The following is a 144,179-nucleotide window of genomic DNA, read 5'->3' as shown; positions in this document are numbered from 1 at the left end:
TACAATCAATTAAATTATTAGTTTTAGGTTTTAGTGTCGTACGCTGTGCAACATTAACAAGTTGGAGTAACCTCGTGTGAATCAAGACACGCTCAGAAGAAAAAAAGAGCATAAAATAAAGTTAATTTTGATTCTTGAAAAGCTACCTAATTATAATAGACAGCTGGTCCAATAGTTTGCGTACTAAGAAGATTACTATGACAGATGTTATAGGTTCGATGTTATGGTATGTAACATTTATGTATTGATTTCAGTTGGTCTTAATTTTCATGGCACTTGCTGCAAGTAAACTGGGTTCTATACTTTCTGTCCTTTTAATCGTTTTTCTTATAACACAATTACCTTACTGTTGTTGTTGATTTGTAAACTTTAAGCTAACTAGCTAACCTTGTCATTACATTGTCTTACCTATCTTTAATAATTTATGTCGCCAGTGTGTTCCGACCCTTACCTGCGCAAGATTCATATTTGAACACTGTCAAGATCGCACTTGTATATTATTACAAAAACCGATTGTTTGTCATAGCTAATTGGGTGTTTTATTAGACGTCTTTGTAATAATAATGTTTTGTGGGATTCTCTTGAAATCATTTTTGAAGAGCAAAATGTTTTGGTGTTGCTTACTGTAAGGTTTATTTTAGGATTCCCTTTTGTTGAATGAAAATACTGACTATAGAATCATTTTAAAGCTTTGGTCAGAGTAGTCTGGTAAATTTTGAGTTTTAGCAAAGTACCTACTGCCTAAAATTAAGACGTTTTCCAGCGACTTCGTCTACTTAAAGCTTAGTCCAGTGGCCAAGTACCTACAGTCGACAATACACCGCACATTTTTGTTGCAAAAGCGCACATATTGCGACTAAGAAAAATGCTTTCCTCCATTTTTCATGAAAGTAGAACTCAGTTCTTAAAAGTTCAGAAAAAAGTTTTTTTAGTAAAAAAATAATTATACTCGTATCAAGGAAGTAATTTTAGAAATTCACTACTTATCGATTAGTTTTCTTTACATAAATCTAATTTCATTTTGCGTTGGATTTCGTCAAATAGAACTTACCTTACATTATTGTCAAAATTAAATGTATTTTATAGCTAACTATGTCTAGAATATCACATCCAAAAATACTCTAATCCACAAATAATACGTTTCAAATTCTTATTTGGACAATGAATTATTTGCTGCTTTTACCGTCAAGTGCTGTTAATCCCGGATTATGATGTCAAGAGATGTCAACTGAACTCCGACACATTTTCAGTACGTGCCTCTTGTGTTTATGTTACTTTGATTAGGGTTTTGGTGGGTACAACGAAAATTGATCCGTCGGCAGAGAATTTAAGGTTGAAAGTTTGTTGTAGGGAAAATTGGAAAATAAACATCTTGAATCTTATGTAGTTCACATACGTCAATTAGAAGCAAGTGTTTAGTAGTCACATAAGTATGTATACTGCAACATATTGTTTGGCATCAGCGGTATTCGAACCCGTAATTGAAGCTTGCGTTAAAGTCCGATAGGTACACGGACTACTACTGTAACAAACCATAACAAATATAGGTAAATGTAGATACTTATAGAAAAGTCGTTTTTGTCGAATATTCTTCTTCATCCTTTCGTGTCGGCAACAAACCTACACAGTGTCAGCCCAAAACTCCGCCACAAGAGTGGCGTTGTCAGCAGCATTCATTAAATCCACGCACACGCAGGCACGATATCATATTGTCACTGTACATAGATTATGAACAACATGCTTACAGTCTATTAAACTCTTATAGCAAAATAGGGATGTTTCCTGGGTCAAAAAGCAAGAGTTTTAATTAGTCCGTCAGTTAACTTATCAAAAAATACTCTACACGTATTTTTCACTTTTTCAAACTAATGAAAATTTAAAGAGATAAAGCGCGCCAAAGTTCATAAGAAAAGGCCCGTGACGTCAATGCTTGCATAAAAGTGCCGCACGTTGTGACGTCGTGCGGAACTTCAACGCACCATAACTATGTAATTATTTGTTAGATTGACAAATAAAAAAATATGTGTTCAATATTTTTTGATATTAAACATGACGGACTAAAAAAATTTTTTTAGGAAACTAGCCTATTAATGATAATTAAGTAATTGTGAGTAACATGGAATGAAATTAATTTCTTTCTATAACAATAGTAAGTTATATTTCAGTACTTTAACATTACGACATTCTTCAGGTTTAAAAGTTAGAGGAAAGAAAATTAAGAAAGACCCGACATCACTCGAACAGTCATACAAATATACAGCAGACTGACGATATAAAGTCTATAAATATGTTTCATTGCAAAATTATGACTTTTATTGCTGCAATGCGTTGAAGACATTTTTATTTAAATACTCTAAAAATACCGCTCAATGTCAACCCCTATAAAACATACGCGGTGTGATAAATAAGTGATAATTAATTGTTGTGTAGAAATAATTAATAGATTGTAAGACACAATATATTTTAGAGTATTGTTGACGTCAGACAAATGCTCGGAATTTTTTTCTATGCTCCAAATGTAATAATTCTTCTGTAATGTGACATGCCGATTTTGGTTAAGGAGAAGTTCTTAGCGATTGAAACTATTAGTTGAGAAATTAAAGTGAAGCGTATCCTTCAGTCTGAATTATTCTTATTTCATAACCAATTTTGCTTCCTTTTCCTTTTCTTAAGTTTTAGACCCATTTTGTGGAGCTTAAGTTTGTGGCACAGTGTCATTCGAGTCCATTCGAGTGCACGTATAGGTATGGTACTTACATTATAATCAGATCCAGGGTCCATATCACTTTTGGATTAAATAAAACCTTCACAACGCCTGTTTCTTAATAATCTCTCTATAACTCGAGTCATAACAGTTCTAGCTGAAATAGGTCTCTGATATACCTACCTTATTGAGCCTGAACCACATCTATTCTGAAAAATACTTTCTCTTTCATAACACCTGTTCTCCCCAACCTCCCCTTAACCCGGGTGATAACAGTTGCATTCTAGTGATCCATCTTATTGCCCGCGACACAAAACGGCAGTCGCTACGTTCCAGCGTCGCGCGTCCATCTTGCCACGCGCTGTTTGTGTATCGTCGCATACCTCATCCTAATTTATTTTAATGGCTACCACATAATAACACTATCTCACAGTATTTTTGAGCCGTATTTATTGTTATGTAAGCGTTTCAGCGATTAGAAAATAGTGGAGATTAAGGTTGACTTGAATGGTTTTTGTGTTTGGAGTTGAGCTTTAAATAGGTGGATAAGTAAGATTAATTTAATATAGGTAATATCCGCGGTTAGTTGCTATATTATGTTGCTCAAATCTGTATTGTACCTAATTGGTACTATTTAGGCTTTATTAGGTACTAGCTTTCCGCCCACAGCTTTACCCGCGTGGAATTTTGTCTGTCTCAGAAAAACTTTATCGCGCGCGTCCCTGTTTCAAAAACCGGGATAAAAACTATCCTATGTCCTTTCTCGAGACTCAGTCTATCTGTATACCAAATTTGATCAAAATTAGTTCAGTGGTTTAAGCGTGAAAGTGAGACAGACAGACAGACAGAGTTACTTTCGCATTTATAATATTAGTAATAGAAGTATTAGACTAGTACAGATTAGGCTAGTTAATATTTTCTTATATAGCCATCTGCCGCGAATTTCCACGTACATTTACTGTGCAGTTTCTATGAATACACTGACACTACTGCCAACTTTACTCTATGGTACAGAATTAGGTATTTAGTTCTTTTAATTCGCTTGTGCAAAACATAACAACATTACCAAAGACTTTTTCAAATTAAAAATCTGTGACATTCCACATCAGATCCTTAAGAAAGTACAGTCATTTGCGTAAACTTCATTTAATAAAGCATAACACGACGTTTCTTAATCGGGTCGCAACTGTACCGTGAAATGGTCCATATTTTCCCTTAAAATGGCCAATTTCGGATGTAAAATTAGCACCCATGCCACGGTGAGGCGAAAATTAGGATTTTTATTGAATTTGTTGTTTGTGACGCATTTAATAAAGGTGTGAGATATGTCTACAGTACATGTAAACAATTTACAGCACGTTATTGTGTGGAAATGAAACTGATTTTCATTCGGGAACGAATTAAACCTGGCAATAGATGCCATACTGATGCTATACAATGAATTGTGACACAAGGAAAGTATTTAAGTAAACATACTGATTGAGCTTGGTGATGGGCTTAGTGACAGACAGAAACTTTGTACAATGTTTATAATTATTGTATTATTAACTCACACTTCTTCGATAAATCTTTTTTCTTTCTCCGGTGCTTTCTCTACTACTGATCTAGAATTAAATTAGACAGACTTAGATCAAACTTTTCAAGGTTTTTATTTTTCAGCGAGCACTTACGTACAACATAATATCGCACCTACCCCCATTTTAATCCGTCCCAAATTAAATGTTTAACCCGTAAATTATCGAGTGTAACGCGTCGCGGATGATGGATCGGGTCGTAATTGCCGTCGCTTGCCGGGCCTAATTCGTCAGGCGGGCCTAATTCGCAGGCGGGGGTTATTGATGGCTCGTCAGACGACTATTGTTTTTTATGTGGCGTTTTAGTGTTAAAACAAAATGGCATCGGCATTTAAAGGGAAATAATAATATCATCGTAAGGCAAGGAATTGTTGGATATTGAATTATAATTCGTTCATTTCAACCGAAAGACGTATACTGCTGGACAAAGACCTCGCCCAAGGATTTCCACAAACACCGGTCCTGCGCCGCTCGCATCCAGGAACCTCCCGAATTATAATAATTATCTCGTATTATTATTACGATTTAAGTCTTTCATGCACTACAAAAGCCATTTTTATTATTGTATATTAGTAAATAAGATGATACATAAAATGGATTCTTGTGTTTTACGTTCATTATTATTATTGTAACAACATGGAAATTAAAAACTTTCAGGAAGATTAATTTAAAATGATTATCAGTCTAAAAATAAAGTCCAAAATTCAACAATTTCAAAATCCCCACTTCAAAACTAATAAACCAGGAAAAACAAATTATCCGGGAATGCGTACACAATAGACTTTTCCCATAATACCGAACAAAGCGCCCCTGGCGGCAGGCGGCGTAATCTCCATTCAAGTTGCGGGCAATCTGTCAAGAGATGGCGCCACAATAGGGGATTAGCGGGCGTTATTACACCACCTTTGTGGTCGGGTCTGTTATGATCGAGAGCCGGGTATATTGGGGATTATGACAGCCTCCCCTTTCTTTGAGTTGAGTAAAGCAGTGTTGTGGTGTAGGAAGACGTAGCTGATATTTTTGGTACCGTTGTTGCAATGTAACGCAAGACTGTAAAATAGTTTATAATCGAAATGAATATTTTATTATGTAATTTATTATCAATTTCCTGGATAAGGATTATTAGTATTTACCCAATGATCCGTACCAGAGAGTGCAGCATAAGTTATCTACCCACATGTAGGAAAGGCGCTGGACGCAGGGCGCTACCAACCGTTCAAAAGGATATCATTGGGGAGGCCTATGTTCAGGTGTGGACCATCTATTAAAATTATGATGATGATGATGATCATTGGGATCAGGTGTATTTATGTTTTTTGCCCTTTTGAAATATTATATGAAAAATCGATAAGAGTGATCAAACAAGGAATGTCAAGAGTCTTATTGCTATACAAAACCTAATAGCATTTTGAGAGCCTGAAGCACACAAGCGCTTTGTGGACATAATTATCAAGTCCATAACTAATATTCCATGTACATCATTCCCCCTTTCAGCAACGCGGGTAACCTCAATAAACTTGTCGGCACAACGCATTACCCCCAGATATTGGTTTTCCCTTCACATCAAGGGCGTTTCAAAGGGTTTTGTAACTTTGTTTGAGTGTTTTCGAAAACAATCCCTCTGTATTGGGTTTTAAGTGCTGTATTTGGGATTGGAAATGTTATTGGTAATTCATGAAGTTTTGTAAGTCTGAATAATCTTTTGAGTAAGATTTTGCTTACTTTGTTAGTAATTTTTCCGTTTTGGATTTTTAGTTTTTATTTTAATAGATTTAATAGGTAAAATTTTACTTCATAATGGTTTAAAGATTAATCAAGCGATATCTTTAGGTTATACAAGGTGGTATCTGGTACCCTGGTGGTGTAATCACAGAACCAAATCGCTACCAATCGGCCAATGTGGAAATCATTGGGCATAATGTTCAGCAGTTAAAGTCCTATCGCTGAAATGATGATGATGATGATGAATCACTTAACAGAGTTGCAATATTATTTTGAACCCCATTGGGATAAAGAATAATCTTTTTTTTTGATCCCAACGATATTTGATCTCAACCAGACAGGTCCACGGTAATATTGTGAATTGTTAATACAAAAGTATAGTGACCCTCGTAAAAACGCGACAATGAGCCGTCGTAATAACTCCTGGATTACACCGCATTATCAGGGAGGGCGCTAATTCTGCAGACTTCTCTTATAGGCTGAGGACACACTGAGCTCGTGATTTATTTATTTGTCACACTACATCAAGCCTCCCCGTCTAGCAAGCGTAGGTCAAACCTCCATTGCCTTTCATTGCCTTCATTTTTTTGGAAAAAAAGATATTATTATCCCCCAAACTATGAAATAAATTAGAACCAGCACAGTTTTGATAAAACTTTGTAAATATGTTACGGTCAAAGTGATAAATGTGAAAATTATGAATAATCGCCGGTTATTATGAATAATTACCGCATGATTTGGTAAATGTGATTAATATGAGATCATTTATGTGTGTATAAAACTAAATAGGCGGCTTAGGGGTGGCCCAAGGGCCACCCCCGCCGCACCTTAACCTATTTTTCACTTTAAATCAAAACATTATGTTATGAGCATCATGGAAAAGTAATATTATGCAAGAAACATTCCAAAGTCATTATGCCAAATTATATTAATATATGATATCAAAACGTTCAAAATTTTTGGCTGTACAAGAGCACGTACACAAGATGTTGTTCTCTTTTATGATATTTGTTAGTACTAAGGTTGAATGATTAAATAATCACTGTTAAATGTTATTAATTTATCACTTTTACCGCGACTGTCGGTAATTATTCATAATAACCGGTTATTATTCATAATTTTCAATTTATCACATTAACCGTAACAAATACACAAAATTGATTCAACTCGTTCTCTCTCTTAACTATCTAATGCAGAGACTTTCACACTTTTTGATGTATTCACTAGACAACAAAAGCAACATTGACTTTGAGAGAATCACCGTAAGAGCATATTGTCAAAATTTGACAATTTTTTTTGTTTGCTCTCGGTATACCCCAGTCCTAACCAAAGCAATCGCTCTTAACGACACAATACATAAGCTAGACGCGAACAAGTTTGATTAGCACGCCAAAAGATGTTTTTGTGGCTTCTGTAACATGTTCTAGTATGTTATGTTTAAGCATGATCCGTAATATTACAGCGACAATCTCCGACGGCTTAGAAAAAAGTGTTTTATGTCACACTAAGCTTGTACTTGCGGCTTAGTTAAGATTAATTAGTAGCCTATTTGCTATTCTGAAGTATAAGCTGTAACATTGTTAAGTTTTATCAAAATTAATCTAACACTTTTTGCCTGCAGGAATTTCAAACATCTATCTATCCTTCATCAATATCATTCGACTGACTGGTTTCATATTTCATATTAATTCTTCATTTTATTTTGGATTACTATTATTCGACTGGTTTATTTAAACATCTCAAAGAGTCCCTTCTGTCAATTATAAATCAAATTGTTTGTATTTTAGACAATGATCTTAAATTTCCTCTTCTTCAATGCTACCCCCAAAATAACTAACATTTAAAACGTTAAATCCTAAATCAACAGTTGAATGAAGCCACTAACCACGGATGTTATGTAAACATACATGTTCTTGTCAAATGTGTATGACAAAATTATATTATTTACGATGCACCCGAGACAAGAAAATTTTGTTTATAATACTATCACGGAGGCGAATTATAAAAAGGAAAATATAATTTATACCAGGGTTAAGCACAACAATCGNGCCTCCCCGTTCTTTGAGTTGAGTAAAGCTGTGCTGTGGTGTGGGAAGACGTAGCTGACATTTTTGGTAGGTACCGTTGTTGCAATGTAACGCAAGATTGTATTGTATTAAAGTTTATAATTGAAATGGATATCAATTTTTTGGATCAGGATTTACCCAATTAAAAATACCGGAGAGTGCAGTGTAGGATGTCTAGTGGTGGCTGACAAGTCCGACGACCTCATAAAGCAAGCAGAAAGGCGCTGGATGCAGGCCGCTACCAACCGGTCAATACGAAAATCATTGGGGGAGACCTATGTCCAGCAGTGGACGACCTATGGGTTTAATGTCGACCCAATGATCAAGACGTGTAGATGTGTGTTACCCTTTTGAAATATATGAAAAGTCGATAGGTAAGAGTGATCAAACAAGGAACATCATAAGAGCCTTTTTGCTATACAAAATCTAATAGGAACCTAATGGCATTTTGAGAGCTTAAAGCACACCAAGCGCTTTGTGGACATAATTATCACGTGTTATAAACTACTCAATTTAATTCATATTGCATGTACATCATTCCCCCTTTCAGCAGCGCGGGTAACCTCAATAAACTTGTCGGCACAACGCATTACCCCCAGATATTGGTTTTCCCTTCACATCAAGGGCGTTTCAAAGGGTTTTGTAACTTTGTTCGAGTGTTTTCGAAAACAATCCCTCTGTATTGGGTTTTAAGTGCTGTTTTTGGGATTGGAAATGAATATTGGTAATTCATGAAGTTTTGTAAGTCTAAAAAATCTTTTGAGTAAGATTTTGTTTACATTGTTAGTTATTTTTCCGTTTTGGATTTTTAGTTTCTATTTTAATAGCTTTAATAGATAATATTTTATTTTATCATCATTAAAATGCTTTCACAAGGTGGACCGACGACATCATAAAGGTAGCAGGAAGGTGCTGAACGCAGGCCGCTACCAACCGGGAACCAGGGAAAGCATTTGGGGGAGGCCTATGTTCAGCAGTGGACGTCTTATGGCTGAGATGATGATGATGATGATGAATGCTTTAGAGATGAAACAAGCGATATCTTAAGGTGGTGTCTGGTACCCTGGTAGTGCAATCACAGAACTAAATCGCTACCAACCGGCCAATGTGGAAATCATTGGGCATAATGTTCAGCAGTTAAAGTCCTATCGCTGAAATGATGATGATGATGAATCACTTAACAGAGTTGCAATATTATATTGAACCCCATTGGGATAAAGAATAATCTTCTTTTTTGATCTCAACGATATTTAATCTCAACCAGACAGGTCCACGGCAATATTGTGAATTATTAATACAAAAGTATAGTGACCCTCGTAAAAACGCGACAATGAGCCGTCGTAATAATTCCTGGCTTACACCGCATTATCAGGGAGGGCGCTAATTCTGCAGACTACTCTTTTAAGCTAAGGACACACTGAACTCGTGATTTATTTATTTGACACACTACATCAAGCCTCCCCGTCTAGCAAGCGTAGGTCAAACCTCCATTGCCTTTCATTGTCTTCATTTTTTTGGAAAAAAAGATATTATTATCCTCCAAAGTATGAAATAAATTAGAACCAGCACAGTTTTGATAAAACTTTGTAAATACACAAAATTGATTCAACTCCTTCTCTCTCTTAAGTATCTAATGCAGAGACTTTCAGACTTTTGATGTATTCACTAGACAACAAAAGCAACATTGACTTTGAGAGAATCACCGTAAGAGCATGTCAAAAATTTGGCAAATTTTTTTTCGTTTGCTCTCGGTACACCCCAGTCCTAACCAAAGCAATCGCTCTTAACGACACAATACGTAAGCTAGACGCGAACAAGTTTGATTAGCACGCCAAAAGATGTTTTTGTGGCTTCTGTAACATGTTCTAGCATGTTATGTTTAAGCATGATCCGTAATATTACACCGACAATCTCCGACGACTTAGAAAAAAGTGTTTTAGTCACACTAAGCTTAAGCTTACGGCTTAGTTGAGATAATAAGTAGGCTATTTGCTATTCTAAAGTAAAGTTTCATACAAATCCATCCAATACTTTTTGCCTGAAGGAGTAGCAAACATCTAAGTACTCGTAGGTACGTATCCTTCGTCACTATCTTTCGGCTGACTAATTTCACTTATTCATATTAATTTTAACTTAATTGTCAATATTAATTTACTGGATTATTTAAACATCCCAAAGAGTTGTTCTGTCAATTATAACCAAATTATTTTTATTTCAGACAATGATCTTAAATTTCCTCTTCTTCAATGTAACCCCCAAAATAACTAACATTTAAAACGTTAAATCCTAAATCAACAGTAGAATGAAGCCACTAACTACGGATGTTATGTAAACATACATGTTCTTGTCAAATGTGTATGACAAAATTATATTATTTACGATGCATCCGAGACAAGAAAATTTTGTTTATAATACTATCACGGAGGCGAATTATAAAAAGGAAAATATAATTTATACCAGGGTTAAGCACAACAATCGTATATATACCAATAAAACGTGTCACCGTTGAAATAATTGGAGCAGAAAATTATTATAATATTATAAATAGTTTAGAGACTGGGTATAATTTTATATGTCGCTCCCGAGCAGACCGCGGCCGTAACTCATATTTTTCATGTACGGCGACGAGGAAGATTTGATACTAACTAGTAAAAAGATATTAATATTTTTTTAACAAATAATGTTAGAGATACCTTGACCCGTATCTCACCTGAAATATAAATTTTGGACAGTAAAGTTTTGGTACATGTCGTCAGTTGCAGGTTCACTTGGGGTAACTGACAAAATACAGTTTTTCAGTAGAGCCGTTTAAAGTTTTTTTTCGTCTTAAATCGGACGTAACTTTTTTCCTATTTAACCTTTTTTGGATCTGTTTTTACAGAAATGCTTAGAATTCTACGCGGTTAATCTAATTAAATAAAAAGAATTATCTAATATGTCTTAGTTAAGGAAATAAATTGCAGTTACACCAATGTATTTTTGTACTTTTGACAGTTACACTAATTTTAGACCAAACTTTTGGAACAAACAAAGGTCAAATTGGTGTAAGTACTGCCCAAAGTTAAAACAATTTGATGATTTTCTGGGATTTGGTTACTTAGTTGCTGTATAATTTATGTAAAAGTATTAAAAAATAAGAGAATTAATGAAAAAAAATAACATTTTGTCGTTCTCTTTATTTTTTTTTAAATTTTATTAGAAGTAACTTTTATTTTATTCATTAATTTTTTTTAAAAAGCCACGAAAATCCAAGAAAATATGTGTGTTTAATTTTTTTAAGACAGAAATATTGAAATTACTAAAGTATTACTGTGAAACTAATTAATTTGAATATTTTTTTAAGCTTTGACTTACCAATACCGTATTTAGCTCTACGGGGCAACTTAAACTGAAAACAAAATGGATTTAATTTCCCACCTCTTTATAGCAATGTTGAATTAAGGTCATGAGTACTACAACAGTAAAAGTAACAGAGTAACAACAGGTTAATGTTAGCAACGCGCAGTGACGCCTAGTTGGCTGGATAGTTTGCTCAATTGCAATATTTTTTTTTGTTGAGCTAACTTTAACTTCTTTAACTGATACTGCTGGTATAATAATAATGTAATATGTCTTAAAACTTTCTAAATTCCTATTTTATTTCATGTTATTCGTTCGTTTCAGCCAAATGACGTCCACTGTTGGACAAAGGCCTCCCCCAAGGTTTTCCACAATGAACGGTCCTGCGCTGCCCGCATCCAGGCTCTTCCCGCGACCTTTACCAGATCGTCGGTCCACCTAGTAGGAGCCACTATTCAGCCAGTATTTCATGTTATAAACCTTAGCAAATCAGTGTAATTGCAAAGTTTTGTAGCAATTTTTTTACATTATTACAGATACACCAATTCAACCTGGTAAAATTATTACAATGTCAGTTACACCAAAATTGTGAAGGAAATCTGAAAAGTTCACACCTGAAAATGTCCGTGTAATTGTAATTTTTTTAAAGCTAGAATTTTTTTACGTATACCATTCGAAAGAGCAGAAAAAACTAAGAAAAACTGTATATTTAACTCAAAAACCGTATTTTGTCAGTTACCCCAAGTGAACCTGCAACTGACGATGTATTCAGTCATTTATATATTTTTCTTAGACTCTTAAAATAACAGCGACTCCAGACATAATTATGTATTATGCTAATGTATAATTTAGGTTTTTTATTCTTAACACTTATTCATACACAATAAAGACTTTATTACTTATTACTTTACTGTAGCTATAAAATACATTTTGAACAATACTACTACACATTTAGAGCAAAACTTTGGAATGTCAAGTATCAAGACTGCTCTATCGAACTACAAATAGACAAAGATTTTATTGTACTTCATAATAAAATAATTCATATAAAAAGAGGTTGTTTATTTCGCTACCTCGGAAACTACAAGACAGTACGTAATTTTATAGTTTTATCGGTTTTCTGCAGCCGAAAATATCAAGAAAAGGCGGGCTCGGGACGAGTTATTGGTGGTTTTATTTTTTGTTTCCGTTGAAAAATGTTCAATTTTCTCGTCATTAGTCCCGCCTTCATTCTAGAGGGCTATTAAAAAACTATGAATAGTAAGTAGGAAGTATGAAATATCTCCACCGCTGCTGGATTATTGTGGTGAACATACTCGTAATACAAACATTAGCTTATTACGAGGGGTTAACTTTTTACTCGTATTAGTAAAAATAAGTATTGTAAACATGGTAAACAAACGAACAAAGTACTTAGTATTTGAGTTTTTAGCAACTTCTCAGCACCAACCGATATTATGGTGGTAGTGCAAGCTATTTTTGTTACATGTCCGAGTATACTTAAGTGCCCTTAAAAGGGCTTTTAAAGAATTCAGTTATCAGATTAAAGTCAACAGTTATTGAGTTTATTGGCTGATCTATCAACACCCCTCAAAGGGTTTTATTGGTTTTCAAAATTCACCCCTTAAAGGGTTGAAACGGGAACGCAAGTTTTACACGAGTAAAGCCGCGGGCAAAGACTAGTTTTTTAACATTCTCAGATAGTTTTCTCAAACTTTCTCAACGATTAGATCATCGTAACGATATCAGATCCCAATCTTCGTTAGCCAGCCCTGATCCCGGTTATTCCCGTGGCTTACGGCGCCAATCTAATCAAACTTCGCGCATTCCCGTGTACACGATCCCGGGATTATACGGCACGTATTGTATATTATACGGTTAGTATTTTAGGGTTGGGTTGGGTTCTAGCTTAGTAAACATATGGATGAAGAACAATTTTAATATACCTACTTTTTCGGTGTAATTATAGTCTTATTTATGCCAAAGCATGGTCTGAAAGATAATACGTTTATTTTATTAATCACGCCTCATAACAACATGATTACTAATGAGTTTTAAAGATTTAAAAGATCACATTGTTTTTAGAGACAGAGATACGATGTTAAGTTGCAACAATAGTATGAAACAATTCAATAAAGTATAAAGTTAACATGACTCAAAATTAAATGTCCTATATCCACATACGAAAGAAATATAAACAAAATGTTAAGGAAAAAAAAAACTTTAAACTAAACTTCTGTCTCAATCTAAAATAATATCAATAAAAAACAACAAAGATCGGTGGCATTATTTTAAATAGGTAACCCCCAAGGGAACTTCACCCTTTGAGGAGTCAAAAATAAACCTCATAAAATTCAAATTAGCGTCAACCCTAAATCTTTGGGGGCCATTTAAATTCATAAAGTTTAAAAAACTCTGCCAAAAAAGTGCCCCAACAATTAACAAATCGGTGGAAGTGTGGGGTTATTTTTAACTGTTTCCTACTGGTGACTGAAGTTTTTGGGGTTAAATTAGAGCGGTAACCTGAAACGATTTCTGAAACAATAAATAGTGGGTGACAATTAACGAAAAAATATACTTTGGCATTGTAGGGTTAAGGGTTGGTACACACGCACAAAATATTATACACTTTCTTTTTCTTTATATTACGTGAAATTGACAAAACTAAAATGCATTTACATACATGTTGTATTTTTCTCTTTTAGATAAGAATAAGAAGTACAGGAAAACATTGTTAGGAAAATGACACTTGTAGGTACTCTACATTATTAATATGAAGCTAGGTATTCGATTTTCTGTGTAGGTACTGCTAAGTTTAAAAAAAATATATTCAAGGAAAAACTATATTATGCTATTAAATGGAGCCAAACTATATTACTCGTACTTCTACTATTATTTTGTATGTTTGTCCTCATAGCAAATGCCGCAACGAATACCGTAACTGCAATGTGCTCGTAAGTGATAAGCAGACTGAGAGAAAAAAAACTCTGAATTCCTTTTTCAAAACTTGTCACCTCGTGTGTCCCCAGCACTAACCCGTTACCCGAAACTTTTACAATCACAACATCTGTTTGTTATTCATTCTATTTGCGTACATCCGAGTGTTTTATCCTTCCCCTGTCATTGTGGCTCAATTAGGACCCCGCATTTCTTTTTTAATGGCTCAAGTTATATTTCAATCGAGTTTCGGATATAAAAGTGGTTTTTTAACGTAATTATATACCTAATTGAGTAATTTATCGGTGTGACACAAGCTTTATAAGATTTAAGATTTAGTATTTATGCTACGGCGCATGCTGAGCGTCAAATTTTACGAGTTTTATGAATAACACGTGGATGTTTTTTCTTTTGGTTAACTTAATTACGAATAATTATAGAATTTTTGAACATTACGCAATTACGCGGTTTTGTTTCTAAATATGTATTGATAATTAATTAACAAAATGTCAATGTAAAATTTTTCATATTCATACACGTAAGACAACCAATAACGTTTCAAAAATGATAAAAGATTTATTTCAAATACTCGTATCTAAATTCCTACATGTAACCTCCAGGGACTTATCAACTTATCACGTTAAACGTTTATTGAACACTTGTTTAAATTGTCATTTAGTATGGAAACTTTTTTTTATTAAGGCTCACAATAATTTATTTAAATTCATAGTTCCTACAACAGTGTCATGTTAGTAATATTGACAGACCAAGTTGGGGGATGTTCTTGTTCAGTCCTATGGCTGAAATCCTGATGATGAAGTTACAAAGTACTAACAATTTTAGCTATTAGCTAAAAACAATTTAAAACTTGTATTTCACAAAACTAAACCTACTTCTTTACCTCTACGAATATAGAAAATCCCTACTTACATAAAATCAAGCAGAAAACTGCGAAAATATTCATCTCAATGCTCCGATAGTAATATTTGCGTCCTACTTCTTAGCCTAGATATTTCGGATTTGCCTTTTCAGCCGTGTGGTATTATGAATACAGCTTTACTTTAAGTTGGAGTGAATTTTGTCGGATGTAGTATGCAAATGCTGGGTTTAAGTTGGGGTTTTGTGGGAAATAGTTGCATGTATAGTAAGTAATGTAGAAACATAGTAGTAGACCAGATAACTGTTACTAAGGCTGAGTTGCACCACCTAACTTTGACCGTAACTTTAACGATAACCGGTGTTTTTTGTATGGAGTTTGACAGATTTTTGACGTTTGTCAAAGTTAAATTAAGATGGTGCAACCCAGCCCTCTACATTATGGGTGATAATTGATACAGTTTTCGTTAATGTGTATCAATTTTGAAATATCTGTAATTTTACTAAAAGCGATGAACAAAAAAGGCAAATTAATGATTTTGTGAAACAAGGAAGGCATATACGAGTGTAAACTCGTACTTATGAAGGTACACAATTAAATTGTTCTCTTTGATTAACAAAAAAATCTAAATATCATCTTATGTAGAATGTAGAAATCGTGCCTTTTAACAATAAAAAAGATACATAGCAAAAGGAAAAGATTTAAAAAAAAAATCTTCGCTACATTATAAAGCCACACTCACACCAAACGAAAGTTGCAATCCAGTGTTATGAGTCTCTCTGCATTTATATTACTGTATATTTACATCAATGTAAATGCAGATCTGTATGTAAACGTAGCCGTGGGAAAATGTATACAATGTAGCAACGGATTACGGATTTAGGGAGTTGACTTTAAAATTAGGCATTTTTATTGGAGATTTTCACACCATTAATCTTTTAAGTAGGCAAGATAACTTAATATCGTCTTGCTGTTGATGTGTAGTGCGCATACTGAATTGGACTATGTTTGGTAACAGTTTTTTTAGTTATGTAGGTATGTAAGAAGTTACTTAGGCTGGGTTGCATCCTCTTACTTTAAGAAACGTCAAAAATCCGTCAAACTTCATACAAAAAACAACGGTTTTCGTTAGAGTTACCGTTAAAGTTAGAACTCTGCCTTAATGGTTAGTAAATAAAAAAGTGCGTTTTCACCATGGACAAGGAAGTTCTCAATTCGTCTGTAGGTCTTGGTAGGCTGGCAACGATTCCATATTTGGCCTAATTTTTTCTGCTTTTAGTGCACTTTTTTTAGACGTTTTTATTGTTTTGTTAAATTTTGACCGACTGAAAGACATAGGTATACCCGTGCTATGGGGCCGTCCATAAATTACGTCATCGATTTTTTCAGATTTTAGACCCCCCCCCCCCCCCCCCTATCTATCATTTACCGTCATCCGAAGACCAACCCCCCCCCCTAATTTAGAATGACGTAATATATGGACGGCCCCTATCGGTAAAAGTCGTTACGCGGTAGAAGTTGGTAATTCCATACAGCAAAGTGACATACCGTGTCACAGTCCTCAAAACAGGAGCGAATATTGTTATTGTCACGTAACACCGTGACAGCAACAAGTGTCCCGTTTTAAAACGGGACCGAAATAGAAATGGACACACGGACAATGTTTCTTGATATGACAATGTTGGTTGAGAGATCTTTCAAAGGACTGTCTTAAACTTGTCATATATTATGACATAGCTCTATGAATCGTATATTTAAAGCTTTTTGTCCTGTTTGAGAATAAGATTTAATTTTTTTGGTTGTATTTTACTGAAAACTTAGCTTTTACCTCCCCAGTTTACTTTAGCTGAAAGGATGCATCATATATCATACCCTGCATTAAAAGGCTGTTATCTTAACAGTTAGAATAGGTAGCTATTTCTAAACCTGTGGAGATTCTATGTCAAACTAATAGTCTAAATTGCATTTTTATTGTAATTTTACATAGCTTTATACGTCATTTCCTCGTTCCTTGAATTAAAAAAACATGTTTTCTGTTGAGAAAATAACTATTGTGATCTCATCGGATAGATCCATGATTGGTTTTTATACGTTTTACCTCCAATCTAAAATAGAGCATTTTGTGATAAGCATACCCTCGCGGAACTTTCACTAGTACAAAACTCAGTAGTTCTATCAAAGTCTGAACATTACTATTACTAGCCAATTATTATAGCTAGTAACAATCCTAATGTTCCTAGCTCCTAGATCTAGATACGCTGCGGAACCCCCGCGGCGCACGAGTCCAATGCAGTACGCGAACCATACGGTTGAATATATTAAACATTTAGTTATTTGATGTTTTTAATAAAAATAATATCACTTTGGAAAAAATATGGACTATATCCACCTTGAGTTGCAACTCCTGTGTAGTCAGGCATTACAGCTTGACCGTCAATAAAAACCTAACCAGCGAAGGTCAATTTTGTTCTGTGATAGCCAGAACCCAAAGAAGTCAGAAGTGGTATCCCTCATTGTTGCAATTAAGGCGCAGATTGGACCCCCGTTAAATGTACGTATTTTAGAAGTCTGCAGATCCTAGAAACTGAGGAAAGAATCCAAAGAACTATTTTCGAAGTCTGTAACATATCCCAGAGACTAAAGACACAGCCCAATGAAGTCAGAAGTGGTATCCCTCATTGTTGCAGTACGTCTATTAAGGCGCAGACTGCAGCCGCGTTGCGGACCTTCGGCGCGCGCATATGATGCGGTTATACTCACAGATATAGGCTATGCACATTAATTTAGAAGAACTAAAAGAAGTCAAAAGTCGTATATCTAATTATGTATTACAATAAGTTTTAAGGGCGATAGACCCGTAAGCGAACTGTCGCTGACATAACCCGAAGGATGCTGAAGTAGCAATTGAATGTGCAAAGCACATAGTACGCAGAACCGGCGGCTGATGGGGCAGCAAGGTTATGGAGTGAAGGCCACGTACCCGCAAGCGCTTAGTGGTTTGTACAATTTAAGAAGTTCTATTGCAAGTCCCAAAAATCAAAGAAAGAAGCCAAAGAAGTCCCAGTCAGAAGTGGTATCCCTCATTGTTGCAGTATGTCTATTAAGGCGCAGATCGCAGCCGCGATGCGGCCCCCCCGGCGCGCTCATCTGATGTGGTTATATTTATAGATGTAAATAAACTACAGCAAATATTTGAAGTCTGAAACATTTATCCTATGACCACGGAAAAAAAACAAAAAAGGTCCTAGTAAAAAGTCTTATACCTCATTGTTCAGTAGCAGATCTAACCAAGGACAGAACCCGAAGAAGTGGTATCCCTCATTGTTGCAGCACGTCTATTAAGGCGATCTTGCTCCCCGGCGCGCGCATATTATCGGATGCGGTTATACTCACAGAGATAGTCTACAAGAAATTTCACAAATCCCAGAAACCAAAGAAAGAACCCAAAGAAGTCCCAGTCAGAAGTGGTATCCCTCATTGTTGCAGTCCGTCTATTAAGGCGCAGATCGCAGCCGCGATGCGGCCCCCCGGCGCGCGCATCTGATGCGGTTAACGAGCGCAGGAACAATGTCTCTATTAGCTTATTCTGGGGTTTTAGATCGGAACACGAGTGGGGTGGAGTGGGTAAGAAATTAGTTATGAATTGTAATCAAGTAGGTAGAGATAAAAATTTGGCATCAGGTGGGAAATTATAACATGAAAATATGTGGAGGAAATTTGAAATAAATAAATATTTCGGCATTGCGACAACTAGTTTCAAACTAAGCAAAGCGTGTAGTATTGGTGCCAGGAAACTAGTATTAATAAACATACTTAAATACTTTTGTAAATACGGACACAAGAAATAGTAAAACACATAAATAATTTATATTGAAAGGTTGGTATTGGTAGATCACAATCTCATAACCCGAAGGGAATAATATTATGTAGTTAATGAATACTGTGAATTACCTACTTTGTTGATTATTGTGTAACATACTATTGTGTGACATCTAATTATTTTAATGTTTTATTAATCTTAATAAATGTTGTGTTAATTAAATAGGTAATATCACTTCAATTATGATTTATACCCTAATAAAATATGTCAAATATCACCATTTTTAATCTTTGTTATTTTCAATAAAGAAAAGGTACTTATAATACAACAGAATTAAAAACTGACAACTCCACAGATTTCTCTGTCCAATCGAACCAGATCCATTCCACCTAACTATGCAAATAAAGTAGTAGCAAAAACAAAGCGAGCACGGTAATTACACTTGGTGGAAAATTAACCAGATACGCGGAACATGCCCGTAATGAGTCCGATATCCCGTATTTAGTGCACGCCACTGTACTAGAGGGCATAGGTTTTAATTAGGGACTTTTAGATTGAGAACTTTATTTAGGGACGGACATTACAAGGGTTTTAAAGGAGATGGCATTTATCCTCCTCTGTGGTTGAGGATTCCGGGTGAAGCTCGCTTCCACCTTCGGCCTGATCATCACTTACCATCAGGTGAGATACAGGCAAGAGCTTCCTCGTTGTGGATAAAAAAATGTGCATCATTGAATTTGAATTGAAATGAAATTGAATATCAGAATGTTTTTAGATAGATGAATTTTTACTATTACCAATTTGTCGTTACTTTGAATTTGATTTGAAAAATAAATTGAATTGAGTATCGAAAAGTTTCATGTGCATTGTTATTTCCAATTTGGCGTACTTTTTGTCTTTAAAGCATTTGAGTACACGTTAAAATTATAAACAGTGTTCACGTTAAAATTATAGCATTTAACTGTTTTTGTTTCATGCATTAATATTTTAATAGAAAGTGACTGACCGTTTCTTATAAAAAAGTAAAAGTATTTTGGAATTAAAGGTGAATTAAAAATGTAAAGTCAAAAGAAGTGTTTTGACTTTCGTGGTCTTATAATCCTATTTTTTTTGTTTTACCTAACTTTTGTATCTTAGTATTTATTAGCAAAATTCGAAGTTTATGAGATGTAGAGTTCTAAATTTTCCTAATAAAAAATCTATTGGGAATAAATTAAAATTCCTCCATTTTTTAATACAAACATTCTAAGACCACATTTTATGAAACCACACCCGTAACAATAATTGAAATAACCCTAACCCAAAACGGGTTGGTAAAAAATCAATCACCCACACGTTTGAAAACGGACCCAGACTATTTTGGTAGATAATTTATAAAATAAAGAAACGCGATCTTTTCTGCATGTGTGGGGTTGAATACGGGACATAAATCTGCAGCCACAGGGTAGTAAATCTTAAACCCCTTCTACTAGGGATGTACTACCCCCAGTTTATTTGGACCCACCAATCCCCCCTGTACTTAGAAGAAACAAGACGAAAAAGGGCGGCGCAATCAAAGCTTAGAGACCAAGTTACACTGGACTTTCCAGTTAAAATACATATAAAATTTTCAAGAAGCTCTTAAGCTATGTTTCGGTTACCCTTTCTAGTCGATTTTGTAAATTGATATTGGTTTTCGCCGGCGTTTATCTTGGGATGTGTGAATTTTTAATTTGGTTGGACAGAAATAGACAATTTATTGTATATTATCGGAATTTGTAAGATTTGCATTTTGGTAGATATCGTTTAAGTAAACGAAGATTTAAGAGTGTTTAAGAACCGTAGATAAATTTATTTATTGACAAGGAATATTCATGAGTACTAATTAGGAGCTACTCCTATACCTAATGCCTACCAATATAAATAACCTATAGGTTAGGGTCTAGTTGTTTAGGATTCCTGATTAAACTAATAATAGTTTAACTTCTTAAAATGTTCTGATACTGTGTAGTAATTAATAATAATTAGTATCATAAGTTCTAAACTCATATAAATACTTGCAAATTACATGACGAATTAATGACCTTAAGCAAATCACAGTGAAAGAAAACTATGGACAGTATCTTGGAAGGACGAGCGCAAAATAAAATAAAAGCAAAATTTTTCTTCACTTCTCTCTTAATACCTTTTACAAAATATGTATATTCAGGTCAATCTTTTAATTTTCATCTATCCTCACTCGTATTTCGTAAACCACAGTTCACTTTCAGCAAATCAAACCATACATCTCTTTGGATAAAGATATCTCCAATCGTTTCTATTTCCCAAACGGGGCGGCCCTATTTTTTACTTTTTAGAGTTCCGCAGGTGAAAACATGGCCGCCATTAAGGTATTGACGCGGGTAGTCCGGCAGTGTGCTGAACCCGCAATAATTCACAAAGAAAGCCTACCGCCAATATAGGAGTAGTGTTCGGTCATAGATTAGTGGGTACAGAAAGAACACTGAGTATATATACTTTTATACCTAAGATGCCATAATTCGCTATATAAAAAAAAACTAATGAATGTTAGTGTTATCGGGAAGAGTTCAAAGGGTCTTATTACAAAAAGTAAAACGCGCTATGAAAACTGGTTTAAAATGACTTTTGCATACTAAATACCAATTTAAACAAGTGTTCAACGGGTGTTTAACTTTGTGTACTAAGGCTCTGGGCCTCAGTTTATGAATCCAATGTAATGTTTAACGAATCCAACTGATGAAAAATTACAAACACTTCCAATTAGTATGCTTCTATTAAGAGTGCCAAGAGAACTTTGTATGTAAACAGTTTCAATAAAACATCTCAATGTGAACTCTACTCTTGATGTTTCCTTTTATATTCAAAACAATCCATTTCACTGCTTCCACAACAAACGTATCAATCATGGCAAAACGTAATTAACATTCAGTTCTCAGCAGGACCTGAGTCAGCCATAAAATCTAAATCAATTTTAGGCATGAACTCCTCTGACAGCCTGTCTGTTCCGCGTTTACTCTTAGACATCAAAGGCGCCGGCAGTCGGCATAATTCAAGGCAGATACAATAAAGTGATCGGTACTTTATCGACGCTAGGGGATGGATGCTACTTTATACAACATTGCCCATTTATATTTTACAATTTTTATTGGCCGAGTGTGGGAGGAAGAGATGTGTTTCTATAGGACTAGAGTTATGTCATCTTGCCAGAATTGTAAACACGTGTGAATTTAAAGAAGACAACTAAAGGTAAGATATTACAATATTAAGAAGATATATTATAAGACAATATTAAGAAGAACTAAGAATAATTTACGTAATAATATCCAATCTCACATTTTTGTCACAAAATGGTACATATCACTTTAACACACCGCACCACCACACCTACCACAGTGTTTTGTTCGTTTAGTAAGAGATAATAAGCAATCACTATTTGGATCACAAGTTCTGAAGTTGATGAATGTATTTAAAATATAAAGTAGGTATATGAATAAGAATACAATCAGACAGTTTTAGGCTCATACTCGTATTATTCCTCAAATATAATATTAAGTTCCAAGCTAGATTCTCTTTAAAGCATAGATTCAAGTATTACAATTGGTTTAATTTTAATCAAGACCAATCACAGGCTTAAATCTATTCTTAAGTATGAACTATGAAGTATACTTCATCAACAGCCCTTTACAGTCCACTGCTGGACTATGAGCCTCCTCCACTATAGTGGAGGGANTTTTTAACGAAAAAAAACACAAAAACGTGAATATCTCGCAACTTTGGTTTTGTCAGTTATTTAATTCTGCCACGACGGTGACGATATCGATTAGCATGACATCACGTGACTGATTCGATATCGATTTATGTTATTACCATTGCTGTTCTCGAAATACAAAACCTAGATTGTAAAACTGGATGTGCAAATTTATTATCAGCAGGATAACAGCCGGATTGTAAGTGTGCGTATAAATCACATTTTGTGTGCTTGTATTTCAACGAAATTAAATAAATAGCGTGCATAGAATACTAATAAGGTTTTTATGAATCTGAAGGCTACCTAATTTGAGCATTGTAAACTTTATATTATTGGAGAAACTCGTTTTGCATTCTAATTTGGTTGAATTTATTAAAGATTGTTTATTGTAAGTTACTGACCTTTGTATTTAAAATATATTTAGGGATGTGTCTATGCAATTTGTTTTACAGAAATATAGGTAACTATGCGTCCGTCCGCGACTTCGTACACGTGGATCCCATTTAGCCCCTTTATTAGGGGTTGAATTTTGCGAGATCCCATCGTAGCGAGCACCTATCAAGACATAGTTACGATTTATTATGACGAAAACAGACACAAAATAAGGGTACCTAATTTATGTTGTAGTTCACATTAAAATTTATGTTTCTTTCTCTGTTCTCTGGAAGACGACTGGAACGGCTCCACCAAATTTTTATTCAATTCATTCATATTTAGCGTATTTCTTTTCAGGAAATCAGGTCGTTGCAAGCTTCCAATTCCAAACCAAACTTAGAGCAAAAGGCATCAAGTGGCTCTAATCCGATCCGAAACTGCCTAGATGGATAGTCTTAGTCTAAACGTTAGTTGGTTAAACGATGGACGGAGGGTGACATAATGATTTTTACCTGACTTTGGAGTCTAAAATCCAAAGTCCAATGAAAAAAATCCAATAATAAAAATAATCCAAAAATAAAAAATAACCCAATGTCATCTTTCATACGTTTTCACTAGTGTTTTTATTTATTTAAAAACAAAAATAAATTAAAAAAAAACTCTACTTACACCGGTGTTTGACTTTGTTACTGTACCAGTGGTGTAAGTTTGAAGTGCCTTACTACCTTTCTATATAGATATAATCTAAGTTATTAAGGTAAAAACTGCCATCAACACAAACGAGTGTCACCCCTGACTTTCGCATAGTCATTTAAATCTGGAAATGACATCAATAGACAATATAGTCAATATAATGGTAAGGCACGACCGCGATATTCGATCGTCCGACTTTTTCTCACGAAGGTCGGCGGCGCGGGGTCTAGCTGGTCTAGCACGGGTCAACGAACTTTCCGTCTAGCTACGTTTTAGTGTTATTAATAATCATAATTATAGCGCTGATTTTTTGTACAACTCAATTAAGTTTTATTTTGTTGTTGTTAAAGTTGCTAATTTATTATTGTGGATTTTTTGCAAAATATTCATCGTACTTTTCTTCAGATTTTTTTAATTAGTTAAAACAATAGCGATATCGAAGAATGATCATTTTCATAAAGAGTGTTAAAATTGTGCTTTTCTTTCTCACATTTCAGACATTATCAAAAAATTCAGTGATTTTCTATAACATTTAACTAAAAAAACATGTTGGAACAACACAATACGCTGTCTCTTAAGTTACTACGAGCGGGTGTTATGTGACGTCATGCTCCGCAATTTCCATACAAAGTTTAAACGCTTGTATATTTTTTGTTTCCAGTCCGATTTCAATACTTATTTTACAGAAATTCTAGGAATTAACTTAAGTGTTTATTTATTAATAATTTACTAACTTTTAAAGCCGATGCCGTAACTTTGCACATCACTGCAACTATACTCATAATACACTAGCACCCCTAATGCTTCCCCGCCCCTACTTGCCACAGACCGAAAGCTTTTTCCAAAAGCTCCTGTTAAAAGCTTTCCACAAAGCACAGCCAGTATAGTAATTAGTAAATGGCCGAAGATGGTTTCGATAGGTTTCAGATACGCGTTTTATTTTCTTTTACCCTCACTATTGGGGCTTTCAGAGAGCTTTTTGAAGGCTTCAGTCGAAGATCAATCTTTTAAGTCTTTATACCAATGTATTATTTACCTCGCTATATAAATATCATAAAGCTGAAGAGTTTGTTATTTGACTGCTTGAACGCGCTTATCTCAGGAACTACCGGTCCAATTTAAAAAAAAAATTGTGTTGGATGGCCAATTTAAGGAGGAAGGCACCCTACAGCAAATAGGGGCGGAGTAGTAAAGAAAAATGTTGCAAAAACGGGAAATATCAGACTGTTGTCACGCGTATTGGTGGTTTCCCAGTACTTTCCATTAAATGCTTCGCATTCCAGGCTAAATAAGTAGAGATGATTTCAAAATAATAGAACATCATTATTGAAAAAATATTATTGACCACTGTGCCTAAATAATTATTATGAAATTACTTAACAGTTTTTTAAATACAAAATAACAGTCTTAAACCAATTTGTAATACAAAAATAAGCTTACATTTCGGTCTCTACATAATAAACACAGTGTATTATTATTTCATTCTCGGGATAATAGTATCAAAACGATAAAGGTGCTTTGTATTATAATCCTGTCGTAAAAATATTATTATTACGACAATTATGCACAAATTTTACGGCTTTTGTCTGGATTCGAGCAAAATTTTACACTCGCGCATTATTTTTAAAATTTAATCCTCCGTTGACAACAACAGTACTTTTATACCGCGAATAAAATGAAGTGTTTACAACATCGTTCGTTCGTTCGTTCGTTTCAGCCGAAAGACGTCCACTGCTGGACAAAGGCCTCCCCCAAGGATTTCCACAAAGACCGGTCCTGCGCCGCTTGCATCCAGGTACTTCCCGCGACCTTCACCAGATCGTCGGTCCACCTAGTGGGAGGCCTGCCCACGCTACGTCTTCCAGCTCTCAGAGTGACTGACATAGCCCGCAGAATCGTTATAATCAAGTGGCAGTGGGCGGGGCACATAGCTCGAAGAGCTGATGGCCGCTGGGGCAGGAAAGTTCTTGAGTTTACAACATATTTAGAAACAATTATCGAGCTGTACCATCGGCTCAACACAATCGTAAATAACTTATTAAGACATAAAGAAAACTATGTTATTACTCCTATGCAGACATTGGCCACTATTCGTTGGTCCTTCGTACCTTTAAATTACCTTTTTCTGACAGGTCTGTGTGATAGGTCGTGTGTTGCTATACGAGAAAAATAAAATTGTACCATTATAAATTCTAACAAGCAATCAGAATAAGGCAATCGTATAACTTTGTTGTTCTTACTCACCATAAACCGTTCTATAAACTAACGGTATGGGGTAAGACTCGAGACCACTGAATAAATTATATCATCAACTGTTTTTATAGTTCATTAGTGGTAGTAATTGTTAGTTCAACTAAAATTAGTGTTGATTCTAAATTAAAAGTATAGTCGAATTAGTTATTATATTACACAGGCTGTTTAGATGAGGCAAAAACTTAATCAATCTCAAGACATACCGTTTCGAATTTTGTATCATGTATTTTCACGGACAATAGTGTTTTTCGTAGTAAGAGCAGAGAGGAATATTTTTTTTCGAAAATTTTCCCGTAAAATAAATCAGTGGCTTCTCATTTAGAATCATGGTTTGAACATACGAGTAGATGTTTGTCAGTCTGTATTTTACATCCTGTATATTGTTGTCGAAGTAAATTATTAATATGTGTCAAATAGCGATAAGCTGTAATTATCTTCGGTTAATATGGTTTTTATGTTAATTAATTACGACATGCGTTATATTCTGACGTTTTCGGATTTTGTATTTCTGCAGATTTCGACATAAATTTTAGAATGTTTACCAACTAAATTATGAATAGATTTACCAAAAAAACTCACCTCTAACTCATCCCGAGGTCTTCTGAAAACAAGCTGTCTCTGCCGAACCTGTGAAAATAAAAATTAGCATGTTAAACTAAAGTTTGAAATAAACTCTATCACTTAAAATAATGAAAAATGTAGTAGTATAAGTAATTTTCTGTTTTTACTCTAATTATTAACCTCTAATTATTAAGATAAACTTTTAATTTCCTTTAAAATAAAACTAAATAAAGGTGCTCTCACACTGGGCACATTCGAATAAATTGCCCAACCGCGCCGAATTTCGCGCTCTCATATTCACCAATTATTAATACTTATCCAAAAATTGATTATCCATACGACCTATCTACCCCCGAATAACAAACATACAATTACAAGTCGCATCAATAAAAATTGCTTGCGTTTCGAGTGGCCGTGTGAATTCTGATCGGCAGATAAAAGCCGGACGACTCGCGGCGGCAAAAAAACTGAACAAAGGCGCCGACAAAGAGACGAAATTTGCAGATTACTGAAGAATCCGATAAACCAATAACGCGTATAGTGGAGAAGCAGTGCATTGGTTAGTAAGGGAATGATTTAAGAAAGTCCTTTTTCTGTAAATTAACTTTTACACATCCCAATATTACGTTAACTCTCCTTCTTCCTGTCATGTCGAGAACAAACCTACAGAGTGTTAGGCGACTGTCAGCCCAAAACTCCGCCACAAGAGTGGCGTTGTCAGTCAGGAGTCTTCATTAAATCTTCCTGCCACTTCTTTAACAACAGGGACAAGGGAACTAGGGACAACTAAGGGGCCCCGTGGTAGGAAGAAGCAGCGCAAGAAACTGAGTCACCTAACCAAGCTATGAAAGCTGTTTTGAGTTTCATTCAATATCTGAGGTCTAGGTCCGACATAGTCTCATCGTCATCATGATAATTCAGTCATAGGACGTCCACTGCTGAACATAGGCCTCCCTAATGTGGTCGGTTGCCAGCGGCCTGCATCCAGCGCCTCCCTGCTGCCTTCATGAGGTCGTAATTTTATCTTTAGATCTGGGCAGTGCAGAATTGATCGCTGTGGATATCCTTGGGGAAGTCCTTTTTCCAGAAGTGGACATCCTTTGGCATGCACTACGTATAAAATTTTACATCATTTTATGACTGGTCTGATCATCATCATTTTATGATTAACTGATTTAGCCTCAAAACCTTATTAGGAATAACTACCTAAGATCATGCTTTATAATAACTAAAGACGAAGATAATGGAACAAAATACACAAACGAAAACTAGTTTCAAACCTATAATAAAGTAATTTCTTCATTTATGTTTTATCCCAACTAATATTATAAATGCGAAAGTAACTCTGTCTGTCTGTCTGTCTGTCTGTCTGTCTGTCTGTTACGCTTTCCCGCTTAAACCTCCCAACCGATTTTGATGAAATTTGGCATAGAGATAGTTTGAGTCCCGGAAAAGAACATAGGATAGTTTTTATCCCGGTTTTTGAAACAGGGACGCGCGCGATAAAGTTTTTCTGTGACAGACAAAATTCCACGCGGGCGAAGCCGCGGGCGGAAAGCTAGTTGTACAATAAAAATTCAAGAGGCGTGGTTAGTCCATCCAAGAATTTGCAATTTATTGTGTCTATTAAATCATTGTGTACCATGAATGGTACATAGCATACACATATAAGAAACTTTTAATTTGTTTTTGGGCTATAATTACAAAGGTCAACTTTAATTGACTTTTGAAAGAAACAAAGCATAAGGAAAACCTATAGGTAAACCACAGAAACTAGATTTTTATCTCAAATATTTCACAAGAGTTGTTTTTGCATTTGTAAAATAATATTCTATAAAACAATCAGTTCCATAGACTTAGCTAAATTATACTTACAGATGTCAGATTAATACTTAGGCCCGTTTCGACCGTTCCGTTTTCTCCGAGAATAACTCCTGGTATATCTGGCACATCGACAGTTTCAGTATGGGAAATATGTCAAAATGACAAGTTTATTCTGAGATTAATATTTACGCTGGACGCAAGCCGCTACCAATCAATCAACATGGAAAGCATTGGAGGAGGCCTATGTTCAGCAGTGGACATCCTATGGCTGAAATGATGATGATGATGATGAATATTTACTCTTGTTTGGTCGAATCCGCCCTTAATCTATCTTATTTTTCAGATATTAAATAAAACTTGACATGTTATCCTAAATGCAACAATTCTTAGATAAATGTAATTTTGTTTTAAGATACTGGGCAATTACTGTGCTTTGATGTGGGCAATTAGTGTGAGTAATGGGCAATGACTGTACTTTTTGGAGGATTTTAAATTTATTTCAATATTTTCTAAGTTACGTAAGTTTTAACTAAAAACTGTTAATATTCTGTTTAACAGTTTATTGAGTTATAAGAAAAAAGTCATAAATGGTCGATAATTAAAATACTTTCTTTAATTTTTCATCTCAATGTGTTTGAAATCTTTAAGTGGGCAATAACTATACGGTTTACCCTACCATTCTCTATAAAATCTAAGAGTTATTTCTGAATCCATCCACAATCAGAGGCACCCTACATATCCGTCCAATTACTTCAATATTAATAAAATAAAAGCATCGTCCAGTGCAGGCCGGCGTCAGTGCGCGGGACAAAGTGTCAAGATGAAAGGGCCGCCGACGATTGTCCCGCATTGTATCGTCACTCGTTAGTCCGCATTATCGTAGCAAGATTTATTTTAACGATTAACTATAGAGGGTTAAGGGTAAAGCTTATAGCAGGAGTGTAGTTGAGTATCAATCCCTTATTATAAAAAAGTTAAATGCGTGATTAACACTGGTTTAAAATGATATTACCACACTGAAAGTCAATTTAAACAGTATTCATTCATCTCTCTCATCTCTTTTACTTGTTTGTTTAGACTCTACCGAACTTTTGACAACAAATGGAGTCACGGAAAGGCTTTTATGTGTGACGCTTTCCTCTAATCTAAATCATAATATAGATATTTTGATATGTTAATTTTAACATATTTTATATTGCTTCTATTGCCAACTATGTAATCATCTTCACCATCGGTTTACTTAGTCTCTACTGAAGAAGCGACGACCCTCTCTTGTTAATAAGGGGCATTTGTCCCTTAGTGGCCTTGACGACATCCACGGGAAAATTGAAAGTATGGGTAGCATTTTTTCAAATCAAAATAGATAAAGAATGATGTTATAATAAATATTATACATAGACAAAGCCTTATAGAACATCGATGAAAGAAGTTTCAAATCGTCAATCGCTTTTGTCTTAAACCATCCCTCATTTCAACGATTAACGCTTATAGCTGGAGTCATTAAGCCGCAATCGGTCCGTGTATGCCTTTACGATTTCTGTGTGTCTAGCATTGTTTCAGCACACAATAGCACAAATAAATTACCGCTAAACAAACCTTCAAAGGAGCCGGTTGTTTGTGGTGACAACTTTGGGTGGGTTTCCAAATGGTTTCATTGTGATTGGCGATTATTATTGATAAGTTGAATGCAAAGGGCATTGGGATTGGGAAGGCTTAGGTAAAGCTAGGAATGGATTTATAGGATAGGTTTGCCAGATAATTATAAGGCATATAGTGTGCTTTAATTAAATAAATAAAATGTACTAGCTCAATAATGAAGGTTTGGGCTAGCAATAATGGACTCAAAGAAAAAATGTGACCATCGCCAAACATTTTCAGAAGGTAAAAAAAACTTCAACATCTCAGAATTTCACTTATAACTCGCACAAAAGCGGAACGGTGACAATTACGTTATATTAAAACATAATTTAAGCAGTATTAAAACATTATTCTGTATGCTGGGCTGTTATAGAGCCATTGTTGCTTACAAGGAGAGAGGGAAATTGCTTCATTCAAAATAAGAGGTGCCAAAAAAGTAAGTGACATTATGTTAAAAAGTTAGTGATGTGCAGCGTCCAAAATAAATGGTGCGAATTAAGAATCAAGTGTCATAAAAATGTCACTGATTTTGTATATTTGTTTGAAGTAACTTTCGCGTCATTTCACTAATAAATGCTCCATTAGAACAAAGATGGATGGAACAGGCCCAATGTAGTGTAAAATTAAATACCTGTAGTGAAAAAGTGCTCTATATTCTACAGTTCCTGTAAAAATTATAACACAATAACCATTTAAACTTCGGTATTAGTCCATAGGGACTGTTTTTGAAGGATCTTGTTTAGAATTAGCTATACGTGTTTTGATATTAACGTTCACAAGAACATCCCGTTTGCAGTGTCCTGCAAAAAAAAAACGATCCATTCGAATGTGTAATTCAAATTTCAAACACAATATTACTACAAGCACTACGAGTATTCACTTCTTTTTGTGGCTTTTCCCATCACTAAACGCAAGTATGTGGGTTGCAGTGCACTGTAAAATTTTATTATTTACGCGAATTACGTGTAATGGGTGAGTCTTCCTTAATTATCTCAGAGTTTGTTTTCGGTGGCTTTTTAAATCTTGCAAAATGTTTATCGCCATTTAATGCCGTGTTTAATAGTGTTTTCCATTATAATAATGGTTTTGTAACCAAGTTAATAAAGACATAATATTCTGAAAGCGTAGTTACTTTGCTTTAACATCAGCTACAGTTGTTCACAATTTATGTTATAAATAATGTTAATGAATAGTATTGGATAGTAAAGTCAACAAAATAACTTTAAATTATAGGAAAAATAAAGAAACAAGAATAAGTATTTAGATTTTAATCTGACTGTGGTAACAGAGTTAGTTGCGGCGCTTCTTCTCAGCACTTGTCAAATGTTGTCTCGAAGCGTTGGTAGGGTAAAAATTATTAGGAGACATGTAAACTGTAGAGGCTCCTTAAGAGCAAAATATTTGAAGATTTGTAAGCACTATTTAAATAGTCTAAACAAATAAATAAATCTTGACTTTGACTTTGAATCTTACGATGAACAAATAAAATAAACAATACGCAAAAAAGTCCGTTAATCATTTCAATCAGACAATACCATAAAGCACAGAGAAAGGCTATGCATTATTGATTATAGCTTGGAAATCTAATCTAAAAGATTCCCACAGTCCTTGTGACTTATTATAGTGATGTGACCCGAATAATCCTCTTACCATTTTAGTAACATATCAATTTGAACAACGCTATACATTGTTAGAGGAGACCGGGGACAGTTGTAACAGAGATGAGTTTGTGGGTGAGTTGTCAAAGCCGATTTCTCTTCGCCTATGACAGTTAGCGAGATGACAATATCACGCGAATGACGTTCAATGCTGGACAGAGGCCAAGAAATTCCACCACGACCGGTCCTGCGCCATCCGCATCCAGGCACCACAACCTTTGGCTGATCGTAGGTCCACCTAGTGGGGGGACCGGAAGACGTAGGTGTGGGCAGGACCCCCACTAGGTGGACCGACTATCTGATGAAGGTCGCGCGAGGTTCCTGGAAACAGTATGAGGTTTAGAGAAATTGACTTTGTTACAAACCACCTCTTTACAACTCTCCTCAGTTTCCCCTACAGTTTTGGCCAAGTGTAATTGATACGTGCTATATGGGCTTGAATTTATTACATTGTTTTAAGGTGGTTGGATCCATTAATAAAATAACATGCAAATTAAAACGAGGAATGTTCTAGCAAATATTTATGTGAGAGCTATGTTCTGTTGTTGTTAAGAATAATGATCGTGTATCTGTCAACGTTTGGAAATTAATGATAGAGGTTATCATTACTTTGGCAAAATGTTTATAATGGCAGTAATGTTTTATAGAGTGGCTTTGTTTCTTTATTAGAATTTATCTAAATAATCTGCATTTTCTTAAGTTATTTTAATTTTAACTTAATCGTCACTTTTCACTATATTTATATTGAGGTCTTTTATCCAGTAAGAAATACATTGGGTATGTGAGTTTTAAGCCACTGGGTAAGTGGGTATGGAATTGGAAAAAATATAGATTCCAGCGCCGTGCCATTTTAAAATAACATAAATTGTTCAAAAACGAACTCTCACTATTATCTCCCGTTTCATCGAATAATTGATTACCATTGCCAATCAGAAAATCGATACGGTTACGAACATCACTAGAAGCTTACAGATAACCTTTAATTAAAAATAAACCAAACCTCAATCGGGTCCCACTGAGGCCCTACCAAGTCTCTAAAGAGGTTTATTGTGCAATGACTTTTCTCCCACGGTTCATAATCTAAATTTTTCCGTTAGAGGTGTTAATAAAATAATTAATGTTATAATGGTGTATAATTTTGTGTGCGATTAGTTTTATAGGCATGTTTTGCTTCTTAGTAAGAATTTACTTCAAAATATTATTAAAGTCTAGACAACATTATCAATAGTATACAATACTTTATGACAGGTAACAAGTAATATGAAACATTAATACTTTACATTTGGTACAGGAACGCGCTGAATTCAAGCAGCTTCCAACCGGTCTATCTGGAAATCATTGAAGTATATGCATTATTGGACGTCCTATGCCTAAAATGGTGGTAATGAAGACTTACTTTTAAATGGTATTTGCGTCGGCAAATTAAGACAAACACTCCAGTATCTTCAAATCAAGTAGCGAGGCACAAACCTCGCAGAGAAGATTGCCGTTGGGGCACAAAGTTCTCGAGTGGCGACCACCTGGAAGACGTAGCATGGGCAGGCCTCCTATTAGGTGGACCGACGATCCGGTAAAGGTCGCAGGAAGAACCTGGATGCGGGCAGCGCATTCATTCATTCGTTCACTATGGAAAACCTTGGGGGAGGCCTATGTCCAGCTGTGAACTTCATTTGGCTGAAACGACGACTCCAGTATCTTACGTAGTTTTATAATGCTTAGGTTCAATTTGCCCCAAAAACTATAGACGGCTGCACCTTGATAAATCACATCTACCTCAATCACAACACGATGTGTCTGCAGACCGTACAAAACAAAACAACAGCGCCAAATCGAGTGCGAATCAGTTTTTCCGTGGAGGGAAACTTTCAAAAATCTATTTCCTGTCTGGACGCAGCCCGGCTGGGGATAACATCCGGTTATTCTGAAGGCCATTATTTTACAAATGGAAGGGCCGGGTGTTGATTGTTTTTTGACAGTGGCTGTCGGGACTTTTGATTGTTTATTTTTTGGATACTTTGACGTTCCCGATTATTTATAATATGATGATAATTAACTTAAAATTAGTGATAAAATACTACAGTCATGTTTTGGTAAAAAACAAGTAAATATCGACCTTAAACATACTGACTGACTGTTATTAATATTACAGGGCATTTAATTGTACGAGTGAGATAAAAATTAAAATATTATGGTTACAATAACATACAAATTGTAGCAAGTGATCGCTTCTTTGTGTTTCTTCCTTTCGCTTACAACAATACATTTTTAAATAAACAAAAGAATACAGGCTTTTTCAATTCAAAATAAAATTGTCATTTTGATTAGCTTGAGTTTAAAATAATCATACGAATTGGACTACAATATTAAACGTCCTGCTGCGTTTTCTAATATTTCTACTCATAACAAATACCTAAATAAAAATGTTATTATGTCTCCCATCTAAGCAAATATAATTCAATAATTCCCTCCCAAATATTCAATTTCGCTGTTATAACGAGTGCTTAAAAACCGATTGTATCTATTAACATATTTAATTTGAGTAAGCAATAATTGTGAGATCAACAAATAATAACTTAAGTTCGTGTTTGAGGGTATCTCACATTTCTGACATTTACGTTTTACCCACAATATGGGCCGGGCCACCCGTCGACACGGTGGATGTGAGAAAGTCGACAAATTATCAAATTGATTCTTGTTTTTGTTGCTAGACAAGGTGTAGGTTTGGGAGAACTTACGGACGAAGCACGCATCAACCCGGAAACGGATCGTAACCGTATCAACTCAATATGCTTTGTATGAAACTTCGTGCAACAAATACTACAATGCACACAAATGTCTTATCCGTACCGTAACGTAAACGCCTCGCAGCGAATGGCGATACGGTGTCGATCCCTTTCCGAGTTTGCTACCTTTAAACGACAGTTAACATGATTGTTAAAATTGCATTGAGATTAGATTCATCAATTGCAGTTTACTGCTGGACTTAAGGAAGACAAGCAATCAATTTCTTTACATCTAGGTAGGTACTGCCAGTTTCTTGGGGTCGTTAGTCCATCGAGCAATATATTGGCACTGTAGACGACAGTCAAACTAGAAAAATACGTTACCTTACAATAACTTTCTTGAACAAATATGAAAGAAACGACATGAATGTTCAATATTGGCCAATATTAAAATGGCGACCTTGTCCAACGACATTGAAGGCATAACAGTAGAAACAAGATTTCCTAAGTTTTGGGGAATCTCACACAAAACTAGTTCTTTCTCAAAAATATACCTCAACACAGAGCGTGAAACTAGAAAATAGCTATTCATAATGAGACCGACTTCCACACGAAAATAAAATAAAAGAAATGAATAATCAATGTACCCCGTAGGGGGTCAATAATTAAATAATTTCCAACGTACACAAACGCATGTTTACCATACAAATTATTCTAACTAATAGTTATGGGTGTATGAAGAATGGCGGCCAACTCCATATGAAATTTGATATGGAAATTAACCCTACAGTGGTCGCGTGGATTACACCCGTAATCCACTCGTGCAAATTGTCGAATATTTTGAAATCGGTCAACGCGATCGTTTTGATACTTCGTGTACTTTAAGTTGCATAGTCGCAGATCACACTTAATAACGTGTGAGCGCCAGATCGCTTGTGGATGTGTCGCAGGAGCCCCGTAAATGCCGATGGTCTACCCGTGTAATCCGCGCGACCAATTACGTAAGTATTTTTTAAGTTACCTTTTTTACTTAATGTGTTTGTTTTTGCATTATTAGTGTAAATAGACATAGATATGTATTTACATTTGTGTTTTCAATAAAATCAATGTATTTCAGATAAAAATGATGAACAATAGACAAAAAGCACAAATTGCAGAATGGCTAGAAGTAATTGACAATGAAAGCGTATCTTCTGGCGACTCATCGGTTTCTGATGAAGAAGTGCACATTCTTCCACAAGAGAACAAGTTGATTAGCCATGTAACTCAAAAAAACAGTGGAGTTTTTAGGTCGCTACTTTAACTGCGGAAGAAAGCGAAATAAAAGTACTGGAAATACTTGTAATTCATGCAACAAATTTACTTGTCCTTATCATTCCATGATGGCCTGTATCTCCTGTTCAAAATATAATTAATAAATAAGTGCAATTAGTACTGAATAATTTCTAAACTACCAAAGTTGACATTTTCTTGATGAAAAATGATGATTTTTATGTTTTGGTTAAATTATAAAAACTGAGAAGAACTGCTCGTTTCTTTGTTTGATTATTTCATTAACTAATACATAACAATAAATAAAAAAATAAAGAAACATGTTTTTGTAAAGAGATGTCTTCTTTTTTTACTCCATAAAATGGCTTACGCATGTAATCCGCGCGACCATTAACGTAATATTTTAGAGCGCGACCACCGTAGGGTTAAGTAGAAAACAAGTTATAAATGGATTACTATGGAATATTTCGAGTGGTTATGTGTTGAACGGAATTGTCTACAGGAATTATTAATTTCATGATATTTATTGGTAGCAAAACAAGATTGTGTAAGTAATTTGGTTTGGAATAGAGTATTTTTCAAATTGACAAGTAATTACATTGTGGTGTAAGAGTTATGGATGTTTATAGAAATAACGACGGTGTTGTGAGTGAATTTGTTGGAAACTAATTTTTACTGATTAGTTCTTTCTACCGTTAGTTACACAACTTTGAGAATGTATAAAATTGTTTTGTGAGTAGAATGAGCCTGAGTGATCCAAGCATTTATTTAATTTTGTTGGTATTGATTATATTCGACAGAAATAGGCTACCATTAATTTCTCAGGTTAGTGAAAGGTTAAATTTTTAAGAAAAGTAGAGTACTTTAGAATAATTTAGACACCTTAGAGAATTCCTGAAATCATGCGGGTTAAGGGTAACTAATAACGCACTGCATTGAAGAAAATAATAAATAATAATAATAAGCTCTTCCCGCGACCTTCACCAAATCGTCGGTCCACCTAGTCGGGTGCCTGTCCACGCTATGTCTTCCGGCCCGTGGTCGCCACTCCAGAACTTTTCTGCCTCAACGGCCATCATCATATCATCTACAAGCAATTTCCGTGCTTTTAAGCGATTTTGTAAAAATATTATTGGCAGGTACTTGCTAATTGCTCATAAGATAGGCCCCCTTAATTGATATTTATTTTCCGTGGTGCATAATCTTTTCTTAAAGGTTTTTTAAACCTTTGTTTGTCACCTGTCATCTTTGCAATGGAGGGAAGTCGAACCTTAAAATTTCGAACTCCTCCTATGTTCTTCTGATTAATTTCGTTGCGGGTCCAATGACAGTTTAACTTTCCCCCGGGACAAACTTCACCTTCATTGGTTGGGTTTTTGTGGCGGTCAAGCTGTAGATCCTGGCTACACAGGAGTTGCAGTGGTGGGAACGAGAGGTGGGAATAGTCCCATTATCATCTACAAGTCTAGAGTCGTCGTAGACTCATATCTAAATGAGTGAAAACATTGTAGTCGTAAGAATTTACGTGAGTTTTTGGAGTGACATTCTCAGACACAGTGTAATCTCTCATCTTCTGGCAATAAAGTTCAATATTAATAAGATTATGCATATTTTTATTCAGCAACTTACAGTAAGTAGTAAGCTGACGATCAACTCATGCGCACACAAATCTGTGCACAGGTGCAAACATGCCTCTTAAAAATCCCATAAACTTTTACATTTAAAAGTCAAGTTAAAGCTATAAATTTTAATCTTATCGAATCGTTAAAATTAAGCTTTTTATTTAATAGACACGGCTTTTAAGATTGTTGTTAAATTATAATTAGATTTGTAGTAGTTTCAGGGTTATTTTCACTTTATTGGGCATAAAATGAAATTACAAATGGCGGATTTTATGTTCGGACTGCTTTAATTTTATGTAGATTTTTTTATTTTTTCGATTAGATTTCTTTAATTAGCGCTAATTAGTGACCCGTTTACAATTATGAAAGATTTCATTTCAATTTTTAATTACTATTACATTTCAAATGATATCTAAGTACCTATTCTAAATTACTAAAAAGCTATTTTAAGTGCTTGATTTGCAAATCATGTCGTTCTTGTAACAATAACTTTCAATGTTATTATTTTTTTGATTAAACTAAAAGACAACGCAACGGGCAGTTTAGAAAAAAAATGATCAGAATAAAATAAAATTTATTCAATATCTATTACATCATCAACCAATATTATTGTTCCCACTTATTTATTATTAATCAAAACAAAACAAATTAGTTCTTTATCTTTACCAACACAGCCCAAATAAATTTCACTAAGGTCACTGACCTCTGTTATCGGGGGTCACACTACTCATAGTATGCATATTTCTCATTTTTCGACAAATCATATCTATTTAATTTGCAATTTGAACCTTATCACTGTGCAATAAAACTGGTAGTTGTTTGAGTCAAAACAGAACAGGTGAGTAACAGGGTTATGGACAGACGGGCTCAGAATGAGTTTGTGAATATTTCAAATGCAATCTCGAGCCGTTGTCCACAAGCCGCCATTGTTCTAAACTGCACCGCGACTGATGCTCTACTTTAATATTCAAATTTTATTTAATATTAGCTGACTGGCGAATTTCGTACCGCCTATGATTATTAGAAATAATGCAGGATTCTAATAGTGAAATACATCAAACAGCCCAGTAGCTTCGGAGTCTTTTTAATTCAAACAAACAATCCAATCTTTCCTTTTTGTAATAATAGTTTAGATCACGTTAAGAAATTATGCTAATGCAAAACCATTTCATACTAAATAAGTTGTAACAGTTAAACATGTAATTTATTGTGAGTATTTATTTACAACTGCTATTTTACTCAGCGTTGATAAAACTGAATTAAATTAAGCTTCAGCTCGTTTTAGTAATGAGCAAATTATTTAAGATAAATTAATTTACTTAAGTCTAATGTCTGTTTAAGTTATCCTTTGATATGAAGTCATGATTTCTATATTAAATTCAGTTTATAAAAAGCAAAGCCGCTTAATGGGTAACATTAGGATACATTTTATTTTTTGTTAAAAGGAAAAGAAATGATAANAATGATTATTTATTGCAATAAACTCTCTCTCAAAATGTTTTGCTCCCTGCGTATTAATAGGTACCTATTACAAAGCAGACAAGTTATTTACTTACTAGGCAAGCATACAAAAAAAATTATAAGCAGCAACAAACTTAATTATTTATTTCGTTTGTTCAGAATTAATAAAATCGTAACCGTTTCCTTATTGAATTGGTATTAAAAGCTAGCTAATTTCTTCTATTGATGTTTGTATTTTTTTCATGCCTTTTTTCTTAAATTCAATTTATTGTGCTGCAGTTTTTGGGGGTCCCATATAGACACTAGGAGGTAAAAAATTAAGCATAGGTATAAAATTGAATTTTGTAGATGACAACATTGTTAAGAACATAAAAGTACTAAGCTTAACATTTTTTTTAAATAAGGTTGTTATATTAATTTACCTAAATAAATTAAATAAAATAAGTTTTGTCAAGTAGAGCACCTAACCCCGCGTCGTCGGCCAAGTCAACAACTTGTCAACGCGTTGCGACCGCTAAAAACAAACAACAATAGAGCGGCTCTCTCCATACAATATCCTTTGTCAACCTTTTTATCGGTCGCACAGGAACTGCGTGGAGACGAGTGCTTTTTTGTTTTTTTGTTGCATTCTTGTTTACGTATTGCGTGGTTGTGGAATTAAAAACATGTTCTTTTTTTATATCGCCTCAGTTTATAGTTATAAAACCAGAATTTTTAATTTATTTATGACTCTTTTTGTAATGGCAAAGTTATAACTGCGATAGGAGAGTATATTTGGGCTCACATTGGCATTTATAAATGGCTAATTTGTGGAAAAACCTGGGCGCCTTTCTGTCTGTAAATTATACTACGTTTTAATCTTTCACCTAACATAAATGTGCGGGGAAATTTGTTTGTTTGTAACAATTTCCACTGAACCAATTTCGATATTTTTTTGTTTTAGAAATAGGTGATTTAAGAGAAAAAACATTTTCTAGCAACAAAGTTAAAGGTGACGAAAAGTTTCAGTGGTGAAGCCATCCATTTATTTCTCAAGTTTCATATGAAATGAATTCATATCCACTTTACAATATAGTTATTTATAACCATTTTTACAATAATGAATAAAAAATAAATGTTTTTTCTCCTCGCTATCAAATTTGTGTTAGATCAAAATACACACGAGCGAAGACGCGCGCACAAGCTAGTTCAAAAATTCAAAGTAACTGTTTACAACAATTTCCAATCTGTTTAGAAATCAACCTCAATACACATATGCGGGGACAATTAAATAAAGCTTATGCAAATATAGAATTCTATTAGCCGTCGTGTGTAGGGTTGCCAGGTTCAAAAACACAAAAGCCGGACTCGGTGCTTAATTTGGCCGAACATTAAACCCTAACAGCCGGACATATCTTTTTTAAGCATGCCACTATGGGGTGCAATAATTAGTATTATTACTACAACTATCATCTTCGTATCGGTAGCCCAACATCAAATGTCCATATTATGTATGCTCGATATTATCAGAGTAAATACAAATGAGTAGGTCATCTTCATAGAAGCGCACCGAGCGCGGTTTGTATGTGAGCGCGCCAATACGTATGCGGCGCGCACGCACATACTGCCAAAATTTAGCGTGGATTAGCGGGATGTTGCGCCGATTATTCTGTGGCTCGACTTTCGACTGGCGCGTAAATAGCCTAACAAAAGCCGGACAGGCCGGACAAGTCCGTAAAAAGCCAAACATGTCCGGGTATAGCCGGACACCTGGCAACCCTAGTCGTGTGTGACCTTGGCCCGGATAGGCGGACTTATGGCCATTTGTCATGGGGCCCAGTCGTCCGCTCCTTTAATATCAGGCTTTTGACATGTAGGTTAGATAACGGCTTTTTGTAAGTGTGGTTTTAACTTGTGATTGTTACAATGAAGATCAAAAATTTCTTATAATTGGACTAATTATATTATTTACTACTATGCTCTTAAATAAAGAAGCCTATTAATGTTTCATTAATTAATTTTATTCGCTCAACCACCACTTTGAAACTAGATTTGGAGTAAAAAAATAAACTAACAATATTAAGTAGGATAGAGATGTGGGTATAAATTACGAATTAATCAGCATTGGGTTTATCAAAAAATATTATTTTTTAGGTCATAACGTAACGCTCTCTCTCAGTCTAACATTTTGTAACTCACATGTCATAAAGCATCATGATAAAGTCCGTTAGACCAGTTCCCATGCATCCTTGGAATTGCAAATCACCTGGTTTTGAGATAGATCACATAAGTACCTAATAAATATCTTTAATAGAGTCACCACATGTTCACACAGGAGATTCGGCCCATACTAAAAGAACAAGACTCAAAATAAACCCAAACTCAACGGACAAAGAATGTCTCAAGAGGTGACCACAAACTGGAAAACGTAGTGTAGATATGCCTCCCACTTAGTGGACTGAAGATCTGGTGAAGATCGTAGAAAGCACCTGGATGCAGGTACCGCATGGCCAGTTATTGTGAAATTCCTTAGGGGAGGCCATTGTCCAGCAGTGGACCTCCTTTGACTGAAACGAACGAACAAATAGCTATGTCGCTCTATAGCCGTCATTACTCCATTACAATCAAGACACTCAGTATAGTGGTCAGCTTTTGCTTCAGTTTGAATCGAGCTTTAACCATTACATACGGGTTACAATTTAAAATCGACTACCCACCAGTATTAAATTATGTGAGTTATGACATAACCTGGAGTGGCGTTTCTAAATCGTTTTAGATACCGTATCACGACATAATCTCTGCATGAAATAAATTATTGTGCGCACAGTATCATATCAGCGGTCCTGTGCAAACACTTGAGTTGTAGGCGAAGGAGAAACGCCAGGCCACTTGGTTACTTTTATATGTGACAGGAGGCAACCGAGCAGACTGATCACCTGATGGTAAGTGATTACCATCGTCCATAGACACCCGCAGTCTAAGGGGCGTTACAGGTGCGTTGCCGGCCTTTAAGGTGAAGATACGCTCTCTTCTTGAAAGCTTGCAGGTCGTATCGGTCCGGAAACACCGCAGAATAGATGGTTAGAATGCTGTGGAAGTCTACAATGTCCTCCTGATATCTGCCTACGGTCTAGGTAATATTCATAAGATTTCATTTGATTCTGACAAATCTAAAAAGTTCAAATTAATATTTAACAATACTTCGTGTCTATTTAAATCTAATTTAAATACATAGTATTACCTAATGTTATTAAATCATTGACCAGAAGTGTCTGCAGTAGTTATCTTCACATTTTACCTACTATATTGTCTATATTGTACTATATTGTCATACCATTCTATTTATACTATGCAAAGGGTCAGATCTGGCGCAAGCACTCTCGTGGACGCAAGTGCGCATTGTTGCTTTTGCATCGACATTAACGTTCTAAGTGCACTTACCACGTTATTCTTTTTTAAGCCTTATGCCTACACTGTTAAAGTTTAAATTCGTTTGAGTAGTTTTACGATTTGAGCGTTCAGTTTATGATGTCAATGGGTATTGTTGCGAAAAATTGATTTACGTACTACATCTGTTAGAGCGGCGGCCTAATATACTATTATATCGGAGTAATATAGTTAAAAGTGGCAACAGGTGTGAATATCTTGACTAAGATATTTAGAAGGTAACTGTACTGTTAAGCTGGGTATATACTTGTGTATAGTACTTGCAACTCACGACGGCGAGTGAGCTTTAGTTTTGTGTGCACGTCGTGTGTACATACCGATAGTGTAATGTCTATCAAAACTTTTTAAAAAGGAACAGTAGCGAGCCACCACACATGTATCTAAAGCTCACTCGCCTTCGTGAATTGCAACAACTATAATGTAATTTGTACCTACTTAGTTTTAATGTAACACAAAGTAAGTAAGCAAGTTGGCATGGTTTTCTATTTTGATTAACTAATTTATTAACCTTTAAAATGTACGTAATGATGAAGGGATCTTTGTGAATATTAAGTGTAATAGCTGCAAATATTGTTTGTTGAAAGATTGACCGCAGTACTCAGTGGTTTAAGCCAATGCATTAAAATGTATTTTTGTACAGTTTTCTTTTGTGTAACAATGGTAATAAATAAAAACTGTTTGCTGTGATTGTTTTATTTTAATTAGCTTGGGTTAAGGTTCGCAAAATCATCTACACTAATTCGCGTTACATTACACTACACTAAGTGAGTATGTACCTTTAGCGAGCGTGGGAGAGCAAGCAAGTGTATTAATTGACTATGACAGTGAGGTATAAGACTGTAAATTTGTTATAATATTAGTTAGTTATGAACGGGTAAGTATTGAATGAAAGATTCGTGCGAGAGTTCGATATAGCTGAATGAAAAGCAGACAGTATTGCATGACCTAGTGGTTCATGTATTGGACTATGGATTCAGCTGTGGTGGATTCGAATCCCAAAAGGATCACCATAATTTATATCCAGAGACATGAATGATTTTTTAGATATTGTTCAACTGGCGATTAACTTATGGCGTCATGGGTTCTCTTGCCAATGAACCATGGTAGAGTCGCATTTAGACATCTCCTAAAAAGTGTGTTAATTGACTGTATTTATCAACTAGTTTAACTACCCCATTATGACCCAATTTCACTAGTTCAAAGCTGTAGGTAATTATCATGGTGGATTGTTTGAAGGTAAGAAAGAAAGAAAAATAATTTATTGGTTCAAACACAATATAACACAATATCACAAGAGAAAATAATTTTGCTATTGCATAAATAAACGATAAAAGAATATCTTTCATCAATAACTAGTGGCTAACGCTCTTTCACTCTTTCTATAGTTTTTTCATTATTTATGCAAATTAATGACAATAATATTTTGAGCTATGACAGCAAACAACATAATGCTTGTTGGAGAAATTATTGAGTCAGAAAAGAGTTACAAAAACCCTTTCTTGTAACTCAATATTGCTTCAATAAATACAATATTGGATAATCTAATTAACCGGTATCTGACGGTTTGATCTAGATTTTATTAGGTACAGGCGTTTGCCACAAAGAGATTTATGTTTTAAATATTCAAATTTATTTGATAAGATAAGGTTTAGATTACAGACGATTATCGTATCTTAGAGATACGATGCAGTTATACGAAGCTAGTTTCACTAGTTTTGATTTATATCAAATAATTGAGGGAATGTTCCTCGGAAAAGCTTGGTATAAAAGCATATTTTTATAATGATGTAACTTCTAAGCATTATATCATATCAATTATATATCTTAAATGGTAATAAAATAGTTTTAATATAATTTTATGGGTATCCATATCGTTTTATTCAAGAAAACAATTTCTCTCGTAGTCTCTTCTCATATAATCCAATTGACTTGAATTGAAAATCATGAGTAATTTTAAGTAAACTTATGTACTATTTATTGGTTTTACCCGGTCTTGGGATTTTGTTTCTTATCTAAATATACGAGTACTTACCTACTCTTTTGTCAAAAAAGACGGAAAAAGATATACCTACAATACTTAGCGCTGATCACAATATGTATAATTTTGATTCAAAAACAAAAAATCTACAACTCATGTTGTCCGTGCGTTTAAAAATAGCGGTAACAAATATTATCTAAACATGGTAGACGATAATTAATCAATCAGTTTGCAATAAAAAGTATTAACAACGAATCCTTATTAAAGTCTATTTTCGTTATAACAAACAAAACTTTCTTTCTACACATATCATTGTCACAACGCTCATAACTCAAATACAAACACTACAACTACAAATCTTTGTTGAAAAGTCGCCCTTATCACAATTGAGTAAGATACCAGTATTTACCTTGATTTTCCGTCTGTACAAACAGAAAATAATCGCATCCATCAATCATTCAATAATAATCGCTAAAACCTTTGCATTAGGGAAAAGTATACAACAGGTGTATAGTTTCTCGAGCCGTGAGAAAGTCGCAGCTAGCAATCGAGACAATCGGACAAACATCGATTACGTCACTCGATTGTGCCTCTCGAATAGAGACGGGTTCTGCAATTTGTTCGGCCGATTTATTCTACTATTTAGTCAATTTATATTAACTCTGTAGGTGTGGATGTTATAATAACTTTGACAATTAGAAGTGATATTTAACGATACTCAAGTTTTAATAAAGCTTGAGTGTTGTCTAATTTATTAAAATTCACCCAATCGCAACCTTGATTTCCAATTGAGTAACTTTCATCTTATGTCTTCTTCACTCTAGTTACATTTTACTCTGATTTTTTTATTGCTGTCCCACGATAACTAGTATGGAAGAAGAAGATAATAATGATAATGACCTATTTGAGTATAATTAAGCTTCTTTTCATGTAGCCAGACTTGAAACTCATGCTATAGCAGTAATGGAAATTACATTCAAACTATCTACACTACAGCAAGAACAACTTTTCGCGACCATTCAAAAGAAACTATTCGATTCAGTAGTTTCGGCCGCATTTCGTCCAGACGTGCACCCAACACTATTCCATTCGATTAATTATCGCTGCCGTCATAATCGCGAGGCGGGCAATCGATCAACCGACAGAGGCGCCGATCGATTGTTCTTACATCTGCGTACGCGCCGGTACGGATTAAAAATTAATTGTTGTTTTTTTAACCGGTCGACAGTAACGGGACTTGGTGTCGCTGATAGATAATTATAATTAATATGTGGAGAGCATAATATGTAGAGCAAAGAGTGTTTGAGTTGCTACAAAGTAATAATTAATATCAAGAATTGCGCATTATTAGTACCTATGTATCTTTCGTAAAAACATTTTACTAAAGGTATTATTTGAAGCTTCTAGATATTTATAATAGGTAAATCTGTAGGTAGAGAGGTCAATTCTGTACATGAAATATATTTTCAAAATAACTATCAGGGGGTGATTAGTGATCGATACTGATGCCAAAAATGCAATCAGTAAAATTTTTGTCTGTCTGTCTGTCTGTCTGTCTGTCTGTCTGTCTGTCTGTCCGTCTGTATGTTCCTTATAGAAACAAAAACTACTCGACGGATTTTAACGAAACTTGGTACAATTATTCTTCATACTCCTGGGCAGGTTATAGTATACTTAGGAATTCCCACGGGAACAGGAATTAGCGGAAAAATCCATTTGTATGAAAAATCTAAACCGCTTAAGTTAGACGCTTGAAATTTGGCATGTAGGTACCTTAGTAAACTTAAAGCTTAGTTACAACAAGGAATTCCCGAAATTCCCACGGTAACGGGAATTCGCGGGAAAATCCTTTTGTATGAAAAATCTAAACCGCTTAAGTTAGACGCTTGAAATTTGGCATGTAGGTACCTTAATAAACTTTAGCTTAGTTACAACAGGATATTGCAAAATTCCCACAGGAACGGGAGTTAGCGGGAAAAAACATTTGTATAAAAAAATCTAAACCGCGTAAGATAGATGAAGGGGGTAAAACGGGATCCACGCGTACGAAGTCGCGGGCGGCCGCTAGTTTAGATTAAGATTATTAATATTCAACAAATTACAAGTCATTAATTAATTAAATTGTGTTATAATTAAGGCATAAGTATCAAAAAAGAATTTTGGTCCTATAATGTTAACTTTTTTCAATTAAACTAAAAAAAAAACTTTTCGCTACTTTTTTTGCTTACCTCAAACATTTAAATTCTTAAACGTTTATCTAACTATTCGATTACACCCTGTATTTAACACGTGTGTACGATATGACCCTGGCCATCTTCACAGCTGCTCAATGACAAACAAACAAACTGGCTCTGCCTCGGTTGCACAACGCAGCCGAGTGGCTATTGATTTCTCACAATAAATTATTTTTGCAACGAAGTAGAGCAACCTGTCTTGCGTTACGAGATACCGATATTGTATACAGGGTGTTTATGGATAGCTGTATTGTATTATGTACTAGTTTAAAATATTTCTGTAATGTGTGTGATGTGAATAATTATTAAGTAGGTATGTAATTTTTGAAACGAAACTACGACATAACCAAAACAACTTAAAATGATATACTAACTATCAATACTAATATTATAAATGCGAAAGTAACTCTGGTCTGTCTTGCTTTCACGCCTAAACCACTGAACCGATTTTGATGAAATTTGGCATAGAGATAGTTTGAGTCCCGGGAAAGTACATAGGATAGTTTTATCCCGGTATTTGAAACAGGGACGCGCACGATAAAGTTTTTCTGTGACAAACAAAATTCCATGCGTGCGAAGCCGCGGGCGGAAAGGTGGTAAGTTATAAAAGTAAAGAGTCTTAATTTTTTTCAAAAGGCTTTTTAAAAGCACTTTTACATCCATTATTATTTTAACCCTACCACTGCTTCGGAACAATAAATGGGCTAGTGTAAAACTGTAAAATTTTACCTACTAATATGTCTAGCGCTGAATTAGTGTCTGAGATACAAGAGGGTATTTTCGTGACGTCAAACGTCAGGGAGTCTTCAGATTTTCTTCAAACTTTTATGTTCTGTCACGTCACTTACGTCAGATGTCTCCTCTTCCGAGCCGCTTTCATACCTCAGGCACTAACTCAGTCATGCTATAGACATGTAACACCCTGTATTCAATATTCGCAACGCGTTCGCCCACTATAGCACTAGCCGGCCCGAAGCTCCTCGTTGCGAAATCGCAAACAATCGAGAGATTGTTAGATAATGTTTTTTGTTCTTTGGCATAGCTATAAGTATTCTTAGAAGGATCATAATTTAGCATAATGTATAGGTATACATTATTTTAACACCCACAAAAGAAGAAGTATCCGTGAAGAATACAATATTTGTAACAATTTCTACGTTATCGTATGTCAAGAGTAAATAGGAAATCAAAAGAATAAAAAAACGATTTAACGTAAAAATTTCTTAAAAATCAGCAGGATAACCAATGCTTCGATAGCTCAAAGGTTAGATCAGACCTACAATTTGTAAAAGAGTTGCACATTTGATTACCGTCTGAGACAAAATGAATCAATGCAAAAATCTCAATATTCGTGGACGAGTAACTATGGCTCTATGTAATTAAACATCTTTTTTTAAAGATCTAAACGTACAGAATACAGGGCGACTTTTTTTTATACTTGTAGAGTTACATATTGCCACTTCTAAACTTTTTTAAATCAATATAAAATGTACCAATCATCTGCTATATTACTAATTGATAGTTAGGATTAGTAATATTTATTGAAGCAGCGTCAGAACGATCACAATCTCGACACCACTTTAATAATGTCTATTAGATTGAAAGCTTGCAACAATAGCTTTAATAGCTAGGAATATTAAGCTAATGTCATCACAGAAAAAACATTGAGATCTAGAGCTTTACTAGGTCAGTGCTTGAGGTATGGGAGCGGCACGGGAGGAATGACATTTACATATTAATATTATGACGTAACATAGCCCGACGGATTAGCAAGCTGAAGTGGCAATGGACAGGGCACATAGTACGCAGAACTGACGGCCGATGGGGCAGCAAGGTTCTGGAGTGGAGGGCTACGTGCCGGAAAACGCAGCGTGGGACGTCCACCCACAAGGTGGACCGACCACCTGATAAAAGTAGCAGGAAGGCGCTGGATGCAGGCCGCTACCAACCGTGCGATGTGGAAGTCATTGGGGGAGGCCTTTGTTCAGCAGTGGACGTCCTGTGGCTGAAATTATGACGGGCAGCAAGGTTCTGTAGTGGAGACCATGTGCCGGAAAACGCAGCGTGGGACGTCCACCCACAAGGTGGACCGGCGACCTCATAAAAGTAGCAGGAAGGCGCTGGATGCAGGCCGCTACCAACCGTGCGATGTGGAAGTCATTGGGGGAGGCCTTTGTTCAGCAGTGGACGTCCTGTGGCTGAAATGATGACGTGACAGAGTATACGATAATTATTGAAGCACATTTAAAGTCTCGCTGACGTTGACGTCCCAAAAAACCCGCCCGTGCCGCACGCGTATCTCAGGCACTAAGTTAATCGGTAGACCTATAAACTTCGTGGTATCTTATGCAGCTGTAATAAGAAGGATTTTGAAACAAAAGTGTACAATTTGATGTGCATGAAGGTTAAGAAATGAGTTAGGTTTCGTCAACTCAAAGAACAGGTGGATTAAAACCAACATAGGAAAGTTTTGATATTTGCATAACTATTAAGGTACTTGTTGCTCACTCGTGATACAAGCATATTTTGTTTAGTACGAGGGGCTAACGGGACTATTAGTAATTTGTGTAATAACAAATTACTAATAATCTTTAAAAAAGAAAGAAAAACAGATAATCGATAGTAGAGATAGCACATGTCTATCTATTATTTATTTTTAACTAGCTTTCCGTCCGCGGCTTCGCCCGCGTTGAATTTTGTCTGTCACAAACAATATCGCGCGCGTATTTACTCACCGTTTAGACCTACCCTGGACTACGACAAACATTTTAAAACCAAAATCAGCTCAATCGGCCCAGCCGTTCTCGAGTTTTAATCAGACTAACGAACATCAATTCATTTTTATTTATATAGATTTAATTTAAACACACGATAAACTATTTAAAACTCCAACAATGTTTATGCTAAGACGAATTGAAAATATACTCTCAATCATTTTAATATTATAATAGGTGTTTCATTCCTAATTTGTTTGGTCCCTATAATTTCAAATTAACATATTAAACACTATGTTTGATGATATATTATGTTAAGACTAGCAAGAACAAAACAGTTTTGTATTATAATTGTGTGCTTCGTTGTGGTCTTTTATGTTGACAAAAATAGAGTTTAGTTTCTTATGTGGGTGTAGGAATGTTTTGATATCGAGTTATCAAGCATTTGGATAAGTATGTGTTTAAAATAAATACTGTCACATATTTTTTACTAAGGTATAGAGTTTTCAATGGAGGGAAGTCGAACCTTAACTTCGAACTCCTCCTATGTTCTTCTGATTAATTTCGTTGCGGGTCCAATGACAGTTTAACTTTCCCTCGGGACAAACTTGACCTTCACTGGTTGGGTTTTTATTGGCGGTCAAGCTGTAGAGCCTGGTAACACAGGAGTTGCAGCGGTGGGAACGAGAGGTGGGAATAGTCCTGTGAAGGTATAGAGTTTGTGTAGTTAGGGCTTGTAGAGTTAGAAGCTTGACTCTACATAAGATCTGAAAACTTTTTTACAATACAAAGAAATGGCTTCACGTGGGCCACATTTGAACCGCAAAAGATGTTTTGGTGGGATTTAAAGTGAATGTTGCTTTTGGTTACATGTTATTTCAATTCAACAAGTAGGCAATAAGTACTTAGCTAATTTTATTCAATTTTACAATCATAGGTACCTATCTAAGTAGTAAAAAACTTTATAACTTTGTAGCATTGACCGCTCAATTACTCGAATCCAACGCTTTAAGGAAAACTCGATTTTAGTAGGTACCTCATAACAATACTAATTTAGTATTATTTATTAAACACATCAGTCGGATGCCGAGCAACAATGGACCTCGAACACAATGCTTATGGATTTGGGAAAAACTAATATTTTATAGTCCAGGAGCCAAAGAAGCAATCTTCAGTAACAATAGAAAATAATTTAGTAAGTAAATAATAAATTCTCAATTTTAGATGTCAATGTTTGAATGTCAAGCGTCAAACGCATTACACTTTTATGAGAATATAAAATTATAAAATCGTGCTTACCGTTTCAGAAAATAAATTAAATGTTAACTTAACTACCTATTAAAATTCTAGTTACTACAATGTTGAATGCAGAATGTTAGATTTATGACCGAAACAAAAATAGTGTAGGTTATAAATAAATAACTAGTTATCAATGGCTGTTTGCATGCCTTATAAAGTCATACCTAATAGCCGTTAGTTACTACTTAACCATACTTAACCGCGCCATTATTTAACAATATTTTCACGGTTAATAACTTACGGATAAATTGCTGATACTTAATAAACCTAGCTTAAGCACCATCACTTATTGCGTACGAACGAAATCGCTTATTCTATGATTAATGAAGCGTCTTACTATGAGCAATAACTTAATAATTGATTATGTTAGTTAGTTGTTTCAATAGTTATAAACAAAACTTATTAACAAAATAGGCGTGTTGCTAATCGTTCTATTGGTTGCGAGGAATATTTTGGGAAATTAATGGTTGTGTGAAACGTGCGGCGTGCGCCCGGGCTATAGCAATCAACCAGTCATCGATGCTTCATCGATGATTGACAAGTGATGTGTCTATTGAACCTGCGCTGTGTCAGCGTCTCGATTAATCGTTTATCGATAATGCCCACAACAAAACCCCCGGAATCATTATTCAAATCGATACGTTGCACGTATATTAAGAAATAAGGTTGAAGTTACTTTTGATGGTTGGGTACTCAAAAAGGGTGTTAATGAAAACTTTTTCTCGACACCGAAAGGAAGATGAAGTGAAGTTGTTATGGTCGGTAAATTAAATTATCGGACTTAAATGTAACATTATTCCTACTATCTTTCTTTATCTTTTGGACAATTTCACTCAGCGTCACCTAGTCCTAAAGTAAGCAACTAATATGCTTGTATTATGGAACCTATTTGTAGAAAAGTCTGAGTTTCAGACCAGATCTCACTGTCAGAATTTTACTGAGAAAAATAGTTGTCTCTTTTAATTTTAGGATCAGTATACGATAATTTTTGTATGTTGATATTATGGACTCCGTAACTTATAAATGGATTATATATTTTTTAATTTTCTGAGCGCACTTTCTAGATCTATTTGTTGCGTGGTTCGTGGTGATTACATAGGAACTTATGTAGTTATAATCACTTTACTGGACGTAATCTCAATTAAAACTCCATAAATATACCATCTTAGGCTCAAAATCACAATGACAAGTGATTCGTCATTGGCATTGCGGTTTAGACTTCAAATTGCGTACTATTATTTGAAAGAAAAAAATCTTAAGCAGATACTCAACAATCAACTGTCACAGACCACTTGACCTTTGTAGCTTTTTCGCATTTGCCCACTTTTAGGCTTGTTCAAACAACACTTCAAAACTGTTAGTGTGCTTGACACATTTGGAATGTTGGTATTGACGTTTTGGAAACTATTCTTTGGTTTTCGTGTTTTTGGGTTCAGTAGAATCTTGGAAAAGGATTGTGAGGTCATTTAAGTACACTGTCAATTTACAGAATTTCCATGTATTTCATGGATTGTGCTNCTTTTGATAGTTGGGTACTCAAAAAGGGTGTTAATGAAAACTTTTTCTCGACACAGAAAGGAAGATGAAGTGAAGTTGTTATGGTCGGTAAATTAAATTATCGAACTTAAATGTGACTTTATCCTAGTATCTTTCTTTATCTTTTGAACAATTTCACTCAGCGTCACCTAGTCCTCAAGTAAGCAACTAATATGCTTGTATTATGGAACCTATTTGTAGAAAAGTTTGAGTTTGGACCTCACTGTCAGAATTTTACTGAGAAAAATAGTTGTCTCTTTTAATTTTAGGATCAGTATACGATAATTTTTGTATGTTGATATTATGGACTCCGTAACTTATAAATGGATTATAATTTTTTATTTTATTTTCTGAGCACATTATACACATTAAATCTAGAGTACATTGTTGCGTGGTGCATGGTGGTTACATAGGATCTTATGTAGTAATAACCACTTTACTGGACGTAATCCCAATTAAAACCCCTTAAATAAACCATCTTAGGCTCAAATCACAATGACCACTGATTCGTCATTGCGGTTTAGACTTAAAATTGCGTACTATTATTTGAAAGAAAAAATCTTAAGCAGATACTCAACAATCAACTGTCACAGACCACTTGACCTTTGTAGCTTTTTCGCATTTGCCCACTTTTAGGCTTGTTCAAATAATACTTCAAAACTGTTAGTGCGCTTGACACATTTGGAATGTTGGTAGAGGCTTTTTGGAAACTATTCTTTGGTTTTGGTGTTTTTGGGTTCAGTAGAAGCTTTGAAAAAGCCTTGTGAGGTCATTTAAGTTACGGGTCCCTGTCAATTTACAGAATTTCCATGTATTTCATGGATTGTGCCTTTCATTGTTTGTCATAAACTCTGTCTCAGGTAGGTTATGAACCTTGTGCTTGTTTGCTGACAGTTCTGATCATGATAAGGCAATGCTTATATTAAAATATTCTGTATAAACTTGCAAGTATTTTTTTTTGTAGTTTTACTTGAAAAGCCAACAATGAATGTTATAATGGCTTGGCTTGGTGATTATTAGGTATGTTTCCATAATTTACACTTATATCAATATCAAAGTTTATAAATTTTAATTTGGTATTATTTCTACGAAACATTTGTATCCTAAATATTTAAATGATGGAACTTAGATAACCTAAAAAGCATGTAAATAAATCATATACCAGCAACCTTAAAACTTTGCAAATACATATTCCAATTAAACATATCAGCTGTTATCTGATTGTAACTTGACACTAGGTAATTAGCAAAAACCCAACTGTACAGTCCGATTCATAAAAATGTTGTCAAAACTCAAAAAAGTTGCCCTCAAAATAGTATAGTTACTATTGACGTTAACTGTATAACCTAATTCATTAATTTTAATTAAAACTTTTTAATAGAAACAATAAAATCTATTTCTGTCACGACTCATACATATTAGTTGCCGAACTGATTTGAATGTTATCTGTATTCCGTATTTTCCTATACTCCAATTAATTTTAGTCATTAATTGGATATTTGATCTGACACTTTCCTAAATTCTTTATGGTAGAAGTCATTAGGTGGTATTGGTTTTTGGTTTAATTTTACCATAATCATGAAAGTAACTTATGTTCAACAACATTTAAATTCAAATATAATTAGTCTTAGTGGAGATTATGGCAAAACCCTCCACTATAGTGGAGGAGGCTCATAGTCCAGCAGTGGACTGTAAAGGGCTGTTGATGATGATGATGATAATTAGTCTGTGCGTGCGTATGTTGAATCGCAATTCACAAATGCAGAAGTTACAACATAGCTTACAATTTCTATTACTTTTTGCGTGATGAATAACTTGCATCTAGTTACCTACATCAAAATCCGTAGTTTATGCGTGAAGGAATAACTATTTGACATGCTTTTTCTCTCTTGTAACAATAACGACGATTTAAAAACCACTCTAAACATGTTTATTTTTTTAGACTAATTAGTAGTTAGAAATCGTCAAATCTATACGGCTAATAAATGTAGGAGCCGACAGGTCCCCATTATGTATTTGGTAAGTTAGGTGGGGTGGTAAGCTAGAAAAAACGCCATTACAAACGCAGTAACTTCTGTCTCAGATAAAAAGGTTTTTATGCTACAAAAGGCGTGTGTGTAGTCTAGGGTGGTAAGTATATCACGTACGAGTATGTAATGGAAACTATTGCTAGGTATCTAATACACGCATTAAACGTCACGTTAAAAACCCAAAGCTCAGCATTACGCCACACTTTCGCCCGTCACCTAACCTCCATCCAAACAATGCAGCACGCTAATAAGACAACAGAATGTGTTTGCCCACTTGTGGTGGTCCGCATTGTCCGGACCACCGTGTCGCCTTTGTTTGCCCACTTTCTAGAAATTAACTTGTGGACGCGAAAGGCAGGCGAGTTAGATGACGTCACCGTTTATGATAGTAAGTCCGGGCTGGTGGATACTGGCAATTTTTGTGATAAAAACATAACCCTCCTTCTAGCGCAGTCTGGTAAAAAGCGGAATAATATGGATATCGAGCTGTCTATGTAGTATCTAGCTCTAGCTACGAGTATGATTATGTTCAAAGTAAACTAATGATTGTGTGCAAAATAAGGTAAAAATACTGATATAGTTTCGGTCTTTCTGAGTCGATTGTTCTTATAAAATTATCGATTTCTAAGTATTGGCGCGACCTCTTATCATACACCGTGACGTCACGTCACTCAGTCTACACTGCAGGAGTACGATGGATCCTCTAAGCAAAAAACCTCTAAGCAAATGGAAGAGGATTTGGTCTACACTGGCCAGACAGGTAGAGGAGGCCTGATGTTCTCGTTATTGTCCTTTAGTGGCCTCTTACGATATCTTCGGAAAGAGTAAAACCGTATTCACAAACGATGCTTGCTTAAGTGAAGTAGCAAATCGAACGCACAGCGTTGAATAGAGCTCTTTGATTGGTTCTTCTGTGATGTGCGTCCACGCGCACTGTGAGACCTCATAGTAATGTTTGTGAATACAGGCGTTAGTCTACACTGCAGGAGTTCGATGGATCCTCTCTCCTTCCAGAGGCAAATCAAAAAAGATTTGGCGTAGGCCATAGGAGAGTCTTCACGCTGGCAAGACAGGTTGGGGTAGCCTGATATATTTATTATTTGTCGGCCGTTTGGTGTAGTGGTTCAGAACGGACTACTATTCCGAGAGGTCCCGGGTTCGATTCCCGGCCGGGCAGGAATTGAAATGATGAATTTTAATTTCCGTAACGGGTCTGGGTGTTACTATGTATAATATGTATGTATTTACAAAAAAAAAGTATTTAAGTATGTTTATATCCGTTGTTTAGTACCCATAGTACAAGCTTTGCTTAGTTTGGGGCTAGAGGCGCAGTGTAAAATGTCCAAGGATATTTATTATTTATTTTATAGTTATAGATCGTTTCTTTCACGAAGACCCGTTTCATCCACGGAGCCCCACCGATAACACACATTCGCGGAAGGATGGTGGGACGCGTCTTCGTGGATGAAACGATCTATAAGTAGTCGCAGGTTTGTTCCTTAGTGGCATTTTACGACATCCAAGAGAAGATGAGGATGGTCATGTTCTACTATGCTGGAACCGCTTGGAACTATTGGTAAGTACCAAGTGGTCAAGGACGTAAAAAAATTAGAAAATGTGGGTTATACCTAGACCTACTGCTTGAAATGTCAAAGTCTCATTCTTACAATGATGCTAAAGTTTAAAATAACATCAAAAATATCACTTATAAATTGTAAACTGTGAAACTTGCCTGTTGACGCAGCCCACACACACATTCGCAGATAGGGTTACAACTTTTGGCTAAGCAAAACACGTTAATTTGTATGTAATTTGTTATTTATTCTGTTATGTATAGCTACTTTGTTGAAAATGATAGTTAATTTTCAAGTTAGTAACATTCACAAGGTGGACCGACGACCTGATAAAGGTAGCAGGAAGACGATGGATGCAGGCTGCTACCAACCGTGCGATGTGGAAGTAATTGGTGGAGGCCTATATTCAGCAGTGGACGTCCTGTGGCTGAAATTATGATGATGAACATTCACTTGAACTGAACTATTTTGGAGTCGCATTAAGTAAGGTTGGTTTAAAATCTGTGTAAATATAAGTAGTTTAAATTATAGAAATCTTTCTCAATTTAACTATAGAATAGAAAGTAGGCCTACAACAAAACAAACACCAAACAAGATCGGAATTTCTAACTCCATAGCCGAACCAATTCTACATGTCAAAACAGTTCATAAAACCCTCTACTGACAGCCCTGCTCGCATAAAATAAACAACAATAATTCAACACTCAACATGCTCGAAGTGAGGTCACCAGGCATTGTCTTGCTACAAAAAACTCTGACCACGACCAGTCAGGGCTGGCCCCTCGGCGTTTGAGATGACGTCTGACTGTTACTCAACTCTTGGTTCCCACAGATTAAACAGGGGTCGGTATTTTGACAGTTTTTTGAGGTTAGAACAGGGCAGGGAGTGCAGAAATTAGCCTTAGACTTTATGATTCGGAACGTTCTGAGTTTGTATCAGGTGAGCTTTAGTTTCATTACGACGAATCCAGTAAATGGGTTTTATAAATTTGTTTACACATAGACATACAGTATGTTCAATAAAACACTGTTTACCCAATTTTGCACGACTGTATTATGCTCGTTGACATGTCTCTAGTTTTTATAATCTTGGAACTTTAAACAATTTAAAGCTTTAGGTTTTAGTCTCCAAACATTCGCAAATCCTAAATGGTTGTGGTAAAACAATTTCGGACTTCGAAACGAAGATGCATATNCAAAACTCGAAAAAGTTGCCCTCAAAATAGTATAGTTATTATTGACGTTAACTGTATAACCTAATTCATTAATTTTAATCAGAACTTTTTAATAGAAACAATAAAATCTATTTCTATCACGACTCATGCTTTTTAGTTGCCGAACTGATTTGAATGTTATCCGTATTTTCCTATACTCCAATTAATTTTAGTCACTAATTGGATATTTGATCTGTCACTTTCCTAAATTCTTTATGGTAAAAATCATTAGGTATTGGGCTATGTATTGGTTTTTGGTTTGATGTTACCATATTATAAAAGTAACTTATGTTCAACAAAATTTAAATTTGAATATCATTGGACTGTGAATACGGCGGTGGTCAAGGACATAATACTCTTTGCTCCTAAATTCCACCAGCTTCCTCCATCATCGGGGAACCAGACGCAGGTTAGCGTACCTACCACCCCTACTTTCCTCAATCCTTACCCCTGTATTCCACCAGCTCGCACTAACAACACTTTTATAATGCGACATGAAAATAGCTAGGGACTGGAATCAATTTGAACTGCATCTTATACAGCTATTATAAGAACTATTTTGCAACATAAATATGTGGTCTTATGTATGCACAACCTAGTATAATAGACTGGGTCGCAAAGAAAAAAGGCACTGAATCACTCATCACGAAATCTCAGAAACTATAACAGCTACAAACTTGAAATTTGGCAGGTAGGTTCCTTATAAGGTGTAGACATTCGCTAAGAACGGATTTTACAAAACTCCACCCTTAAGGGGGTAAAAGAGGATCATCGCGTACGAAGTCGCAGGCGATCGCTAGTTGTCTATATCTAGTTCTAAATCGCTAGTTGGTGAAAATAAGACTGGCGGTTCGCGGCGTCTGCTCGTGACCACGGCTGCAGCATCGCAGCCGAAACGTCAAGCCGTGAGAACATAATGTAACTCATTAATAAACGTCGCGTTAAGACCCGTATCTTATTATTTTAATTGAAGTTTAAAATCTTATAAATAAAATCTTCAAAAGTCTGACCTAGTTTTATGAAGCAAAACCTTTTTCTTTGCGGTCCTATGTAATAGCTAATGTATGCCTAAACGTTAAAAACTCAAAGCTCAGCATTACGCCACACTTTCGCCCGTCACCTAACCTCCATCCAAACAATGCAGCACGCTAATAAGACAACAGAATGTGTTTGCCCACTTGTGGTGGTCCGCATTGTCCGGACCACCGTGTCGCCATTGTTTGCCCACTTTCTAGAAATTAACTTGTGGACGCGAAAGGCAGGCGAGTTAGATGACGTCACCGTTTATGATAGTAACTCCGGGCCGGTGGATACGGGCAATTTTTGTGATAAAACATAACCCTCCTTCTAGCGCAGTCGGGTAAAAAGCGGAATAACGTGGATATCGAGCTGTCTATGTAGTATCTAGCTCTAACTATGAATATGATTGTGTGCAAAGTAAACTAATGATTGTGTGCACAATAAGGTAAAAATACTGATATAGTTTCGGTCTTTCTGAGTCGATTGTTCTTATAAAATTATCGATTTCTAAGTATTGGCGCGACCTCTTATCATACACCGTGACGTCACGTCACTCAGTCTACACTGCAGGAGTACGATGGATCCTCTAAGCAAAAAAACTCTAAGCAAATGGAAGAGGATTTGGTCTACACTGGCCAGACAGGTAGAGGAGGCCTGATGTTCTCGTTATTGTCCTTTAGTGGCCTCTTACGACATCTTCGGAGAGAGTAACACCCGATGCTTGCTTAAGTGAAGCAGCAAATCGAACGCACAGCGTTGAATAGAGCTCTTTGATTGGTTCTTCTGTGATGTGCGTCCACGCGCACTGTGAGACCTCATAGTAATGTTTGTGAATACGGGCGTTAGTCTACACTTGTTAGGTTTTGTTCCCCAGTCGATGAAGCACCTGATGTCATGCCCTGAGTGCCCAAGCAACTGCACTCAGGAGAATTTGATGAGTGCTAACTGACAACGCCACTCTTGTGGCGGAGTTTTGTGCTGACACTGTGTAGGTTTGTTATCGACACGAAAAGAAGAAGAAGTCTACACTGCAGGAGTTCGACGGACTCTCTACTTCCAGAGGCAAATCGAAAAAGATTTGGCGTAGGCCAAAGGAGACTCTTCACGCTGGCAAGACAGGTTGGGGTAGCCTGATCTAGATCGTTTCATCCACGAAAACTCGTTACATCCACGGAGCCCCACCGATAACACTCAAACGTTCGCGGAATGGTGGGGCGCGTCTTCGTGGATGAAACGATCTATAAGTAGTCGCAGGTTTGTTCCTTAGTGGCATTTTACGACATCCAAGAGAAGATGAGGATGGTCATGTTCTACTATGCTGGAACCGCTCGGACCTATTGGTAAGTACCAAGTAGTCAAGGACGTAAAAAAATTGAAAAATGTGGGTTATAGACCTACTGCTTGAAATGTCAAAGTCTCATTCTTACAATGATGCTAAAGTTTAAACCAACATCAAAAATATCACTTATAAATTGTAAACTGTGAAACTTACCTGTTGACGCAGCCCACACACACATTCGCAGTTAGGGTTATAACTTTTGGCTAAGCAAAACACGTTAATTTGTATGTAATTTGTTATTTATTCTGTTATGTATAGCTACTTTGTTGAAAATTATAGTTAATTTTCAAGTTAGTAACATTTACAAGGTGGACCGACGACCTGATAAAGGTAGCAGGAAGGCGTTTTATGCAGGCCGCTACCAACCGTGCGATGTGGAAGTCATTGGGGGAGGCCTACTCGTATATTCAGCAATGGACGTCCTGTGGCTGAAATGATGATGATGATGATGAACATGAACTGAACTATTTTGGAGTCGCATTAAATAAGGTTGGTTTAAAAACTATGTAAATAAAGTTTAATTTATAGATATTTTCTCAATTTAACTATACAATAGAAAGTAGACCTACAACAAATAAAACACCAAACAAGCTCGGAATTTTTACCATTACTCCTCGAACCAATTCTACATGTCAAAACAGTTGATAAAACCCTCCACTGACAGCCCTGCTCGCATAAAATAAACAACAATAATTCAACACTCAACATGCTCGAAGTGAGGTCACCAGGCATTGTCTTGCTACAAAAAACTGACCACGACCAGTCAGGGCTGGCCCCTCGGTGTTGAGATGACGTCTGACTGTTACTCAACTCTGGTTCCCACAGATTAAACAGGGGTGTGTTTTGACAGTTTTGTGAGGTTAGAGCAGGGCAGGGAGTGCAGAAATTAGCCTTAGACATTATGATTCCGAACGTTCTGGGTTTGCATCAGTTGAGCTTTAGTTTCATTCCGACAAATCCAGTAAGTGGGTTTTATAAATTTGTTTACACATAGACATACAGTTTGTTCAATAAAACACTGTTTACCCAATTTTGCACGACTGTATTATGCTCGTTGACATGTCTCTAGTTTTTATAATCTTGGAACTTTAAACAATTTAAAGCTTTAGGTTTTAATCTCCAAACATTCGCAAATCCTAAATGGTTGTGGTAAAACAATTTCGGACTTCGAAACGAAGATGCATATAATGACTCTATTCTAACTTATGTTCAATTCATATTTTAGGCTTCATTTAATATTTATTACCTATCCAATCAGACCCATTTTCCTCTTAATTTTGAAGAACTTTTAGGTTAATATCTACAGGAGCAGATGATTGAATTCAAGAAAGCGACAAACGAAAACTTACATTATATAATTCATTCAAAGTGTTACAATCCAAGCGTTCATGCTTGAATCTTGCATTCATTTGAAAATATATTCTAACATTTTCCGAATAGACTGAAATAAGCTACTGAAATAATTTCTTTATCACCACTCGTCACCATCTCAAGATAAATATCTCTGCAATACAAATAATGCACGATCAAAATCTTACCTACAAATTCACTATCTAATTTCATCACAATCTAGGTCATATTACAAAACAATGATCATTACAATATCTATAGCACAACAATAATCGTTCTCATGTGTCTTGGTAACTGGTCAAGTGAAATTTTAAAACCAATGTCAGAGGTTAAGCATTATCTTATGTTAATGCATAGTCCGGCGCGGCGTAAATCAATTATCGTGCGTGACCCGTGGGGGTCGGGGCATAGGGACGGGAGAAGAGCCAGCACAAGCTGAGCGCATCCTTAAGTTTTCTGTGGTAAGTGATAAGAATCTTAGGGCTTAGTGGCCTTAAGATAAGAAGTTAACATTTATCCATGGTGGTTGGGATTGAAACACTCTTGACTTAATTCATGTAATACACAAAAGCAGGTTTGAGTCACCTGCGCCTGCTATAGTAGTGATAAAATTTTATGGATGTTTTAGACGACAAATGTATGAGCTTATTGCGTAAAACCGATAAAATGGTGTGATAAACGCTTATCCCGGTGCGCATTCTAGGCCTACAGATTGTTTGAAAAAAAATATAAATTCGTCTTCCAAGAGTTCACATTGCACACACAAGGGCACATTTTGCTTTTCCTTCAGATGTGACAGATGTGGCTCATTAAGTAAGATAGTTTTATAACAATAATAGTAATGTTTCAAACACAAGGTAAATTGCTTAAGGTTAACGTCAGTAGTATCCAGTAGTTAAAGACAATAACATGTCCCATATTTAAAAAAATAGTAGATTATTTGAGACTGGTAACTGTAAAAAGTAATAAAAAGCTTGTAATAAGGTAAAACGTTGCTGCTTCTCAAATAATATGACCTTTTGTGAAATTCGTCAGCTTCTCCGTGAGCTGACTGTACTATCTGAACTGGGGTCGCGCGTTCGGTTCCCGCACCAAACTTGTAGTTTTACACCTATTAGTAATATGTAAGAAAGCGAATATTACCGCCGGAGGCAGCTCATGATTAAAAGATTTTATTGTTTCAAAATTGGCAATGGCAATTTGCCATTATTAGCTATTTATACTTTCTAATTTGATCCGTTTAGTTAATACGAGTGTTATTATGACTGACTTAATGATGTATGATAGGCCTTTTACTAAAAATGAGACGGATCGTAACCGACTTTGAACTATTCATCTATTGCTCAGTGGTTAGAGTTCTCGAATAGTAAGCCAAAAGTCTTGAGTTCGAGTCCTGAAGCAGACAATAAATTGTAGATCCTGTTCTAAGAAAAAGTTTCTCTGACCACATCTTAAAATTACGTAAATTCCCAATTAAAACCTTCATACCAACTAAAGAAGCCAAAACACCAAAAAACTTGTTTTCAATTCATTGTGATAATAAAATAATAGGCGAGTTTTTTATTCGGATGACTGTGTAGTTCCTACTGTACGGTCAGCAGTGTACAATGCGCGGGCGCAACAATGCGCGATGACTGGCGATTTGGGCTTGATAATCTAATTGTCAGATTGTATTCTGATTTGACGATTGCGCTGACGGCTTCACGGGGTAGGGTCAGCAGATAAATCAATTTGAAGTAAATTACTTAGTTAATTCTTTTTTTAATTTGACCCCCAAGCCAGTAACCCGGTCGAGTTAACTGCGCACCTGGCAGCTGTGACGTCACATTGACGCTCTGAAACGGACAGGGTGAACGCGGGGAAGTGTCGCATTCCAGCGACGTGAGCAGCTAGCTCGGTCAAGTTGTAAGTTTAGCTTGCAGTAAGTATGTAATATTATACAAGATATGTGAAATACCTATTTACATAATACTTTTTGTAATACAATCTTTTTATAATATTATGTGGATAAAAAGAAAGACGAGGTAGCTCTTGGCCTGCATCTTACCAGATGGAGTGATGATGGAAGCCAACCAGAAAGGTGGACACCCGGTTCACCCGGAATTCTCAACACAACATTGCTGTTTGCTGTTTACAATATTGTTATGGCGACAGACTTAGGAAAGATGGTGGTAGCTGGCCAGGCTTGTTTTAAATATTATACATACACTAGCTGTGCCCGCGACTTCGTCCGCGTGGAATAATGACTTTGGGTAGGCACTTTTAATAATTTAGTCTAATTATTTTACAAATAGCTTTTGCCCGCGACTTCGTCCGCGGAGAAGTCGAAAACGATCTCATTCGATTTTTAAGTATTTTCCTACAGGTGCTAGAATCACCAAGCTTCTAACATGCCACTGGCCGTGGGAGAAGGAGCTTTTCCTCAAGACTACTCCCACTACCTCAAGGGCCTCCGCCAAAACTCTCGCGCGAAAATGAGTTTATGTATACAGCGCAAGCAGGTGCCCGCGGCTTGACCGTCATGCATTACTATGCATTGTTAGGCGAGCGCACGCAGCGGGCACCAACTCCGAGGTTATGAAGCAAATCACCACTAAAATAACTTTCTACCCCTTTTTAACATAGTTAGGGGGTGCATTTCACTAAAATACGAAACACATCTTCCATTAATTCTGTTATAGCTGTCATACATGATTTTTGCGAAACTTTAACCGTTTACGCAGCGTCAGCTCTCAAAAGGAAAAAAATCACTGATTTGAAACATTCTTCATTGGTGCTCCGCTCCTATTGGCGTGATGATATATAGCCTAAAGCCTTCAGGAACTAACGGGCTATCCAACACAAAAATAATTTTTCAAATCGGTCCAGTAGTTCCTGAGATTAGCGCGTTCAACCAAACAAACAAACAAACAAACAAACAAACAAACAAACAAACAAACAAACAAACAAACAAACTCTTCAGCTTTATAATATTAGTATAGTATAGATAAATAAAACACCCAAAGCTATTCAGAGTTCATTAATTATATTGGGATAATACAAATATTTAAAAGATGTTTTGAGTAGCTTAACTCAGTAAAATACTCGAATACAGTGAGTAGGTAATTTGTTTGCAAATGAATTTGATATTACTCGTACTTACATCGCATAAGTCACTTAAAGTTACACGCCTATTGCCTTTCAAGTATTTATTTAACCAATGTTAAGTAAGATAGGCGTTGATTATACATATAATCGCCTGCCAAGCGTGGGGATTATGGCAAAACCCTCCACTATAGTGGAGGAGGCTCATAGTCCAGTAGTGGACTGTAAAGGGCTGTTGATGATGATGATAATACTTATGTTTATTTGCTGGCTTAAATGCCACATTACTACAATTTTTTGTGAACTGAATCTTTTTAATTGATTTAGGTAGAGTTGCACCATGTCACTTTGACCGTAACTATTTATAACGATAACCGGTGCTTTTTGTATGGCATTTGACAGGTTTTTGACGTTTGTTAAAGTTAAAGTAAGATGGTACAACCCAGCCTTAAACACTTATCCGTGTATTAGCAAGTCTAAAATTTATTTTCTGCAAATAAACTTTATAAAAGCACTTTAATACATCCCAGTAAGATCTATAGAAATTCTCGACAATATATGTTTTATTTGGATGCAGGTCTATTGAGAAATAATACCTAAGTTACTGATATTTTTTTATACAACTCGAATAATAATCAAATAAGTTTTTTTTCCTAACGCTACATTCATAAGCGATTACTTAGTACGTTTTTACGTACGTTTTAAACCATCATCGCGTTTCGTTTGGACGTCGGCACATCCAGCTACAAAATCTGCACCTTACGCTATTATGATAGATGCTATTTTGCAGCAACAATGTAAAGCTTGATGTGCTGCCTTTATAAAAGCTGTATAAAACGAAGAGTTACCGCCATAGCGTTATTGGCATACCCGACTTATAATAATATTGTCATTAGTTTGGGAATTTGTGTTTTTTCTCGTAAGCCAGGACAATGGCGGTGTGGATACAGTCGATAATGACCTTTTAATAGGTATTGGGTGTGAGGACGTTGAACTGTCAGCTTTTTTTGTTTAAAAACAGTTTTAGGGATGGGAATAAAGGGAGCTTAGCGAGTACTTACCCCTGGGCCACACACATCGTGATAACGTGTGGGCGACAGGCAGTGTTTGACAGCGGAGCAAAGTCCTTGCGACTTTGCAAAAAAGCACCGAAGTATACCTACACACAGCGGGATAGCGCGAATCTTTGTGTTATTGCTATGTATGTGGCCGAAGGGTTACTGTAGAAACAACAATAAGCACTATTGATTTCTAAACATGCCTCTCGTGTAGTGTTTTATGTAACATGAAATACCTATGCATCTCCTTTTTACACTTCATCGTCATCATCAAAATCTCAGCCATAGGACGTCCACTGCTGAACATAGGTCTCTCCCAAATCCCAATGCTTTCCATGTTGCCCGGTTAATAGCGTTCTGCGTCCAGCGCCTTCCTGCTACCTTTATGATGTCGTCGGTCCACCCTGTGGGAGCTTATTCCCAAAGGTCCACAGCTCTACTGTTTAGTTCATACTTTATTCCTAACGGGTCCACGACATCAAAAATAAAAAAGCATTTACTATGAATATTTTAAAATTTCATGGACCCGGTGGAAAATAATGGTTTGAGCAATATTATAGTTTTAAGCACAGCTAATCCATGAATTTCCTTAATATTAATTTTAAGTATGTGACTTTAGCACAATGCATTCCAAGCAATCAAATCGTATAGTTTTTTATATTGTCCAATCACTATTTCAACACAATGCATTAGCATAATATAATTTAACGACTGCACAACTCCATAGTATCCTAACGAGCTTCAAAACCTACAAGTTTACAACGTGCTATATTCTGTGTTCAACGGTAAAACACGTTTATAGCACTAAAGCACCTAATGATTAATAGCCAAAAGATAAAAATAACAAATAAAATGATTTTCACTACAATTTTATAATCTAAGGTACTGCAGTAGGCCCACTTAGTTTTGAACTAAGTTACTTTAACTTAAAGAGTGTACTTATTTTCGTACGAACTTAGCCTACCCAACCCATTTTTTCCGCTATCCCTGTGATGACCAGACTCCACAAACTTGGAAACACCTCTTAACACAGTGCCCTATATTTGCTATATTTGCCCGATATAACCATGAAAATAATGATGACATCCCGCTTGCTAAATATCAACCCATATAATTTACCAGACATAATTAAAAAAGAATACACAGCAAAAAGCTTCAAAGCCTACATTACCCATATAGTCGATCACCTAAAAGAATTTAACCAAACTTATGGAACTAACAAATTACAATCATCATAATTCACAAACTATTTAGTTTAGTCTAAGAATTCGAATTTGAAAAAAAATATATTGAATTTGAATGATGATGATGAATCCTAAATATCAATGTTGATCTAACAATAGTGATGGTCTTTTAAACTTTAAGTGAACTAACAGAAACTAAGACTTTAATTCTATAATGGACATTGAATTCTACTAGAATAGCCTTTTCTTTAAAAGCAAACTAAAACGTATAATATATAAACGTAAAAGCTTTGAGATGTTTTTAGTTTATGAAACTTACTATATTTATTTTATTTGTCTGCTCGTAGTAAAATCATAAATTCGCTTTACCGCAAGGTCAAGGCTGAGTAGAAATGCGAAATCTGAATAATAAAATGAAATATTCGATTGGAATAAGCATACATTTTGTCCCCAAACGGCAGCCATAGCATAATATTATACAGCTCTTTAAATGGTCATCAACCAGTTGAAATGTAAGGTCGTTTCTTGACCTCAGGTCAATAGTTATTGTACCGAAATGCTTTTAATAATGCATTAGGAAATATATTGTGTTATGCCAATCGATTTTCGGCGTCCTGTTGCTTTTTATGTTATGGATTTATGACGTAAAACTTTTAGTTAAGTATTTTTGTTTCGTATCGTTTGTTTCGTAGGTACTTACTACCTATTCCATTTATAGCGATTTCACGTTCGTTGACTATTTGAACATCAAAATATAACGATTCTACATACTATCAAACTTTTACCAAATAAGTAAATAAGTATTATGTGATAATATACGCAAACTAACTAACAACTCATCACTAACTCACTTTCTTTATTGGCCCAACAATCAACTACTTGACAGACACCATAAACCAGTAATTCGAAAGCATAATTTCTCTACAAAGTATAGATAATATTATTATCCTACAACCAACCTAAAAACCAATAAAATTTTAAGCTCAATTTAGTCGACAAAAAGTGATGTCATAGCTTTTGCCATGTAAGAATCGAGCTTTAACAACCTATAGTAGAATGCAAATGTATGCCAATGAGGGTTTTCGCGAATGAAAAATCCGCCAGATGGCAATACGTAGACGCGAGGTCCGAATGCTGCGTGATGGGTTATTTTTGACATGACATTGACAGACATGTCAAAATCCACCAATCAGTCGCAGCACTCAGACCCCACATCTACTTCCCGCCATCTAGCGGAACTTTCATTCGCGAAAACCCTCATTACTGACTGACTGGCGTACGGCGTACCTACTTACAGTGAGCTGTTAGCGCCATCTCATGGTGTTGTAGAGAACTGCATGGACGTCGTAATATCTCTAGTTTTACCTGTAAGAAGATATTATTATTGTTGGATTTAAATAAGACAGAGAAAACCATTTGAGCAGTACTGTACAGCTGTAGAGCTGTTACAAAACGAATAAGTAGGTTTATGATCAAAATTGTTATTGTATTTACAAGCTTTTTATTATAATAATGTAAGGTGGAACGCAGCCATCTACACCCGTTTATAATTTGACAACCTATGTACCTGTGGTTCACAATAAACAAATTTTGATTTTGAATTTGAAACCCACGTGCGATCTAAACCCAGGTGATTGCAAGCTGGCTGAGGGTTTTCCGTATTGAACTATACTTTGATTTGATTATAGAGGTTGTGGGTTCGATTCCTACAGAGTACAAACATTTGTATGCGTGAACATATTTGTTGTTTCCATTTCATGTAACAAACCCATACTAAAGCTTTCCTTAGATTGAATTCAGATGGTCCTAAACTATGATGGTACTGAGTAAAATTGTCAAGTTTGCTTATTTGTTTTCTACATAAGGAAACCCCTTATTCTCTCGTATATTTACTATCGATATTAAATTGAAATGACTAAACTTTCCAACAGTACATCATACAATCGGACCATTCCACATTATTGGTGCCTCAAAAACATTTCCTTAACAATATCTATTTATACAGTTTGCATAATCATAAAACCGGCGACATAATGATATAACTTATACGTCTCTAGCAGGGATGTTACGGATATCCGTACCCGTAACCGAAACTATCGGATATCCGAAATAAAAAAATATCCGTGACCGAAACCGATTCAAAAGTTTCGGATAGATTAAGATAAAGGCAGAGTCTAAATCTTAATATTTTTTAATAAGTATTTGTTACTTGTCTGGCATTCCTTGGCACAATTTAGCATCCCTGCCTGTTTTACCTTTAACATAGATGTCGATAAAGTACATAAAGTGGCTATGTGGGTCGCGCAGCATCTTGCTATTTGAATTTTACTCGAACATTTTAAAATTCTAATATCCGTCACCGAAATTATCCGAAACTTTCGGATAATCCGAAATGATTTCATATCCGTAACCGTAACCGAAACTGGTATAATATTATTCTAATATCCGTAACCGTATTCATAACCGAAACTTCATATCCTTAACATCCCTGGCTCTAGCTTACTTCTTGTACAGTCAACCGCAAGCGTAACTTTTATTTTAGCTTGTAGGTAATAGACAGAAGGGTCAAAGCAGTCGTTTGCGGACTGTACTTAGTAGCTATATCCTTAATCTACCTCACACATATCTGCTCTGTTCGCGAGTAACAGTAAAAGGAGCTACAAGCAACTTGTAGACTTGTTCGTGGATGCAGAGCTACTGGATGTGGTTTGAAAATATTAATTAAAATTATTAGAAACTTTGTTTTCTTGTAAATTAGTACACGTATAGAAGTAGGATTTAATAAACTAAATTATGTGCAATAATTTGCTAAGTATTAAGTAAGTCTTTAAAAAAAAGTGATTTGATATTTAACTACAGAGAGAAAATAAATGATGCTAAATCTAAAATAACTGCATATTTATTTTAAGTTTTATTTATTTATTTAAAGACTTTATTGCACACACATAAGAATGTTCCGTACAAAAAGGCGAGCTTAATGCCATAAGGCATTCTCTCCCAGCTGACCTTGAGCAAAACAGAGAATTTGAAAGATCTAGCAATAAAACAGTAAACTGTTTTGGTTTGCTAACAATAAGGTTTAGACCTGTGTAGATTAACATTTACGAAGATTAATAGCTTAAAAGATGGATGATGATGATGAAACTTCCATCCAATAGTTTTCTTTCTAACTCATATAATTAAACACATTTTGACATTAAATCTGTATACATCAGTAAATAGAAAGAGGATCTATCAGCCTATTTTGTTTCTTATTAATTTGGCATTTAATTAATTCCTTGTATTTAATTAATACGTCCGGAGAGTGGTCTGGTGCTTTAAAAATAGCAAAGCTGAGTTTCAGGCTCCAGTCTACCACACAACTTTTTGTTCATGTATGCTACTTTTCTGGTTTGCTATCATTAGTTTATGAGCATAAGTTCTGTGGAAGAAAAATAAAATAAAAGTGGTTTTTAGTCTGTTATTGTCCGAACGAAATAAAATAAATAAATAATAAAGATTTTAATTATTTTTGAAGTGCGCTCACGGTTCCAAAGTCGCTTCCAGCCTCTCTATAAGGGTGAGCGCACACAGCGCGTCCGGAGCCACCTAATCAACGCAGAGCCGGTCGTGTGCACTCGTTGTCATACTACTTTCTACATAATTTTTTACACGATCCTCTCTATAGTAGAGGTTTGCTCACGGAACTCTGTTTATTTACGATCGGACCTTAGACTTTGAGATGATCTCAAGACGTGGTAATGTTTACTCAAATTGTTTGCAAGAAGATGATTTTGACGTTTAAACGGTTGGACTTTTTCTAAAGCTGGGTTGCACAATCTTACTTTGACTGTAACAAACGTCACAGATCTGTCAAATTCCATAGAAAAAACGATATTATGTTAGTTACGGTCAAAGTTAACACAATTACAGCCTAATTATTTAGGCGGAGTTGCACCACTGATTTTAACCGTGACTATAACCATAACGGTGTTATTAATTTGTATGAAGTTTATAGACTTTTGACGTTTGTTAAAGTAAAATGGTGCAACCCAGCCTTAGATTTAGTCATTACAGATTCATTAACCTGGTCGCAGAATTGGGGTAGTGGGTGAAATGAGGTAGATTTTAGGTTTCAATTAACCTTTGACAAAGAAAATTTCAAGAAATGATACCACAGTTACTTACGAGTAATTTGAGAATGAAGCTTGATATTGAAGACTAACAAAAATACTCTACTTTGTTTCTAGTAGTAATTACTATTTTTCGCGGTTGACTACCTACCTAAGGTTTCCAAATCTATTGAGTTTATTGCATTTCTATAAAAAACCGCAGACTAAGATCAACATTTTCATGCAACAATAGCCCGCATTAATTCTAGTTTTAAACCTTACATCGCCTGGTTAAATTAGTAACATTTCAAAGCAGTTGGTAGCCCACAGTAAATATTAACTGCTAGAACAGTAGCGAAGGCCCAGCTATCAAGTTTCTTCGATTTATTGGTTTGCGCGTAGCTTCTGCAATGTTGTATTATTGTAACCTATTTGTTGCGCAAAGGGCTATGGGAATATTGTGCTGTGTACTTTATGATACAAGTGGTATATCTAGAAAATATAGTTGTGTGGTTTATTTGGTCAACTGAAATGAAATGGTCGAGTAAATGTATACGTTATGTTAAAGGACGTTAAAGCAGGGAATCAACGCCCGTATTCACAAACGATGCTTGCCTAAGTGAAGCAGCAAATCGAACGCACAGCGTTGAATAGAGCCCTGTGTTTGGTTTTCGTGTCACCTGTGCGTCCACGCGCAGTGTGAGACCTCATAGTAATGTTTGTGAATACGGGCGTATGACAATGAGTTGACATACAAAATTGTACCTATTTATACAACAACTTCTGTAGCTATTTCTCTATACTCAATACTCAATATGTTTATTGCTTCCTTAAGTAGATTTAGGTATCTATGGCAATTTGCATTTTGAGTGTTCACAAAACGTCAATATTGATTACTGGTGTGATTAAATTAATTAATTCATGTTTGTGTGTGACTTGGCTTGATTTTTAGGCCATTTTTGGATTTGACTTGTCGAATGATGAAAATTTCTGATGACATCCGTGCTTTGGAAGGCCAGAAGAAAGGAAAACCTTGGGCTTCCCCAAGGCAGTATTTTCAGACCGCTAACACTTTCCTTGTACAAGATTTAACTTTCATTGAATATACTTACATATAACTAGTTATTCAACAAGTGGTCATCATCTAGTCGCTTTGTTCAAAACGACAGCTAATAGAGATAAGTAGCTGAAGATCGATCTCAAGATATACTGTTATTCCATCCAAAAACACTTGTTTTACATATTCATACATTTGAAATGTGTATTCTAGTTATTTGAATACAAAAAATAGGCTATAACCGAGGTGTCACTGTTAGAAATGGAATGCAGATGAAATTTTTATAGTAAGTTAATGTATTCGTATGTGAAATTTAGTCATATTTAAGTGGAAATCTCCTCGTAAAGATGATGAGTCATTGTTCCAAAGATATTTGATAGCGTATTTGCATTATCAACGTCATTGTGTTGTCGTGTTTTGTTTTATTTAAATTTAAATGTCTCTATAAATCTAAAATTCGTAGATGTGTTTTAAAAATCCTTGTCCAAGGCTTAGTCTAGAAAATGACGTCATACACCTATATTATTGAAGGAATAATCTAGATTTATAAAGTGCAGACGATGCATGCATTTATGCAATTGTAACTAGTGCCATTTTGCTACATAAACTTTTAAGATAATTTGGCGACTGTACTAACACAACTACAGCAAAATTAATGGCATGCACCATACAAATTATTCAGTTACTAGTCCGTAATAATAGGATACTTACAATCATACATTATTACATGACTACGCGTAAATTACGATGAAACAACTCGCACAACAAAAGCCTTTGATCAACATTTAATAATAAAAAAATATTTATTTTTTCGTTATTAACTGATAGAATAAATAACTGTTCAAATTAAAATAGTTTCATTTATTGAGGGTACAAACATTCGACTCAAACTAATTGTTTTGTTTCTAAAAGAATACTCGCAATTAAACGTAATAAAAGACAATGAAATCCTATACACAAAAAAACCGACAGACTTTTTAATACAAAGATTTCTATAGCTTGCACCGTTCAAGAATGACCCTTATTTCTGTTAAATAGAAGTTAAATAAATGCACTAGTGTTGTTTTTTCTTTTGAAACAAGTGGATCGATACATCGATGGGCAATAACTCATTTTAATTGAATCATTCGAGCTAATAGTACTTTCTATATGTTTGACAGTTCGGTCGTTAGGGATGTGATAGAGACGCATAACTCAAAATGTCGATTAATAGCTACTACATCGCGGGTTTCTGAATAGATGGTTCTAGTTTTATTTATCATTAGTTTTTTGTAGAAACAGTAATTATTAATTTGTAAACATCATATTATGGTCGCTAATGGAAATATCTGGCGAGGAATTGATTTATGTGCTCATAATAGTAATCGATCAGTTATAATCAAAAGTGCTGTGAATAGGCTGGCTGAAAAGTTCACATGTCATAAAATGGCATGAGTACAAAGACAAATGACCAGCATCCTGTAAATAAACTGTCTACTTAACTAATATGTATGTCAAATCAAACATAAGTAATATGAGCATATTTAATGATTTTTTTTGGCACACTACAAGTCCTCAAGTCTGTATGCGATGTAAAAAAAATATTGCCAGTGTAGAAAAAAAATGTAGGCCAAATACTCTTTTTGCTGCTGGTTTTGAGGGGATCGTGTTCCTGCAGTCATGACCTGATGATGATGATGATGTTTTTGACGCATTTTTTTTGTTCTTAGACGCTAAGCTACATCTATCTAGAATAATAATGTCTCAAAATGACTTTCCATATGATTAATCCCGTCCATTTTTAACTGCCCAATAAAACAAAATGGGCGCCATAAACTACTGATTCATATTGTCACGATCACGAAGGGCGTTATTACCTCATAGAAATGGAAACTGTCCTGCGCGCGCGCATAAATTATGGGCGCATTCTAATTTCCCCGTTGTAATATCCGCGCGGAGCGACAAAGTGGCTATCCAGAGATCTTATCTGCGGACAAATCGTTGTGTGTGTGTCAGCTAGCCACAGACTGATGTGCTTTTAGAGAGCCTTTGTTTATTTATTTATTTATTTATTANTACTACACGGTAAAATAAATCTCGGAGGCGAAAGCAGGATAATATATAAATAAGAGAAGGTCGTGTTCCTGCAGTGGAGACTTAACGACCAGAGAGGTGCAATTGTGTAAATCAATCGTATTAATTTGACAGTTCAAAACATACGATATAATCTGTTAAACAAAGCGTTTGACAGAATATAGCGTACGTTTTGAACTGTCAAATGAATATTTACATAATTGCACCTCTGAAGATGATGATGATGGATTCTATCTTTTGGCGAACCAACAGAAAACAACTAAAAGGAGTCCTTATGATATCAATTTAATTCACTTGAACTTACTATATTCATTTTATTTGTTTAGCCGTAGTAAAATCATAAATTCGCTTTACCGCAAGGTCAAGGCTGAGTAGAAATGCGAAATCTGAATAATAAAATGAAATATTCGATTTGAATTAGCATACATACATTTTGTCCCCAAACGGCAGCCATAGCATAATATTATACAGCTCTTTAAATGGTCATCAACCAGTTGAAATGTAAGGTCGTTTCTTGACCTCAGGTCAATAGTTATTGTACCGAAATGCTTTTAATAATGCATTAGGAAATATATTGTGTTATGCCAATCGATTTTCGGCGTCCTGTTGTTTTTATGTTATGGATTTATGACGTAAAACTTTTAGTTAAGTATTTTTGTTTCGTATCGTTTGTTTCGTAGGTACTTACTACCTATTCCATTTATAGCGATTTCACGTTCGTTGACTATTTGAAAATCAAAATACTTATAACGATTCTACATACTACCAAACTTTTACCAAATAAGTAATTACCTATTGTGTATTATGTGTTAATATGTGCAAACGCTGACTCACCACTAACTCACTTTCTTTATTGGCCCAACAATCAACTAGTTGACTGACACCATAAACCAGTAATTCGAAAGCATAATTTCTCTACAAAGTATAGGTAATATTATTATCCTACAACCAACCTAAAAACCAATAAAATTTTAAGCTCAATTTAGTCGACAAAAAGTGATGTCATAGCTTTTGCCATGTAAGAATCGAGCTTTAACAACCTATAGTAGAATGCAAATGTATGCCAATGAGGGTTTTCGCGAATGAAAAATCCGCCAGATGGCAATACGTAGACGCGAGGTCCGAATGCTGCGTGATGGGTTATTTTTGACATGACATTGACAGACATGTCAAAATCCACCATTCAGTCGCAGCACTCAGACCCCACATCTACTTCCCGCCATCTAGCGGAACTTTCATTCGCGAAAACCCTCATTACTGACTGACTGGCGTACCTACTTACAGTGAGCTGTTAGCGCCATCTCATGGTGTTGTAGAGAACTGCATGGACGTCGTAATATCTCTAGTTTTACCTGTAACAAGATATTATTATTGTTGGATTTAAATAAGACAGGACAGAGAAAACCATTTGAGCAGTACTGTACAGCTGTAGAGCTGTTATAAAACGAATAAGTAGGTATAAGATCAAAATTGTTATTGTATGCCTTCAAGACGGAACGCAGCCGATCTACACCCATTATAATTTGAAACCTATGTACCTGTGGTTCACAATAAACGGATTTTGAATTTGAAACCGATGTGCGATCTAAACTGAGGCTGAGGGTTTTCCGTATTGGACTATACTCCATTATGGAGTATTGGGAGAGAGGTTGTGGGTTCGATTTCTATTTATTCTGTTCTTTCTTTCTAACAACAAAGATGTTATACTCTGTATAAACATTTGTATGCGTGAACATCTTTGTTGTTTCCATTTCATGTAACTAACCCATACTATAAGCTTTCCTTAGATTAAATTCAGATGGTCCTAAACTATGATAGTACTGAGTAAAATTGCCAAGTTTGCTTATTTGTTTTCTACATAAGGAAATCCTTTATTCTGTCGCATATTTACTATCTATATTAAATTGAAATGACTAAACTTTCCAACAGTACATCGTACAATCGGACCATTCCACATTATTGGTGCCTCAAAAATATTTCCTTAACAATATCTATTTATACAGTTTGCATAATAATAAAACCGGCGACATAATGATATAACTTATACGTCTCTAGCAGGGATGTTACGGATATCCGTACCCGTAACCGAAACTATCGGATATCCGAATTAAAAAAATCCGTTACCGTAACCGAAACCGATTCAAAAGTTTCGGATAAAGGCAGAGTCTAAATCTTAATATTTTTTAATATTTGTTACTTGTGTGACATTTCCTGGCACCATCTAATATCCCCGCTTGTTTTGACTTTAACATAGATGTCGACAAAGTAGGTACATAAAGTGGCTATGTGGGTCGCGCAGCATCTTGCTATTTGAATTTTACATTTTAAAATTCTAATATCCCTAACCGAAATAATTATCCGAAACTTTCGGATAATCCGAAATGATTTCATATCCGTAACCGTAACCGAAACTGGTATAATATTATTCTAATATCCGTAACCGTATCCATAACAGAAACTTCATATCCTTAACATCCCTGGCTCTAAGCTTACCACTTGTACAGTCAACCGCGAGCGTAACTTTTATTTTAACTTGTAGGTAATCGACAGAAGGGTCAAAGCAGTCGTTTGCGGACTGTATTTAGTAGCTATATCCTTAATCTACCTCACACATATCTGCTCTGTTCGCGAGTAACAGTAAAAGGAGCTACAAGCAACTTGTAGACCTGTTCGTGGATGTAGAGTTACTGGATGTGGTTCAAAAATATTAAATTAAAAATACTAGAAATTTCGGTTTGCTTATAAAATAAAAATACTGCGTTGTGTAACACAGACCATTGGGATTGGTGTTTAATATATGATTGATACATTTTTCTTGAAGCTATTGCGAAACTTATCTACTGCTATTAATTAAAATTATAGTGTTCAGGCTAGCCTGCAATTAATATTGTATATTTATACTAAATAAGTTAAATAATAATAATATGTATTGTCTTGCTAACTGTGTAAGGCCTATAAAAATAATCAAAAACAAAAATATTTATTCAGTTTAAACCACAAGTGGCACTTATGAACGTCAAAATATATTGTAAATAATAAAAAGAGTAAAGGTAGCCCTAATGGGGCACTTTACATGTCTCCTATCTTTTGGGCCCTACCAGCGTTTCGAGACAAACATAATATGGCAAGTGCTGAGAAGAAACGCTGGAACAAACTCAGTTACCACTAGGAAAAGCTTAAAATGTGCCATACTGTACGAGACTATTTAGTGACTTGAGGTTATTATGGTTGTCTTTATAACTGTGCAAATTAATTATCACCTAAAAATCTTTTTGATGCCTCATAAAGAGGAAAGCCGACCCCAAATGAAATGGAAAAAGGCACAGAAGACGTAGAAAAATAAATAATGTTATTTAGACAGTAAATAAATGTGTGTGCTTCACCAAGTATAAAGGCAAGTGCGCTCACCGTTCCAAAGTCGCTTCCAGCCGGTCTATAAGGGTGAGCGCACACAGCGCGTCCGGAGCCACCTAATCAACGCAGAGCCGGTCGTGTGCACTCGTTGTCATACTACTTTCTACATAATTTTTTACACGACCCTCTCTATACTCGAGGTTTGCTCACGGAACTCTGTTTGTTTACGATCGGACCTTAGACTTTGAGATGATCTCAAGACGTGGTAATGTTTACTCAAATTGTTTGCAAGAAGATGATTTTGACGTTTAAACGGTTGGACTTTTTCTGAGGCTGGGTTGCACCATCTTACTTTGACTGTAACAAACGTCACAGATCTGTCAAATTCCATAGAAAAAACGATATTATGTTAGTTACGGTCAAAGTTAACACAATTACAACCTAATTATTTAGGCTGAGTTGCACCACCTGATTTTAACTGTGACTATAACCATATCGGTGTTATTAATTTGTATGAAGTTTTATAGATTTTGCACGTTTGTTAAAGTAAAAGTAAAATGGTGCAACCCAGCCTTAGAGTCAATAATGATTATTAAGTGGCAGAATTATTGAGGTAGGTTTTAGGCCTTTGACATAAAGAAAACTTCAAGAAAGGTTACAAAAGTTTCTTACGACTATTTGAAAATGAAGCTAGATTTGAAGATTAATAAAAATACTCTACTTTTGTAAATAATGACGATTTTCTAACTTTTTTAAGGAGTTTATTGCATTTCTATAAAAAAACTTAGATAAAAATCATCTATTTTCATGCAACTATAACCCGTATTGATTCTAGTTTAAAATCTAACATTGCCTGGTTAAATTAGTAACATTTCAAAGCAGTTCGTAGCCCACAGTAAATATTAACTGCTAGAACAGTAGCGAATGCCCAGCTATCAAGTTTCTTCGATTTATTGGTTCGCGCGTAGCTTCTGCAATGTTGCGTTATTGTAACCTATTTGTTGCGCAAAGGGCTATGGGAATATTGTGCTGTGTACTTTATGATACAAGTGATGTACGTAGAAATATAGTTGTGTGGTTTATTTGGTCAACTGAAACGAAATGGTCGAGTAGCTATGACATTAAGGGACCTTTTAACAAAGAGTTGACAAACAAAATGATATAGTTGTTGCAATTCACGAAGGTGAATGAGCTTTACATGTGTGGTGGCTCGATACTGTTCGTTTTTCAAAAGTTTTGATAGACATTACCCTATCGTTATGTGCATGTATTGTACACGTACGCACACAAGTAAAGCTCACTCGCGTTCGTGAGTTGCAACAACTATAACTATTTATACAACAACTTCTGCAGATATTTCTCTATCTACGGGAATTTGCATTTTGAGTGCTCACAAAACGTCAATATTGATTACTGGTGTGATCAAATTAATTCATTCATGTTTGTGTGTGACTTGGCTTGATTTTTAGGCTATTTTTGAATTTGACTTAGTAGACTTATGAACATTTCTGATGACATCCTTGCTTTGGAAGGCAAGAAGAAAGGAAAACCTTGGGCTTCCCCAAGGCAGTATTTTCAGACCGCTAACACTTTCCTTGTACAAGATATAACTTTCATTGAATATACTTACATAAATAGTTAGATAACTAGTTGTACAACCAACGGTCATCATCTAGTCGCTTTGTTTAAAACGACAGCTAATAGAGATAAGTAGCTGAAGATCGATCTCAAGATATACAGTTGTTCCATCCAAAAACACTTGTTTTACATATTCATACATTCGAAATGTGTATTCTAGTTATTTGAATACAAAAAATAGGCTATAACCGAGGTGTCACTGTTAGAAATGGAATGCAGATGAAATTTTTATAGTAAGTTAATGTATTCGTATGTGAAATTTAGTCATATTTAAGTGGAAATCTCCTCGTAAAGATGATGAGTCATTGTTCCAAAGATATTTGATAGCGTATTTGCATTATCAACGTCATTGTGTTGTCGTGTTTTGTTTTATTTAAATTTAAATGTCTCTATAAATCTAAAATTCGTAGATGTGTTCTAAAAATCCTTGTCGAAGGCTTTGTTTAAAAAATGACGTCATTCAGCTATATTATTGAAGGGATAATTTAGATTTGGCGCTGGTGCTGGACACAGGCCGCTACCAACCAGACAGTATGGAAAGCATTGGGGAAGGCCTATGTTCAGCAGTGGACGTCCTATGGCTGAGATGATGATGATGATGAATTTAGATTTATAAAGTGCAGACGATGCGTGGTATATCAAGCTAACAACGGAATCTTTATGCAATTGTAACTACCTAGTGCCAATTTGCAACAAAAACTTTTGAAATAATTTGGCGACTGTACTAATACAACTACAGCAAAATTAATAGCATGCACCATACAAATTATTCAATTACTAGTCCGTAATAATAGGATACTTACAATCATACATTATTACATGACTACGCGTAAATTACGATGAAACAACTCACAGAACAAAGCCTTTGATCAACATTTAATTATACAAAAATATTTACTATTTCATTATTAACTGGTAGAATAAATAACTGTTCAAATCAAAATAGTTTCATTTATTGAGGGTACAAACATTCGACTCAAACTAATTGTTTTGTTTCTAAAAGAATACTCGCAATTAAACGTAATAAAAGACAATGAAATCGTATACACAAAAAACCGACAGACTTTTTAATACAAAGATTTCTATAGCTTGCACCGTTCAAGAATGACCCTTATTTCTGTTAAATAGAAGTTAAATAAATGCACTAGTGTTGTTTTTTCTTTTGAAACAAGTGGATCGATACATCGATGGTCAATAACTCATTTTAATTGAATCATTCGAGCTAATAGTACTTTCTATATGTATGTTTGACAGTTCGGTCGTTAGGGATGCGATAGAGACGCATAACTCAAAATGTCGATTAATAGCTACTACATCGCGGGTTTCTGAATAGATGGTTCTAGTTTTATTTATCATTAGTTTTTTTAGAAACAGTAATTATTAATTTGTAAACGTCATAATGGTCGTTAATGGAAATATCTGGCGAGGAATTGATTTATGTGCTCATAATAGTAATCGATCAGTTATAATCGAAAGTGCTGTGAATAGGCTGGCTGAAATGTTCACATGTCATAAAATGGCATAAGTACAAAGACAAATGACCAGCATCCTGTAAATAAACTGTCTACTTAACTAATATGTATGTCAAATCAAAAATAAGTAATATGAGCAGATTTAATGATTTTTTTGGCACACTACAAGTCCTCAAGTCTGCATGCAGTCATGACCTGATGATGATGATGATGATGTTTTTGACACTTTTTTTTTGTTTTTAGACGCTAAGCTTCATCTATCTATCATGGTCTCAAAATTACTTTCTATATGATTAATCCCGTCCATTTTTAACTGCCCAATAAAACAAAATGGGCGCCATAAACTACTGATTCATATTGTCACGATCACGAAGGGCGTTATTACCTCATAGAAATGGAAACTGTCCTGCGCGCGCGCATAAATTATGGGCGCATTCTAATTTCCCCGTTGTAATATCCGCGCGGAGCGACAAAGTGGCTATCCAGAGATCTTATCTGCGGACAAATCGTTGTGTGTGTGTCAGCTAGCCACAGACTGATGTGCTTTTAGAGAGCCTTTGTTTATTTATTTATTTATTTATTTATTTATTATTCAAACACCTTACAAGCTAACAGAATATATTCCAAAGCGCTTATAAGATTAATTGTACATAGGTTATCATGCATGTCAATATAATAATAATTAATTCAATGTCAATATAATAATAATAAAGTCAATTAAATAAAAACAATAGATTTAGATCAAATTACCGAATGTCAATAGAACAATAAATTTAAAATTACAAATAAATTATAAAAATAATGTCATAATAAAGTAGTTAATTAATAATCAATCAAATAAAGTCAAAATAGAAACAATAAAATAATGTCAAATAGTCAATACGTATAAAAGTCATTTAATTTTGTTTGTTGCCAATTGTTGCCATGTATGGTAAAACATTGATATTTTTTTAATGCAGATCAAGGCAAATATTTGACCGCAATCGTATCTGATGTTAAGTGAGATGCTGTTTAGGATGGTGCATATGTATATCTGCCCTGTAAGTGCTTATTCACTCTCGCTTTGGAACATTTCTTTAAGTGACAAGTTCAAGCCTTTTGTTTTTTGAATGGTGATAATATAATGGACTGCTTTGCGTGAAACTTATCCTAGATATAAGTTTGTTTTATAAGGGCATGATGTTGACTTTTGCCTAGGCATAAACATAACTACATTGGTTGCAAATTATCGTACCTTCTATTAAAGTCTGTAAATAGTCTTTTACGAGGATATTCACTCGTTACAAGTCACTCTGTATACTTATAATACCTCTTCAAGGCGAGAGTAAATAGTCATTTACTGAGCATCTAAGTACCACCATAGACTGCATTTGAATGCATCTCATTATTATAACATTACGTCACTTTTTAACGTGTATAAAAATAAGTTAGCAAACGACTGAGAGAAAGTCTGGTTTGGACCGTCTGCTAAATTGTACCACCTTCGTATTTCGTATTATTTCCCCTATTATTAAAACAATCAGTTGTGTCAGTGCATTTTTAGCGTTTAAAAGCTATAGCTATCTCGTAGCAGCGCTGTCTACGAGCTACGAGGTCTGTGGTCACAAAGCGCGGTGAGAACCCGCCGCACCTGTACCACTGGTCGACCTGCTGGCTTTAGTGATGGGGCGGTGTATCGACAGGAGTTTTATCGATGATTTTGTTGTTGCATGAATTGCATAAGTCACATGATGCCGTGCCTAAACAACTGCACACAGGAAGATTTAATGAATGCTAGTGTCAACGCCACTCTTGTAGCGGAGTTTTGGGGTGACACTGTGTAGGTTTGTTGTCGACACGACAAGAAGAAGAAGCTTCTTGATTACATATTATTATTTATTTATTTCACTTTTATGTGTAGAAATGATAATTGTTTATTGTAACAGCTTGTCTTTTACCATAAAGCTTAGGTTTTAATATTTACTTACATTTCCTTTTCATACAATCGTGAGTTCTACATTATATATTTATAATTCATTTTAAAATGTATGCGACCAATTAGTGTAATTAGTGTAATTAGCAACCGTTTTATTCTATATCGCATTACAATATTTATTTTTATGTTCGCTTACTTATTTGTTAACTGCACATTTCTAATTACTTGTTCATAATCTTCACATATCAACTTACCAATTTTCAATAAAGTGAATTGTGAAATATTGGAAATGATACCTTCATATTATATGAAAGTTGACCCTATCGATAATTTTATATTCCATCGACACACCCCATCGCTCGGTCTCACGCAGCGCAGCGCCGGTCCACGGCCCGTTCGCTCGGACTCACATCGTAAATCACCCGTTAATAGCCGGTAAACTCACTCGCTAATCCGAATCGAACGACGCGCGACGCGCACGCATCGGCCGATTGTTACGATTGTTTATCGATATCGATGTTAGTCGCTACGCCTCTCTAATTTTGTGGTTGGGAATTTTGCTACTTTTCTTAGGAAATCTGTGACAAACTAGTGATAATTAAATCGGGATTTTACCTCGTTTTGTTCTTTTGGAGCTTGATTTACGGAGAACACATTAAAGAAGTCTTTTGTCTAGTAAAATACTCGTAATATGAAACTAATTCTAAACTTAGACCATAGTTTTTATTGCCAGCATTAAGCTATTTTTACGAAGTCGGAATTGTCAGTTCTACCTTTTAGCCTCATGTAGCGTCTGTTTCCACTATCTTCAATGAAACTTTAGAAGTACAAGTATTATATATTTTACCCAACTGCGCCAGAAGGAGGGTCATGTTCTTCTCATATTTCTTTAACAAATTAACGGAGCCTAATTTGATAGACGTCCTGATCAGAAGTTGATGGAATTTTAGACTACTTTAGAAGACGTAGTCTTTAACATACAAATATTGTTGTTTTAAGATAACTTGTTAGAAATATTTATATGCGTAGGAAGTCGCTGTAACAGATAATAAGAAATATACTATACATTTCACTTTCAACTGCTCGTTGGACATAGAAAAATAAATAACAGCGGTGTTCGCACGACACTTGAATGACCACTGACTGGTTTGAGATGGATCACTAACTGAGGTTAGCTGGACCAAAAGCAATAATGGTACACAAACAACACTAGCCGTGTGGTGACGGCAGAGTAGAATACATTTGTCACCAACCCCTACTCTTCCCGCGGGTGTCGTAAGAGGCGACTTAGGGACTACACATCAAACAGAGAATGGGCAGCAGCGCTCTCTGAAAAACATCAATCTTTTAAACTGCGATCTCCAACCCGCCTGCCAAGCGTGGAGATTATGGCAAAACCCTCCACTATAGTGGAGGAGGCTCATAGTCCAGCAGTGGACTGTAAAGGGCTGTTGATGATGAAACAACACTGTTTATTTATTTAAACCCAGTAAGTTAGCATAGAACCTTTGAAACTGACATTAGGTAGTAACGGAGTACCTAAAGTGTCATTTCAAACTACCACTTAAAAGGTCTGGATAACGCTTAATCATCTCCTTTTTCGCTTTTTAATTCAAGAAAATCTAATATTTCTTGAGGAACTTCACAGCAATAGCAATAAAATTAAGAACCTAACTGTACTTTACATGGTTTCATTTCAACCATACTTAGCAGAACTGACGGCCGATGGGGCAGCAAGGTTCTGGAATGGAGGCCACGTACCGGAAACGCAGCGTGGGACGTCCACCCACAAGGTGGACCGATGACCTGATAAAGGTAGCGGGAAGGCGCTGGATGCAGGCCGCTACCAACCGTGCGATGTGGAAGTCATTGGGGGAGGCCTATGTTCAGCAGTGGACGTCCTGTGGCTGAAATGATGATGATGATGATGATACTTAGCAGGTCCATTGCTGGACAAAGACCCTATAGATTTCCAGAACGAACGATCCTGCGCCGCTCGCATCCAAGTGTTTCCCGTTGTTGTTGTCCTTTCGTCAGTCTACCGAGCATGATTAAACATTAAACATGATTTACTTTGGATATTAATGATATTTAAAATTTGTAAGGTATAAATTATTAACTAAACTTTCATTCTCGCTCAATACAACGTGAACGCACAAATCGCCAAGAAAATAATTTCCTCTGAATCGCTCGCGATTATAATTGCCAGTTGTTGGAGGCGCTCGTGTCGGAGGCGCGTGCGCAAACACAAATCCTCTTCGATTTTCGACTCTATTACTAAGGTGGTAAGGGTTACCGCGAATGGTAGTGGTAAATCGTACAGTTACGCTATAAACTATCATTAGTGGGATGCGCACTTTGATAGGAAATTACCGAGTTTTGTCTGTAGATTTGTGGAATTGGACTGTGTACAGAGTGTTTTTATATTTGGCGAAGTTAAAGAAGGAGATAAGTACTTGCAAGGATTATGTATTTTGTGTTTTCCCGGGCAATTCTTCATCTTCGTGTCGACAACAAACCTACACAGCGTCGACCCAAAACTCCGCCACAAAATTGGCGTTGTCAGTAGCCTTCATTAAATTCTTCATTAGGTATGTGAAGTCGACAATCCAGGGAATAGTTTTGTCATGGTTTTTAATCCTTCAAGCTCCGCGAATCTAGACACAATAGATAATCAATAAATTGTTATGACATTAATTAATGCCGTCTGCGACTCAATCGGTTAAAGGGGACACGCGCGCGTTAGCCTTTATTGACAGACCAAACTAAAACAAAGGCAAAAGCCTGAAATTAAGACAACAAAATTTTCTTATGAGCCGCAGGACAACAATTTGTAGCACATTATTCTGAGATCTCGATATGTTATTTTGTTTCAAATACCTATGTAGTTAGTTCGTGACATCCGAAGTAGCCAAAATGTTCGCAAAACGTCTTTGTTGCTGTATTATTGGGATTAGGGATGTGTCGTCAACTTTTTACTTTGAGTGTCAAAAACTAATTTACTGCGACTGTACTAGGATCATTCGATCTTGAGTCTAGCGTTCACATAAATTCATACACGCTGTATATCTAAAACATACTACTTCATCCAACTTTATTGGCATGGTTTGCGATTTTGAACGGACTGTAAACAGCTCAAGCCACAATTAGCGGAGAATGTTTTATGTTTTGAGTAATTGTCTATCGCAGCCATCTTAATTATAACATTGTGTTTCTATTTCTATACATATAGTCCAGTAAATAAAGCATTATAGATGGAAATCCGTGGAACACAATTTTTGACTTCGGGACTTTATTTAGACTAGTCAGGTGGTGAACATAGCAAAAGTCCCCGCCCTTAGCCCTTCAGCCGGCGGGGAGAGGGGGGTTCAAAGGTACCACTTTTCGGTTTTTCGCTTAATCCTCGGAAACTATGCGTCCTAGTGACATGGCTACTATGAACCAAAAAAAGCTTATTCAATTTGCTACAGGTGAGATGGTCAAGTTTGTTTAACGTTAATACCTAAATAACCGTTTGAGGTATATTTATGAAATTTGAAGCTAATATTTATCTTGCAAGTCTCAATACATGAGCCAAATTTGAAGTGTTAATGCACAGTACTTTTTGAGTGATGAGGAGTCAAAAGTGGCTCCAATAGGTTCGTTTAAATATACGCACAGTGCAGTCCCCTCCCTGGAACTAGGCTTAACATGCTCCCGCATGTCTAGAATATTAGCTCAATGTTAATTTAGTCGATTTTCTCCTGATGGGAATATGTAAGACAAAATTAAAATTTCCAATATTACAGACCTTCTAGAGCAGATACCGTGAAAACTATACAAGATATAGAAAAACTTGACTGTCTCACCTGTAGCAAATTGAATAAGCTTTTTTTGGTTCATAGTAGCCACGTCACTAGGATGCATAGTTTCCGTGGATTAAGCGAAAAACCGAAAAGTGGTACCTTTAAACCCCCCTCTCCCCGCCGGCTCAAGGGCTAAGGGCGGGGACTTTTGCTATGTTCACCTCCTAACCAGTCTAAATAAAGTCCCGAGGTCAGAAATTGTGTTCCAGGGATTTCTCTCTACACCGTCGTTAAAGCATTCATTGACTGGACTAATAGATCGTTTGCTCGTGTGTTTTTATTGGAAAATTGATTTTTAAGTCAATTTGTCTGGCTTAAGTATTTGGATCTTGTACAAAATTTTGCAACTTTATGGTAAATTAGTTTTCGCTGAGTCTACGTTTGACCTTAATCTCACCACCTTTATGATAATGTTGAAAATCCATGGCCTAAATCCTTGGTGTGGTTACAGAAAGAATCTGGATGCGGGCAGCGCAGGACCGTCCAATAATAGGTAAAAATTTTAGGTCGTTGTTCAGCCGATGTCTTTAGATTGAAAAGAAGAAGAAAAAGAATACCTACTACAAATAATAAAACTGCGAAATATCTTCAAAGATTTGATTTCAAATTCAAACTCTCTCGCCAATGAGATAATTAGGTATACCTACGATACCTACTATATGTATAGATTTTTAAATATTCCACTTGAATTGCGACAAAAACTTAAGAGAACTTCATAAAACAACAAACACAATAACAGCAAGTAATTTCAGCATGGAGATTACCATCCTAAGTGCGTTTTACGACAAATACAACTCAATTTTAATATTCGCGCCTCCCAAATGCAACCAAAGCCATTCAATTTTCTGTTTGTCCAACCATTGTTTGCGTTGCGGCCATATTTTCTTGTCCATGCAGTTCTTAGAGACCATACACACTTGTCATACGCTTTAACAGCAAAAGGCAGGTAGATTAACCACAATCACATCTGATGTAGACACAGTCTAAGGCAGTGGTTCTTAACCTTTAAGTAATGAGGGACCATTTTATCTTTCTGTCTTGTCAGCGACCACCTCATAATCGGTCAAAACCAGTTTCACTGCAAAAATCAGTTAAAAGTGGTTTTGACCAAGGTGTGCAAGTTCACTACGTGGACTACTTGGAATGCCTCCAGGGACCACCAGTGGTCCGCTGACCACCGGTTAAGAACCACTGGTCTAAGGTGTTACTACAACTCGGTTGAGTTAACTGCGCACCTAACAGCTGTGACGTCACATCGACGCTCTGGTACGGACGGGGCGAACGCGGGGAGTTTGCGAGGGAGAGTTGTATTTTTTGAGAGGTTGTGTGTATATTGTTGTAGCAATTGCGTCGATGCTACTTTGTTTTTCATAATCTTCCTCTGACGTCAGAACCATAATAATTTGGTTGCATTGACCGCTATGACGTCGAGCGTTTCTTGACTGCATTGATTCATTATTTTATTGACCAAAACAGGGTTAAAACCCACGTCTTTTACATTTTTTTCTTGTCTACGCTACCTTTTCTAACCATAATTGCTCTGTGGTTTAACAGAAGGACAAACACATTGTCTGCGCATGCTCAAAAGCTCTTGATCTTCAATATTCCTCCTTTCACTTAGATTTCCCACTACCCTGTATACAGGGTGGCCAAAACAGTGAGGTCTAAAAGAAAAATTTAGATTCCTTACATCAAGGTGTACCTAAATCACCCCCATGTATGTCATACGATTGTGCTTAGTTTAGGAGATAGAGTTAATTTTGTGATATTTTAAAATTTTATGACCTAGTAGGCTTTAAACATTTTTATCTTTTTTTTGGGTTGACTTTTTTTAGATTTCTTTTTTTCGACAGATTTGTTATTAATTGCAGATGTTTGAAAAAAATAATCACCTTCCTATCTTTGATTCGAGATACAAAAGTTTTGCTAGAAACATTAAAATTATGCTTTTATCAGAACACTATCAAANCTAATTTTGTGGTTGGGAATTTTGCTACTTTTCTTAGGAAATCTGTGACGAACTAGTGTTAATTGAATCGGGATTTTACCTCGTTTTGTTCTTTTCGAGCTTGATTTACGGAGAACACAATACATTATAAGTAGAAGTCTTTTATCTAGTAAAATACTTGTATATCAAACTAATTCTATACCTAGATAGTTTTTATTGCCAGCATTAAGCTATTTTTACGAAGTCGGAATTTTTAGTTCTAACTTTTAGCCTCATGCAGCGTCTGTTTCCACTATCTTCAATGAAACTAGAAGTACAAGTATGATATCTTTTTACCCAACTGCGCCAGAAGGAAGGTCATGTTCTTCTCATATATTTCTTTAACAGATTAACGGAGCCTAATTTGATAGACGTCCTGATCATAAGTTGTTGGAATTTTAGACTACTTTAGAAGACGTAGTCTTTAATATACAAATATTGTTGTTTTAAGACAACTTACTAGAAATATTTCTATGCGTAGGAAGTGACTGGAACAGGTAATAGAAAATATACTATACATTTCACTTTCAACTGCTCGTTGGACATAGAAAAATAAATAACAGCGGTGTTCGCACGACACTTGAATGACCACTGACTGGTTTGAGATGGATTACACATCACTAACTGAGGTTAGCTGGACCAAAAGCAATAATGGTACACAAACAACACTATTTATTTATTTAAACCCAGTAGGTTAGCATAGAACCTTTGAAACTGACATTAGTAACGGAGTACCTAAAGTGTCATTTCAAGCTACCACTTAAAAGGTCTGGATAACGCTTAATCATCTCCTTTTTCGCTTTTTAAACTAAGAAAATCTTAATAATTCTTGAGGAACTTCACAGCAATAGCAATAAAATTAAGAACCTAACTGTACTTTACATGGTTTCATTTCAACCATACTTAGCAGGTCCATTGCTGGACAAAGACCCTATAGATTTCCAGAACGACCGATCTTGCGCTGCTCGCATCCAAGTGTTTCCCGTTGTTGTTGTCTTTTCGTCAGTCTACCGAGCATGATTAAGCATTGAACATGATTTACTTTAAAAAACTGTGAGGTCTAAATTATTTACTAAACTTTCATTCTCGCTCAATACAACGTGAACGCACAAATCGTCAAGAAAATAATTACCTCTGAATCGCTCGCGATTATAATTGCCAGTTGTTGGAGGCGCTCGTGTCGGAGGCGCGTGCGCACACACAAATCCTCTTCGATTTTTGACTCTATTACTAAGGTGGTAAGGGTTACCGCGTATGTTAGTGGTAAATCGTACAGTTACGCTATAAACTATCATTAGTGGGATGCGCACTTTGATAGGAAATTACCGAGTTTTGTCTGTGGATTTGTGGAATTGGACTGTGTACAGGGTGCTTTTTTGTTTGGCGAAGTTGAAGAAGGAGATAATAAGTACTTGCACGGATTTTGTATTTTATGTTTTCCCGGGCAATTCTTCATCATCTTCTTCTTGTCGTGTCATCAACAAACCTACACAGCGTTGGCCCAAAACTCCGCCACAAAAATGGCGTTGTCAGTAGCCTTAATTAAATTCTTCATTATGTGAAGGGTTTATTTATAGCGATCGATGACCCAGGGATAAATATAGAATAGTTTTTATCCCGGTTTTTAAGGGGGACACGCGCGCGTTAGTCTTTATTGATAGACTGAACTACAACTAAAGCTGGGAGCAAAAGCCTGAAATTGATATCAGACTATTAAAATGTTTTTTATGAGCCGACAGGACAACAATTTATAGCACATTATTCTTAGATCACGATATTTTGTTTCAAATAGTTCGTGACACCAAAAGTAGCCAAAAAGTTCGTAACACGTATTTGTTACTATTGGCACAGATAATATAATATTATTGGGATAAATAAGGATGTGACCACTTTGAATGTCAAAAACTATTTAACGGTGACTGTACTGACCACTTTGAATGTCAAAAACTATTTAACGGTGACTGTACCAGGGTCATTCTCTCTTGAGTCTAGCGTTTTCATAACATAGTATTTCAAATTCATACACGCTGTATACCTAAAACATACTACTTCATCCAACTTTATTGGCATGGTTTGCGATTTTGAACGGACTGTAAACAGCTCAAGCCACAATTAGCGGGGAATGTTTTATGTTTTGAGTAATTGTCTATCGCAGCCATCTTAATTATAACATTGTGTTTCTATTTCTATACACAGATCGGCTGCACGTGTGTTTTTATTGGAAAATTGATTTTTAAGTCAATTTGTCTGGCTTATTTGGATGGTGTAAAAAATTTTGCAACTTTATGGTAAATCAGTTTTCGCTGAGTCTACGTTTGACCTTAATCTCACCACCTTTATGATGATGATGAAAATCCATGGTCTAAATCCTTGGTGTGGTTGCAGAAAGAATCTGGATGCGGGCAGCGCAGGACCGTCCATGGTAAAAAATTTAGGTCGTTGTTCAGCCGTAGACATCTTTAGATTGAAAAGAAGAAGAAAAAGAATACCTACTACAAATAATAAAACTGCGAAATATCTTCAAAGACTTCATTTCAAATTCAAACTCTCTCCTCAATGAGATAATTAGGTATACCTATCTATACCTATGTATAGATTTTTAAATCTTCCACTTCAATTACGACAAAAACTTGAGAAAACTTCATAAAACAACATACACAATAACAGCAAGTAATTTCAGCATGGAGATTACCATCCTAAGTGCGTTTTACGACAAATACAACTCAATTTTAATATTCGCGCCTCCCAAATGCAACCAAAGCCATTCAATTTTCTGTTTGTCCAACCATTGTTTGCGTTGCGGCCATATTTTCTTGTCCATGCAGTTCTTAGAGACCATACACACTTTAATAACTTCACTTTTTATACAGCAATAGGCAGGTATTTGACCGCAATCACATCTGATGTTACGTGTAGATGAAGTCTAAGGTGCTACTACAACTCGGTTAACTGCGCACCTGATAGTCGTGACGTCACAAAGACGCTCTGGTTCGCATGGTGCAAACGCGGGGAGGGAGCGTTGCATTCCAGCGAGGTGCGCAGCTAGTTCGATTATGTTGTGTGTATATTGTTGTAGCAATTGCGTCGATGCTACTTTGTTTTTCATAATCTTCCTCTGACGTCAGAACCATAACTTGGTTGCATTGACCGCTATGACGTCGATCATTCCTTGACTGCGTTGATTCATTTTTATTGACAAAAACAGGGTTAAAACCCACGTCTTTTGCATTTTTTTTGTCTATGCTACCTTTTCTAACCATAATTGCTCTGTGGTTTAACAGAAGGACAAACACATTGTCTGCGCATGCTCTTGATCTTCAATATTCCTCCTTTCACTTAGTCAGATTTCCCACTACCCTGTATATACCTAAACAATCTATAGGTAACTCTTAGTACAGAAAAGCATAATTGAAATGAGAGAAGAGGTAATTTTATAAAATGGTTTCGCACAAGTTTAGAAACTTATGTGCAAAAATTCTTCAGCTTATTTGTGTTAGAAGGTTACAACTGAGTTGCGCCATCTTAAATTGACATAATAAATGTCAAAAGTCCGTCAAACTCCAAAGTTACCGGTTAAAGTTATAGTTACGGTTGAAGTTAAGGTGGTGCAACATAGCCTCAGGGAAGAACCTGGATGCGGGCAGCGCAGGTGGTCCTTCACTTGGTCAAAGGTCTTCTACTTTTTCAATTGGACGTCTTTTCTTTAAACGATCTAGTCAGCAGATCAATTAGCAAACAGTAAGCTAAAGCGACATACACCAGTATAAGTCTACCACATAAAAACCCGACCTATCCTACCACAGTTTTTTTTTATCCACAATGAGGAAGCTCTTGGCCTGTATCTCACCTGATGGTAAGTGACGATCAGGCCGAAGGTGGAAGCGAGCTTCACCCGGAATCCTCAACCACGGAGGTACTGGCTATCTTACCTCTTAACTGCCGGAACACAATAATGCTGTTAACATTGTTGTTATGGCGACAGACTTAGGTAAGATGGTGGTAGCTAGCCAGGCGGACTTAAAACAAGCCCTACCACCAACCAAACCGAACAGAAAAATCTGCCCCCACTGGGAATCGAACCCGGGACCTCTGCGTCTGAAGCAGGTGGTCTTACCACTAGACCACAGAGGCAGTTAAAACTTATCCACCACTGCAACTCCCGTATAGCCAGGATCTACAACTGACCCCCAATGAAACCCAACCAGTTAAGGTTGAGTAGTCCCGGGGGATAGTTAGCTGTCTTGGAACCCGTAACAGAAGAACATAGGAGGATTTCGAAATATAGTACCTACTTTACGAAGTCTAGCACATGTCAAGTGTATCCAGGCTCTTACATGGAACAGAATAGACCAAGGTATAAAGTCGCTGCTACATTGTGGTCCGCCAAATGGTCCGGTCCACTCTAAACATTGATTTTACGACGCGAACGCACTTGACTCGCGTGTGGTAACACAGATGTACGCTCAATGGAAGTGATAAGCCAATAATGCTCGTTGAATAAATACTTTTAGCACCAAAGTCTTATTCGATTCTGGACATAGGTGTATTAATAGTATCGCTACCCTATTTACAGGCCACAAAATACACTTCAGTATTATTGGATTCAGGTCTCAAATAATATGAAAACATGAAAAGTATTGCTACCCTATTTGAGATCATGCGTAGGTACAAACGACAGCACATTGAATCTAGTAATTACAATTTGGCTATTACGTATTATTTTTCAACATAAATAAGCTGTCTGCGTAGGAGCAGTTCAGTTCAAGTCAATTGTTTTTTTTTTTCGTTAGTCTACTAACTTGAGCTACGATCTTGTTATTGTTAGTGATTTCTTAGGTTCCTTTTCCCTATAAAATACGAGTAGCGTTTTGACGGCTCTTAAAAAGTGATGTCTACTATCCTACTCTTCTTCTGTATTCTTACAAACATCATGCTTATTCTCTTTATATCTGGATAATTCTTCTCATTCACCTTTAAACTATTAAAGCCTTTTAATATTTTAAACTTTCTCGTTCCATTTCAACTAAAATAGAAAGACACGGGTCTTACTTAACGTGACATTTATGACTGAGTTACAGTATGTCAAGCCGTGAGTACATAATGTAACTCAGTCATAAATGTTGCGTTAAGACCCGCGTCTATCTATTCATCATCATCATATATCAACCATAGGACGTCCAGTCCACTGCTGAATGAAATGAAATGCCTCCCCCAATGACTTTCACATCGCACGGTTGGTAGCGGCCTGCATCCAGCGCCTTCCTGCTACCTTTATTATTTCTTCTATCTATTAAAGTGTTGTCATCCAGTGCTCCTTCCAGTAGTCCTAGGCTACACAGCGGCACTCTATGACATCACGCCTTTGTCCGGCCGAGTGGGCAGACAAAAGCTAGCGAGTGTGTGTCGAGCGGAATGTATTGACTTGTAGCCAATGTGACTTGGAAGGTGGATGCGGCAAATGTTGGCCGTACGAAAAGTTGGCCCCTTTTGCTAGATGTTGGCTATCAAATGTTTGGCATGGGGTGGTTATAAAAAGATTAATCCTAGTTGGCCGATAGTTGGGTCGGGCTGTTGATCTGTAGGCTGAGTTCGAGTTAAAAAATGTATGAAAATTTTAGTTTTTGAACGTTTTCTGCTAGGGGCGCTGTACAATCCGTCATTACATTTAATGACATTTTTTGACGCGCTCACTAGTGAGCGCGTTTGATGTAAACTCACACTAGGCCCTCAGTATGAAGATGAATGAAAGTGCGCACATTACACCGATTTGGTATCTTAATGTTGGCCCTAAGGGTTATGTAAAGATTCTGCACCTGGCATTTGAAGGGATTTCGAAAATATTAGTAGGTTCCTTAAACTTAGGTAATTATTATCAATAAGGAAATCGCATTTAAATATAATTAACTATTAAGCTTCTGTTTAACGGTAGTTGCAGCGTAAAATTAATTAGCCTTTGGGAAAATTATGCTTCCGAAAACAAATTACTTTCCGTTTTAATTTTCAAGAGGAAAAGTAAACTACCAAGATACTTTTGCTTTAGAAGGTGTTAAAACGAACTTATTAAACTTATACGACACCTAGTAAATAATTATATCAATACATAGTAATCATTAATTTTTGAATGTTATGTAATAATTTAACAAAATATGCCTCATCCGAATTCATAAACAGAGCTCGGTGTCCACCACAAATACAATAGAAGCTGACAGCTGAAGTGGTCCCGTATTTGCGCGCGCTGTTTGCGCTAACAAAACCGCGTTGCGTCACCGGCAGTTCCGCAACACGCGTTCGTAATTTAAATATTTAAAATAAAACGTTGTCACTGGCTGGAAATCATCTTCTCGTACGAATAAATAGATATTTCTTTCTTATTAAAATGTAACTGGCCGGTAAGACTTGAAATTAGAGAGTAATTTGGAATAAATCAATTTTGTCACCGCATTTTAAAGTTGGAACTGCCGTAAAATTTAGCAACGTCACTTTTCTGGCTAATTTAGGCAGGGTTGCACCATCTTACTTGAACTTTAACAAACGTCAAAAGTCTGTCAAACTTCATACAAAACATCGGTTAAAGTTAAAGTTACGGTCAAAGTTAAGGTGGTGCAACTGAGGTTTATAAGCGTCACTTTTGTAGTTAATGACGAATCGATGACAGCCGCCGAGTTGACTTCTGACGTGTCAAATGTCATACAGCTTGACGAGTGACATTTCTTAAGTCTTTGCCGCTGTCTTCTCAAATCAATTTAGCATTGAAGATCAAAGCCTCCAAACTAGGCTAGCTTATTAAAAATCATCCATAATGAGGCAACAAAGCAAACCATAGCCTGTATAGGGCCGTCAGCATTCTCTGAATGGGGCATTAATATATCGAAAGGGTCATTACAATCCTAATGTCGTTTATCTGATCAGATTTATGATAAGCCAGACAAGATTGAGACACTGTTTCGGTGGCTGACTCCGTTGTAAATTGAGTAGGGTACGTAATTAATTGTTGGTTTCGCTTACGGTAGGGCGCCGTTTGAAGTTTTATTAAATATTTTACTACTATTTACTATAAGTCCCTAGTGGTCGATTGACTGACACTACTTTTTCCACTGACACCACGGTGTTAAGAGCTGTCAAAACGCGACTGATTTACTAGGATCTTACGTATGTAATCTTCCTGTGAGGAAGCATAGATCTAAGCCTAGATTGATTGAATCAAAACCAGGGAATCTTTTAAAACGGCCTTTAAATTTAACTAAATGCTATCAAATTCAGAAGAATTAAGCAGGATAAAATCAACGTAATAATATAAAATAATACAATGTCTTAGAACTCTAAAATAAGAAATATCTAGAAAGCTTATGCCCGTTTTCACCATCAATCCCTAATTTTTAAGTAACCCCTTCGAAAAAAACTCCTGTTATGTGTTAGCATAGGGGTCACTTAAAAATTAGGGATTGATGGTGAAAACGGGCATTAGTCCAACAAAGTATTAAAATCCAAACTGCCAGCCCTGACAATCTATGTCCAAAACAGGTGGTTCCATTGTTGCGATGAGATGCGGCGATACGATACGCTACGCCGCGACGCGACGCCGGCAGTCCGCCTGTCTGACCGTTCGTCAATTGTTTCGTGTTTACGAACTGTCGTTAATGAACAGAAGCTATGGGAGCGAGCTGAAATACCGATCATCATCGTCATTTAGTTTCTACTGCAGCAGCACGACTATCGAAAAAGGCTTTAAATATAATCTGGTCTTAATTTCAGAAGCTTTTAACAGTGTTACAATAAAAAATTATTAAGCTAAGGGTGAATTCGACCAAACAAGAGTAAATATTAATCTCAGAATAAATTGTTAGTTTTGACATATTTCCCATACTAAAACTGTCAATAGTACTTAGTACCTATACTTTGCGAAAATAAAACTATAAGAAATAAAAAGTTAACAGTAAAATTAAAAAAAAAATTGATAAGTAAAAACTAGTGACTAGACTACACTAGGTTGGGTTGCACCATCTTACTTTAACTTTGACAAATGTCTAAAATCTGTCAAACTTCATACAAAAAAAACCGTTATCGTCAAAGTTACGGTCAAAGTTAGGTGGTGCAACTCAGCCTTAATAAAGCTATTTTTGGCTTTATTATGATCATACATTTTATTCATGACATAACTAGGCACCCAGAATGATATTTTTAGGAACGTTCGATAGTGCCTGGCCTGGACAACCTTTCTTGCCTTGTGTTAATCTTACACTGATGAATTAATTCACAATAACTATAGACATTAACTTCATAACATAAATAACATTTCTATTTTTGTCCTACTGCATGTCAAAGATCAATGTGATTGAAAATCAATCATTGAAACTACAACATTAAATTCGCAAACAATACATAAAATCGTTTCTAAAAAGATGAGGAAAAATATTAGACAAAATAGATAATAAATTTGGCAAAGATAGATAATAATGTAAAGACTGAGACACTTTTTACTTCTATGTATTTATTTTCACATTTTATTTTAAATTTTATGGTCATAATCACTTTAGAGATTTTTATTTGTCTTTAAAGTTCTATAAATACTTTATGACGAGATTTTATATAGGTAAATAACTATTTTTAAAATGATCGAAAATGTCATCAGCACATTGAACTATCATTTTTGTAGCAAAATAACACATATTTTAACTATATTAAGATACCATACTTATGTTTATAGATATCAAATCTTTTCAAAAAATATCGTTGAATTATTCGTACTGTGAAAATATTTATGAATATAGCGGAAAGGATAGAATAGATTTAAGTGATTAAATTAATGATTTTCATTTTTAGCTTTCACATATTAAATGCTAATTCTGACTAATCGATAGTCAGACTGACTGCGATCTTATTATTATAATAAAATTTGAATAATCGGTATTATACAGCTAGGCTAACCATCTGGTCCTGTGAGAACGAGTTATTATTTTCCTAAACACAGTTGGGGTTATGGGCCTGGTCTATGGTCTAGTATTCGCTATAGACGGCGTGGTGTGTCGTCTGTGGTACAAGTTAATAATAAGCTGGCTGATAAAATAAGACTTAGAAGCTTTTAAGCTCGGTGGCTATTATTGTAGTCTCTACTATTTTATTCTATCTGTTATTTAAGTTGTGATCAACCTGAGGACTTGGAGTTACAGTTTTATACCAAGGCTCAATCTAACCGAAGGCTTTAGTATTATTAAAAACGCAGAATCGTATTTCTTTTCAACTAGGTACCTACTTATTCGGTTGATAAAACCTACAATGACCTAATGAAACAAAAAAGCATAANAGCATCAATGAAAAGTAATTTTTGGTTCTGTGTGTCTTACATAGGAATCGTACCTGAAACCTTCAGATGTAGAGTCTAAGGCTGAGTTGCACCACCTAATTTTGACCGTAACTATAACGATAACCAGTGTTTTTTGTGTGGAGTTTGACAATTATTTTAAGATTGTTAAAGTTAAACTAAGATACCCAGACTAATTCTATAACCATTCGATCACGGAGGCATTCAGGGTCATAAACTAAACTGTTCATTCAAGTTTAATATTTTTTACATTCCATTCGATTTGAACCAATAATGGACCAATTAGATCACTCTTTGTGATGCAAAATAGAAAGTTTTTATTGTTAATTACTTTACAATATTCTAAAAAAAACTTTCGATGTTATGATAGACAATAACAGAGTTTATATGTCGGCATCCAGCTAATTGTTAGTACAATGTAGTTGGTACGTAGTAGGCTTAACTTAGCTTAAGTAAGTCAGTCTTTTACTTACACAATTATCCATGACGTTGCATCGTCGGAAAAAATCTGAACTCATGTTACTTACTATAGAAAAAATTGTGGTAACATCAGACTTTTGTCACAAAAAAACATTGATTACAACTCTTTCCAATCATTGCCTGCGTTTTCTTTTGTTGGATTTTTTACTATTCCAGTCCGATAGTCCAATTCAAATAATTCATAATGCTCAGGAAATTAAGAGACGACATGAACTTTATTAATTTCATGTAGGTAATGCTTCGTTAACCAGCGCAATGTGAAATGCACTGTTAAAACTTAAATGACATTTCAAAAACAGTAACATAATCATGTTTGAAGCTACTGTATTCCAAATTTATTGTACTGTAGCCCTCATTTTGATTTCACGTCGGTAAAGTCAAAACGTGACTTGATATCAATGGTGAAATAAAAAGACAATGGCAACAGTTTCTATCGATTTTAATATTCGACTTCTGTTTCTTAATCGATGTGGAATAGATTAAGTTTGATGTCCGAATCGAATTCTCGAGTGGGACTCCAAATCGAATTGTGTAGCTACCAAAATGTATTGTCCATTAGGTAGGCTGAGGTGGAGAGAGATAAAATTGAATTTGACACAATAAAATACTATCTATGGCTATAAAACAATAAATGGGAGTTTTAGATGAAGACATTTTGTTAATTAAAAATAATTAGATTTTGTAATTATGGTTCGCTACTTAGGTAATTTTCAATTATCCTACTCATTATCCAGTTAAGGTACTTATTAATTAAACAATTACTTAAAAGTGTATTTTATGACAATATTGCAAGTCAATTCAATGTTGAGAAGTATGTAATTCTATTTTAAAGTTTTCAATCAAAAAATACTATGGCATATTATTATTGTAGTATATTTTCATAGTCATCACTTGTCATTTTGGTGGAATTTCGGTCATTTCCGGAAAAACAGTTGTGAGTGGTGACTAGCTCTGTTATAATGTTACAAACCACTGCCTTCTAGTTAAACTGGTTTATAACAACCACGTCATTTGTTATTTATTAATCTTAGACTATACCTTAGTACTACTTAATTTCAAGACTACCCTAACTTCTAAGAAAATCGCACATAACGGAAAAACACGTAAGTGAAATTTTTATGCATACTTTTTTCGAAACCCTAAAAACTTGTAAAAAGTGTTGTCATTACAAAAAAACATCTTGCTCTTGCCCACTAGACAATACCAACAATACTTTGTCGTGGACAAAACGAAATGTGACCCGGATTGGATATTTATTAGACCCGGTCGGACAGGTGTACAACAGGTTGTATTTGTTTTATTTTAGACCTTTTACGTTAGACATCTGATTGTAAGATCTGTTTAATTACAATAGTTTTAGGAAGCGTTGTCTGTTGATAGTCGTAAAGATTTTTTTGAAGAAATATATTTTGTTTTTGGTAATGAATTTGAAAGGGTTGAGAACGAGAACTGTAAATCTTTTGTGAAAGATTTTATGTTCATTTACGAACTTTTTGATTTAGATAAGTAGGGTTTATGTAATTACTTGCTCATTATTCGTGGTGTATTTATTCTTTTCTTAAAGATTACTTAAACCTTTGTTTAGTAATTTTGCACTGAAGGGAGAGCCTAAAATTTCTAACTCCTCCTGTGTTCTTTTGATTAATTTCGTTGCGGATCCAATGACAGTTTCACTTTCCCGCGGGACAAACTTGACTTTCACTGGTTGGGTTTTTATGGCGGTCAAGCTGTAGATCCTGGCTACACAGGAGTTGCAGCGGTAGGAATGAGAGATGGGAAATAGTCCCGTCAAATTTCATTACAGAGTAGGTACAAAAAAAAGTTCTTCATAAAATATTATCTTGTCATCTAATCTTATCTCTTATCATTATATGAAACTGTTTGTATCTAACAGTTAAACATTTTACCTCTATCGAAAATTTCGTCACAGCGAAATTCTCACTCAACATGTTTTAAAGGAAAACATTATTTGTCCCACATCTCGAGTTACTGAGAACCCGCGACTCGCTCGGGCGCCATTGTTTTCTGGTATTTTATAATCAGGCTTTTGAAACTTGCTAGTGATGTGATTAAAATCTACAAATCACAAATTGCAGGTTTTACAACTTCTAATCGAAGTGATGAACTTCATAAGCATGCTTTTTATGAAAGCTTTAAAAATGTAAAGTTCATTCAGATTTTGTTATAGGAAACTATTATTTCACTAGTTGTTATGAATTTATTTCTTAGCTTATTTAGCTTAACACGAGGGGCTATCGGGACTATTAGTAACAAATTGCTAATAATCTTTTTGTAAAATAAAATAAAAAAAAAATGAAGCTCTACGTTAAATTTTTCAAAAGTTGTGTCTGAAGTACAATGTGCTGTTTAACTGGACAAAATTAGCTTTTTGTGACTTTTTTACGGAGTTGCAAATAAAATGTATTATTTTATTTTTTATTATGATTTGATTCTGATAACATTTTTATTTCATTTTCATTCATTTCATTTGGTGTGTAAAACAATTGTTATCTACACAAATTTCTTAATACGATAAGAAAATCCTAATTTTAACTTTATTTTAATTTTAACTATACCGTGAGTTGTGACTGCCCATCACTAGAGGAAATCACAAGTATCGACTCGAATCGCATTCGTAATCGTGACAAATGTGGACAACTTTGTAAAAGTGAATGTGTTCTCATCCATCCACTATTACAAGGTTTTGTCCACGCGTATACTAATAAGTATACAACAGCACATCAGAATATACACATTTGTTCTAAAATAGCACCTATTGTAAATATAATATGTACAGTAAACGTAACTATTTCNGTATTTTTAATTTTAAATTTTTTATGTATTAAAATTTTTATGCATACTTTTTTCGAAAGCCTAAAAACTTGTGAAAAGTCTTGTCATTACAAAAAAACATCTTGCTCTTGCCCACTAGACAATACTTTGTCGTGGACAAAACGAAATGTGACCCGGATTGGATATTTATTAGGCCCGGTCGGACAGGTGTACAACAGGTTGTATTTGTTTTATTTTAGACCTTTTACGTTAGACATCTGATTGTAAGATCTGTTTAATTACAATAGTTTTAGGAAGCGTTGTTGATAGTCGTAAAGACTTTTTTAAAGAAATATATTTTGTTTTTGGTAATGAATTTGAAAGGGTTGAGAATGAGAGCAGTAAATATTTTTAGTAAAGTTTTAATGTTCATTTAAGACTTTTGTGATTTAGATAAGTAGGTATCTAGTTCATGTAATTACTAATTTATTTTTCGTGGTTTATCCTATTACTTAAACCTTTGTTTAGTAATTTTGCACTGAAGGGAGAGCCTAAAATTTCTAACTCCTCCTGTGTTCTTTTGATTAATTTCGTTGCGGATCCAATGACAGTTTCACTTTCCCGCGGGACAAACTTGACTTTCACTGGTTGGGTTTTTATTGGCGGTCAAGCTGTAGATCCTGGTTACACAGGAGTTGCAGTGGTGGAAACGAGAGGTGGAAAATAGTCCTGAAACTAATTTCATTACAGAGTAGGTCCAGTCATTGGAAGAAAAACTATTAAAAAATTCAAACCAGTTGACTTGGCCCGTGGACCAAGTCAAAAGTGGGCCAAGTCACTCAGTCTTATCTTGTTATGACAAGATAAGTTATAGAGATAAGTCTCTTATCATTATATGAAATGTATCTAACAGTTAAACATTTACCGTCATCGAAAATTTCGTCACAGCGAATTTCTCACCTAACATGTTTTAAAGGAAAACATTATTTGTCCCACATCTCGGGTTACTGAGAACTCGCGACTCGCTCGGGCGCCATTGTTTTCTGGTATTTTATAATCAGGCTTTTGAAACTTGCTAGTGTTGTGATTAAAATCTACAAATCACAAATTGCAGATTTTACAAATTCTAATCTAAAAATTCTAATGAACTTCATAAGCATGCTTTTTATGAAAGCTTTAAAAATGTAAAGCTCATTCAGATTTTGTTATAGGAAACTATTGTTTCACTAGTTGTTATGAATTTATTTCTTAGCTTTTTTAGCTTAACACGAGGCTATTAGTAACAAATATTGCTAATAATCTTTTTATTTATTTATTTTTTTAATAAAAAGATGAAGCTGAACGTCTAATTTTTCAAAAGTTATATCTTAAGTACAATGTGCAAGCTTTACCTGGACAAAAATTATCTTTTTGTGTTTTTTTTACGGAGTTGCAAACATTGAGTTATAATGGTTGCAAATAAAATGTATTATTTTATTTTGTTATAATGATTTGATTCTGATAACATTTTTATTTTACTAGTAGTTTTGGTGTGTAAAACAATTGATAAATTCCTAAACACGATAAGAAAATTTTAGATACTTTAACCGCAAGTTAGTGTTTGCCCATCACTAGAGGAAATCACAAGTATCGACTCGAATCGCATTCGTAATCGTGACAAATGTGGACAACTTTGTAAAAGTGAATGTGTTCTCATCCATCCACTATTACAAGGTTTGTCCACTCTTATACTCGTAGGTATACAACAGCACATCAGAATATACACTTTTGTTCAAAAATAGCCCCTATTGTAAATTGGATAAGACGCCATAATGTTAACTATGATGTGCCGAAGTCTGTACATCGACCCGAGGACTGGATAGCAGAGAAGCATTCGTGAAATTTACTGGAACAAAGACCAGAAAAATGACGTGAGCAATTGACTGCATACATTTTATTCACAATTACATAACCTAATTTTCCACCAGCTCGCACTAAACGTTGTATTCTACTAAGCGAGCGACGTAGACTTTGAATCCCTACAAATATCTATTCGTTGGTTTCAGTCGAAAGAAGTCCACTGCTGGACAAAGGCCTCACCCAAGGATTTCCACGAAGACCGGTCCTGCGCCGCTCGCATCCAGGCACCTCCCGCGACCTTCACCAGATCGTCGGTCCACCTAGTTCGCTACATCTTCCGGCTCGTGGTCGCCAATCAAGAACTTTCCTGCCCCAGCGGTCATCAGCTCTACGAGCTATTTGCCCCAACCAGTGCCACTTGATTTTAGCGATTCTGCGGGCTATGTCAGTCAATCTGGTTCTCCTACGGATCTCCTCATTTCTGATTCGACTCTTCTCGAATTCGCCCTTTGGGTGACCTTGAGCCTTCTTATGAGGCCCATAGTAAACAACTATCTATAAGTTAAGTTACAAATATCTATAAGTAATTTAAATCATATTCGTGATTAACAAATTCTGGAATTTTAAATCTCATAACTATTGTTTGATGCACATTCTCTCTTAGTTACATCACTATCACCTCACCAAGGCAGTGCCCTCATAACAGCAGTGTGCAATTTCATTACTAGTTTGATTATGTTACAGAAAAGCGACAAATAAAGATGGCGGGCAAACCAGACGGGCAGAAAAATCTTGCGCTCGCGCAATAGGAAATGGCGTAAGCGACCGAGACGTTTAATCGTGGACGATATTGATAACCCAATCCCTAATACACTAGTTTTAAAACTTGCTGATAAAGTCCCTGATAGCTTATTAGGATGTTATCTACCAGTTATAGTAGGTACTTACAACTTTTTGTTTTATGTGTACCTATCGCAGAGCTATAATTACAGCGTTTTGTAAAGGTCTGAACTGAATCTTTATTAGTTAAACTGATGAATTTGACGCTTTAACTCGAATGTTTTGCAAGCAGACAATTAAAATTACATTTTCATAATCCAATATGGTATTATGGAGTTAATTAAGTACCTACTTTTATATATTTACATCCCAATCCCAACTAATATTATAAATGCGAAAGTAACTCTGTCTGTCTGTCTGTCTGTTACGCTTTCCCGCTTAAACCTCGCAACCGATTTTGATGAAATTTGGCATAGAGATAGTTTGAGTCCCGGGAAAGAACATAGGATAGTTTTTATCCCGGTTTTTGAAACAGGGACGCGCGCGATAAAGTTTTTCTGTGACAGACAAAATTCCACGCGGGCGAAGCCGCGGGCGGAAAGCTAGTAATACATAAGCGAAAGAGCTTCTTCATTCTTTTAAAAAATCCTGAGTACTTAATATAATTTTACTGCTATAACGTTAAACTGGGTTACACTATCTTACTTTAACTTTGACAAACGTCCAAAATCTGTCAATTCCCAAACAAAAACACTGGTTTTGGTTATAGTTACCGTTAAAGTAAGTTGGTGCAACTCAGCCTTAGTATTGAAAAACTTGATGAAACTTCTCTTAGAAACAAGATTGGCTTATAAATACAGATCCAAAGGAAGACATAAGTTGGCGTAACTAGTTGCGCATGTGAAGTGTGCGTATTGTAAAATCGTTGTACCAGTTGTAAATAGTTTAATCCGATTCGAGTGTATTTTGTAAGATTACACCGTTTGAAAACCGAGGCGAGCGCGTTAAAACTATGTTGTTGCAATAAAATACGGTGATGAGAATTATTTATGCAACGTAACGTGTAAAACAGTTACCTACGCATTTTACATAGAGATGTTTAAGAAAGTCGTGTTTAGATATAGGCTAGGCTAGTTGTTTTGCATTACAAGTGTTTCGGACTGCGATGTGAAACACCAAGAGCTCTTTTTTTTAGAGGAGCATTTCACACCGTCCGTCTTGTGAAGACACAAGAACTTTTTATAATGGGTCGATTCGGACTGTAATATAGGTAAGACAACAAAACAGTTCGTGCAAAATAAACAATCAAGTCCGAATTCGCCTCTAAAAAGTGGATTCTGTGGTACACCGTGGTAAATCAACCCTTTCCTAATAATTCATAAGGCTATTGCCACCGCTCCCAGTGCGAAAAGCCTAAATCATAATTTTGGGCGTTTCGCACCGCGGTCCGAAGCCGTGGTGTGAAACAACACAGACCTTTAACTTACACTACAAGTAAAATTCAGTAATAAGAGCGTGAGTAGTTTACGGTATAGCTGTACATTGCTTGATTAGGTAGTATCTCGCATAGTAAATTAGATACAAATTTCAGTTCTATAGAGATTGATAAGTAATTCAGGGCTGTCACTTCTATAGTATTAGCTTTCTAATGACCAATACTAACGTTTAGTGGTGTACTTTGCGGGTATAGAATGTGATAATACGAAGAAAACTATTTTCACAGTGTAGGAGCTTAAGGTCCTTCTTAGGCTGAGTTGCACCATCTTACTTTAACTTTGACACGTCAAAAATCTGACAAACTCCATACAAAAAGTCTCCTTAGGCCCAGAACAGACGGTGAAACGCAACTGCAACGAAACTGCAACTTTGTGATGATTCTGATGAATGAAACTGAAACTGAATGTTTCAAACTGGTCGCGTCATGTGTGGTCTCTCAACGGACGCTATGGCAGAAACTTAGAAGCAACTCAAAAGTAACTAGCAGTTGCAGTTTCGTTGCAGTTGTGTTTCACCGTCTGTTCTGGGCCTTAGTCTCTAGCCTTAAAATCCTTAAAATCTAAGCTGATCAGCTAAATCTTTTAACTAAACACGAGGGAAAAAATATTGATGAAAAAAGTCCGAATGAATTCTTAACAGAAGATACATTCTTGGCACCTGTAAATGCTAATAAATATTTATGAAAATCTTTGTGGTAAAAACGAACTAAGTATTATGGCATATTATACATAGAACTGACGTCACGGCGTTTGAAGTTGAGATGTTTAAAAGCTTTTGAGACGCTTAAAGATCAGCTGTACACTATGCATTTTTGTTCTAAAAGGACTCCTGTTACAATGACATAAGATGCAACAATGTGTATCTTCATGTGCTGTATAAATAGCGAGCAGTAAGTAGCTAAGGGTGCGTAACTCGGATGTAGGCGATTACGCGCGCCGCGGGCACTAAGTATAGTTGTAGCAAGAAATGGTTGTTTATGGCCTAAAATTGTTGGAAAATAGATCGCAGAGAATTATGTAATTTTGTGAAGCTTTGTAATATGTGTGCTTAAATTACAATCTCCCAGAAAATCTAGTTTTTTTATCTTAGCTTATGACTGATTTCGTACGTAAATAATTTTCCAGTGTTAGCAAAAAATTTCATTGACGCTGCGCTCCTATTTTTCGTAGCGTGATGTTACATATGCATATTAGCTTCCGCAATAAATGGATTTTCAACACAACAAACAGAGTTTATCAAATCCAATCCGTAATTTCTGAGATTAGCGCGTTCAAACAAACAAAAAGCTCTTCAACTTTATAAATTAATGTAGATCTACACTCGACAGCAAATAAATCGCACCACCCGCGACAAGCATATTCAAACGTTAGCATCCCTACTTCCCACCAATATTGGCACCATTTAAAAGCCTAGTTCTAAACTTCATTTTATTAAAGGAAAGGTTTTTACCCCAAAAATGTGTCTTTACAAGGATCCAGAGTCTTCTTCAAAAAATAGGTAGTTACGCTATAGCCATTTTTTATGACTATAAAACTGTTAAGTTGGGATTAATCCCTATCCATCTGTTAAAGAGGACACGTGTGATCATTATTTGGTTTTATAACCATAAAATTTGGTCTAATTGATCCCAGAGGTGAGCCCAAAGTGAGGTCTTTTTTCAAGTCACATTTATGGTATATGTTAATCATTTATTAAGAAATTAAATGTGTTTTTCTTTAAGGATATTTATTGGGCTTTCAAATAACACCAATATTGTTGGGGCACCATTATTGTGTCAAAAGAAAATCTTTAAAGTTCGCGTCGCGGGTGGTGCGATTTATTTGCTGTCGAGTGTACATACGCTATTGTTGTCAATTGTTTTATCAGTTAGCAGATTTGAAAATCAAATTTTCAAATCTAGTTACACAAAGCAAGTTTGAAATTAGAAATCAAGCTCAAAGCAGTCCCAATGCCGGCTCCACATCAGCAGATTACGTTTATTTACTCGCGTCGCAAACAATAATTTGCCCTGCGCCTGCGCCGGTCCGGCGTAATCACTGACATCCGAGTTACGCGTAGTGCTGTTGAGTTGAGATAGTTTTATCGAGTATCGGGACAGGATACGCATTATTTTATCGATACTACATAATAATGAGAGTAGGGTTAACTATACAATAGCATAATAAGTTGAATCCATACACTTACATTTAGGATTTTAGATATAGACGGCACGTCAAGCTAAACTCTGTATTATTTGTGACAGTTACATAAAATCTCTATCGTCTATTCAGAAAGGCGTGTTGAAAGAGAAGTAGGAAATATTACTGAGTTTCTTAAGGAACTAGACAATGGTTGAAAAACCAAGCATCTAAATTCCAAGTAAATAAGATTTGTAAATCAAACAAACAAATAACCACGTTTCAACTTTTTGACATGTCTGGACCGCCACTGGCACCATTCACAAAAAGCTTGGATGCCCCATAAGGTAGAATAGGCGCAATCGACATACACAAAATAACTAGTAAAATTCAACTCTCAACTCTCCAACTTGTCAAGATTAGCAATGATATCTTGCAACTTATACTGGTCAATCGACTCAACCATAGAAGGCCCAGCGATAGAAGAAAACAAGAGTTAAAAATTGCACCTAATTGTTAGAAACGTTAGGTGCTACGCAATGATAGCCTGCGCGTGCGCAGACCGGCTTGTACAGACAGCACGCCAAGCTAAACACTGTGACATCTTATGTCGAAGAAATAGGAGCTGTTTTGCTATAAAAATGTACAGTCCGCTGTGCTGACCTAATAGCTGACATCCGAGTTACGCGTTTTACCTGTCTCCCTCGCTCGCTGCAATTTAGTACAAGTATAGATAACATAATAGCAGCATCTTTTAACTGATATGCTGATTCGTTATGGTGTCCAGTCCATAGTCAAGTTAGTGCTGGACTCTTGACTTTGAGGTTCTGGGTTCGATTCGCGGATGGGGCACACAAAAGTTCCTACTAAGCTAGTGGGCTAATGTTCTTGTGTATCAGTCAGTTAAATCTTAAAATTTGCACAGAAAGAAATAGAGAATGAAAGGCGTGAACTAAAAAAATAAGTAAAATTAAGTGATAGGGTGCAACAAATGGGTGTTGGCGTTGTTTCTATCTTTTCTTTTAGATAGAATTAAAGTAGATACGTTGTGCATTGTTACTGAACCTTTCATATGCCAAGTCAACTCACTCATGACTACTTTTAACTATTTAAGTAATAGACAGAATTCAAGTAGATTCGTTGTGCATTATTGTTACTGAACCTTTCATATTTATGCCAAGTCAACTCACTCATGACAGTTAACATCCCTAAGGCTGAGTTGCATAACACCTTAACTTTAACCGCTACTATGACTTTAACGTTTGTTATAGTTAAACTGGTGTAACCCAGGGTTACAGTTCTATCAGCAATGTTAAAGTCTTAAACGTCCCATGCACTATGCGCACAACAAGTGCACCGGTCCCACCGCGAAAGTGGTCGGGCGACGCGACCGGACAATTTCTATGAAAATGCAGCGCCTTGACGCACAATTGATAGAAAATTACTCCCGCTACCTACGTGCTGTCGGCTGTTAGGGCTGGCAGGGCTAGATTTACTTTGTAGCTAATAATAATGATTATAGGTGATAGTGGAGGATTTAGCAATAATAATTTTATCCCACCGACCATCCATACAGCTAGATATTGGGATTTTGGCATGCTTAAATATTTGTAATTAAGTCAAACATAAAATCCTACAAATTATAAAAATGCGAAAGTTTGTATGGATGTCTGGATGTCAACATGTTTGTTACTCTTTCACGCAAAATCTACTGAATGGATTTTGATGAAACTTTACAGTATTGTTGTTTATAACCCAGAATAACATATACCTAAGCTATAATTTATGACGATTTGTGACAAACTAAATTCCATGCGAGTGAAACCGCAGGCAAAAGCTAGTTTATCATATAAAAAAAGCCTAAGTGAATCCACGATACTTATAAAAAGAGCCTCACATCAACTGAATGAAAAATATACTTATTGGGTATTTAATATCCAGAAAACACTGTAATGGAATTAGAACTTTGGACTGCTAATTATTTCTCAATTTTTTTGGACAATAATATAAATAAGTACCTACTGTTTTGTGTTTTTGTATAAATGACAACTTTTCTTTTAAACTAATCATCTCACTAACTGAGCCAGTATTTTTGAATACCTGTAGATATAACTACAATTTCATACATACAAATCATAATTCTCATTTACCTACTCAAAAGTGCAAATAGTGCGTAGGTACTCACCATCGTACGTATTATATTACGCGCATGTTAATACAAAAGGAAAGTCACAGTTACAAGAGGCGCGTGGGCGTGGAGTGTCTATTAGCCTAATTTTAATGGCTTTTTTACACCATGAATACTAAATAATAGACTGTGCAAACACCTTGAGACACCTTCTTGAATTTATCAATATGTTTTTTGAATCTACTTTCTTTTGTATTAAAAATGGTTTATTATCTTTATTAATTTTGTATAAGTATTGGCTAACTATAAATCAGTTAATAATAATATCAATAATAGTGAATTAACATGAACTTAATAAAAATAAGCCTTTTTACTATGTGACTAGCTCGATGTCCCTATTTTGCCTATAAAGGCTAGATATTAAAATTCAATCAATCAGAAGCCTGAATCTGTGTTTGTCAGCGTCATTTCCAAATAATATTAAAGCCAAATCTCAAGAAGACTCATAGGTAAATACACAGTAGCTATAAGAACTAACTACATATGTATATTAATTTGTACTGTAAATTGTTTGTTAGTTTAAGCGAGTTATAGAAGATGGGAAACTTACCTTGTAAATAATCAATTCCCAAACATCGAAATTAGTTATGAAGATAAATAAAAATCATACTTGTAAATTCACAACCCTGCCCAAGCTAGATAAAGTTGCTTACGTAGCGTAGGCGACGCGAGAATTACCTGGAAATACAAAAATAGACTTTAATTATGGTGGACAAAAACCTTTTTGCTGCGGTCTAGATTTTATGGGTATTCTTGTAATCAGTGATAGGGCTGAAGTGGCTATGAACAGCGAGCAGCTTGCAAATGATAAAGAAATAGATTCTTGAGTAGAAACTATGCAATGTCAAGTTAGTAACAACTATGTTTTACAGGGCTTCGAGTGGGTCGATTTTTTGACAAATGAGTTTACTTTGAACTCCTCCTATGTTTTTCTGATTTAGGTGATGCTTAACTCTAGACATATGAACATCTGATGAAGACAAAGATGATCTATGCATTCCCCTCCCTACTATTACTTTTGCTTTCAAATTATTACGAAACTTTATAGCACAGTTTAAGTCTTCCCAGGTGAGGGCACATTTTATTATCAACATAAAGATGATCGCCAAGCTCCACTTCCTTCATTATTTTGTCTCAATCAAAGCACGAAATTGCCGCCGTGTATCGACAGATGTAGCTAAGGATGTTTCGGTTAAACGTAACCGAAACAAGCAGATATCCGATAAATATCCGTAGTAGAAAATAAAATAGAACAAAAAAAATATGCCTACCAATCGTGAACGCAGTCCGAAGCTTTTAATAAAGAATATTATAAATATGTAATTCGAAAAATATTACTACATAGTAGTAAAAAAGATGAGACTTCTTTTAAATGTCATAATCGTTGTAAACAATTAAGATAATAACCTTATTTTGACAGTTTATGAATGTGTGATTTTCTAATTCTAACACTGCAATGAATATTTTAACACCATTAACTTAAGCTGTATTTCAGTCTATAAAATCTAGCCGCAATAAATTAATAAATTTTCTAAAAAGGTTATTCTGTCTAGCGATTTCGCCATCGCCATGACATATTTAATTTTAGCCAAAAATATCCGAAAAACTCNAAAAAAACCCATATGCTTAGTTTAACATTAGTTATTGGTAGGAAGTAATTAATACTCATGCGTTCTTTTTTATACGTCATAATTTTCAATGTTAGTCGTCTTCGGTATTTTATTATAGTCTTTTCGTTATTTATCTGGAAAATACCAGCTGTATTTTGGTGGGCGGTATGTACAGTAAACGTAACTATTTCAAATCATGCCGCGCCAACATTCGTTTAAAACTTCATTCGTTTCGCTCGTTCTAATCAACCAATAGCAACGCTCGATTCCTACGAGCATATCGATGGGAGTCGATCCTGATTGGCTGAGAAAACGAGTGTGATGGCCGTCCTCGCCGCGAGCTGCAGCGTTTAAATTGCTGTTGCAAATATTTTCAATTTCGCTATATTTTGACTGTATTTCCGTCTGAGAAGTGTTGTGGTGTGTGCTGGGTGAATTATCTCTGTGCCCCACCGTTTGCACCTGAATCCGAAGACTACCAGCTGGGATCCGACCTGCGCGTGAAAACCGCGTGGCTGCAGAGGCAGACCGCATTCGCTAGATTTCAAAAGAGGATCAGAAGAAACCACCCTGTCCACTCGTACGTGGAAGAAAAGCCTCCTCCCACCGGTAAGTGGTTGTTTATTGGTGGTGGGCGAGCGAACCGCGATTCGTAAATTTGTTGGCAGGGCTCCTTTCAGGGGTTCTGACCCAGAGTGCCGCAATCGGCCTGTTCCGGCAGGGCCATTGACTGCACATAATAAGATGCCACAATATTATTGTTATTATGATGTGCCGAAGACATCGAGCCTAGGATGGCAGAGACATTCGTGGGATTTACCTACCGAAAGGAGCAGAGATCGTGTGCGAATGACCGCGATCAATGTTCGGTTCGTGAGCGAACACGTCATCATCATCATAGCATTTAGTCATGAGTAGTGACTAAGTTAAGTACATAATCTCCTGTAGTGATGTAGTCGCTAAAATCAAGTGGCAGTGGGCAGGGCACATAGCTCGCAGAGCTGATGGCCGCTGGGGCAGAAAAGTTCTCGAGTGGCGACCACGAGCCGGAAGACGTAGTGTGGACAGGCCCCCCAGTAGGTGGACCGACCACCTGGTGAAGGTCGCGAGAGGAGCCTGGATGCGGGCAGCCTAAGACCGGTCTTTGTGGAAATCTTTGGGGGAGGACTTTATCCAGCAGTGGACGTCATTCGGCTGAAACGAAGTGATGTAGTGAGGACGACCCATTCTAACTCACCTACACACACTACGCTGTAGGCCAAACGGGTTGGGAAGGCCTGATGATATTAGTCATCTCTTACGACATCCACGGGAAGAATGGGCGTAACCCCCACTACTAATTACCACTTCTATTCTACTAAGCGAGTGTCTTAGGTATGGTTAATCATTTTGAATCCCCATAAATATTTACACGTAAATAATTATCGTGATTTAACAAGTTCTAGAATCGTTAATCTCATAACTATTGTTTGATGATATATTATTGTTTTATACTTTCATGGTCACCATAATAATAATTATTACTGACGGGATTGCTACCACATTACCTTAATTTTGAGTTTCTGATAATTGAGGTACATGGTAGCAACCTCGTCAGTTAATAATTATATTGTTTGATGCACATTCTCTCTTAGTTACATCACTATCACCTCACCAAGGCAGTGCCCTCATAACAGCAGTGTGCAATTTCATTACTAGTTTGATTATGTTACAGAAAAGCGACAAATAAAGATGGCGGGCAAACCAGACGGGCAGAAAAATCTTGCGCTCGCGCAATAGGAAATGGCGTAAGCGACCGAGACGTTTAATCGTGGACGATATTGATAAACCAATCCCTAATACACTAGTTTTAACTTGCTGATAAAGTCCCTGATAGCTTGTTAGGGTGTTATCTGCCAGATAAAGTAGTTACAACTTTTTGTTTATGGGTTGTGTACCTATCGAAGTGAGATGTAAGTAATTACAGCGTTTTGTAAAAGTCTGAATCTTTATCAGATAAACCATGAATTTGTCGCTTTAACTCGAATGTTTTGCAAAGCAGACAATTAAATTAAAAATTCATAATTCAATATGGTATTTATGGAGTAATTAAATACCTCCTTTTGTATTTACATAATCCATAAGCGGAAGAGATTTTCCGGTTTCAACATTGTTAAGCATTAGCTTTAGCTACTGTTGTAGCTTTCTAGATTTCTTTTAAAAAAATCCTGAGTACCTACTTAATATAATTTTACTTACTTTAACTTTGACAAACGTCAAAAATCTGTCAAACCCCATACAAAAACACTGGTTATGCATATAGGTAGTTACCGTTATAGTAAGTTGGTGTAACTCTCTTCAACTAAACTTCTCTTAGAAACAAGATTGGCTTATAAATACAGATCCAAAGGAAGACATAAGTTGGCGTAACTAGTTGCGCATGTGAAGTGTGCGTATTGTAAAATCGTTGTACCAGTTGTAAATAGTTTAATCCGATTCGAGTGCATTTTGTAAGATTACACCGTTTGAAAACTGAGGCGAGCGCGTTAAAACTGTGTTGTTGCAATAAAATACGGTGATGAGAATTATTTAAGCAACGTAACGTGTAAAACAGTTACCTACGCATTTTACATAGAGATGTTTAAGAAAGTCGTGTTTAGATATAGGCTAGGCTAGTTGTTTTGCATTGCAAGTGTTTCGGACCGCGATGTGAAACACCAAGAGCTCTTTTTTTTATAGGAGCATTTCACACCCTCCGTCTTGTGAAAACACAAGAACTTTTTATAATGAGTCGATTCGGACTGTAATATAGGTAAGACAACAAAACAGTTCGTGCAAAATAAACAATCAAGTCCGAATTCGCCCCTGAAAAAGAGGATTCGGTTGTACACCGTGGTTTGAATCAATCCTTTCCTAATAATTTCTATGGCCAGCTACCGCTCCTAGTGTGAAAAGTCCAAATAACAGTTTTGGTCGTTTCACACCGCGGTCCGAAGGCGTGGTGCGTATTGACGAAAGACCCTTATCTTACCACTACAAAAAATTCAGTAGTAAGAGCGTGACTAGTATACCTGTACATTGCTTGATTAGTATCTTGCATAGTAAATTAGATACAAATTTTAGTTGTATAAAGATTGATAAGTAATTGAGGGCTGTCATTTCTATAGTAGGTATTAGCTTTCTAATTACCAATACTAACGTTTAGTGGTGTACTTTGCGGGTATAGAATGTGATAATACGGAGAAAACTATTTTCACAGTGTAGGAGCTTAAGGTCCTTCTTAGGCTGAGTTGTACCATCTTACTTTAACTTTGACAAACGTCAAAAATCTGAAAAACTCCATACAAAAAGCACCGGTTATTGTTACGGTTAAAATAAGGTGGCCTCTCTCCTTAGTCTTTAGCCTTAAAATCCTTAAAATCTAAGCTGATCAGCTAAATCATTTAAATAAACACGAGGGAAAAAATATTGATGAAAAAAGTCCGAATGAATTCTTAACAGAAGATACATTCTTGGCACCTGTAAATGATAATAAATATTTATTAACTTGGCATATCAACTATACATAGAACTGACGTCACGACCTTTGAAGTTTAGATGTTTAGAAGAGATTTGAGACGCATCAAGCTATGCATTTTTGTTCCAAAAAGGCTCCTGTTACAATGAAATAAGATGCAACAATGTGTATCTTCATGTGCTGTATAAATAGCAAGCAGTAAGTAGCTAAGGGTGCGTAACTCGGATGTAGGCGATTACGCGCGCCGCGGGCACTAAGTATAGTAATAGGAAGAAATGGTTGTTTATGGCCTAAAATTGTTGGAAAATAGATCGCAGAGAATTACGTGATTTTGTGAAGCTTTGTAATATGTGTGCTTAAATTACAATCTCCCAGAAAATCTAGTTTTTTTATCTTAACTTATGACTGATTTCGTACGTAAATAATTTTCCAGTGTTAGCAAAAATTTTCATTGACGCTGCGCTCCTATTTTTCGTAGCGTGATGTTACATATGCATATTAGCTTCCGCAATAAATGGATTTTCAACACAAACAGAGTTTATCAAATCCAATCCGTAATTTCTGAGATTAGCGCGTTCAAACAAACAAAAAGCTCTTCAACTTTATAAATTAATGTAGATCTATGTACATACGCTATTGTTGTCAATTGTTTTATCAGTTAGCAGATTTGAAAATCAAATTTTCAAATCTAGTTACACAAAGCAAGTTTGAAATTAGAAATCAAGCTCAAAGCAGTCCCAATGCCGGCTCCACATCAGCAGATTACGTTTATTTACTCGCGTCGCAAACAATATAATTTGCCCTGCGCCTGCGCCGGTCCGGCGTAATCACTGACATCCGAGTTACGCGTAGTGCTGTCGAGCTATCGATAGTTTTATCGAGAATCGGGAACAGACTGCATTATTTTATCGATATTACATAATAATGAAAGTAGGGTTAACTATACGATAGCATAATAAGTTGAATCCCTACATTTAGGATTTTAGATATAGGCGGCACGTCAAGCTAAACTCTTTGATATTTGTAACAGTTACATAAAAAATCTCTATCATCTATTCAGAAAGGCATCGTGTTGAAAGAGACGTAGGAAATGTTACTGAGTTTCATAAGGAACTGAACAATGGTTGAAAAACCAAGCATCTAAATTCCAAGTAAATAAGATTTGCAAACTAATCAAACAAATAACGACGTTTGAACTTTTTGACATGTCTGGCACCATTTACAAAAATCTTGAATGTACTCGTAAAAGGTACCCCTTGAGGTAGAATAGGGGCACAATCAACAAACACCAGATTAACTAGTAAAATTCAACTCTCAACTCTCCAACTCAGAGATTCAAGATTAGCAATGATATCTTGCAACTTATACTGGTCAATCGACTCAACCATAGAAGGCCCAGCGATAGAAGAAAACAAGAGTTAAAAATTGCACCTAATTGTTAGAAACGTTAGGTGCTACGCAATGATAGCCTGCGCGCGCGCAGACTGGCTTGTACAGACAGCACGCGAAGCTAAACACTGTAACATCTTATGTCGAAGAAATAGGAGCTACTTTGCAACGAAAATGAACAGTCTGATGTACTTAGGGTTGCCAACTTTTTTTTTTCAAAACATAAAGTATATCAAAAGTCGGAGAAGGAAAACAGACAGTATTAAAAATAAAACAGTTTAGCTCTACATCGCGAAATGTAGTGTTGGGCATTTACTTTTAAAAATATCAACGGATACTAGTGATGCTTGCTGAAAACACTATTTTTGTTCAACAGTAAAAAGTGTAGTTTGAAAAACAGTATAATACTGTTCAAAACAGTATAGTTGGCAACCCTAGATGTACTGACTGTACCTAATAGCTGACATCCGAGTTACGCGTTTTACCTGTCTCCCTCGCTCGCTGCAATTTAGTGCAAGTATAGATAACATAATAGCAGCATCTTTTAACTGATATGCTGATTCGTTATGGTATCCGTAGTCAAGTTAGTGTTGGACTATTGACGTGGAGGTTCTGGGTTCGATTCGCGGATGGGGCACACAAAAGTTCCTACTAAGCTAGTGGGCTAATGTTCTTGTGAATCAGTCAGTTCATCATCAACAGCCCTTTACAGTCCACTGCTGGACTATGAGCCTCCTCCACTATAGTGGAGGGTTTTGCCATAATCTCCACGCTTGGCAGGCGGGTTGGAGATCGCAGTTTAAAAGATTGATGTTTTTCAGAGAGCCCTGCTGCCCTTTCTCTGTTTGATGTGTAGTAGTCCCTAAGTCGCCTCTTACGACACCCGCGGGAAGAGTAGGGGTTGGTGACAAAATGTATTCTACTCTGCCGTCACCACACGGCTATGCATCAGTCAGTTAAATCTTACAATTTGCACAGAATGAAATAGAGAATGAAAGGCTTGAACTAAAAAAAATAGTAAAATTAAGTGATGGGGTGCAACAAATGGGTGTTGGCGTTGTTTCTATCTTTTCTTTTTACGAAACTATTTAAGTAATATGTAGATAGAATTAAAGTAGATACGTTGTGCATTATTGTTACTGAACCTTTCATAATTATGTAAAGTCAACTCACTCATGACAGTTAACATCCCTAATACAGAGTTGCTTATCAGCTTAACTTTAACCATAACTATGACTTTAACGTTTGTTATAGTTAAAATGGTGTAACCCAGGGTTACAGTTCTATCAGCAACTTTAAAGTCTTAAACGTCCCATGCACTATGCGCACAACAAGTGCACCGGTCCCTCCGCGCGAAAGTGGTCGGGCGACGCGGCTGGACAATTTCTATGAAAATGCAGCGCCTTGACGCACAATTGATAGAAAATTACTCCCGCTACCTACGTGCTGTCGGCTGTTAGGGCTGCCAGGGCTAAATTGTATTAATAGTAAATTATTCTGATGACTAGAGATATTGGGACTCTTGCATTCAAAACTCAAAGGCCCTTATTACAAAAAAGTTAAACCCGGGATGAATACTGGTTACTACAAGATGACAATTTGAAGTAGAGTTCAACTAGAGTTTACCTTTTTGTATTAAGGGGAAAAGTAATTAATCTCAAACATAATTTTATTAAGCCGACTTAATGAAACTTAGAACAATCAATATAAAACCTAATAGGTACCAATATTAATCCCTAATTTAATTAGAATCTTCACAGATAGATACGTATGATTTTGATTCTGATACTCATTTGATAAAATGACGTGTTTTTAGATACTTATTCAAAGTTTTTTAAAGACACCCATATCTGTCTTTCTATCTTTTATTTTTTGATTTTAATTATTTCATTTATTTCATGTAATTCTTATTGGAATTTTATGGGCCCTGGCCTGAAATAAATGAATTTTATTTACATATTTAAATACAAAAATGACACAGGTAACGCAACGCACTAATTGAGCCAGTATTTTTGAAAACCGTAGATAAATATCGCAATTTCATCCTACTCGACTTGAAAGTGCAAACAGTGCGTAGGTACTCACCATTGTACGTATTATATTACCCGCATGTTAATACAAAAAGAAAGTCACAGTTACAAGAGGCGCGTGGGCGTGGAGTGTCTATTAGCCTAATTTTAATGGCTTTTTTACACCATGAATACTAAATAATAGACTGTGCAAACACCTTCAGACACCTTCTTGAATTGGTGATTATGATTTTTGTTAAAATTACTTTCTTTTGTGTTGATCTTTATTAATTGTGTATAAGTATCGGCTAAGTATAATCAGTTAATAGTAATAGTAGTGAATTAACAGGAACTTAATAAAAAAGAAGCCTTTTTACTATATGACTAGCTTGATATCCCTATACAAAAGTAAAATTCAATCAACCAAAAGCCTGAATCTGTGTTTGTCAGCGTCATTTCCTAACAATATTATAGCCAAATCTGAAGATGATTCAATCTCAAGATTGCTACACTGCTACAGTGTAGCTATAAGAACTAACTATATTAATTTGTACTGTAAATTGTTTGCTAGTTCAACCGCGTTATAGAAGATGGGAAAACTTATCTTGTAAATTTTCAATTCCCAAACATCGAAATTAGTTAGTAAGATAAATCATAGGTACTTGTAAATTCACAACCCTGCCCAAGCTAGATAAAGTTGCTTACGTAGCGTAGGCGACGCGAGAATTACCTGGAAATACAAAAATAGACTTTAATTATGGTGGACAAAAACCTTTTTGCTGCAGTCTAGATTTATGGGTATTCTTGTAATCAGTGATAGGGCTGAAGTGGCTATGAACAGCGAGCAGCTTGCAAATGATAAAGAAAGAGATTCTTGAGTAGAAACTATGCAATGTCAAGTTTGTAACAACAAAGTAACAGTGCTTCGAGTGGGTCGATTTTTTGTTTGACAAAGAGTTAACTTCAAACTCCTCCTATGTTCTTCTGACTTAGGTGATGCTTAACTCTAGACATATGAACATCTGATGAAGCCAAAGATGATCTATCATTCCCCTCCCTACTATTACTTTTGCTTTCAAATTATTACGAAACTTTATAGCGTAGTTTAAGTCTTCCCAGGTGAGGGCACATTTTATTATCAACATAAAGATGATCGCCAAGCTCCACTTCCTTCATTATTTTGTCTCAATCAAAGCACGAAATTGCCGCCGTGTATCGACAGATGTAGCCAAGGATGTTTCGATTTTAAACGTAACCGAAACAAGCAGATATCCGATAAATATCCGTAGTAGAAAATAAAATAGAACAAAAAAAAAATGCCTACCAATCGTGAACGCAATCCGAAGCTTTTAATAAAGAATATTAGGTATAAATATGTAATTCGAAACATATTACTAATACATATAAAAAGATGAGACTTCTTTAAAATGTCATAATCGTTGTAAATAATTAAGATAATAACCTTATTTTGACAGTTTATGAATGTGTGATTTTCTAATTCTAACACTGCAATGAATATTTTAACACCATTCACTTAAGCTGTATTTCAGTCTATAAAATCTAGCCGCAATAAATTAATAAATTTTCTAAAAAGGTTATTCTGTCTAGCGATTTCGCCATCGCCATGACACATTTAATTTTAGCCAAAAATATCCGAAAAACTGATTTCTAAAAGTTTATCCGAAAAACCGATTCCAGGGCAAGCAATAGACAACAGAGATTTTATTACAACACCATTATTAAAAATAAAAGAGTGCCGATTTCACATACCGATATCTTTTCTTGTCTATCGTTAATTCATTACACATGACAATAAAAAAGCAACGTCCGACGGCCGACCAGTATGAATGATCGTAAAAAACGTATAAGCATAAAAACTGGACAAGCGCGAACTGTTTTGGCCACTTGTGTTCCGTAGAGTATGTTACAGTTACGTGTGTGCATGTAAAATATTAAAAAAAAATCTGCGTAAATAATTGTATCTACCTTAAATGCTCAAATACTGTTTCTTTTAGTACAATTTGATCGGACAACCAATTTTATAACGATGTTTGTTTATTTGTCATTAAATGTAGGTGCTTGTATTTTGATTTGAAGTAAAAAAATAATTGACAGTGTTTTAATATTCTAATAGGGAGGGAATGGAGTCACCTTAATAGAGAGTAGGTATAGGCAGAATATACAAAAAGGTGTTTTGTCCTAATTACTTATCAGCACCTCAGGTCAAGTCTCATGTAAGAAAATTAGTCACCATGAGTAACACAATGATCAAAATAACATCATCATCATCATCAACAGCCCTTTACAGTCTGTTGGAATGAGCCTCCCCCAATAGTGGAGGGTTTTGCCGTAATCTCCACGCTTGGCAGGCGGGTTGGATAAAATAACATAGTTTTTATCAATAACTTCGCATAACTCTCATTGTCAGGAAAACAATAGCACGGTTTCGTAATTCGACAGTGGAACCCCAAAAAAAGCTAGCGGTCCAGATTGACATCTGTCCGTCTGAACACCGCTCACGGTCCGTTGGGCAAAATCAGGTATTACAATTAAATTAAAAATCACTCATGAGTACTATCAGTGAGTGAGTACGGTCCACATAATAAATGTGTCATTTTTTGTCCCACTCTATCCACATTATAGCGGAGAAAAGCATTGTTTTAATGAGCAGATGAACCGGTATATCTAGTACTTGAATCGGTTCTGAAAATCGATTGTTGATATCGATTCTTTATTGTCAGATGTTAAAAAAGATTGTGGATGACATTTTGAAGATTGTTCGCGTGGAATGTGAAATGTTAAGAGAGCTTTGTTCTTAACGTATAATTTTTATTAATAAGTATTCTGTAGCTGTGAATTCCGCTTATTTTATTTTAAAGATATTATGAAGAAGTTTGTGCTTATAAATATTGCTTCTTTAAAAACTAAATTACACGTCAATTTCACAAGTACTTATTGAATTAACATACAACACTTTTTAACCGACTTCAAAAAGGAGTAGGTTCTCAATTCGATTGGTATGATTTTGCACTGTCCAGTCAATATTAACCTCCTTTCCCTTATTATAAAAAAAAACATAATAACAATTGAACTTCCATCCAATTATTTTGCCTTCTCTGCAGACCATACCAATAATTAATGGTAGAACGATTCAATTGAACCCGCGGTATGCGTATATCCCACTCATTGTAGCGTCCACTTTCTCAAGTGTCACATTGCCCAACCAGTGGCTTTTGACAATCATTCACTGATTCACACCTTGCCCACTCACCGATAGAATTTCAATCCTACAACTAACAATTAAAGTTGAGATTCAGTTAGCTGTTGTTCTAGTAGAGATGCAACACTATATCTAAAGAAATCGAATAGTTAGATAGATTTCTGCCGATTGCGTTTCTAATTAGGGTGTTACGCGGTAGTACCGTTGTAGGTAGTCATTGTTTAGTTTAAGATATCAGTGTCTGACATCGGAATACAATGATGGGTGTCGAGAACAGATGTAAGATTAAGTTTCTTGGCTTCCAAGTTGTATTTGAAAGAAAAAATTCCTTTGAAACGAATTATATTGCTACCGTAAAGTGCTTCGCAGAAGTGACGTCATAACTAAGCGATTGTTTTGTATAGAACGTTTTTGGAAATATTAAGGCTGGGTTGCACAATCTTACTTTAACTTTGACAAACGTCAAAAAGCTATCAAACTCCATACAAAATACAGCGGATATACATAGTTATAGCTACGGTTGAAGTTAGGTGGTGCAGCTCAGCCTAAGAAATTACTTGGTTTTCAAATAATGATATCAGGGACATTTTGTGATAATGAAGTACGTAATACTTTCACCAATATTTTTATTTATTGAGAGCAGGTTTGGTTTCATTATACCAAAAGATATCATCGTGCCTATTTACTATGAGCCGTATCAAATTCCCACTATACCTTAATGGATCTTCCAAAGAAACAACTAATTTAGAGCATAATCCTCAATAACCTCTAGCCGTTGACCTCCAGCGAAAGCTGTGAAATGACGCCAAGCTGACCTGATCTGAAAGCCACCCTGGAAAAGGCTGGCCACCACTCCTCACCGTCGAATTCATTCAACTTTCATCAGCATACAGTGTAATTACCCGGCCCGCTTGCATTATTACCATAATGTCTGCTACCTATGAACACAGGTCGGGGAGAACAGCCAATACGCATAGTAAGAGACTAATCTTGGATAAACTTAAATGCTCTTATTCAAAAGTATAGGAGACATTTTTAAGCTAGACATACTAAAAAATTTAGTTTATTATTAATACAGGTATCAGCTGGTGGATTAGCAATTTAATCCAGTTAAGAGATACGAGTACACTTACAAAATCTTCACTGACACAGTGCTTATTAATAACTTTACCCCTACTAGAGAATCTTTCATTGGATTAAGGTCAGTATAAAAATAATCAATAAAGAGATAGGAATCCAATCAATCATCATCTTAATTCTATCAGATTAAACCGAGGCTTGAGCTTTTTTCTAAGCGAAATTAAAAAATAGGTACCTAGTGTGAACAGCAAAACAGGGAAAGTGATTATTCCACATTTATGGCTCAATATTTCTTTCATGTTATAAACTACGTATTATTAAGGTGTTTCTTATATTGATACTATGAAGTGAGATGGCCGTTCTACCAGTACTATGATATGAAGTTATTTTATCGACATACGAGCCGATTTGCGAAATAACAGCTTTTACACGCTCAGTTATTAGAAGTAACGGTTAACGAACATTAGCAAAACGCCTTTGGGAACCATTGAGAGGAAAGTATTTAAATAACTGATATTATTATATGCCAAAGCCTTGATTTAATAATACAGTCTGTGATTGACAGGTACTGCGGTATAAATTGAACTCTTACTTTATTTATGGGCTAGGATTCAGTATTCCGTAACCAATGGGACCAAAATGGACCAGTTTTTTTTTGTTGTTTTCGCATTGAACAGTTTTAGGTGGATCTGTGTAAGGGAGATTTGTTGCACCGGAAAATAATTTGATGATTTGGAGATGGAAAGGCTTGAGTGTAAGAATATTATTGGAGGATTTTTATAAGTAAGGGGTTTTTATAAGTAATCTGTTGTCAGATTGTATGAGCTAACGTATGCTTCTGAACTAGCTTGCTTACAATTTCCTTGTTTAGGCGTGTGTTATTAGGCGTTTATTGTGTATTGTTAACAATAAAGTTTTCAAACTACCTTTCTAATGTTCAGGTTAAATAAAAAATTAAGGTTTTTCAGTCTAAAATAAGGATATCAAAATACTGTCAAGAACAATCCTTTAAAATCTACCAACATTAAAAGTGGGAGCCAGAATTAAGGTAAAAATAATTAAAGAACTTGATAGAGATGGCACAATGTAGGTGATTTTATCAACCCCAAGTAGCTATCGCCTGTATTCACAAACGATGCTTGTTTAAGTGAAGCAGCAAATCGGNGCAAATCGACGCACAGCGTTGAATAGAGCACTGTGATTAGTTCGTGTGTTACCCTGTGCGTCCACGCGCACTGTGAGAGTAATGTTTGTGAATACGGGTGTATCAATATTGTACGGAACACCTTCAACAAAATCTCCTTCTCACGCTTGCTGCCTTTTATTTTAAATTGGAAGCAAAACCAGTTTTAAATTAAAACAAACGCGTAAAATAGTCGGTTTATTATACTGAACGGTTGTTTGTCTCTAATTGACATCGTAAGGCTTTTAAGATTGGTGGGGCGAAGATTGGTACAGGGTTCGATGAGTCAGGGGAGTAACGCCCGTCTCACAGTGCGCGTGAACGCACAGGGTGACACACGAACCAATCACAAAAGCTCTATTTAACGCTGTGCTTTCGATTTGCTGCTTCACATAAGCAAATATCGTTTGTGATGAATACGGGTGATAAAGAGCTGCCATACTGGATGCGGTCTGCGGTCAAGTCAAAGTGAACGCAGGCCGCATCATGTATGAACAACATTGTCGGTCAGGAAAATCTGTTAGCGGTGTGATTTATTTTCTTTGCTCGTGCCCGCACAGTCAGATCGCATCAATACGAAATGTATAGAGACCGATAGAGGTGTCCATACATGATGCGTGTTGCGTTACTTGGCCGCAGATCGCAGATCACATTCAGTGTGACAAAACCATAAGAGTTAGCTTTGAGGAAAAAGTTTTGAGAGCAACTTTTGTAAACCTTGTAAGCTTAATTTGATTGTAAATGACGTAATGTTATTAGAATGATTCAAAATTACAACAGTGTTTCGCAAAAGGCAGTTTTATAATTAGAAGAAGCAACAATATTTATTAGAATAATTCTGCGTATGTAAATTAATTCATAAGTTCGTGTTAAAATTAATTAGTAAGACNGGGTTCGATGAGTCAGGGGACTAAAGATTTGCCACACTGGATGCGTTCTGCGGTAGGGATGTTATGGATATCCGTAACCGTAACCGAAACCGATTCAAAAGTTTCGGATAGTTTCGGATAAAGGCGGAGTCTAAATCTTAATATTTTTTAATATTTGTTACTTGTCTGGCATTCCCTGGCAGCATCTAATATCCCCGCCTATTTTACCTTTATCATAGGTGTCGTCATAAAGTGGCTATGTGGGTCGCGCAGCATCTTGCTATTTGAATTTTAAATTTTTTTAAATTCTCATAGCCGTAACCGAAATTATCCGAAACTTTCGGATAATCCGAAATGATTATATATCCGTAACCGTTACCGAAACCGGTATAATATTATTATAATATCCGTAACCGTATCCATAACCGAAACTTCATATCCTTATATCATATCTGCGGTCAGGTCAAAGTGAACGCAGCCCGCAACGTATGAACAACATTGTCGGTCAGGGCAATTGGTCCGGTAAAAACAATCAGTTAGCGGTCGTGACAAGCCAATCTGTTGGCGATGCCGTTTGCGTTCTTTGCTCGTGCCCGCACGGTCAGATCGCATCAATGCGAAATGTATAGATACCGATAAAGGTGTCCATACATGATGCGTTACTTGGCCGCAGACCGCAGATCACATTCAGTGTGACAAAACCATAAGAGTTAGCTTTGAGGAAAAAGTTTTGAGAGCAACTTTTGTAAACCTTGTAAGCTTAATTTGATTGTAAATGACGTAATGTTATTAGAATGATTCAAAAATTACAACAGTGTTTCGCAAGTGGCTTCAGATAGTTTTATAAGTAGAAGAAGCAACAATATTTATTAATAGAATAATTCTGCGTATGTAAATTAATTCATAAGTTCGTGTTAAAATTAATTAGTAAGATGAATGTCCATCATTTAAGTAGAAGGCCTAAAAAGATTGTGCTAGTGTTCAAATTATCATATACCAGGTGGTTTATGTAATAATCCTGTTTTTATTTAGTAGGTAATTTATAGATGAATAATAGGAAATGTTATGTTTTTAATTTTTCTTATAAGTAAGTATATCAATTGTGCGATAACATAAATAAGTCACGGTGAAGACCGTCTTTGTGAACAAGGTACCTAATCACCTTATTGTCACCTTGTACTCATGTTACTGACACATTGAAAGTGTTAAATCCAAATTAACATAGACAATATTAGTTTACGTTGTGTCATACATTGTGTCATACTACTTTGCCGCTGTCTTTTGGAGATCGTCGGTCTATCGAGCGGAGAAGTAAGATACGTACACAGTTTTTCTTTGATAAAGCCATTATTGTTTTCCAAGCCAACAAGGCTAGCCATTAAGCCACTTCCAACAGCTTTGAAATCAGACCGCATACACCAGAACCTGTCTCATTAGAATAGTAATTTGCAAGCTCGCATTCCACCTGGTAATCCGTTCAAAGAACTGGTGAAAGTCCCATTGTACCCATCGCTACACATCTATAATTTTCACATCGATTCGCCATCGGATCTGAAATCGAATCGAAAACTAAAATAATGGACCTCCTAACACCGTATAGGCGGGCCCCGTACGTATAATATTATAGCTGGAGGGATTATCCGATGCTTATTGATATTTCCTAATAAATAATGACCTATACAATAGAAAGCAATTTTAAGTTATGACACGAGGATACGGCAATTTGGGCGTTTCTACAGTACATTTATACGTTATTTCTAATTGAAACAATACAGATGGTGGCAATAAATTTGGTATCTGTCTGGATTTTTAATGGAGTAGGCATGATCAGCGTTGGTGGCCCCAAGATAGATGTCTGATTCGGCAAAACAACAGTTTGTGGCCCCGGAGCATGACTTCAGGGCTACTGGCTGTTAATAACTGTGATTTTGAATTGATTAATTAAAATAAACTTAGAAATTGATACGAAGGTGGAGCAATAGCGAAGCTGCTAGAACCGATTGTACGATGAAAGGCTGCGTCGTTGGTAAAGGTAGAGCAAAGAACCAATGCGCCATAGTATTTTAACGGAGAAATATTAATGTGAAGTCTTGGATTTTATTATTTCAAAAAGGTAAATTGTCATAATATGAACTTACAAATGTTACAATACTTATTATTAAAGAAACACGGAAAAAAAGTCGCGTTGACGCGAAAGTTTAAAATCTTATATTTATTATTAGAGGGTCTTCATAAGAAGAGCTTTGAGTGAGAATGAAATGAATGCTTTGTTTCATTCATCACGGAACGTAAAAAATGATAGAGAGATTAGTTATTGAAATTGTGAAGTATCTCTTGACCCAAAGCACTTTTCTAATTAAAATACGCTTGTTAATTTCATATGACTACATTATAACTGTGGCTATATTTAGAATAGTTATTTGCTCAGCCAATTTATACCACAAAGCAGTCCGTTTGTCAGTTACATTCGTCCAAAACAAAGAGGTCCAATCAAACGGGCTTACAAGGGACAATTAACAGATTTTGTAAACGTCATTCTTGCGTTTCAATTGACAATCAAGCTTAATCCGCGGGTAGCTGAGGCAACACCAATTTGTGGTGTGATTGATACTAATCCGCTTAAGTAGGCAGGCCTAAAAACCACTGTAGGTTTGTCCAGACAGTTACGTTCACTAACGAAATAAGCGATGTGGTAGTTTGGACTGAATCAATGATTTTTCGCTCGAAAATGAAATTAATTTTTCACATTCCAAAACTGCCATACTTACGTGGCAACCCGGTCGAAACGTCAGGCAAATACAGGTACCTAATATTTCAATATTATCTCGTTAAAACCTGTTTAAATTAATTCAACTGCTATACTTGTCTGACACAATTCCAAAAATATGCAGATCATAATCTAAAGTTATCTGAAAAATTGCTCAGAAAAATGATTTTTTGCTTTTCCATCACCATCAACTGGGTTGTTCAATGTCCATGTCTTTATTCATACAAATCGCTTTAAATGACCAATCTACTATTTTGTGTCCTAAAAGACCAGCATCAAAAATTAATTTTATTATGTATACAATAATGATACTTTTACAACTACATCAATTGTTGTAACATAAAGTAATACTTTAATAGACATTACAAAGGAATCAAAAATCTTCGTAGCTCATAGCAGTCACGTACATCAGAATATTAATTAACGCGGTAAGTACAGACAACAGCTCACACTATGACATCTTCTGTAATTGTAATACGTACTATTTTGCAAGAAAACTGTACACTGACGTGCTAACTGTACAATCAGCCTCAAATACTTGTCAAGTAGTTCGTGACACCCAAAGTGGCCAAAAAGCTGACAACACAACCTTATTCCAATTGTAACAAAGACGTGTTACGAACTTTTTGGCTACTTTGGGTGTCTGCTATTTGATGTAGACTGTACGTACAGGTGGACATTGTCTGTACAGTTATCTGATTAAAAGTAATAACCGCTCGTATCGTATCTAATTAGTGAGCTAGACAGCCATTTTTGTTTTATTGGCAACTTTCTAATACCATTGTTGGACACAACAACTAATAGACTAAGAGCTAGTCCTGCGTCATTTTATAAAAGCATAAAGTTTGTCAGCGTATGCTCCCAATATAGGTTAGATAGAATGTTGGTGAATCATGAAGTTTGGGTCGTCGTGGCTTTGGCACGATCTATCTATCCTTAAAAAAATTGTCTGGCATGGAGTTGGAACTTTCAAAACTATCTGGCTGATAAAGAAACTACGTCTAATTATTTCCTAAATGTTATGAAAATCATCTTTTATGGTATAACGTAAGCGTGGCGTTCTCTAGCTCTTAGTCTATAAGTAGAAGACAACGATTCGGGTTTGATGCTAGAAAGTGGCTAACAAAGGCCAAGTCTGCCTGATTTTATTAATTAGTTAGTTATGTAATATATACACGTTTGGTAGAGCTGAAGAATAACGTCGATACTTATAACGTCTGTCATGTTGATGGATTAATTACTTTATTTATGTTTTTTATAACGTAGAAAATACCTTGCCAAGATTTTTTAACGTTTTATCTTTTAGTTATAACGAATCCTAATACATAAAATTAAATGTAGATTACATTAACTTTTGAAATGCTTTATTAATATCTATCAGTATAGAAATGACTGCATTTCTATAATTATAGATAAAATCTACGGTTATAAAGTATTGATTCCCTTAATTGAATTAAAAATAAGTATACGATAATAATATGACCAACAGGTCGAGAGGTCAAGAGAAAATTGAAATAATCACACCTAATGTTTAGGTTCCTTGTTAACATCTAATAGTGTTTCTATAATTGAAAATTTGGTTAAAGTATTATTAATAACATACTGATTGACCCGTGACCCGTAATTAAATATACTTGATATAATATATCTGGACAAATGAAAAAAGTTGTAAGTCTTGTTATAAATTGAATACAAGAAAGAATGCATCCGACAGAATGCCTTTGATCAGAAGTTATAAGAAGATTGAAGCGATTTTAAGCCTTCCAGGTATTATAATATGAATGTTCGTGAATAATATGAATGAAAACTAATCTGACATTACATGTGGTGGAAAAGTGCGGTGAAATTAAAACATAAGAGGATAGAACATTTTCCTAGGATTCATTTAGGATCCTAAGAGATTATCATCGCCCAAAGAGTTCCTTAAAAATATTTTTTAGGTTACATTGCTTGCTTATAGAATAATTATTTTCATCCATCATTTAAGTAGGTAGGTATGTTGTCCAAACTGCAATCCATCTCATAGTGATTTCTTCATCAAGTATAAAAGTACATGAAATAAATTCCCCCTTCAACAAATTAATACGGAACGATTTATCACACCAAAACCTCAACAATTAACTAGAAAATAAATTATTATATCGGAGCTTCAGATTAACGCAAGCTCAAGTTTGTTGAATTATTAATAATCCCAGTACCTTATAGGTAAAGTTCCAAGTAAAATATCTTCGAAGTCCGTATTTTAAAATATTCGAATAACGTATAGGCTCGGTTGTCAATTAAAAAGCCTTGAACATCGATCTTTAAATCGATACAAGCGGGAACCGATACATCGATGCATCGAATATAAAAGGCTATACGTCTTTCTTAAGTGTCATCCGATTCGTATCTTACGAAGATAATGTTTGATGACATTATTTTTTTATGTCCTCGTTGAACTCTGACCGTAAGTGCGGTGTTATTTTTAACGTATGGTTGTTGTTAGTTGTCAAAATATTTAGCCTAAGTTGTTAAAAACGCAATAAAATATCAAGACATGCTTTTGGGATTCGAGTAGATAATGCTCTGTACGTTTAGAATTACGAGGCAATATTTCGACGGCCATTTTGACAACAATGCCCATAAAATTAAATATAAAAGCTTCTTTTTACTGCACTTGGTGTTTTTTTTATTTGATAGATCATTTAACTATGTTTAGAGAGATGAAATTGAAACAGTCATAATTTTTATTCTTTATCTAGTTTTTTTTACATTTTTTCGTCGATATCACGTGAGATGTCATTAAAAAGAGAAATATTTTTATTGATTTATTATTTTATTAATAGTAAAGAATACAAATCTAAGCTAGCATTAGAGATTGCAAAATCCGGATTTTTCTTAAATCCGGTTTTCCGGATTTGTGTTACGTGCAAATCCGGATTATCCGGATTTTTCGAATATTTGGTAAATTTTTTAAACCATCAATTTAATTTAAATAAAACGTAGTTTTTTTCAAAAAGATGTAAGTATTTGAAGAAAAGCGTTCTATTTTATTATCGCGCATGGAATTTATTCCTCTTTTTTTCGGTTTGCGCTACAAGCTTTCGAAATTATTTGAACCTTGCATTATTTTTTTCGTTTTAGTACAAATGCATTTCAGAATAAAAAAAATTTTNTAAATGTGATAGTTGCAATATTTGATGCTATTTATGATGTCAGCACTGTACAAGATGTATAAAATTGGCCCTAATATCGAGCCCTGGGGGACCCCGCGAGTCACCTGGTGGACCTGCGAACGCAAAGAAACACCATCCTCCCGCCTCAGTTCCACGTACTGCTTTCTTCCTGACAAGTAACTATGGAACCATTTTACAGAACTACTATCAAGACCATAATAACGCAGTTTAGATAGCAAGAGCGAGGTGTTGATAGAATCGAAGGCACGCGAGAAGTCGAGCAACAGCATGACTGCAACGGTGCCCCGATCCTGGGCAGCCAACAAGTTGTCGACCACATCAGCAAGAGCGGTTGCNAGCTAGCATCAATTTAGAGTGAAATCAAGTATTCTATTGGCAACATAAAACTTAATGCAAAAATCTAATATCCTAAAAAAAGTGCTAAGCCGGTAGGATCCTAAAATTATCAACTATCCACCAAAAACTATAAACATACTCGTAAATGAGTAAAAAAACTTAAAAGCGAGATTCTCACACCGTAGAAATAATCAAATATTTCATATTTTATACCAAATCGACAGGCTGATATGTTAAATATTGAAAGTTGAGTTTTATGTTCAGAATGAAATTATGCACAGATTCTAATCAATTCTATCGGGTCTATGGTTATAAAGTCTATGATATATGGTCTATACCACAAAGACCGTATTAACAACACTTTGGGAATAAAGTAATTTTGTCAGTCTGTAGAGGTCTCTATTGTAATTTGAATATATTATTGTATTCTTATCACATTTTTTTTGGTTCTCACATTTATTTTGCAGCTAAATGTTTACCAGATTTTGACAATAGTGTTGAATTGGTTGGATTTACGCTTCTTTTATTCATTTGTAAATTTATGATTTCACAATCTTGTCTCCGAATGGTGAAATATTATAATAAAACCTAATCTTAGTTGTTTAAATTTCAAGTATTTTATGGCCTTGATAAATTATTATTTCTCACAAAAAGTGTTGAAGTCTGAACTAGCTACGCATAAGCTGGGTTGCACCAGTACTTTAACTTTAACAAACGTCAAAAATCTGTCAAACTCCATGTTATAAAAAGCACCGGTTATCGTTATAGTTACGATTGAAGTTAGGTGGTACAACTCAGCCTTAATGTTCGTTCGTTTCAGCCGAAAGACGTCCACTGCTGGACAAAGGCCTCCCCCTAGGATTTCCACAAAGACTGCAGCATCGCAGCCGAAACATCAAGCCGTGAGTACATAATGTAACTCATTTGTCTTACTATTTTAGTTGAAATGGAACGCGAATGTTTAAAATCTTATAATATTGTTGAATATTATTCTTATTTCAGTAGCAATAGAAAACCGTATAAATAAAGCTGCCCTCTTATTAAAACCTAACAAGTGAAACTGCAATAAAGCTTAGCACAGTTACGATACCGAGTCATTACTCTATATGCCAACGTATCCTGACCTGCGAGATATATGGAACTGTAGGTTCATGGGGGTCAAAGTTGTGTGGTCGTTATTCACTATCGCCAGTTTAACTTGAACTTTAATATAGATAGGTTTGAAGCAAGGTAGAGTCCCGGTTATAATGGAGAGTGTACCGTAAGGAATAATGTTATGCGGTAACACTAAATCTAAGTTTATAACTGAATCTTCATTTACTGCGGCAAATAGAGGAAATGATGCATGTCCTGGGTATTTGTTTTAGGATGACTGTTACTTTAATACTAATAACCTGATACTTAGTTAGAACTAAATAAATTGGCAACTAATTGAGAGTTTAATACTTTGAATTATCACTGTGACTCTAATGCAATACTAAAACTAACGTTAATTAGCCAATAAAAATGAAAAAACATCAATCAAGTCGTAAAATAAACTGATCTCGTAACAAAAATAAATGCAAAAGTAACAAAAAAAGCTAGTTTCGAAAGCTGATAATGAATTGGCAATCGCTTATTTATTATGTGAAATGTGATTGCTTCAAGAACACTAATTCACAATTTCACATGTGCCTCACAAAATTCGCGTGTGATAATTTAAATTACCCGTTTTCACCATCAATCCCTAATTTTTAAGTGACCCCTATAAAAACAAAATGCCAGTTATACGTTACTATAGGAGTCACTTAAAAATTAGGGATTTATGGTGAAAACGGGCTTAAGAGTGATTTTTAGAATGAAAAAATTTTGCTACAGTATTTTTTCGAAAGCATACAATTACGTTCCACAAATGAAGCTTTTATACCACAAATAGTTAGCCATATTTGCTGACAAACCAACTGTACCAGTCATAACAAACTTATTACTATTAAACTAGAAAACAATTTGTGCCCCACCATGGAAACGCTCGCAATTGGCTTGTTTAGAGCAGGTGGTCACCGAGCCCATTACCATTGTAGACGCAATCTCCCCGCTTCCTTGTTCATCAGAGCCGCATTAGACTTCATTCTAGGTAAGTGAGTTGATAATTTCGCATACGGTTTTCGGTTATACCGTGCGGTTGCCATAATTGGACGTGATAAGCGTTAGAATGAGAGAAATGTAGTTTAAAGCAATCTTTCTGGAATTAACATGGTTTTGACAGGTTTGAACGTGGTCTGGCTAACGGTTGTTCTATCCTGAATCTAAATTTTAGCTAAGTCCTTAATGATGTTCACAAGATTAGAATACACATGGGTATCCATAAATGGTTGAGTATTTACTTTTGCAGGATATTATTAGTTTTTCCTTGTATCTATCTATAAGACTCTTTAATCAAAACATACGTCTCAATTTTTGTATGACAAAACACTTTATTCGTTGCTTATTATGCTAAACTTCATTAGGGACAAGTTATTGCATTTCATATACAGTTTTTTTTTAAATTACGTGCGGTTTAAGAAATTGAACCCAGAGTTCAAAATTAAGTGGGTAATACATGTAATTTTGTGTCTCAAATTATTCTAATATCACTTGTAAATAAACTTACTAACTAGCTTCAGAATCAGGGATACTCATGATCTCTCCAAAATGTAGAGTGACTTATGCCCGTTTTTACCACCAATTCCTTATTTCTATGTAACCCCAATGGTAACACAAAACAGGCATTTTGTATTCATAGGGGTCACTTAAAAATTAGGGATTGATAGTGAAAACAGGCTTTAGGGTATTAAATACAAATTAGAGAAGCCTATAAATCAGATGTGGCAGATGAAAGAGAAATAGAAAGAGAGAAAAAAAGTAGTTAGACCAAAAGCAAATGGTAGAAACTAACACATTAATTAAGAAAATGAGATGATTTTTATTTCCTTCTTTAAGAGCCTTGTTGTGTGGCCACAACTTTATACTCTCGTAAATAATAGAACTATTCAATGTTAAAGCTCGTCTCGTTTGCAATTTTCTCAAGTGGCCATACTTTGCTTTCCTACTAGGATTTACTGGATAGTAATCAATACCGCTATTATTGTTATTATTCGTTTCCCGTTGTTACCGGTATTCCTCATTTGCCGGTTTCCGGTAATTCAGGCTTTGTTCATTAGGTTTCAGTTAGCTTTGGTCGTTTGTTGAAAATCTTCTAACGAGTTTAGTTTGACTACCTCAAAAGCTCGTTGAACTCTAAGGCTGGGTTGCACCATCTTACTTTAACTTTGACAAACGTCAAAAATCTGACAAACTCCATACAAAAAACACTGGTTGTAGTCAAAGTGACGGTCAAAATAAGGTGGTGCAACTCAGCGTAAATCTACACTAATATTAAAAGATCTGATTGTTTGTTTGTACATAGGCTCCAAAACGACTGTTTTTTTACCATTTGAATCCTATATTTCTGATGAACATAGGTAGGTGGTATGAAGTTCGCCAGGTCAACTGTGGATAAATAAAAATAGTTTTGACGAGACAGAGAAAGCACAATTAATTTACTAAAAAATAAAATTATAGTTTACAAAATCTAAGAGCTGTAAGTAGTTATAAGCCTCTTATTCTTTCCTAATTAATTTCGATGCGGCTTACACAGTTAAAATTTTAATCAATTTCAAATCCAAAGCTCACCACATCCCGATTTTCATAATAAAACACTTAACCTCACTTACGTTACTGATCGTATTGCGCCCATTTATTTGATAAAAGAATTAACCTGTCGGCGGTTCGTTAACAACTCATTAAATCCCATTAATGCCCTCCACTAATCAACTTTACAAAAATAATAGAATAAATTACGAAGGAAAATTTCAATCGACACCTTTCTCACAGTTTGGTTGGAAGTTATTTCAGTACGACTCGATTTCCATACAAATTTCTTTTATTAACACTTTTGAGAGATCTATTTAACCAAAGCGATCGTTATAGCAGTTTATAGAACGGTTTTGAAGAGTGTTAATGGGAGGTAATTTCGAAGTCTAGTAATAAAGTCTTGATTTTAGTTGATATGATCAGCAAAAGGTATTTTGTCATGATAATAAGATGATGACGTTATAACCCTTTACACACGAGAATAAAAAAGTGTCAATATTTTAATGAAACTTTACTTAGGGGTTATTTTAGAGTTTAAATAAGATAAGAAAAATACTTTAAAAATTTTTGAGTTTTCAGTTTTCCTGAAAGTATGCCCTCACGATAGTGAGGCTTCGGTATAATTTGTTAGTCTCACGATAGTGAGTGTTATACTATTTATTTATTTATTTAATGAAAACTACTAATTTATGAGCACATAAGTATTCATTTGGTAAGAGACCCCTATAAGTAAAGAGTAAGCTATAATTTAACAAGCAATTAAACCTCTTTTAGCAAATTATCTTACAAAAATCGAATTAATTAAAAAATATTCACCTTTTGACAAACTTGCAAAGTAAAAACCTTTATTAGTTTGGTTGGTACCCATATGAGGTCCGAGATGATTACTAAGNACCCGTCACAGAAATTAAAATTCATCATTTCAATTTCTGCCCGGCCGGGAATCGAACCCGCGACCTCTCGGCATAGTAGTCCGTTCTGAACCACTACACCAAACGGCCGACAACAATAAAGGTACCACACCTTGATGTGCTGTCGTCTGTATCTAAATTATTCCACATTTAAAATATCCACATGATATAAAAATATTAATTTGTAAAAAACTATTATCACTCCTTTAAGTCGCGCAGTCGGGTAAAAACGGTTATTTGTGTTTAAGATTATATTGTAAAGAGATGTGCGGTGAAAATTGGCATTCTATCTGGCAAACGGTTTAAATGGAAAACAGTCATCGCAATTTTTAAATAACTTACTGCCTACGAAATAAGTCTAATGCCCTGCGCAAAAATTACTCAACTTTATAAAATTCTTGATGATTTTGACAGTGATTAATATCCAGAATCACACTCTCAAATTATTTGTCCTCGTGACTTCACATTCTTATAGCTATCGTCATAGTATTTTTTTATTAACTGTCTGACAATATTTTGATAGCTGTTAGCACTTTATAAACATAGGGTTTCTATCAAAAACAGTAGGCCAAAAATTTAGCACTGACGTGATATGACAGTTTTATGATTCTATTTTTGAAAACGTATTTTTTATAATATCGGTAGCGGTATTTTTTATTATGATCAAGATTTTCACATGCTTTATTTTTTATTAGTAAAATAAATCCACACTGGCCGATGAGACTGATGAAGTCATAAAAAAACTGAGTCGTTCCAAAGTTAAAATATTTGTGTCTAACAGTTGCCATTGCCACAGTTTACGACTAGTGATGCTCTTCAGTTTTTTTATCAAGTGATCCGATTAAAGAATTGAAAATCATTTTGTCAATATTAACTGTAATTTTATTGATCGTTTTTACTGAATTAAGGAGAAGTAGAAAAGTTCTAATTGTATCTTTAAAAAAATGCTATGAAGAGTGGTGATAATGTTAACTTGAAAATTCTCCATTAAAAATTCAGCAAAGAGTTTCGCATTTTAAATTAAACATGTTTTTTTCAATTGGTAAATTATAGGCTACCAACTGGCCAATGTGGCCTATGTTCAGCCGTGGACACCCTGTGACTGAAATGATGATGATGATTATGAAATTGTGTTCTCGTACGCTTTAAAAATCATTTGTACTTATCGCTTATTTTGATTTGTCAATTTTTTTCGTCTAAATGAAGGTATCAAATGAATAAATACTAAAACATCACTCCACTTCTCACTCGCATGTCTCGTCACTACCTCATAAACTTTAGTGGGAATCTCGTCCCACGCCTGGCACTTGAAACAATGGCGGCGTAACATGTGACATTTGACAGCGGCCCGATAAGACAAAAGCTGGTTACAACCGATACTGGCTATCGAGACGTTTTATAATAATCATGTGTGGGTTTGTTGTTCTGGATGAGCTGACGGAATGATGCGATTTGATCATCGTTTGAATCGTTTTATTTGTTAACTTGACAAGACAAGACTTTATATTATGTAGGTATCATATTAGCTAGTAAAGCGTAAATAGGTATGCTAAAGAGATCAGTAGAATCCAAATAAATAGATTTTGTAACTTTGAAAATTTCTAAGTGTATCTTGCAGTAGAAATTTATTTCATAGTGACTGAGTTTTATGCGCTGCTTTTTCTCAGCACTGGCCCATTTATTGTCCCGAAGCAGTGGTAGGGTTAATACTGGGACGTGTAAAAGTGATTTAAAAGCCTACTTGCAAAATAAAATGAAATTTACTTACAAAAGTACCTAACTTAAATGTGGAAGTTTTTATAGCGATATAGATATTAGCGTGATCTCTCTATTGGACGCAGTTTTATTTAAACGAGAGGTCTTGGTAGACTGGTCGAATATTTAAACGTTTTTTTAAGAGCAGAGGCTTGGTCATTTTATGGCAACCGATTTCTACGTTACTAAATTGCTGACACACTAGCTTAGAAACAGAAGCGTTGGATTTTACAGTTGCTATATTTTAAACTAGCTGTTTCCGCGACTTCGCACGCGTGCAAATACACTCGTCGTCAAATAAATCGCACCTCGCGCGACTAGCACTTTAAAACGTATGCATCCCCACTTCCCACCAATATTGGCACTATTTAAAAGCCTAGTTCTAAACTTGATTTCATTATGGGAAAGGTTTTTACCCCAAAAATGAGTCTTTAGAAGGATCCAGAGTCACTTCTTCAAAAAATAGGTAGTTACGCTTGTGCCAATTTTTATGGCTATAAAACTGTTAAGTTGGGATTAATCGCTATCCATCTGTTAAAGAGGACACGTGAGATCATTATTTGGTTTTAGAACCATAAAAAATGGTCTAATTGATCCCAGAGGTGAGCCCAAAGTGAGGTATTTTTTCAAGTCACATTTATGGTATATGTTAATCATTTATTAATAAATTGAATGTGTTTTTCTTTAAGGATGTTTATTGGGCTTTCAAATAACACCAAAATTGTTGAGGCACCATGATTGTGTCAGAAGAAAATCTTTAAAGTTCGCGTCGCGGAAGGTGCGATTTATTTGATGTTGAGTATAGTTCAACTGAGTTTTCGCAACATTTTTCTTTAGGCTGCTCCGCCCCTATTGTCTGTAGGGTGATATTGTAATATAGCCTAAAGCCTTCCTCGATAAATGAGCTATCCAATACAAACAACCGTATTCACAAACGATACTTGCTGAAGTGAAGCAGCAAATCGAACGCTTAGCGTTTAATAGAGCTTTGTAATTGGTTCGGTGTGACCCTGTGCGTCCACGCGCACTGTGAGACCTCATAGTAATGTTTGTGAATACGGGCGAAAGTAATTTTCGAATCGGACCAACAGGTAGTTCCTAAGATTCAAGATAACAAACAAACTCATCAGCTTTATAATATTAGTAAAATCTTACAAGTTTCCAAACGGGTCTGATGTAACCGACTTCTAATTCGGATGACGGATCACTTGTCTCCGATGTATAATTGTATAATTAATTGACTTCCAAATGCTAAATACAACGTACAAAGTGACAAACAAATTATGAAGTTGATGAACGAGTGGAATGCACCGGGTGAAGAATTTGTTCATTGATTTATTTAATTGAATTATCGTACCTATTTTGTGGACTAAAATAAAAGCGAGTCATTATCAAGTAGTGCCTATAAACAAAACACTAATGTTATTAATTTATGATATCAATTAAAAGAAAATCTTATTTAAGTGAAGTAACATTACTTAAATACTTCTTTATTTATAGTTTACTAGCTTTCCGCCCGCGGCTTCGCCCGCGTGGAATTTTGTCTGTCACAGAAAAACTTTATCGCGCACGTCCTTGTTTCAAAAACCGGAAACTAAAATTATCCTATGTCCTTTCCCGGGACTCAAACTATCTCTATGCCAAATTTCATCAAAATCGGTTTAGTGGTTTAGGCGTGAAAGCAATACAGACAGAATTACTTTCGCATTTATAATATTAGTATAGATAATCTGCGCTGGTTTCGCACAGGTACATTATACATATAACATCTAAACCTCCATTTTGACTCTTTCTATTGATAAAAACCACATTAAAATCCGTTACGTAGTTGAAAAGACGGTTTGTAGAGTCTCTTTATTACTTCATTTATTGTTATATTTTCCTCCATTTAAAAATAAAAAACCAATACAATTCCTAAGATCGTATCTCTAAAAAAAGCCATCGAACTTATTTGAGAAACTTAAAATAAATAAAATTTGCATATCGCTATCAGAATATCGATCGGAGTGCATAGCACTCCAATAATAATCATTTTAATTATTATTAATTTAGACTTCTAGTATTTTTAATGATATTATCTATAAAGGAGATCATTTAAAAAGTAGTTCGGGAGTCGACGTAGTAGAAGTTGAAATGGTTTATGCATTTTTTAATTTACATTTTGATAGTGGAATGGCGCGTTTTTATACGCAAATTTGTTTAATGTTAATATAAGATCAGGCTAGTATTTAGCTATTTAAGGATGTTTTGTGTGAAGATAACGTGACTTAATAATGGTAAATAATAAATATGGTTCAAAAGACAGTGAAAATCCAGACATTTTTCTTAATATTCAGGGATATAGACTAGGTTCTCGACCCTAACTTACTAGTTGAAAAAAAAACTCAGATTTAACCTTTAACGCGGCACAACGAGTAAAAAATAACCATTACGGATTTTGCACGCGTTTCATTTAAAAGGAACAATAAAATAATAGAGCACGATCTAAATTACAAAACAAAAGAGCATCAAATTCTATTTTTAAACGTGCCTTTAATTAAAAAAAATAAAACAATGTATCAAGCACCCAAAGTAGGTACAATCAGCCTCAGATAATTCGTGACATCCAAAGTGGCCAAGAAGTTGACAAGACAACCTTATTTCCATTGTAACAAAGACGTGTTTATAACTTACTAGCTTTCCGCCCGCGGCTTCGCCCGCGTGGAATTTTGTCTGTCACAGAAAAACTTTATCGCGCGCGTCCCTGTTTCAAAAACCGGGATAAAAACTATCCTATGTTCTTTCCCGGGACTCAAACTATCTCTATGCCAAATTTCATCAAAATCGGTTGCGATTTTTAAGCGGGAAAGCGTAACAGACAGACAGACAGACAGACAGACAGACAGACAGACAGAGTTACTTTCGCATTTATAATATTAAGTTGGGATTGGCTACTTTGGATGTCACGAATTTGTAAGCTGACTGTACTCAACGGAACGTGTTATAAAACAATGTAAACACCGAATCGTGCGCATCAATTCATCATCACTTAGAGCAGACAATGTACTCATTGTGTGATATGGACGTGTTGAGGGGAGATTACCTGACAGACAGGCGTGTTAACGTAACTATGGGAACTCGATCTTTACTCGTTATTATAGATTAGTACACTAAAAATGAATTATTAGTAACCGTGTTTGCTTAAAGACTAGGTACCTACTGTAAAAGAGATCGCGGGCTCAATCGCCGAATATTACAAACATCGTATCAACATAATAATATCTGTTTGAATAAAGAGTAACAACTCTGGCTGTTTTCTATGTACTTATTATTAGGTATGTATTTACACCCTATTATTGTATAAAATTGTGACAAAATGCATTAGTAAAAAACAGATGATTACGTCACTAGTATCAAAATAAACGATTATAATCTGCCAATCGAATTTGAACTCTACCCTTTTCGATTTAACGATGCCGTTGTAGGGGATGCCGGAATGAGGTAAGCGTGTGTGTGAAACTATCACCGTTGCCACAGCAAAAATAGAAAAACAATTCCATTGCATGTAATTAGAGGTGATTGTCGGAAGACACGTTGCTAAATGGCAATGCCAGATTTTGTATGGAAAGTGGCGTCTTCTTTTTTCGCGCGGCCATCGACCAAACTTTGTTTTTTGATTACAAAATAGTGTAATACACCAAACTTACTATGGCATGTAACATACCTCTAAACTCAGTCTGAATTGAGTTACGAGTATTAGAAGTTTGATGATTTTCATACTAGATTTGCTTTTTGTGCTCAAGTTTTGTAAGAAATTGCAACAAAATATTGCGCTATTTTTTTATTGCGCTGATTCTGCTCCATACTGATGTCTGGAGCCTTTAATGGATAGTATTGTTTGTTTACACATACAATCTCACTATTTTGTTGCAATTTGTTAGAAAACTTTGCGCGCAAAAAGCAAATCTAGTATGAAAATCATCAAACTTCTAATGCTCGTAACTCAGTTCAGACTGAGTTTAGAGGTATACATGTCATAGTAAGTTTGGTTTATTACACTATTTTGTAATCAAAAAACAAAGTTTGGTCGATGGCCGCGCGAAAAAAAAAGACGCCAATTTCCGGCATTGTCTTTTTTATAACCACTTACGAGTATTAGTAATATTGAATACCTACTCCCAATTTATAACTCTTATGTAAGGTGGATGGATCAGTAGCAAAACTCTAATTAAAAGATCGTGATATTTTTTAAACAAGTTGACTTATTTCTAAAAAATAAAACAATTACGTCGTGCCTCACTATTTTTTTACAAGCAATCATATTATTGCAACTTTAAAATGAAGCAATCCAAATGATCCAATGCGTAGTTGTTAGAGAATCGAACATTTTGTTTCAAAATATAATTTATTACAACATTATAAGATGCTACAATGTATTGCTTTTAGTGCTAAAACAAAAAACTGGCTGCGAGAATTTAAATTCATCGTCATCATCATGAAGTCATTTAGTCTTCACTGCAGGAGCACAACTCTCTAAATACTCTCCAAGCTAGCCAAAGGTTGAGGAGGCCTGATGTTCGCATATTCCCTTGGTCGCAAATATGACAGAGAAACCACCCCTGGTTCACAGATCACAGAAACTAAAGGGAGATGTGACAATGGGCGGGGCCGGTGTCGCAGCAATATGCCCAAAAACATAACACATTGCTGCAGACGTCATAATGTAAACAGTTTACATTGCTTGCGTAGTACTAAAGATTATTCGAACGTTGAGTACTGATACAGCAATGGATAATGAGCACATATTTTGATTACTTTGTGTCAATTTCTAATGCGACACTGAGTTTCGTACTCTGCGCATTAGTTGACATCTCTATGGGGTGGTTCTATTCTACTCTGACCACATGACTAAAATTTTAATTACGGTTTGTCAATTTTGAACTTTGCACATCTTGGTTTACCGTTCTATTTCCCCTGTGTCTAGTGACAGGTGCGCCTGCGCATTACTATGATTGGGCTATTGTTTCCCACGACTCCTCTGATTACGATTGTTTACTACTACAAAGTTATGCCGCAAATTGTGGGGGTATTAAGGGTTAAGACGTGACGTTTAGGATGATGACGTCGGTTGGCCTCTGACAGTTTTTTGTTTTTATAAACAGGTGCTTTATTATTATATGGATCTGGTACAAGTTGGAGATGTTACTTTCATTCTGGAACTTGTTTTGTTTACTTTTAGCGTGAAACTTCAAGTAATGTTGAAGCTTATTGCTTGTTCATATGAACAAAAACGATGGTGATGAATTCATGAAAATACAAAGGATGATGATAAAACTTTATAGAGGTGATAAAATATTGCTATTAGCACACAATGCAGAAAAAAATAATGTTTTAATCCCGCAAACTCTTCTTACCAAATGATTCGAGCTTATGGGTAGAGTTGGTGACTGAACTAATATAATGCACTAGCGGCCGCCCGCGACTTCGTACGCGTTTAATTTAGCCCCTTAGGGGTTGAATTTTGCTGTAGTGAGCACCTACGTTCTAAAAGGAACACCCAAGCAAAATTTTAAACTCCTAGCACTTGTAGTTTTTGAGATTTCGTGATGAGTGAGTCAGTGACCTTTCGCTTTTATTTAACCCTACAGTGGTCGCGCGGATTACACCCGTAATCCACTCGTGTAAATTGTCGAATATTTTGAAATCGATCAACGTGATCGTTTTGATACTTCGTGTACTTTAAGTTGCATAGTCGGAGATCACACTTAATGACGTGTGAGCGCCAGGTCCCTTGTGGATGTGTCGCAAGAGCCCCGTAAATGCCGATGGCCTACGCGTGTAATCCGCGCGACCAATTACGTAAGTATTTTTTAAGTTACCTTTTTTACTTAATGTGTTTGTTTTTGCATTATTCGTGTAAATTAATGCTTTATAATAAATAATTACGGCATAGGTATGTATTCACATTTGTGTTTTCAATAAAATCATGAACAGTAGACAAAAAGCACAAATTTCAGAATGGCTAGAAGTAATTGACAATGAAAGCGTATCTTCTGGCGACTCTTCGGTTTCTGATGAAGAAGTGCACATTCTTCCACAAGAGAACAAGTTTCTCAGACCAGTGATTAGCCATCTAACTCAGAACCATCACAGCGGAGAATTTTAGGTCGCTACTTTGACTGCGGAAGAAAGCGAAATCAAAGTACTGGAAATACTTGTAATTCGTGCAACAAATTTATTTGTCCTTATCATTCCATTATGGCCTGTATCTCCTGTTCAAAATATAATTAATAAATAAGTGCAATTAGAACTGAATAATTCTTAAACTGCCTAAGTTGACATTTTCTTGACGAAAAATGATGATTTTTATGTTTTGGTTAATTTATAAAAACTGAGAAGAACTACTCGTTTGTTTGTTTGATTATTTCATTAACTAATACATAACAATAAATATAAAAAATTAAGAAACATGTTTTTATAAGGAGATGTCTTCTTTTTTTACTCCATAAAATGGCTTACGCATGTAATCCGCGCGACCATTAACGTAATATTTTAGAGCGCGACCACCGTAGGGTTAAATAGATTATGAGAAAATGCTCTCTACCTACTACCCAAGTTAGTAATTAGTTATTATACGCCAGTTTAACAACACTTATAGATAGGTATTGAACACTTTCTAGCTTTAACCTATGGCTACATGTTCTCATACACCTTTCCATTGTGATATTAATCGTGTGCAGACACCCTACTGCGTGTGAGTCCCGTCAGTCAGTCGTCTGTCAGTGATGGACGAACTCAACAGGTCTCTAATAGCGTTCCTTGGAACAAATACGGGCATTTTGCTTGTGGATTGATAAACTAGTTCTAGGGTAACGGTAGAAATATACAAAGTAGGTTCGTCATCAAGGTACATATTATTAGCAGCTTAGGTTTAATGTTTAGTAAAGTTTGAATCAAAGTCTAATGTTCTGTCAACTCTACTATTTCTAATTTCTTCTTTGAATGTAAAGGTGATATTTTTGTTGAAAAAGCTACGTCAATACTCACTGCTCAAACTATGACTAACTAGGCTGAGTTGCACCACCTAACTTTGACCGTAACTATAACGATAACCGGTGTTTTTGTACGGAGTTTGACAGATTTTTGACGTTTGTCAAAGTTAAAGTAAGATGTTGCAACCCAGTCTTAATAATGATGTGTACTCACACACAGTACAGTCGACATCACGTCAGACTAATTTTTTGATGCAAATTGGCAACATTACAACTTTATAAGTTGCCACAGTGTATAACTTGAGATGCCGTCGTCTTAAAGTTTACAAGCTTGGTTAATTGGAAAAATGTATGAGCTCAGATAACATAAATACAAGTGTGTAAGGATATTTCAATGTAAGTAGATACCGTTACATAATACCTAATGTGAGACGGCGAGCAGTTAGTGCAAAATTAAGGAAATAAGCCAGGATACATAATCTACAGCCACGTTGCGAATAATCCTTTACAAAGGAAGCAGAAAACTCATAACCGCAAATACAACGTATAATAAACCTCTTTTAAAACAAATGACAGCCGCATAAATAATTTAACGACCATTTTTCTTGCTTCAAAACTGACAAGCTCATGAATAACCTCTTCTATTGATCACAATAATTACTTGATATGCGATAGATAAATACAAATACGTGATATTTTCCTTATTGTAGTAGTACAATGGGCCATTATGGGCAGACATACGCTAACTTAATATACACTTTAGATGTAAGTAAACATATTGTTTACAATAGATGAAGTCACGACCCGAGTGTTACGGATTGTCTAGCCTTTGTTAGGTATCAAGATAATAAAATATACAACATCCGCTATATTTCAACTTAGACAACGGCATAATGATTATAAGGGTCATATGTGTTGTAACTAAGTAACTCTATATTTTGCGTTATCTGTACTTATTTTTTATAAGGCAACTGTTGCAGATTGACCTACCAACAAACAGATCAAAAGCAAAGCGTTAAAAATTAGTACACTATGACGTAGGCATCCGATAAGAAAGGATTTCCCAATATTCACCCCATAACGGGATGAAATAGAGGTAAAAAGTTTGTAAAGAAAAATAAGTCGCGAGTGAAAAGCTATCGGGCGGGACTATTCCCACCTCCCGTTACCACCGCTGCAACTCCTGTGTAACCAAGATATACAGCTTGACCGCCAATAAAAACCCAACCAGTGAAGGTCAAGTTTGCTCCGCTGGAGTTAAACTGTCATTGGACCCGCAGCGAAATTAATCAGAAGAGGGCGAAAAGCTAGTAACAATAGGTAGTTTCGCTTTTTGAGCAATAATATCTGCAGCCTAAGTCAAATCCATTCTATTGTAATAGTTGTTAGCATAAGCCGATTATACAGGTTCAATCTGGTACACCT

This window comes from Ostrinia furnacalis, unplaced genomic scaffold (assembly GCF_004193835.3).
Source record: "Ostrinia furnacalis isolate ACB-3 unplaced genomic scaffold, ASM419383v2 OfSCF0312, whole genome shotgun sequence".
In the NCBI taxonomy this organism is placed as follows: Eukaryota; Metazoa; Arthropoda; class Insecta; order Lepidoptera; family Crambidae; genus Ostrinia; species Ostrinia furnacalis.
This window is presented reverse-complemented; position numbering follows the sequence as displayed.